General features: G+C 39.3%; 3 protein-coding genes across 3 annotated transcripts; 2 read left to right on the forward strand and 1 right to left on the reverse strand.

Moving 5' to 3' along the window:
* The first annotated feature begins 17,001 nt into the window (after window positions 1-17,001).
* On the forward strand, window positions 17,002-41,864 carry Dyrk4 (dual specificity tyrosine phosphorylation regulated kinase 4). The gene is made up of 11 exons (XM_063237581.1): window positions 17,002-17,143; window positions 18,950-19,113; window positions 21,519-21,655; window positions 21,947-22,087; window positions 23,913-24,051; window positions 28,762-28,843; window positions 32,232-32,404; window positions 34,692-34,752; window positions 37,984-38,113; window positions 40,787-40,959; window positions 41,620-41,864. The coding sequence occupies exons 1-11, from the start codon at window positions 17,017-17,019 to the stop codon at window positions 41,862-41,864; spliced, it is 1,572 nt and encodes a 523-aa protein (XP_063093651.1). The 5' UTR covers window positions 17,002-17,016.
* A 1,368-nt stretch (window positions 41,865-43,232) lies between these two features.
* On the reverse strand, window positions 43,233-60,072 carry Akap3 (A-kinase anchoring protein 3). Its single transcript, XM_003463269.2, has 5 exons — window positions 59,934-60,072; window positions 55,539-55,645; window positions 53,078-53,173; window positions 46,961-49,249; window positions 43,233-43,588 (listed from the first exon to the last, which is right to left on the reverse strand). Exons 3-5 carry the CDS (start codon window positions 53,171-53,173, stop codon window positions 43,433-43,435), a joined length of 2,541 nt encoding a protein of 846 aa, XP_003463317.1. The 5' UTR covers window positions 55,539-55,645; window positions 59,934-60,072; the 3' UTR covers window positions 43,233-43,432.
* A 3,144-nt stretch (window positions 60,073-63,216) lies between these two features.
* On the forward strand, window positions 63,217-105,677 carry Ndufa9 (NADH:ubiquinone oxidoreductase subunit A9). The gene is made up of 11 exons (XM_003463270.5): window positions 63,217-63,375; window positions 67,935-68,105; window positions 68,460-68,557; window positions 72,513-72,604; window positions 73,839-73,980; window positions 77,430-77,532; window positions 90,826-90,893; window positions 92,086-92,162; window positions 93,745-93,840; window positions 96,463-96,529; window positions 99,073-105,677. The coding sequence occupies exons 1-11, from the start codon at window positions 63,327-63,329 to the stop codon at window positions 99,241-99,243; spliced, it is 1,134 nt and encodes a 377-aa protein (XP_003463318.1). The 5' UTR covers window positions 63,217-63,326; the 3' UTR covers window positions 99,244-105,677.
* The last annotated feature ends 15,353 nt before the right edge of the window (window positions 105,678-121,030 follow it).

Raw genomic sequence — 121,030 nt, forward strand, 5'->3', positions numbered from 1 at the left:
AGCAGGGGGTGGGGTGCCAGTTGAGAGGTAGGAGAATATTTCAAGCAGACACAGAGCAGTAGCAACAGTGATATTGTGTGAACAGCCTGCATTGGGAAACCTTAAGCCTTGTCAGTGGCAGAAGGTAATGAACCAGGCATGGCCATGACAAAGGATGAGGCCAGGAGGTTTTGTGTGTCAGGGCAACCACTGGGAGATGTAGGCTTCCCTACAGATGCTCATGTTTAGTTCCTAAGGTGACTCAGGCTGCAGAGGATAGATGGGGGAGGGGCAAGAAAACAGACCAGTGAAACAGGTGCCTTAACTGGGAGGAGGGGGTATGGTGGGTGTCTTAGCTATTTTTCTCATTGCTGAGACAAAATACCTGATACTCAAAGTCGAGAGAAGAACGATTTATTTAGCTTACAGTTTTTAGAGGTTTCAGTCCATAGTTGGCTAGGTGCAACGCAGGGTGGCATGGCAGAGGAGAAACAGTTCATGGTGGGCAAAGGTTGTAAAAACAGGAAACTATGATCCACCAGTGACAATAACAGCTTCTTTCTACCTCTCTTATATCCAATCTAGACTACTTGGTTTAGGAGTGATGCCAAACCAATCAGTGGACTAAATTTAATAATCATATACCCTTAATCCTGTTATCACACATTCTAGACCCAGCCACATCTGAAAACATCCCATCTATGACTGTATGAGGGTTTGGGGGAACATCTAGACACAAACTATAACAATGGACACAGTCTTGATAGGATATGTTTATTCTCACCCAGTTATACTACTCCCGGTAAGAAACTGTCATGGGTTATATCTAGGTATCTCCCCAAGGCCTTATATGCTCATAAGTGGGGATTTTGTGAGGTTATTAGATCATGGAAGCATGGAACTTATCAATAGATCAGTCCATGAATAAGTTTATAATCCAAGTGTAATGCTGGGAAGGGAAGCCTGGGGGATGAAGGCAGATCACTGGGAGTGTGGCCTGGAAGTTTTATCTCCTACTCCTTGACACTCTGCTTCCTGTCTGCCATGCTGTAAGCAACTGCCCTCCACTCTGACCCTCCACCTTGCCATGACATCCTGCCTTGGAGCTGACCAACTATGTACTGAAACCTCTGTAAAGTGGAGCCAAAATAAACTTTTCCTCCTTTAAACTGTGTCAGGTATTTTGTCCCAGCAATTGGTAAAGTGACTAAGATAAAAGTCATAAGTGATGATTTGAAAATTTGAAAAAGCATCCTGATGCTTGCTTCTGCTCCCTGTAATCAGCTTGCGTTGATGAATGTGGACTTGCAGTTGAGGCCCTCCCTCAAGATATCAAGAGACCATAACCTCAAGCAAGGAAGATGACATTTACTGAGAGCCTGATTCCCATCTTGAGACCCTCAGCAAATCCAGGATCAGCTCTGAGAGGGATCCCAGCCTAGTCTTGGCTCTTGTCATAATGACATAGATAGTGATATTCAGGGTGGCACAGTGGGGACCTCTACATAAGCCAACCAAATAAAGGGATTTCTCCTGAGGTCCCAGGCTGCCACATCCTGGAGGGCCTAAAGCTAATTGTTATACAATTTCATAGATTGGGAAGATAAGAAAAATTCATATAAATTTAAATGACAAAGAATGCACAAACATCAATCGTGTAATAGAAAACAGAATTACAGAAGTGGGAGAGAGTAATTCTAAGGAAGATTACATGAGAAATGTGCCTCCTGAATCTGGCAGCATAGAACTCACATGGAGAGCTTTTTAAAAAATGCAGCTCATTGGGCCTTGCTGCTAGGGTTTCTGGACCATGTGACTTCTGTGCTTAGCCCTGTGCCAGGCACATCCACGTGGTCAGTGTCTTCCTTGTGCAGGGAGGCAGGATGACGGTGGTGCTGGTGGAAAAAATCCTTGGGCAGAGAGAAAGACTGGGTCACAGGATCCAGTGTCTGAAACAGCTTGACACCTTCGCAGCTATTTTGTATAACTAGCAGGAGAAGGATGGGAATGGGGTGGGGCAACTAATTTCAACTTTCCCACCTTCCTATGCCACTGAGCTAAATTCCTAGCCCTCTCACCTCTCTCCTCCCCAGCTTTTCAGTTTTATTCAGCTTCCATTTGAGAAAGGTATGCTGACTTTTGCAAAACAATGGGGTGGAATTTACCTTTAAAAGAAAATCTTTTTGCTTAGAAAACAAAACAAGTGGAGAACCTCAGTGTCCTTGCGCTGTGAGAACTAGCCAGTTGGCTCAGAAATGGAAACAGAGAGGCAGAGAGGGCTCCAGGGGAGTACCAGGGACTGGAGGCTTCGAATAAGACTCCTTGCTGTGTATTGATGCAACCCCCAGTCCCCGCAGTTCATCAGAGATATAGACCCCAGGGGAATCCCAAGAGTCCAATGCAATTTTTGCGGGGGAGAGCCTTAATGACCTCAAGCTCTTTTGAGCATCTTGTCTCCTGTTTGCATTCTTTGAGGTTCCCCCAGCCCAGGCCCCTTGTTGCTTTCCTATGCAGTCTGACACTCTGTCTGGGCTGTCTCCTGCACTGTGCTCTCTGCTCCTTTGTTATCTTCTCTCTCTTCCCCTTTGATAGTTGCTTATTATAATAACTTTCTCCTTTTCCCTCCCCTCCCCTCCCCTCCCCTCCCCTCCCCTCCCCTCCCCTCACCCCCCCTCCTCTCCCCTCCCCTCCCCTCCTCTCCCCTCCCCTCCCCGTCCCTTCCCTCCCCTCCCCTCCCCTCCCCTCCCCTCCCCTCCCCTCCCCTCCCCTCACCCCCCCTCCTCTCACCTCCCCTCCCCTCCTCTCCCCTCCCCTCCCCGTCCCTTCCCTTCCCTTCCCTTCCCTTCCCTTCCCTTCCCTCCCCTTCCCTTCCCTCCCCTTCCCTTTCCTTCCCCTCACACCCCCACCTGAGACAGCCTTATTGTACAGTTCAAACTCTTGGCCCCAAACTCCTGGTCTTCCTCAGCATCCTGAGTTCTGGAATTACAGACACGTGCCACCATGCCTAGCTTCTTTTGTTTTTAAACAGTGATATGTTTTCATTATAAAAGTGCTATATGCTCAGCTAAAAAGCTTGGAAAACCAATGAACTTTGCAAGTGATCTCTGGCTCTTCAGAAATCTTCCAAGAGCTGTAATGAGTGCAAGATCTGAAAGGGTCCTGTCTCATTTCATGTCCCCTTGTGAGGCTGTACCCAGCACCTCATGAGCAGCTCTGGTAGAAGCACAGGGTGATTCTCAATTTAGAGTTCAGGACTATCACAGAGACTCCAGGTGTGTTGTCTTAGAAGTCAGTGAGTTTGTCAGTCTGAATGCAGGAGCCTCACACACCCTTTCTCTTGACCCCTGGGGATGCTGTGATGGAGTGAAGTGCTGTGGCATGCACTGTGTGCCTCTTGAGTAAGCTGCTGGATCAAATCATTGGAAATTCATAAACTCATATGACATACTCTGAGAATAGGATATGGGTATGCAGAGATACAAACACTGCTAGTCTGTGGGGTGGCTTGGTTAAACCTGGAGCATTAGAAACCCTGGCTGTGAGTTGCCTTCACTGTTTATCCAAAGCTGCTCTATAATTTTCTGTATATGATATGAAAAGACTGAATAAACATAGTTCTACTTAACAGTCTCCTCCTTGGCTCCACAACGGGGAGAATGATTGTATTAGTTAACTTTCTGTCTACAGTCAAAATGCCTGACACAATCAACTATAAAGAGGAAGGGTTTATTATTAACTCACAGTTGGAGGGTTTCCATCTATTGTCACATGGCCCCATCATCTTTGGGCCTGGTGTGAAGTAGTACAGTGTACATGGTAGGAGTGCATAGTGGGGCACAGGTGCTCACAGTTTAGCAGTTGAGAAATGAGATAGAATCAGAAAGAGGCAGAGCCTCAGAATCTCCTTACAGAGCATACTTTCAGTGATCGTACAGCTTCCCTCTAGGGCCCAGATATTAAAGGTTCTGGCACCTCCCAATAGTGTCAGAACTGTGTTCCAAGTCATTAGCACAGAGATCTTAGGGAACTTTTCATATCCAAAGTGTATTAAGGTTATGTTTAGAGTGAAATCTCAAAGATCACCTTAGAGATGAATGGGACCTTGGAGGCTTTGTCATCCTGAGCTCCTGATTCTATGTACATCTCTCCCAGATGTTCCTCAGGTGGGTGGACTCTGGTAGAGACTCCTATTCCATTTATTCTCTATCAAACAAGAGCAGTTCTCACCCTTTGAAAACCAGAATTTCTCTGTGGATGTCATATGCATAAACTCATACTCAGAAGTAACCTCTTTAACCTGTGTAGTGAAGCCAGTCAGCTTTTCAGGCATGGTAGCAGCTCCATCTGTGCATATATCAACATAAAATGGACAGTGGAGCTTTCCTGATATGTTATTATAAGAAGACTTGAATGTAGCTGTGGTGTTGTTGGAAATAAAAGCAGGTAACAAATCCTCATGGACATCTTCCTGAAATATATTCTACACAAAACAAGCACTTCTACCCTGTTGTCATCCTGAGTAGATTCATCAACCTGGATTGTATGCCATGGTGTGACTGATGGATCATCTCTAACAACTGTATGTTAATGTCCTTTACTATTTCACCAATTCATGTTGTTATGGTGCAGGCTGAAGGAGGAAACCGTACCACCTTTTGAACTCCCAAAAGTTTATGACAAGTATTCTTAACAGCAGTCAGTATTAACCCTTCACAAATAGCAAAGGGGTTCTTAGCTTTAGCAATGTGGTTAGCCACAAGAATGATGCTCTCAGTGCAGGCACATTTGGTGGTGTAGTAGTCTTCAGAAATTGCTTGTGTTCTTTGTGTTGAAAAACTCCAAAATCTTGTCTTGTAATGCAGGGTGTTTGGTCACAATGTGATGATGCAATTATGAAGCTTTTATGGCTTCATTGGATAGCTGTACCCACATATTATACAACGTGGTCTTGGAGAATGTACCTTACCTGTAAAGTGAACTTAAATTATGTAGAAGTGAACCTAATTTATGTAGGAGTTTTGGCATTTTCTTTTAAATGCAGCTTGCTTTTTGTTGGCAATCTTAGAGTCTATTGCTGTCTCATCATTGGATCTTCCCCCCTTTCAAAGATTCTCTGCAGTCATGTTTATTTTTTACTCATTCTGGTTAAAATCACTTTGTGGGCTATGAAAACTGTGACTGAGACAAATAGGCAGTGCAGTAAAGAGACAGTACAGGATAGAAAAAGTAAAATAATGACTGGACTATGCACACATTAAAATAAGTATAGGATTCTGACTTACAACCTGCTACCAGATGAAACTTAACAGTCATTTGCCACTCACTGATAAGGGTTTGAAACAAATTTGCAAGCAATTGATTTATTATGGTCTCTGTGCAGCCAAACCTCTTTGCTAATGTTAAACTATATTTGCATTCACACACCAGTGCTAGCATCAATGTCTAAGCTCCACCTCAGATCACCAGGCATTAGATTCTCATAAGGAGTGCACAACTTAGATCTCAGACATGCAAAGATCACAGCAGGGCTCACACTCCTGTGAGAATCTAATGCCACTGCTGATCTGACAGGGACAGGGCTCAGGGGGTAATGCAAACAATGTGGAACAGCTCAAAATACAGATGAATTGCTGCTCATTCACCTGTCACTCATCTCCTGCTTTGGTTCCTAACAGACCAGGGACTACAAGGGATTGGAAACCCCTGCCATATTGAATTTAGCTGTCATGTCTCTTTAGTCTCCTTTCGTTGGAAAAGTTCCCCAGACTTTCCTTGTTTTGATGACCTCTGTAGTTTTGAGAACTTTTCAGGTATATTACAGGATGGAATTCACTTTTCTTTCATGATGAGACTGGGGTTATACATTTTGAAAAGAAATCTCCCATGGAAGTAAAGTGCCATTTTCATCAAATCATACCAAAGGTACAAACTGTTAACATGATTTATGACTGTGGATGTTGGCTTTGCTCACCTGGCTGAAGTCTGGTTCCCCACCGCAGGGTTGTTCACTTTCTCTTGTCCCCTACTGTACCTTTTAGGACTATTCCCTAGGCATTGTCCATACTTACAGAGTAGGCATTTGTCCTGTGCTTTCACTAGGCTGCACTATCCATGAAACCCACTCCTCTGTATGGGGAAATGTGTCTCTTCTCCCACTTATTACTTTGTTACATCATATAGCTAGACAACATGTACTCTTGTTTTTTTAATTTATTATTTTGCTTTGTGTTGTAATCCACTGCAGATTATTCTTACTTTGGCCATTGTGAGTTTTTGACATGCTCTCATCAGTGTGAATTTTTTCGTATTTGTTAGTGCTTCGTTACTTTCTGTGACTAAAATATAATGTGTATTTCCTTTCTTAGTTCCAGAATCAGTCATCTCTCATGAGATCCCAAGTTTCTCTTTGAAGAATAGTGTTAGACAACAAGATCTGGGTGCAGGCATGCTTATTTCTATTGGGTTGTTACTGTTGTCTTATGTCCTCTCAGCTAGCAGAGCAAATATATATATTTATGTATGTGTATAGTAACCTATGAGTATGCACACATCTGCCATATTTCTGGTTTTTTTTTTTTTTTAAAGTGTTTCTCAGATCGTATTTTCTAGTCCTTGTGGACTCCACGCCTTGTTCCTTTTTCATCAGTTCTGAGCCCATTTTTCCTTTCATGGGAAATGAGCAAAGATCACTTTTGCATCTCACAAATGAGGAAAATGAACTTTAGCAAACAAGGCCTGCTGGCCTTGCAAGGCACTATTTTCAGTGTTTTACAAACATTAACTTATTTACTCCTCACACGGCGTGAAACTGTCACTGACATTATTTCTATATTACACGTGGAAAGGTAAATAACTTGCTCAAACCCAAATAATGATTTCAAAATGAAAAAAATGTGGTTGTCAAGTCCATACCCATAAGTAGTATGTTACATCCTGTTACTGTTAAGTAATTAAGACAAGTTACTATTCTCGTTGCTTATACAAGTTAAGGAATAGTTTATTTTAGTTCAGTTTACAGAGGTTTCAGTCCACAGTTAGCTGGCTCTAAGACAGGCTGGCATGGCAGAGGAGGAACAGTCCAGCCAGCCAGCCAGCCTCTCCGTTTATATTGCATCTAGGCTACAAGGCTGTTGGTTGGTTCCACCTATACTCAGAACTATGCTAAGCCAATTATTGAACTAATCCAGTTATCACATGCCTGTAATTCGATAGCAAACACCCATGACCCAACCACTTCCCAAAAGCCCCACCTATGAGACATGAGGTGTTGTGGGGAACATCTAGATATAAGCCATGACACTGTTAAAGAAGTCTTTTTTATTTATTTTTTGTTTTTGTTTTTGATTTTCTTAGACAAGTTCTCACTATATAGTTTAGGCTGGCTTTGAACCCACTATGTAGCTTAGGCTGGCCTCAAACCCATTGTAATCCTTCTGCCTCAGCCTCTGCAGTGCTGGGATTACAGGTACGCACCACCACACCTGGCAAAAAGAAGTCTTTCTGAAATACTGCTTTGCACATAATATATAAGCTGTTGGTACTACACTATTGTCCATGGGGTGAAGGCCAAGTTTCTTAGTCTGTCAGTGCTTTCCGCGATCCACAGTCAGCCCTGTGCACCTGCCTACACAACCTGAACAGCGAAGATCCATGGAGCAAGCTCAGATCCTATCATTTCAGTGCTCAGCATGCTTCCTTCCTCTCTTAAGTTAAATCCCAGACCAAACACCACCCCATCTTTTCCAAACCAGCCCCATCTTCCAGGGCGTGTTGCATTTACAGTGCTTTTTTAAAAATTGACTATCCATGCCCTTTGTCTGCTTCTTATTTGTATTTGTTAAGTACTTTTCTTTTATCTATCACCTCTTTGCTGCATGCTCAATGTCAGCTTGTGGTTATTGATGACATTCTGAGTATTAATCCTGACAAACCAACTTAATGAGAATTGCGACTTAGTGAAATTTACAATTGCAGTATTTCTTCATCTACCATCATTTTCCCTTTGAAAGAACCAAATTCTGTGTTTACTGTATATTGGCCCATTAACTGTCTCGGATCATGGACCTGCACTATGCAGTGCTCACCCTCTCAGACCAATTCTGGGGGGCACAGACTGGCTATTCTCGACAGTCCCCCTGAGTACAGCTCTGTGGAGAACTTAGTTATGCTGGAGGAGAAGTTGACATGTACCCAGTTGCCAGAGTTTACAGATTTGGACCTTACCCTGCTGCATCTCAGCTTTGGATGACTCAAATATGTGCTTTATGTCAGAGAAGGATTCTATAGTGTGTAAATACCGCATTTCCTTTATCCATTCAACTGTTGATGGACGTATACGTGGCTCCCAAGGTTGGTTAATATGAATTGTGTTACTATAAACACATGTATGTATACATCACTGTAATATGATGTCTTTAACTCTTTGGAGTAGACACACAGAAGGGGAATAACTAGGTCAAACAGAATTTCTATTTTTAGTTTTTTGAGGACTGCCCACACTGATTCCCATAGCAGTTGAACCAGTTCCACTAACAATGAAGAGTTCATTTTTCCCTGCAACCTCATTAACATTTATTACTGACTGATTTCTTGGTGACAGTCACTCTTTTTGGAGTGAGATGGAATCTCAGTGTTACTTTAATTGCATTTCTCTAATGGCCAGAGATGTTGGACATTTTTCAATGTGTTCATTTGCCTTATGTACTTCATCTGAGAAGAGTCTTTTCCTTTTGGATGCCCATTTTTTACTGCATCTTTTAAACCTGGAGATCTAATTTTTTTGAGATTTTTATGTATACTAGATATACTTCCTTTGTCTGAGGAGAAGCTGGCAAAAAATTTTTCCCATGCTATAGGTTGTCTCTTCACTCTGTTGGTGGTTTCTTTTGGTGTGCAGAATTCTTTTAATTTAACATGATTGCATTTGTTGATTTTCTTATTATTTCTTGTGGAACTGGGGTTCTTTAAAGAAAGTCTTTCCTATACCTGTATCTTCAAGGGTTTTATCTATTTTATCTTCCAACAGAGTGTTTCTGTTATGATTTTTAGATCTTTGATCTATTTTAATTTTAGTTTCATACATGGTGAGAGATACGGGTCCACATTGAATCTTCGGTATGTGGATAGATAGTTTTCCCAGAAATGTTTATTAAAGTGGCTATGTTTCCTCCAGTGAAAGTATTTGGCTCACTTGTCAAACATAACATAGCTCAGTACATTTGGAGTTGCTCCTGCATCCTCTATTTTGCCCCATCGATCCCACAAGCCTATTTTCTTGCCAATACCATGCCATTTTTATTATTGTGGCTTTGTGGTATAACTTTTTTGGGGGGGTATAAGATTTTTTTCATTTTAAAGAGATTAAGACAAACAAAAGGACATAACAGAGCAGATCAGAACAGAACAATGTAAGTAACACAGTATTTCACCAGAAGACAACCCATAATTAACAGGCAACACAGTATTTCACCAGAAGACAACCCATAATTAACAATAACTACCACGATGTCTCTTTCTTTGAAATAGTTGAGTATAACTTCATATACAATAGTATCAAACATAACAAAATAGTATAAAAACATTCAAGAGAATGAGAGTATTACAGGGCTTTCAGAACCAAATAACACAAAACAAACAATGGCTACTATATTATCTCATTTTCCATAGAAAATTTGTTTATACTTTCACACATAATACAATCCAATAAGGTACAACATGATAGAGCCAATGGAAACAGAAGAGCAAGAGCATGGTAGGACTTTAGAGTAAGATGATGTTATATCAGTACTGGCTGTTATAATGACTTGTTTCTCTCAAATTAGCTGTTCATACCATCACAGATAATAAAATAAAAAAACCAGAACAAACACACATTACAACTGCAATAATTATAAGACTTCAAAACAGTGTAATGGGGAATCATGATTACCCCAAACTCTTATGCACTCTTACTATTTCTTACACTAAGGAGACTATATGGTATTCATACATGTGAGTTTGATTTATTTCGCTTATGAGTGTGGTCTCAAGTTGCGCCCATTTATTAAATATCTCAATGTGATCATTCTTTATAGCTGAGTAGTACTCCATTGTATAAAAATATAACTTTTTTATCCATTCCTCAGTTGATGGACACTTAGGTTGTTTCCAAGATCTGGCTATTACGAATTGTACTGCTATAAACATGGGTGCACATATATCACTGTGGTATGATGCTTTCAGTTCTTCTGGGAATATGCCCAGAAGTGGAATAGCTGGGTCAAATGGGACCTCCAATCCCAGATTTTTTTTTTTTTTTGTCTTTTTCATTTTTATCGGTACCGGGGATCGAACTCACGACTGCCTGCTTGCAAGGCAGGTGCTTATGCCGCTGAGCTAAACCCCCAGCCCCTAATCCCAGATTTTTGAGGAAGCTGCAGACTGACTTCCCTAGTGTTTGAACCAGTCTGCATTCCCGCCAACAGTGCAGGAGAGTTTCTTTTTCCCCACATCGTCTCCAGCATTTGTTGTTGGTAGTTTTCTTGATCCTGGCCATTCCCTCTGGAGTGAGATGGAATCTCAGTGTTGTTTTAATTTGCATTTCTCTAGTGACTAATGACGATGAATATTTTTTCATGTATTTATTTGCCATTTGTATTTCTTCATCTGAGAAGTGTGTATTCATCTCAGATGACCATTTTTGGATTGGGTCCTTGAATGTCAGGGATCTGATTTTTAAAAATTCTTTATATGCTTTAGACAGAAGTCCTTTGTCTGAGGGACAGTTCACTAAGATTTTTTCCCAGTTTGTGGGTTTTCTTTTCACTATGCTGGAGATTTCTTTTGACATGCAGAAACTTTTTAATAAGATGTGATCTGGGAAGTTACTGATTCTGGGAAGTAGTTCCTGTGCGGTTTGATTCCTATTCATGAATTCTCTACCTACCCCTATATCATCAAGATGTTTACCTACTTTGTCTTCCAACAGATTTAGTGTTTCTGTTTTAATATTCAAATCTTTGATCCATTTAGATTTTAGTTTAGTATATGGTGATAGGCATGGGTCTAGTTTTAATTTTTGGCATATGCAGAACCAATTTTTCCAGCACCATTTATTAAAGAGACTGTCGTTTTTCCAGTGAACATGTTTGGCCCTTTTATCAAAGATAAGGTGGTTGAATGTGTTGGTAGTTGTGGTTGTATCTCCTAGTCTATTCCATTGATCTTCAGATCTATTTTTATTCCAGTACCATGTTGGTTTCATTACGGTAGCTTTGTAGTATAATTTCAAGTCAGAGATTGTGGTGCCTCCTGCCTTGCCTTTGCTGCTTAGAATTGCCTTTGCTATTCTAGGTCTCTTCTGGTTCCAGATGAATTTTAGGAGTGATTTCTCTAGGTTTGTGAGGTATGTTGATGGTATTTTCATTGGGATTGCACTGAATCTGTATAGAAATTTTGGGAGAATAGCCATTTTCACAATATTTATTCTCCCTATCCATGAACAAGGGCTGTCTTTCCATTTTCTGAGATTTTCTTCAATTTCTTTTTTCAGGGCATTATAGTTTTCCCTTTATAGATCTTTTACTTCTTTTATGAGATTAATTCCTAAGTATTTCATTTTTTGGATGCTAGTGTGAAGGGTGTGGCTTCTCTTATTTCTCTCTCCATAATTTTGTTGTTAGTGTATAGAAATGCTATTGATTTTTGAGCATTATTTCGTATCCAGCTACATTGCTGAATTTATTATATCTAGGAGTCTTTCAATGGAGTTTTGGGGGTCTTCTATGTAGAATATCATGTCATTTGCAAACAATGATAATTTAACTTCCTCTTTTCTGATCTTTACCCCTTTTATTTCTTTCTCTTGTCTAATTGCTCTGGCTAGTATTTCCAGTACTATATTGAATAGGAGCAGTGATAAGGGACAGCCTTGTCTTGTGCCTGATTTTAAGGTAAAGGCCTTCAGTTTTTGGCCATTTAATATGATGCTGGCTGTTGGTTTGTCATAGATGGCCTTTATCATATTGAAGTAAAGACCATCTATTCCAATTTTCTGTAAGGTTCTTAGCATGAATGAGTGTTGGACCTTATCAAAAGCTTTTTTCTGCATCTATAGAAATGATTTGGCTTTATTGATATTATGGGTTACATTTATGTATGTTGAACATCCTTGCATGCCTGAAGTGAATCCCACTTGGTTGTGGTGTATAATCTTCTTGATGATTTGCTGCATTCTATTTTCCGATAATGTATTGAGGATTTTTGCATCTGTGTTCATTAGGGAGATTGGCCTGTAGTTCTCTTTTCTAGTTGCGTCTTTCTCAGGTTTTGGTGCTAGAGTTATATTTGCTTCCAAGGAATGACTTAGGAAGAATTGCTTCCCTTTTGATTTCATTGAAGAGTTTGAGGAGTGTTGGCATTAAATCTTCTTTGTATTTCTTGTAAAATTCCACAGTGAATCTGTCTGGGCCTGGGATCTTCTTTGTAGGTAAGGATTTAATTACATTTTTAATTTCATTGATAGAAATTGGGTTATTCAGCAGTTTTGCATCTTCTTGACCCAGCTTTGGTACTTCATATATTTCTAGGACTCTGTCCATTTCTTCTGTGTTTTCGAACCTATGAGACTAGAGATTTTTGAAATAGGTGTTGTTGATCTTCTGTATTTCCACAGGGTCTATAGTGATTTCACCTTTTTCATTCCTTATTGAATAAATTTGAACTTTTTCTTTCCTTTTTAAAATTAGGTTGGCTAAGGGGCTTATCGATTTTATTTATTCTTTCAAAGAACCAACTCTTTGATTTATTGATCCTTTGGATTGTTTTTAGTCTCTATTGCATTAATTTCTGCTCTGATTTTTATAATTTCCTCGCTTATTTTGACTTTGGACTTGACTTGCTCTCCTTTTTCTAGATGTTTGAGGTGTAGCATCAGGTTGTTTATTTGTGTTTGTTCTGTTTTCCTGATGTGGTAACTCAGTGCAATAACTTTTCCTCTGAGGACTGCTTTCATTGCATCCCACAGATTCCGGTAAGTTGTATTTGTATTTTCATTTGCTTGTAGGTACTGTTTAATTTCTTCTTTAATTTCCCCTGTAACCCACTGATTGCTCAAGAGTGTGTTATTCAATTTCCATGTGTTTGTGGGGTTTTTGCAGTTTCTTTTATCATTAATTTCTAGTTTCATGTGCTATGATCTGATAACATGCATGGGATGATTCCAACTCTTTTGCATTTATTTAAATATGTTCTGTGGGTTAGTATGTGGTCTTTTTTAGAGAATGTCCCATGTACCACTGAGAAGAATGTATATTCTGTTGTTGTTGGATGGAATACTCTGTATATGTCTATCAAGTCCATTTGTTCACAAGTGTGATTCAGTTCTGTTATTTATTGAAGAGTTTGATTTTCTGTCTGGTTGATCTGTCCCTTGGTGTCAGTTGTGTGTTGAAGTCTCCTGTTATAATTGTGTTATTGTTAAAATGATTTTTCATTTCTATTAATACTTGCTTTGTATAACTGGGTGCTCTGGAATTTGGTGCATATATATTTAAGATTGTTATCTCTTCCTCTTGACGTTTTCCCCTAATTAGTATGTAATGACCTTCTTTATCTCTTATGATCATTCTTGGTTTGGAGTTCACATTATCTGCAAACAGGATAGCTATCCCCACTTTGGGGGGGGGCGGTTCTTGTTGCATATAGTATTGTTTTCCATCCTTTGACTTTTACTCTATGAGTTTCCTTTTGGGTTAGAGGGGTTTACAGCATATGGTTGGATATTGTTTCTTGATCCATTCTGCCAGTCTGTTTCTTTTTATTGGTGAATTGAGACCATTTACATTAATGCTTGTAACTGTTATATATTGGTTTATTGTTGACATGTTATCTTTTTTCTGTTGCATCTTTATCTTTCCATACTGTTTAGCTGTCTGTCTTGTTTATTGTTTTTTTCCTATGTGCATCTACAGTGTCTTTCAGTATTCTTTGCAAGGTTGACTTGGTGGTCATGAAGTTCTTCAGCTGTTCTTTGTCATGGAAGTATCTTATTTCTCCATCCATTTTGAAGGAAAGTTTTTCTGGGTACATCAGTCTAGGTTGGAAGTCATTTTCCTTTAGGATCTGAAATACTTCACTCCATGCTCTTCTTGACTTCATTGTGTTGAGAAGTCTGCTGTGATTCTGATAGGCTTTCCTTTATAGGTGATCTGAATCTTCTCTCTGACAGCTTGTAATATTCTATTTTATGTTGGATTTCTGGGATGGTGATTATCATTTGTCTGGATGTAGTTTTGTTTTGGTTATGGCTATTTGGAGTGCTATATGCTTCACTAATCCTAATGTCAGTTTCCATTCTCATGTTTGGGAAATTTTCAGCTATTACTTCCATAAATAATCTCTTGATATCATTTGTTGTTGTCCCCTTCTTTTTCATTTATCTCTATCAAGCTTATGTTGTTTTTCTTTGAGTCATGTTGCAGCTGTTGGATTGTTATTTCCTGATTGCTTGTTATTTTTAAGAGATCTTTCCTTTCCTGTTCACTAGCTGCAATCTTGTCTTTGAGATCTGAAATTCTATCTTCACTTTCGTTGAGGCGGTTTTGACAACTTTCAATGTAATTTTTGATTTCCTTATATCTCTTTGAATCTGCTTTATGTATTCTGTTTGTTTCTTATATTGTTCATCCAGGGACACTCTTTTTGTTTTGTTCCTCTGATTTTTTAACTGTGTCTTCTTTAGATGTGTTCAGCATCTCTGTCATTACTTTTATCATTTCTTCTTTTACCTGGAAGGTTATTTCTCATTTGAATTTCTTTAAAGCTTCCTGGAGTTGCTTCTTTATTTCAGTTACTATTATTTCAGATATTTCAGGCATATGGCATGTATTTTCTTCTATGTATATGGCTCCTAGGCTTTCTTGGGATGGGCTGGATGTTCGAGATTGCATTTTGTCATTTTTCTATATTTCCGTGTTTCAAGTGTTGTTCCAAAGCTTCCCCTGGGTGTGTTGGAAATTTTCTCTGATGTCCTTGGCTCCTGGGACTACTCTGGTAGCATAGCTTCCTCCTTGGGCAGCGAGGCCCCTGGATTAAAGGAAGGTTGCCAGGCTCGTCTCAGTAGGCCTAAATCCTCCTCAAGCTGCACAGCTCCCCTCTTGGGCAGCAAAGCTCCCTGGATGGAAAGAAGGCCACGAGGAGTGGTCCGGGCAGGCCTGAATCCTGCTAAACCCAATCCAGTGTGGCCACAATCCAAGCAGACCCCCAACCACCTACAGGAAGGATCTCAAATTCTCCTGGGGATCGGATGTTGTGCAACCGTCCACCTCCTTGGGTGGAAAAGCTCCCTGGGCTGAAAGAAGGTCACCCCTATGGCCTCGGTAGGCCTCAAACCTCCTCCGCAGGGCTGCTCCCTCCTCCAGGCGGTGGCAGTAGTACTGGTGCTCTCCCAGCCGAGAGAAGGTCGCTGGCTTGTGGTATAACTTGAAGTCTAGAATTGTGATGTCCTCTGCCTTATTCTTGGTACTCAGAATTACTTTTCCTATTCTAGGTCTCTTCTGGTTCTGCCTGAATTTTAGGATTTCTTTCTTTAGTTCTATAAGGAATGCTATTGGTATTTTGATTGGAATTGCATTAAATATGCATAAAAGTTTTGGAAGTATGGCCATTTTAACTCTATACAATTTTAAGTATTATTATTTATTGATAGTCAGACTTTTCCAATCAATCAACCAATCAGCACAGCAAGCAGAGATTCAAATACGGAAAAGCAAGTCTGTTAAGTAGCCATAGAGGAAACAAGACTTCATACAGCATTTAATATTTCCACTGAAGAACTTCCCTATGTCTAGATTCCAAGATACTGGAATAAAGTCCATAGTGGCTACCATTTATATCATGATCTACACCTATTGCCTCACAAAACTGCTGGGAGGTAAGTTCCATTTTTGTTTCCATGATAGCAACGTAATATTGAGGCTTAGAGAAAGAGCCAGTGTTATCTGTTCAGTCTACAGCTAATAACACTGTGAACTACAAATTCAAACCAGAGCCTAAGTGCTAGATTGCTCTGCTCCCTCAAATCTGCATTTCTGTCTAAGCACTTGTGTTAGGCTCATCCTTGTGGGGAAGGAGGCTGGAAGAAATGACTCCTGAAGACATTTTCTTGCCAGAAGGTTTTGTAAAGTATCCACTTTCTGCTTCTAGATAATAAGCACTAACATTACTTCACGCCTGTGTGTGGATACCAGTGGGAAGAAGAACTCAACTAATTTCCCACACATCAGCAACAAAAACTTGATGAAACCACCCTTGCAGGATCAGGTGAGGATGGGGCAGACGTGACCCTGGGTGAATGAAAGACCTGGGTACAGGGTAGCACCAACTCTAGAAGGGCCACGGAAGGCAAGGGAAAGCACAGTGTCTGTTGGACAGTTGGGTTCAAGCCTTGAGATCACTCTTTACAATACATGCAAACATGAGTAATATGCCATTGAACTTTCTTTTGTCTACAAAATGGGTTCTTTGTGAAGTTGTGAAGAAGATTCGTTGAGGAAAGGGGAAAATGAAGCTCTGGTATATACATGGTAGACTTATAAAATATTGTTTTCCTTGCATGTCTTCTACCTTTGCCATGGAAGGATTAAGTGAGATAATATGAGGGGGAGTAACAAGTTACAGGAATTGTACACACACACGTAAGCTCAAGTTTGCCCTCGGGCAAATTACTTTATCTAGTTGGCAATTGATCTGCTCAGAAGCAACAGTAAAAATTGTTCTCCTGTCTTCTTGCAGTGACATCCACTGGGTTGCCACTTGTATGCACTATCATACATGAATCTCCCAGAGCATATTATGAGAGTCAGACAGATAATTATTTTGAAAGCTTGAGAAAACCGATTGTCTCTTAAGTACTGTTTTCTCCCTGGAGAAGTTGGGAAAGATCCTGGCTAGATATGGGTGTTCTGGGTCAGGTAAATGGTTTATGACTCCAGGAGAAGCCTAACTAGTCCTTTATTGCAAACGTTTTTCTCTGGATAGGAAAATCAGGACACTAATCAGATGCTGGCCTCTGAGAACAAGACCTCAGAAATACCTTTCCACTCTAGCATTAAAACTGAAGCCTCCAAGCCTGAGGAGAAGTCTCCAAGGAAGAGCAAATCTTCAAGGAGGCCTTTGACAGTGGCAGGTATGACTTGGGGCACTGGCAGTGGAGGAATGGGGGAGGATGTGTATGCTGATGTCAGGATATGAGGAGCCAGGATGATAAGCCCAAATGAAGGAGGCCAGCCCTGTATCCTCTTACTGTGACTGTATGAACAAGAGGCGAAGTAGGAGTAAACCCAAGCTCCACTTTCCCCCCAGAACCACACTGGGTGAGGGTGCGGACAAAAGGCACTGTCTCACCACCTGCAGAATCCAGACAAAAGGCTCCTGTCACTTTATTGTCTCAAGTATAGGGAACAGTGAGAGGAGGAAACTCAGTGAGCAGGAATACTACTGAATACAGAGTGTGAAATGTTTAGGAATTCTCTCTCTTGGTTGGGGGACCTTGGCAGAGGTGTTTGAGGAAGACCTTAACCAAGATCCCAGCAGAGTGCTCTGAGCAAGGGGTCCCTGGGCTGGATGTCTGGATGTACACGGAGGAGCTTGGTCCAAGACTGCAGTGTGCTGGCTTTGACCAAGTTTGGTGTGGGATCAACTGCCCCAGCCTCCCACCATTAGAGCTGCCAGGCAGAGCCATTGTAATCATCCATGATGGGCCCTGAAAGATCAGGCACAGGACATGGGTATGTTTTCTGACATGAGCCAGACCCAAAGGCAGAAAATTGAAGTCACTGGAACACCCACTATGTCCCAACCTTGTTCAGGGCTCACAGATCTTCTGCCACAGTGTTGTAGTTCAAATTGCTTGTCCTTCTTCTTCTTAAAGGATCTCAAGACTGACCCATGGGAGGATCATTTCAGTTCTGAGCTTATTGCTTTTGCAGAGGTGATATCTACTGCCTCATTGTTCTTGACCTTGGTTTTGTCCCCTAGACAAGGAACATGCCTTATTTATCTTCTACATAACTGGCTGCCACTAGAGGAAAAGAAAGATCCTGTGACCTATATCTTTTTTTTTCTCCTCATAGTTCATTCTCCAGCTCCTCAGCAGTTGGTCACATGAGATGGAGCTCCTTCTCCAAACCTGGTGTCTCTCCTCTGAGAATTCTCCAGTTTATCTATGAAAGTCTGAAATTCAGCTCCCACTCATAACCCCTACCCTAACACCAGACCACTGACCAGGCTCATGAAGCATGGGGGTGCTGGCACACATTCCCCTTGTGGTCTATGGTGCTCTCTGGCTCACATTTGACTGTGAATAACTGGGCCTTCAAAGGTGTAAGCATGCCTTTTCCTGGACATTAAGGCATGCAGTGGTGCATGCCTGTAATCGCAGCTTTCTGGAGGCTGAGGCAGGAGGATCATTGCAAGTTTGAGGCCAGCCTGGGCTACAAAGTGAGCTCAAGGCGACCCTAAACAGCATAGTGAGACCCTCAAAAAGAACAGCATATGAGATCCTCAAAAAGACCAAAGAAAAATTTACCGTTTTCAGACCTCTCAAGGTAGACTTCTGATTCCATATGAATTCGGCAAATGGAAACTTAACAAAAGATTGCTGTGAATTATTCCTGGATTTCTAATCAAACTCATTGCCTACTTTTGGGGCATTAAATGAATTTCTTATAGAACCCTTTTAATGACTATTTTTGGGCACTAAATTCTTTCCCTATGTTTGTGTTTTACTTTTGACTTGTTGAAAGGAGTGTGAGACCTTGACATTTATCCTTGTTGCATTTCTACCTGCCGAGATTCCCAATGTGTGATCCTTCAGTGATCCCCCCACCACCCCCAGTCAAGGGAAGTTGCATGTGCTGGAAACAATGTCATATCAGCGCTCTGGGAGTTCACGCATTGCTTCAATTTAACTGACAATTGCATTTCCCCACAGAGGCCCTAAGGTGTTATAAGAATAGGCTGTCTCTTTATGAGCAAAGTGAAATCCTGGGCTACACAGAGCTGTGGTTTCTGGGGCTTGAAGCTGAGAAGCTGAATGTGGACCCTCAGAAATTCAGCAAGACAAGTTTTGACGATGAACATGGCTCCTACATGAAGGTGATGAGAGATTGGGTCATGGTGAATTCAGGGGCTTGGGCAAACGATAGACTGGGAAGGAAAAAGGCAGGGGATATTTTACAGCATTTTGTGTTATTTTGGGGACTAGGCATCTAGATTTTAGTAGGCGCTAAACTAAAGAACCATGTTTAAAAGATGGAAGAACATGCCATTTAGTATGCAAAATGCTTTGCTAAAGAACAGTGATTTTCCCCAGTGATATTTCAGGTCATAAATTCGCATCCTGGTGAGCACTCATAGGCTCTTCTGCACAGCCCTGGGACCCTGGAAAAGGCCAGGCTGCAGAAAGATGCAGCCTCCCTGGCACTATCTTTCTTGTTTCCTCTGTACAATCCAGTACGTGGATGCATTTAAATCTCATACTGTTGTTTCTCACACAAAAAATAGGGCTCTTTGTCACTATAGTTCCTAGTGCATAGGACTTAACTTCATTCCACTTTCCAAAACTTGATCCCAACACCTCCTTTCTCTCGTCTTCTAATTCAACCTATTGGGTTACCAGGGTGTCTCTTATTGTGGCCATTTCATCACAACCTGGTTCTAGGAGAGAAGATGAGATGGCTTCATAGCAGAGGTAAATTTTCTTAATAGCATGTAAGGCTAAGTTTCTCCAGCATTGCCATACACACAAATGCATGGAGATTAATAAAATGCAGCAGAACTGGGGTGGGACCCGAGGGCTTGCATTTCTAACAAGCTTCTAGACATTAGTCACTTTGAGAAGCAAGGATGAAATTTTTGTTATACAGATTCCAGCTGGAGTCCTGGATTCTCAGCAATTTTAGGTTAAAGATCTATTTGGGAATCTAATAGCAGCTATGGGCCTTCACTTCAGAAAAGGCAACCCGAACACACATGAACCGGTGGGCCCTTGGTTAATAATATTCAATATAAGCCTTACCTTCAATTCAACCAGACATTCCCACCTTCCCTCCGTGCTCCTCCTTATGCTCCGCCCTATCAAAGCTTAGAGTCTGGGAAATTCCCTAAAGGTGCCAGTACTAGTCTTAAGTGAATTCACTGGCATTCAGTCCCAAAGTCTCAAATGCTAGAGAGCTGTATTTTTGGCTGGAAGATAGGGAGAAGTGTGTTCTCGACACTGTCCAAATCTTCATCCTGTTTCATTCCACTGAACACACAAATATATAATACACATAAGTGAAAACTTAGCTGCATTTTTTTTGCTACATTCATTTATTTTGTCAACAAATGTTAGTTTTATACCTACTGATTGAGCACCTGCATATGGTTAGGCATCTGATAGGCTCTGAAAATATAAGGGAAATGGTCATAAATAAGTACAATGTGGCCATGGCTCTCAAGTGATCACAATTAGCATGAAAGATGACATTTAAGCAAATAATGGCTGGTAGTATGAAGAAGATAAGTTCAAATGCTAGGAAAACATTCATGTGCCTTTACACTAACATATGTTCAGATTGTGTCCTATTCTTTTCATTTACAAGTAGACTAACCCATTTCAATATAACAGTAAGTTCATGCTCAGATTAAGGTCCTGATTCCTACTCTGTGAAAAGACCCCAACACCTTTGCACTCACATTCGCAAACAACACATCTTGGAGACTTGTATACAGACATTCATTCTTTGCCTCTCCCAAACTCCTGAGTGTAACACTAGAAATCATAGACTTACAGAGCTTGAGGATATTAGAGGTTGTCTTATCCAAAACCTCGTCTCATTTTTACAGAAAAAGACACTACAGCTCAAGGGGGGTAAATGGCTTGTCTGAAGCTACCTAGCCATGATCTTTAATGGGAAATTTCCTGTGCCTTTGTCTGAGTACTTGCCCCCTAGTTTCTAGCACATGGAAAAACATGGAGGATTGTGGCTTTTGGAAAACATTACACTTTACCAAGTGCTGTGATATTAATGCAAGAATAGGGATAAATCTAGATAAGTCCAGGAAAGCACCAGATCTGGCCAGAAGAAACAGAGCAGGCACAAAGCCTCTGATCAAGGCAGGACCAGAGAGAAAATGTCCCCCAAACGAGAGCAGGGACTCAATTCGAAGAATCGCAGAATTTCCAGAATGGAAGGAACATTCAGTTTTGTCCAACTTTCTTATTCACAAGTCCTAAAATACTCAGCTGACAAGCACTAGAACTCAAATGTCCAAGGACTATCTGATGTTCTTACAATTGCTTGACATGGATTGAGTCTGCAAGACCATTCCCTGGTGCCACCTAGTGGCCTGGGGCCTAGACAGTAACCTAACTATTGCAGAGGCCATGAGATGAGGGTGGGAGTTCAGAAAACTAGGAATAATAACCCAGGAGCTGAGCCTGGGGATCCAGGGTCCCGAGGTGAGAGAAACCCAAGAGGCTTAGGCTATTCTTCTCACCACCAGCCTGGCCTCTGCAGGTCCTGCATGACCACATTGCCTACCGCTATGAAGTTCTGGAGATGATTGGGAAAGGGTCCTTTGGACAGGTGGCCAAGTGCTTGGATCACAAAAACAATGAGTTGGTGGCCCTGAAAATCATCAGGAACAAAAAAAGGTTTGGCTCGATGGGTGACACAGGCTGTGTTAGAGGGAGTGCCATGCTTTAGTTACTTTAGAATGCCAGCCCTCTCTGACTCTTCCTTTTCCCCTCTTTTCCTCCTTCTCCCTCTATCTGCTTTATTGTATGAAAGGGCAAAGAGGAAGGACGATCATGGAGTTTTAATGCCTTCTGTCACCCTAGACGTTCTTGTTGGGGTTGTGGGACAGAATGAGGAAACAGGCTAACTGCCACAGAATGATGTTGTCCCCATTACCCACCCTCTCTGCCATTCCCCCGTCATTGCAGATTTCATCACCAGGCCCTGGTGGAGTTGAAGATCCTGGAAGCTCTCAGAAAGAAGGACAAAGACAATACTTACAATGTGGTACACATGAAGGACTTTTTCTACTTCCGCAATCACCTCTGCATCACCTTTGAGCTCTTGGGGTCAGCTGCTTGTACTTTTTAATTCACTGTATTTGAAAGTTGCTCAAACAACAGAAGAGAAACTCTGAAGCCAAATACTAGCCTTCTGTTTATGTAATTTAATGATTAGAGTGGGCATAGCAGCTACTCAGTTATTAAGAAGTACCAGAAGCAGGAAGTCTGGGACCAAAAGCTGCCACCTCACCCCACCCCTCAGGAAGCCTGTCACCTGTCAGCAAACTCACACTGTGTCTCCTTGGGGCTGAGTATCAGGAGCTAAACTAAGCCATGATAGGATTTTGCTTTGCTACCATGTTCCCCACACACTGGCTTATTGGACTTATGGAACAGAGACTGCAGCCCAAAGGGACAGGCAGATGGTTGTTCAGTGTGGGAAAGAAACTTTAATTTTGAGTAAAGGAGGACAAAACATATTTTCATAAGAGGAAAAAATTCTGACTTAAATAGATTGGTATTTCCTGACTGTGGATTGCAGCTGAAAAGGCTTCTAATACAGAAGGGCATGCTTGTTTGATTACTTTTTCCCCTAAGAAAACCAGAAACCCAGAATTCATTCATCTTATCAGAGGAGAATAATCAGGATGAGCCCCTGGAAGTGCAAGGTGTCTGTTTGCAGAGCTGAATTGGGATAGGAAGAGAGGGCCACATTCATTACCACCTCTGGTGATCACAGAATGTGGCCTTCTCTGCAGGATGCATGGGTGAATTATTTTCTAGTCTACATGACACAACATTCCAGGTTGCCTTTTTGGGCCATGAATGACAGTGCCTTGTGAGCACATCACTGTACTTAAAAACACTTGGTGAGGTAAGCACATGGAGGGAGAATCTTAAGTTCAGCAAAATTGAGCAGTTGCCCAGGGTCACAGGTCAGGACACAGCCAAAACCAGGTCTCACATGTCAGCTTCAGCCTTCTAGAACAAATGGCTTTCTAAAAACTTCCAGCAGCTAGACATGGTGGTGCATGCCTATAATCCTAGCTCTCGGGAGGCTGTGGCAGGAGGATTGGCTGTGAGTTCAAGGCCACCCTAGGCTACATAGTGAGTTCAAGATTGGCCTGAGCTGCACAGTGATACCTTGTACCAAAAAAACAAAATAAATAAACAAGTTAAATAAACAAAACAATAAACCCTACCAGCATTAGACAATCCTAGAGAGGGAAGTTAGGAGTCACCAGCCAGAGATTGCTGCCCTCCTTTCCCTGTCTCATACAGTTTCTATGGAGGCATTAGTTTCCAAGATCTGTAAGCCAGCAGATTTGATATAATAGAGCATCCTTTTATTTTATATAATATTACAGACTTCCGCCACTATGAAGAATTAAGGCTATCTGACAAGTGCCAGCCTTCATCCTGTAAGGCCAGAGATAGGTGGGACCAAACGACCATAGACCCCTTTGGAGGAGAAGCTTCTCCCTACTTTGCCTTGGCTCCCACCTGCCAACTTCCTTGTTCTGTTACTTAGCAGGAGCCAGAATTCCCTAGACAGGCTTGATAGAGGTGGCTGAGAATGTGCTTGATCAACCAGTAGACTTCCTGGATCCCTCCCAAAGACCTAAAGAAATAGGACTATTGAAATATCTTAACCTATATGTAAACCAAGTATTTAAGTTGCCTTGTAACAATCTGAGAAGCCAGCGTGGTTGGACTTTATCTTGGGCCCACTGGTAGTGAGAAGGAAGTTTATAAGATACAATAGCCCTGCCTCCTGGTCTGAGATTTACATACTAGTAGAGTGAAACCAGATGGCAAAGGTTTGTTTGCAGGGCCATGTTGAGCATATCTTTTATACCAATATGCATCACTTTTTCTCTGTCTTTCCCAGAATCAACTTGTACGAGTTGATGAAGAATAACAGCTTTCAAGGCTTCAGTCTGTCACTAGTTCGCCGCTTCACCCTCTGTGTTTTGAAGTGCTTGCAGATGCTTTATGTAGAGAAAATCATTCACTGTGATCTCAAGCCTGTGAGTACAACCTCTGTCCTGCCTGAGAAGCAGGTTTCCACCAAGCCCTAGAGTCACCTAGGACAGCCAGCTTGGCCAGATGGGAGTCAAGCAGTCCCATTCACAGGCTGTGTGAGTCCAGTGAAGTCTAAGGGAGACAGAGAAAGATGTGGTGTAACTGGAGCATCCAGGAAAAATAGCCAAGCCACTTAATGTCCACAATATCAGATAGCAGATTTCCTTGCGAAATTGATCAAGTAGGCTGAATATGTGTGTACCCTTGATACACAGCTAGGAGTATGGATTCCAGAGTCTGGGGTTTCTGCTTGTCAACTTTATGGTATGCATGAACTTGACCTGGCCATTGCATCCACTTCTCCTGTAGAGCTCTTTCTCCTGTAGAGCTCTGTAGAGCTCCAGTAACATGGAGGTTGGGAGAGTATTAGTCATCTTCCTATCTCTGAAACAAAACCCCACAGTTAAACAGCTCAGCAAGAGGAAAAATTTTGGAGGTTTTGGTGCATGGTCATCTAGTGTGTTGATGTTGGTCAGGCAGTGCACTGTGGTGGGAGCGTATGGTGGAGGTGCTGCTCACCTCATGGCAACTGGGAGGTGACAGAGTAGACCATAGTGTCTCCTTCATGGTAGTCTGCCAGTGACCTGCCTTCTTTCTCTTGGCTTTAGAAGACATATAAGTTCCAAACCGTAACAGATGGGACTCATCTAGGGAAGAAGCCTTGGGTTGGGTGAAAGCCACATTAGAAATTACTGCTGAGCAGCCTTTTGTGTTTACTCAATCTTTAGCAAAAGCATTGCAGGCAACATTTGCACTTTTTCGGTATGCAGTCCAGAGGCTTCTTAATAGATCTGCTGTGCCCCACATGCAGCATTAGGTACTCAGTGACTGTCAAATAATCAGTGCACATAGTCTGAGATCATAAAAGAATAATTAGAACTTTAATACTCCAAAGAACTTTACTACTCCAAACTTAGCCAGCACACATCATACTAAGAGAAGACTCTAGACACTCTGCCTTCTCATCTGTGATGCCACTGAAAAACTCAGCTTTTGGGTTTTTTCAAAGTCAAATAGAATCATAGCCTCCAACCAAATCATTGCCTTCTTGTTGTTTTGGTTCTCTGCTCTTGTACTATCTCAGCCATATGTCAGCTGGGCCTTCATACAAACTCAGTTGATGGCATTTGGTAGTAGGTATCAAAGAAGATAATAAGAAGTCCACAATTCACATGAGTTGCATGAACAATATGGGATAGAGACATAATATACGTAAAAGAAGCACTACAAAGCAGAGAATGCTGGTAAGGACCACTGGTAGAGTCCTGGCTATCTCAATGTCCTGAATCCATTCAAAATATTTACCTTTTATGGTCATTCTGCATTTGATGAAGAGCAGAAGTCATCAGGGTCAGATCCAGTGACTGAGGGAATGAGGACACAGTTCACGGCTTTTATTTTACTAAAACTACCATAAACATTTGATCAGTGAGGGGTGATAGAAAATGTGGTGTTTAAATTTTAAACATGGGCCATCAGATGGCTTACTTCCTGTGGGCACCAGCACAAGCAGGGAGACACAGCCATATCCTCTCCTGCACACTGCTGCTGCCTTTGGAAAGCTTGCCTCTGTGCGGGCAGCCAGTGCAGTCAGGGGCACTCAACCAGATCCGCCCCTGAGTGTCTGCTCTGCTATTGGAAGGCTTAGTACCCACCAGGAGAATCAGACAAACACACTCTTGTGTGCCTTCCACCATTGAGGAAGTCCTGGTGTAGGCACACAGTCTGAGAGAAGAAGCAGTCCTCCCACCATGTGCCTCTGGCCATCAGGGAAGCTTCAGTGTAGCTGTATGGGTCTGGAGAAGCCCAGCCCATGCCCTGATACCTCCCTGAGGACCTTGGTTCAGAGAAACCCAGGTGATTTTCCCATTCTCCTGAACTGTAGAGGGGAAGCCAACATGGGAAGTGGCTGGGCCCCCACAACTAGCTTGTTGGGAGGAACCCAGGAGAATGTCAAGACAAAGGAGCAAGGCAATCTCAGACCTCCAGCCCACATAAAACATGTCTGAGAGACAGTCATGGAATAAAATGGAAGTCATGCACCTAAAATCTCTGAGAGGACAGCAACTGAAGTAAAGAAACAATTTCATGAGACTATAAAGTAATAAGATTAGAAATAATGTTTCAGGTAAAAGAAGAAATCACAAACATAATGAAAGAATTATTCAGCATGTCTAAAGAAGACAGATTGAAAAAAAAGAGGAGCATAGGCAAATGATAGGAATTTTGAATGAACACTATAGGAAGGAATTACAATTCATGAAACAGATTCAAAAGGTATCCAGGAAATTAAGTTGATCAAAAGTTGGCAAAACTGCTTGAAAGAGTTTCAGATCTTGAAGACAGGATCGCAGCTAACTCATATGAAAGGAAAGATCCCTTAAAAATAACAAGGAAACAGGAAATGACAGTTCAATAGCTGCAAGATGACACAAAGAAAAATAATTTAAGAGTGATAGGTATCAGTGAAGAAGCAGGAGTCAATACAAATGAAATAAAGACTATTTACAGAAGTAATAGCAGACAACTTCCCAAACCTGGGGAAAGGATCTGGTATACAGAGAAGTGAGGCATACAGAATTCCAACTACATATAGCCAAAATAAATCTACACCCAGACCTATAATAATCAAGATTGCAGAAATTCATCTCAAGAACAGAATATAAAAAGATGTTAGAGAAAGAAACATATCATCTATAAAGGAAGACCCATCAGAATCATGGCGGACTTCTCAACACAAACCATCAAGTCAAGAAGAGTTTGGAGTGAAGTGTTTCAAATCCTGAAAGAAAACAACTTCCAACCCAGACTGATGTACCCTGGAAAACTATCTTTCATAATTGATGGAAAAACAAGATACTTCCATGATAAAGAACAACTGAAGGAATTCATGACCAATGAATCAACCCTACCAGAGAGTGCTGAAGAATATTCTAGAGAGAGATAAAGATGACCATGGTTCCAGGAACAGCAACAGAGGAGGGTTGCTGAACAGGGCAGGCAATTGAATGAAGAGGAAAGTGGAGAGCCAACAGTAGGAGAATGGCAGGGCAGAGATGAACCAATACATGCCAGTTGTACCCACTAATGTAGATGGCCTCGATTCACTAATAAAAGGAAACAGGAAGAGTGGGTCAAGAAACAATCCATCAATGGATCCATCAATATACTGTGTACAAGAAACACCTTTAACTCAAAATGAAATTTTTAGACTGAAAAATCAAAGGAGAGAAAACAATTGTTCCACATGACAGGAGACCAAAAAAAAAGCAAGCGTAACTTGCCCATCAACCACAGAATAGATAGGAAAGATATGGTGTTTTCGTACAATGCAAAGCTACCCAGCTATAAAGTAATATAATCTCAAGGCTCTTGCAGGTAAATGGATGCAACTGGAGATCATGCTCAGGGGTGAAATGGTTTGAACTCATATAGGTGAACATCAAGTTATCTTGCTAGCATAAAAAAGTGAAGGAGTTAGTGGTATCCAAAAATCACAACAGATATTATGAAAGTGATAGGTAAAGAAATGCCTAAAAAGAGAAAGTGGTAATGTCTGTTAATTTCCTATTAGTTTAGAATTCTTGTATTGCTTTCATAAATTTTTTTTGTCTTTTTCTTTTTTATTGGTACCAGGGATTGAACTCACAACTGTCTACTTGCAAGGCAGGCGCTTATGCCGCTGAGCTAAATCCCCAGCCCCTACTTTCATAATTTTTTAGGTTTGGTTTTATTCTGTCTTGTTTTGTTAGATTTTACTGAGTTTGATGATATGGGCAGCTATTTTGAAGATAATAGGATGTATTATGGTATCCACTGTTATTTTCCTATTGTTTTGAAGTCCTATACTGCTTCCATTCTTCTGTTTTGATTAGTTTTATTTTGTTCTGTTTAATTTTATTATATGTAATAATATGGACAGTTGATTTGCAGAAAATGAGACATTGTGGTAGCCGTTATTGATTTCCTATTATCTTGTTTTGAAGACCTGTAATTCTTTCTTTTAATTGGTTTTGTTCTGTTTGATTTTATTATGTGTGATGATATAAACAACTATTTTGAAGAAAATGAGAGACATTATGGTAGCCATTGTTGATTTTCCATTGACTTTTTTTGAAGTCCTGTATTGCTTGCATTGTTCTGTTCTGATTTGTTTTGTTTCATTCTCTTTAAAATAAAAAATTTAAAAATTAAATAAGTAAATTTTAAAAGTGTATTCCAGGAAAGGACACATTTCCATGAATGCCCTTTAAAATACCTCCCCCTCCTGCTTCAAATACACTTATTCTTGGCCATATATCTTTTACAGTAATAACTAAAAAAAATTTAAAATGTAAAAATTCACTGTAATTTTCACTCACCCCTTTATAAATTATCAGATTTGAGGACGAAATCCTAGTGCACCTTTCACCCAATGTTTCTCTGTTAGGCTGTGGATCATAAATGTCCCTGAAGGCCAGTGAGTAGGAAGTAGGTATTGGTAAGATACAGACCATGAGGTGATGGGCAGCCAGAGGACATGAGAGTGTGTAGAAGTTGTGAACAACCTTGGTGGTGCCTCTATTTGAACTGGGCCTCCTAGCTTGGTGAGCACCGAGGAAAGTAGGTGCCTACTGAAGTGCCTCATAGACTTGACATATGTCTTTCTTCTGTAGGAAAATATAGTGCTATACCAAAAGGGCCAAGTGTCTGTTAAAGTTATTGACTTTGGATCAAGCTGCTATGAACACCAGCAAGGTAGGCCCCATGCCAACCCTATTGTCTGAGTTCTATTGTGATTTCTCTCCCTTAGCACACAAGGCCACCTGGGTTCTAGCCTGGGCTCTGCCATCACCATTGCCAGCATTATTTTTAACAACATGCTTCATTCCTTTGAGTCTAAGTTTCTTCATCTATAAAATAAGAAAGTTGGGTTCACATACTGTGAGAGCTCTGATTTTGTGGATATGAAATGACCCCTGAGCTTTGGGTTTCCAAACAAATTGTCATGCATCAGAATGACTTCAGGGCTCTGAAAAGTTTTAGTTTCCAGGGCCTTAACCTACATTTGCTGAGCTAAGTATCTGAGGAGTACCCAGTAGTCTGCAATTTAGAAAACAGCTATTTTAGAAGTTTAGAATTCATGGTTTACTCCTGGCTTTGCACGTTTTCCAAGCTAGAATGCAGAAAGTATCCTGTATTCTTCTGATTTGGATTGACCTATATTGAACTTGATTAGTAGTCTGTTCCTTTGGTTTCTATGAAATTTGATGTTAAGAACATGTATTTTTCAAGTAGCATCTGTTACCTGCCATAAGTAATTCACTGTTTTGGGTGCCAGAAACAAAAAATGACTATCTCTGTCATGGGTGGCTTATAGTCTAAATCAAGAGACAAAAGGTAAACAGATAATTCAATAGGTACAATAGTTAGAGAGCTACACAAGCTGTATTAAGGGCACACACAACAGGGACTTTCAGATGAGCCTTTCTGGTGGCACATGGATGTCAGAGGCTACCTCCTGAGGCTGAAGAATAAATGACCACATAGATGTTAGCAAGTATCCTGAAGGGCCAGTTTTGAGGACACATTGCATTAATGTTCCTTAGAATACCACCCTCCTGCTTCAAATACACTTATCATTCTTGGAAGTATATCTTTTACTGTAATAACTAAAGAAATTTAAAAATCTAAATATCTGAGTCTTTTTTATTTTTTATGTATGGATCCTATAAGAAATTTCATATAGCCAACAAAATTTATATGTTTACTCTCCTTAGTTATGTGTTTACTCTTCTTCTTAGTTACTATTTATCCTGGGCAACCAGTATGCTCAGATTTGAGTTTGTAATTATTTTTTCCTTAGTTTCTGACAGTCCATGGTCTATGTTTCTCCAGGCTTCTCTCTTACCTTTGTAGTAAACGTGAAGCAATGTACAAGCTGGGTACTAGGAATAGACTACGTAATTTCAAACCCAGCTCTGTCACTGCTAGCTAAACAAATGTGATCATTTATAGAGAACTAGGAAGAATATTTAGAGTTTTAAGAAGTTATTACAGTAAAAGGAATACAGCCGAGAATAATTGCTTTTGAAGGGAGGAATACAGCCATCTCTCAGCTATTGAATAACTCTGAGCTCCAACTTTCCATTGCTCACAGCAAAGTTTCAAAAAAAGTCAGTTTCATTTCTTAACTTGGTTCAACCGTTAAACTGAAAATTCAATTTGAAAAACTTGTATGTGCCAAGAATGAATCACATGTCATATCTCATCACAGACACAAAGCGGTGATGCTTCAGTGTAAGAGCCACTCTTGCCTAAGTAATGTACAGTGTTTGCGTTGGTCCATTAAAACAGCCGTATATGTGCTTTTTTGTTTGTGATCTATTTGCATAAAATATTGTGACCATGGTTCCAAAAAAAAGTGCTACCAGTAGTAAAGCTAAGAGGAGAACTGTGAGAGCCATGATAAAGAAAGAAATCATTGCAAAATTTGCTGAAGTCCTGGAAAAATAAATTCATAAGTAATTTTTGGGCATTGGAACCAATTATCTGGTTTGCCATTATTTCTTATGGGAAAAATATGTTCAGTTCTAGAACTTTGCAGTGTTCAAACATGAATTTGGAACAAACTGAGTTTGATAACCAAAATATCACTATATGTGAAGGGGGATTAAAGGCAATGTGTCTTTTCATGTAACGAAAAGTTAAATGTTTCATGTAAACATTTTTTGATTATTCCTCATTCATCAAATGTTTATGGAAATTTCCAAAAAATAAAAACCTTGTTCTGTATCCTCATTCCCTTATTCCTTGGATCTGGCCCCATGTGACTTATGGCTCTTCCTTAAAGTCAAAATGACCAGGAAAGGTAAACATTTTGAGTGGATTCAGGACATTGAAGCAGCTAGGACAGCACAACTAAAGACACAAAAGACAACACCTAAACTGCTTCAAAAAGTGACAATAACAATGTGATAAGATTGTTTGAAGCAAGGGAGAATATTTCGAAGGTGATTAATGGCATTGTATTTTACTGCAATGAATTTTTTTTTTGTCTTTTTCCTTTTTATTGGTACCGAGGATCAAACTCATGACTGCCGGCTTGCAAGGCAGGTGCTTATGCCACTGAGCTAAATCTCCAGCCCCTGCAATGAATTTTTAAAGATGTTAATACTCATTGAATTCTTCTATGTTTTTCGTTCCTCACTTTTAAAATGGAGAAAAGAATAGTGCCTTTTCTGTGGGCTATTGTAAGAACTGAAAGCAATCCTTGGAAGAAATAATTCCTGCCACAGGTTAAGCAGTATATTGGTAGCCATGAGTTCCTGTTTTAAAATACTCTGTGTACTTTGCAAAGTACCTCTGGTATTTTTGGAACAAGCAGAATGTATATAAGTCTTCATGGCAAGTCTTTATTTTGTTTTGAGTTATAGGATTATATCCTTATTATGACCAATTAAAACAACAGAGAAGTGATTATAGGACCCCTTTCCCAGGGAATCACAAATGAAAGTTAGGTGAAAATAATCAAAATGTCGTATTTCTAAGGCTTCAGGCTCCTCCTCCATAGAATCTAGGCTCGCTATGGCGTTATCTTCTATAGATCATCATCTGGTGAGGTTTTGTGGAGATTTCTGTTATTTCATGTTATCCAATAAATGCACATAATGCATAATGTAATCCAATACACCTTAAATTTGAATGACATATTTGTACGCCTCATCTCCAAATGCACCATGCTTCCTCCTTTTCTAAATCGAGTACTTTCACAAATAGTCTATATGCAAAGCCAATCTCACAGTTTGGAAAACCAAGTTTATATTAGTTTTATGTTTTTTTAAAAACAACACTTGGTTGATTTAAGTTTATCGCCCAGTAACATACCTTCCTTGAAGTTCCTGACTAACACAATGAGGATAGTGATGTCTCCATTGTGTCAGGTTGTGTGAGGGTTTGATGACATCATGGGGTAACGGCTCAGTGGAACCTGTCTGTACAGCGGTTGGCTCTGCAAAGCTATACACTAAGAAGGTGGAGGCAAACAAGTAAATTGTGAGCCATGCTTAGCTGCCGGGTTATCTCTAGAGCAGTCTGGAAAGGAAGAGGTCTTTCTAATACCAAGTCTTGCCCTTTGCCCCAACAGTGTACACCTACATCCAAAGCCGATTCTATAGATCCCCTGAGGTGATCCTGGGCCACCCGTACAACATGGCCATCGACATGTGGAGCCTGGGCTGCATCATGGCGGAGCTGTACACAGGCTGCCCTCTGTTTCCTGGGGAGAATGAAGTGGAACAGCTGGCCTGCATCATGGAGGTAAACAGGACGCTGCTGCTGGCTTGGGGAGCTGTTCCAGGATGGCTTTGGCCTTCAGACACTGGCGTGAGTCAGAATCAGCAAGGGCAGTAGCTTTCATACTATTGTTTTTCCTTTGATTGTATGTTCCCTAAAAGTATTTCAGAAATTATATACCATTTATACATTGTTGAGTTGAGAACTAACATTTTATAATAAATTAAATAGTTCCAAAGTATGGGATTTCCCCTTATTGTTAATAGTAACATTTAAAAACAAAATCATTATACCAGTCCGATATATCCCAAAGAATTAAAAAAAGTGACTTGACCTCTACCAAAATGTACATCTAAAAACTATGTGAATCAGTTTTTATTGTTGTACCTTTCTCTTTCTTCCTCCACAGAATTTATATTTCAACTTAATATAGTTTTATTTTGAAATCTCTTGGCAATTACTGTAACTTTAAATTTTTCCTATTACTATAAGCTTTATGGTATACATTTTTGTCCTGATGAAATCATTAAAATAGAGCTAGCTAGTGCACAAATAGGGATAATTGTTAGCTGTACAGTGTGAAATTTCATTGAGCATACACCACTGAAAAAAATGAAGAGTGAAGTTTTCCCTTTTTCCAGTTGACTCCTGTACCTGTTGATAAATATTCTTGCTAGAACAAACAAGCTCAGAATCAAGACCATCCTCACATGCTGACCTACATATGGATGTGAATCCAGAGGGCTGGGAAGTCTATTCTTGCTCTGTTGCCACATTCTGTGACTCTTTTTGATTTCTAACTAATAATCAAGTGGTGATCTGTCCCCAGACACTATTTTTACTAACCTATCCTCTGACAACTTGATCACAATGTTGTTAAAAACAAGTACTTGGAAATTACCTGATGTAAAACAAATCTATAGTTTAAAGCCATTGACTTTTCACTGTTTTAATCTTCTGGGAAGACTTTTCACAATTAAAGGGTTTTGCCAAGACTCAATATATGCTAATTAACGTTATATTATTCTTTTAATTAAAAGTCTTGTTATGAAGTAAATTAGATAAAAAGGGGAACAATCTTTTTAAAAAGTTGGAAAATTCTCATTTTAAGATTCTCTAAACAAATCCTAGCCAATATCTTAGTAAAACAAAGATATTTTGATTATGAATAAAGACCTCTATCTATCTAATCTATGCATATATGTTAAATTTTTATTTTCTAGATTGTCTCAAAGATAAAGGTAGAGTAACACATAATCTTGAGGATTATTAAATATAGGTAGGCAATTCTTTCATAGAATCCATTAGAGCCTTAAAATCATTTAATCAAAAGTGGCAGGAAGTGGTAGCTATGGTGAAATGAATGCTAATCTGGAGCTTCAATTCTGTCTTTGTGCACATTGCTTCCCTACTATGAACCGGAAAATGAGGGGATCAGAACAGATGGGAATTTGGATAATGACAATATGGAATATTTTATGGAGTATCCCTGAACCACTCCTGCTTCTGATAGCAAGGACAAAGGGGATATTTTGAGTTTCCTGCAGTCCCATGACTGATTTATCATCTTCTCAACTTCAGTGGAGTTGAGGAGCAGGAGCAGGGTCATGTATGGATTGTGGCTGGGATCAGAGTTGAGGGTGACATCACTCAATCTCTGTGAAACCCTACAAAATTCAGCACAGAAAAGTGACCCAGAAAGTCTACACTTTTCTTTCCAAGAATAAATTTGTCTTACAAGGGTCTGATGTCTATTGATGACTTTTGTCTCCTTAACCTCCCCTCCTTTCTTAGTGCTCTGCACTGTGACATATCATTGTTAATTCAATGTGATGAGAGTGTTCTGGCAGTGAGATCTGGCTGCTGTTGAGAGTGTTGATGCCTGTCTAGAATAACATGCCTGCTGAGCATGATGGCACAGGCCTGTAGTCCCAGCACTTGGAAAGCTGAGGCAGGAGGATCACCATGAGTTCAAAGTCAGCCTGGGCTCCATAGTGGGTTCAAGGCCAGATTGAACTGCATAGCAAGACCTTGTCTCAATAGGATAGGATAGGATAGGATAGGATAGGATAGGATAGCATAGCATAGCATAGCATAGCATAGCATAGCATAGCATAGCATAGAATAGAATGGCTTCCATTCAATCTTAGGGTATAGAAACAGTCTTGGTTCAGGAGTTGAAAGACACAGGCTTTGGGTCTGGGTCCTTCACTGTGAAAGGCAGAGATTGGCCAGAATTCCACCCAGCTTTAATAGCCTCTGACTTTATGATTCCACAAAGAGTGAAACAACCTCATTGTATTTGTTGAAGGTGCTGGGCCTGCCGCCAGCCCACTTTATCCAGACGGCTTCCAGGAGACGGATGTTCTTTGGTAAGTCCCTGGGTCTCTTTTTGTGCTTAGTGAGACATCTCAGGTCTTGATGATGCCTCCCACACCCTGAACTCTGTGATTTTGCTTTTTTCTTGGCATCATACCAAAAAGAAAGCTGTGATGAGAAACTTAAATGGTAATGAAAAGTGGTACCAAATAGTATGATGAAGACGAGGTGGGGGAAGTCACAATAGGAACAGGGTCTGGCAGTATGAGGAATGGCAGAAACAGAGTGACAGGTTCCCATTCATAACATCTGTTAGCAAATATTGGAACCTCAAAAGACTGTAACTATATCCTCTCACAGAAATTTTTGTTACCTCCCCAAACATCTTGCCTTTTCTCACCATGTGCCATATTTGTATTTTGTCCTTAATGGCACATTATTCTTTATTGCTAACTGTCTCCTAATCCCCAGACTCTTACTGTCCCAGGCTTATTGCAGCTCTGGTATTAAATGGGTGATCAAAGATTGTTCAAATATTTTTGTTGTAAATGTGTTTTTGCTGGTCAATTATGAATGGGCCATTTAATTGGTGGGGTTCAGCCTCATCCACAGCCCATGATACCTATCTCATCACAATTCCCAAACTCTGATTTCTATGATCCTCTGTCTTTCTATGTGAGTTATATATGCAAGGTGGATAGATGGAATAACAAGGTATAATGTGAGACAGGGCTTCTAAGTACTTTATGCTCACTAAATAAGACCCAGGCCCAAAATCCTTTAGAAGAATCACAGGGAGCTAAGGGGTTCCCAAGTAGAAACGTCCATATGACCTGAAGGCTATCTAAGCAGAAGCAAAGCCAGCTACAAGGAGGTGGAATCCATAGATAGCGACTCTCTGCCATTTGGAATGACATTTCTGATCAGCCATTGAGGTCATAATTCCAGTCTTCTTAGCCCTCTCATTCTTCTTTTCAATTGAGAATAGCCTTCTAAAGGCCAGCTCAATTTCATAGCTCCTCACAACTGGCCCCATCAATAGGGAAAGTTAAAACATTTGAATGAGAAAGTCATTAGGACCAAAGGGTTTCAGTCATGTTGCTCAGTATGCACTGGTTCAGACGTATGAGGTTATATTATCATCCTCTTTGTTATTTGGTAAGAAGTTGTAATCTTGAGCCCTATCAAAGTTGCAGGGCCTTAGCACTGACTAGGGCAGTGTCTTGGCTCTCTTAGAACAGTGCCCACGTACTCATCTTTCTTTAGAGCAGTCACATGCTATGTAGAGACTCTGGTTGACTCCCTGGTATAAAATACTCATGGAGCAATGGAACTGGTCTTTTTGATTTCAAATACTTTTTCTACTCAAATGCTTACATACACAATTAAGCATTTTGGGCTTTTAAGGATTTGGAGGAAGTAAAGTATAGGTATTGCTGCTCCCTCCTGGTATACAAAGACTTTGGGGGAAAAGTCACATTCTAATCCTTTAACACTGATGTCATAAGATAGCACTGAAGTTGGGAATGGGGGAATGAAATATAGTGCATTTGATGGGAAGATACCAAAGACATGCACATGCCCACTTCACACACTGCTTCTTATCTACCACCAGCACTAAACTTTAGGATTGTTTTGTGGTTTTGGAGGCCACATCCAATATTTCCTACCTAAGAAAGGATTTTGTTAAGAGCCACATCACCTTCATTGTTCCCTAAACATCTGATTATAATAACCATTTGGGTATTTGGCAGAGACACTAATTTCCATGATACTCCTTTATGACCTATGACATCATTATTTAGAAGTGAGATTCAGGATTCCATATTTTTAATACCAGTTCCTTGTGATTCTTATGACAAGGTGAGTTTGGAAAACATTTCACCGCTTCAGTTCTTGACTCTCTTTTTCTTACATTTTGGCTGACATCTCACCAACCCCTAGCCACTACTGGTGAATATCCCTAACTAGCAGCGCAGCAAGGTTGCCTCAAGGAGAGTGACATATAATACTGAGGTGGCCTGGCTGGAACGGAGATGGAGGGAATAATGAGATATGAGGAGGGTCAGAGGGGTGAGAAAAGCTTGCATGAGAAAAACAATTACACAAAAACAACTTCTGGAGTTATGCTATTTATACGGCTGTAAGCTTGATTACACCAAGGTGGGAACATTGGTGCCACTTTCCAAAGGGAAATGGGATGTGTATGAGTTTATAGGCCTTACACAGTTCTTCTGGCCCAGTTTTTGTCTGTATACTTATGCCGACACCCTCACACACATATCTCATGTACACATTTATGGAAATCTTCTAGGAATTTAGTAAGAGCAGATGCTTTTGGAGGTCCTGAAAACTACAGTGATTACAAAAGTAATAGCAGAACTTCATTATGTACCTTCTAGAATGTGCCTTTTGTAAATTTCACTGAATTTTGTGAGAATTCAGCTCAGTGTGTAAAGCCTGCATGTGTATACACATACCCCATTTACGTGCACACTTACAAGATGTCACCATAAGCAGTCAGGTTTGTGAACATGCATTCAAGAATCTGAATGTGAAAATGAATGACCTTAGCCTGAAAGCCATGCACAAAACACCCTCTAGAAATCCTTGGAGTTGTCTTCGGGGTTTCTTTTTAGGAATGACAAATTCCACATTTGGCAAGGAGTTTAATCAGCAGTATTTGGACCGGCAAAATTTGGTATGATACTAAAGAAGAAATGAGGTTAGTTTGCTTGTACAGCTTGTGCACAAGCTCTGAAAGTATTCTCTAAAAATATCTTTGTAAAATACGTTGTAGAAGTTCCAAATATTCATTTTATTTTAGTACGGAAATAGGGATAAAAGCATAGATAATCCAAGAAGGGACAATATACTTTTTTCTGAGTCATTTTGTATATTTGAATTTGTTTTATCATCTATGTCATCATCATGATGGTCATCATCATCTTCACCATCATCTTCACCATCATCTCTGTCATTGTAAGCTTATGTTGGTTACCATTAAACCATTTAAATTGATGTGGGGGACATGTGGAATGATAGGAAAACTTGTTTTCTGTGTCAGTAGCACTCCCCTGGTAATTTGCAGGGTGCTATTTTGAGCTGACTGAGTCTGTGGGTGCGTTTGTGCCTGTGAAGATGGGTGGGAGGAGGGGCAGAGACAGCACAGAGCAGTAGACTTGCAAAGATCACTTCAGAAAGTAGCATTGTTGAGTGGACAGCTGTGATGAGACCAGTGAATGTTTACACCTGGAACTAAATCAGTATGTTATATTTCTAAGATTCCAAAGGTTTTCCTAAAAATATAACCAGCAACAGGGGAAAAAAAAGATACCCAGATTCCAAGGATCTTACGAAGGTGCTGAAAACCTGTGACTCCAGCTTCCTGGACTTCCTCAGAAGGTGTTTGGTGTGAGTTTGTTGGGTATTATTGCCTCTGGGTTTCCCATTAAGTAGTAGATTTTCACATACTTTTGCTAGTGTAAATGTAAGACTTGGAAAGGGATATAAAAATAACGCTGGATATTCCTCATTTAACAACTGTTCAGACTTAAAACCTGTATTCTTTTTTTTTTGTACAGTTCTGTACATCTTGTTGATAAAAGCCACTATATGTTTTATTTGCAGAGTATGCCTTTTACAGTACTGTAATTTTTGCTAATTGCATTGTACAGTATGGTACTCTAGTTTTATGTTCTGTTGTACATTACAATACTGCATGTAAGAGTTATACAAATAAAACCAAAATCATCCATTTGGAGTTTTCTTTAATCATTTCTTTGTTTTGAATATTGTAACGTACAAATTATGCACAATTCCTTACTTAGCAACCAATTCAATTAGCATCATATTTGTAGGGGCAGAGTTAAGTCATTAAACAAGGTATTGTCTGTAATACTAAAGATAGAGTTTTAAAGTCTCCAAACTGCTTCCACATCAGACAGTGCTCTCTCCTACTATGTAATGATTGGGTAGATGATCTGCTATTTTGCAGAAATGATGGCTGGGCTCAGAGAGGTTGATTTGCCTTGGATAATGGAATATATGATTAGAGTTTGTTATCTTCTTGACCTCTAGCTGCTTGGCAGAAAGACTGTAGGCAAGTCCTAATGTCTTCTGCTTTGTGAACTGAAGCAATCACTTCAAGAGGGCCTGCATGTTTACACATCCAACACACATTGGCTTTTGGGCTCCTCCTCATCCCACTAGAATTTTGTGTTTAAATCATCTTGCATTAGGGAACTAAGGGAAGAATGAGCTCTAAATCAATTATTATGCACAGCATCTTGCAGGCTGTATGCACATTTTGAATCTGGTACTACAGGTCAAGTCATATTAAGGAAGAAATCAGCACACAAAGCACCCAGCAGTATCCAGTTTAGGTGTTTGGAAAATGTTAGCTATTGTTTTACTACCATTTTATTAAAAAGGTTTTGCAAGACGGTCTCCACTGAGTACAAGTAAGTTAACTATGTGATATTTAGAAAAGCACCACTTCTGTCTGGATCTGTTTCCTTTTCTATAAAGTGGGTTGTTTTTAGGACATCTGTAGGGTTCTATATTTATTTACCATTTTTAGAAGACCACATCTTTATATTTTTTCTTTCTTCCAGTGAGACAGAGTAATTCAGCAAAATATTCCTTTGGTATTCATGTATTACGAAGTTTGGGCAATAACTCAGAGGGTAAAACACCAGATACTGCTAAAAGCATTCCCACGGGAGGCCATTCTACTTAATTATCTGAATAATCAAGATAGAGAGGGATCTTGTATCCCATGTTTAAAAACCTCAGCCTTGTGCTGAGGCTACAGAATGACTGTGTTTTAGCAATGACAGAAACTGACCCCTGAGACAGGTGTCTGTCCAGAAACTCAACCCCCAGAACATAGCTCAATAACGAGAAAGGAACGATCTGTTTCAGTACAAAGGACTGGTTACTTACAACTTGTAGAAGATCGATGGAACCTGTTACCTAATCCATATATTGCTAATGAGCAAATCATTTGCTTGAGAAACTAAAACTTGAGCCAAAAGGGTGACTCTAATAGGGCTAAATGTATAATCTATGTAGAGTAACTCTAGAAGTCTAGAAGGGAGATGTAATTTAACAGCAGTGCATTTGACAAAGAACTGGGATTCTGATTTGTTTGTGACCTTAGTGGATCTAGAATGCTTATGCTGTCTCCCTGAAGTTGGGAGCTATTCCCAGCATGAGGGACTACAGATTGAATTTCCTATTTTAGAAGATGGCCAAATGGTAGAAACCATATCATATAATCAATAGTAGTGATATAATCATTTTCAGACAGTTTTTGAAAACCTGACATAAAAGAAGAATTAGTCATTTTATTTTGTGTGACAGTAATGAGTAGAATAAAAACCTAGTAAAAGTTTCTGTGGTCAACGTTGACTCAATAAAAATGAAAATAAATGAATATTGAAAGAATCTAAATTTTCAAAACTGAAATTGTTGGATATGTTAGCCTTGTCACAATATTAATTGACAATGGCAGGATGATTCTATGTTGGGTGCTTATCAAATGTGCTGCTTTGTTGGGGGCTGGGGGTTTAGCTCAGCAGCATAAGCACCTTCCTGGCAAGTGCTAAGTCACAAGTTCAATCCCCTAATACCAAAAAAAAAAAATGTGCTTTGCTATTGTTAGAAGTTTGCCTAAATTATATCTAATTACCTTACAAAACTTAATGCAGCATACTCAAATTCTATAATTTTCTTTGTGATGTATTTGGTGACCCAAATCCCATAGTCTGAGAATTTATTTTTATCTTCTTAGGAAATCCTAAATCCTATAGGTTGCTTTTTTAAAAATAATGTTTGTTTCTAGGGATTCTAACAAAATTTAGATTTGAATATATTCCTGAATTACACAAATTTTCTAAAAAGATTATTTCCAATAGTTGGTTTCAGTTACTTTGATAGTATGCTGTATTCTTCCTCAATGATGTCTTTTGAGATATGACATATCTTAAATTTTAAAAAAAATTCCATTGAACTAAACAAGCATTGTAACATTAAAAAGGGAGGTAGAATAATAACCCATTCTGAGCTTCGTTTGGTGTGCAGATGGGAACCTTCACTTCGCATGACCCCTGACCAAGCCCTCAAGCATGCTTGGATTCATGATGCACGGAATCTCAAACCACGGACCAGGCCCCAGACCTTGAGGAAATCTACTTTCCTCGAGCCAAGCAAAAACAAGGTTCAAAGGCATCATCCCTCTACTAAAAGTAAAAAAGGTACATTCCTCAAACAGCCAGTGCTACTGCTATAGTCCCAGGAGCCAGGCACTTCTGGAGGATTTTGACAATTTCTCTGAAATTAGCCTTAGAGATTTGTTTCTGGCTATACCATGACTGGCCTGACATTTCTTATTGTAGGGATTTTTCTCTTTTGGGAAACTTGGCTTTATCTGGATTTTTGCTTTTTGACCCTTATGGTTAGGACTCTCCATTCTTCTCATGTACTCTATTTGCTTTTCAACTCCCTCCCTGCTACTCACTGAGCCCACTCTTTTGTGCCCTATAATTACCTATAGAGTCACTGTCAATGAAAAACTGTGATATTACACAAATATTTAATATGCAGTATACCACAGTACAGGTCATGGAGTCAAGGTACCTGGGATTAAATTCTGACCAGAACATACCAGGTGTGGGCTCTTATGAGAATGAGAATAAAAATAAGAATTCTGTTTGGTTGCCGAAAGCATTGAGTAAATTAGGAAATGGTAAATGCTTAGAATAATACCTCACATGTGAAGTACGCTTTCTATGAGCTACTTTTACAGCATCAAAACCACAATTTCCTCAAAGTGGTTTACAGCTTAATGGAAAGTTAGAACATACACTAATTCATAAGGAATGCTTATCTCTTCTGGCTTCTCTCTCCTTTGGCAGGTGGTATCACCAAAGACACTGTAGACAAAATGCAGGATGGTGTTGCTAAGCATGCTGTGAATCCCAGTGCTCAGCAGCAGGCGTCTGTCCCACACATCACTGACACTGTCCAGCTGCCTCCTATAGTAGAAGCTCACAAGCAGCCAGACGTCACTGATGGACAAGAGGCACCCATGACTTCCAGAGAACAAAGCAGCAAAAACTCTTCTTCCCAAAACATAAAGACTCTGCCACCTATTATGTGACTGTTGCTGAAGGCAGATCCTGTTCCTTTCCACTGATTCGTTAGAGACACCTCTTACATTGTACAATATTTCACATTTTTTATGCATAAATGTTTCAAAAAAAACTATTCACACAGACAGTTGACATTTCCTCTTACGAAGGGTGGGGTGGATGTCCTCATCACTGAACTCATTTTTTAGGTGTGAATGTACGCTGGGAATGTTTTTAGGGATTCAATGTTAAGGCATTGGTAGTTGCATTTTTTTCTTGCCCAGGCCTGTCAACTTACATCAACAAGGGTTCTTGTTTGAAAATGATAGAAGCTGAATTGTTTACTTTAAATAATGAGGCATATTTATTAGTTTATATTATTGAGAAACAGGAGTAGAAGATGTGGTTTCCGGCAAAGCAGAATCTAGGAATTCAGAGAAGATCACAAGGGGCAATATGCTCCTTCTCATTTTTAATACATGGTTTCATAGTTTCCATTTTAATTGTTGCATAATATTCCACAAAAGGTGACACCAGGTAATTGAAGCTATGGATTTGGATGAGATTGCCCAGGGAAGAGGAAATAATCACCTTACAGGCAAGAGAAAATCCCAGCAAAGATAAATATATAAGGAGTGGACAGAGCACAGTTTCTTCAAGAGATACCTTAGCCAGAGGAGGAGGAAGTTTCTAGAAGGTAAACAGGATCCAGAATACAACATTTCAGGCTGGGGGTTTAGCTCAGTGGTATAAGTGCCTGCTTGGCAAATGTGAGGTTGTGAGTTTGATCCCTGGCACCAAAAAAAAAAAAAAATACAAAATTCCATAGACAATGTAAGGATGAAAAATGTTACATAAATGGAATGACATGGACTTTAAGAAATGCAGTGTCGTAGCAGGTAACATGTGCCAGATTCAACAGCCAGAAAGCCACAGAATGGTCCTGGGAATTTATTTTTGTTTGTTTTCCTTCTGTGGTGCTAGGGGTGGAACCCAAGGTCCTGCAGATATGAGGCATGTGCTCCACCACTGAGCCACATTCCAGGCCTCAGACACATTTTTGAAACTGTCTTCAGCTAAATGTAAATAGTAGAGTGGAGAGACAAGTTCTCAGCACTGTGACTGGATACAAAACTACTTTTTGATCTTCGTGGTTATAGAAGGAAAATGGATTCTTGATAAATCGTGGCTTATTTTGAGGCTGCAGTTTAAAGGAGGGGAGCCAGAACTTGTGGTGTACTGATGGGGAACGCATGAAGGACAGGCATGGAGTGGCCTTTGTCAACACCTCTCGGTCCAGCACCATTTTGCCTCCGCCATTTATGTGATGTTATTTTCATTCTTTAACCTTAATATCCCGTTGGATCCCAAGGAAACCAAACACATGGAGCCTTTAATTGTAATTTTTAATTTTATGTCCTTGCTCACATGGACAGAAAAAATCTTCAAAATTCAGTGACTCAAAGATGATACGTCTTTAACGAGAGTGGTATGAGGGTAGCATAAGAGCTCTGAGAGGACTTGAGGACAGCTATGGTGGGAGGGCAGCCAGGGCTGGGCCCACACAGGAGCAGCAGTTGCTCTGAGAGGGCCACCGTCACAGGTTCAACATCAGCCAGTCCAGGAGCTGCAGCCGTGTGACATTTCCCACAGCCTCGTCCAGTTGTCGCTCCTTCTCGTAGCGCAGCACCAACTGCAGAACTTCCCCCACGCTGCGTCCCTTTTCTACAGCGGCAGCGGAGAGCTGGAGTAGCTGTGGGGAGCAGAGAGAAGGGTCATGGAGGGCATCATATCCCAGGGAAGGCCACAAAGAAACCGTCATGGCTAGACCCAAAGGCTAGCAGACTTTGGAATCGGCAGCAGGAGAGACTAGAGTTAGAGGTTGAGGAGACTCCCTTTGCCAGCCTGCTTGACAGAAGGAAGTTGGTGACATTACTCTGAATTCAAAGAAGAGGTATTAATAACCACCTGCCCATGGTATGGAAAATGTGATTTCTCATTAAGATTCAAATCCTCCTATCTTTCCTCTCTAAGGTGATGCTTTCCCAGTGTGTCAATGGTTTCTAAGAATTCTAAGGATCTAAACTCACACTAACATCATAAAACAGTCTCCACTGTTGTCCTGAGACCAACAAGGACTTATGGATGCTGCTTTCCAAATTCCATAGACCACTGACGCTAGATTATCAGATCAGGAAGGCCCCTTAGTCAGCAATTCGACCTTATGGAGATACGGTCCAGAGAGGTGACAGAACTTGTCACAACAGCACTGCTGGTCATTCTTAGCCAAAGTGCCAATGTAGGTCTTTGAATTCTAAACTTAGCCCTGTTTCTAGTACAAATGTGACAAAAAGAGTCAAAATGACTGTTCTAGCAGGTAGCATCACACTATCTCAAGGAACCAAGTTTTTATTTTGTGTATTCTGCTCTTTGTAAGAGTCAAAGGTCAAGTAAATGGGCCAGATATCACGATCTTTTTCAGAAGGAGAAATTGCCATGTGAGAAATTAAAGCTCCTAAGGACACCCCTAAAACAAGTAGATAAAGTCTCCAAAAAAGTTTTTTTTTTAAACAAACAGGAAATGTGGAACTAAAAACAAATAAAAAACAAAACATTCAAAATGTACTGAATGGGCTAAATGCCAAAAACAAAAGGAGACTAGAACAGGTTCTCTCTCTTAAGAGGGGATAGATGGGGATTCACATGAGGAAATGCCCTTTCACTGTGCACCCTTCTGTACTTTTGAATACTGACACCTGCACGTGCACATCCTATTCAAAAATAAAGGAGGTCATTTAAAGCAAGTGGGCTCATGGCTTCCCAGTGCCTCTAGGGGCAATCAGCTGGATCAGCATGAGAATATTTGTTTACATTAATCCTTTATCCCTAACGGTCACTGTCAGGGAGTATTTTGGAATTTAGGAGCTAATTGCTCTTAATACTAACACTCAATGCAAATCTATTGTTTACATGAAGTTTATACTGCTGCTCTGCCTTTCCACTCTTTTCCTTTCTTAAAATAATGAATGACTATCTCTTGAATGGCAGAATTGTAGATTGCTATTCTGTTAGTCTCATTTTAGACAGACATAGTACAAACAGTCTAATTAAAAGTAATCTAAAACTGGAAATATATGATACATATTATAGGCTTGATGTAAAACATGACTACAGAACCAATACCCTTTTCACTCATGAAAAGTACTCATGAAGGCTCTGTTAGTTTTTTTTTTTTTCAATAGTCTGAAGTTTTGACTGGACTGTATCTTCTTCTCTCTCTCACTGCAGCTTGCTAATATCAGAACAATTGTGCATTTTACAGAGTGAAAATCTGACAAGGAAATAGATTTTGCTAAGGACCTTTAGGGGCATTATCTGATATTGAAGCCAGCTGCCGTCTAGCCAAGCAGACCCCAATTTTATGACCCGAGGGACCAGTTTTGAGGAAAACATTTCCACAGACAGGGGTGGTAGAGTGGGGTGGATTTCTGGAAGGGTTAAAGGAGTCCTCAATCTAGATCCTGAACATGCACAGTTCATGAAAAGGTTGTGCTCCTATGAGAATCTAATGTCACTGTTGATCTAATAGGAGGTGGAGCTCAGGTGTTGATTTGGGCAATGGAGTGGCTATAAATGCTGATGAAGCTTTGCTGACCTGTCTGCCACTCACCCCTAGTTGTGCACACCCAGTTCTCAACAGAGCTGGGGACTCCTATCCAGCCCACACTTGAATAGGCACACACATCAACTAGGTACTTTGCCAAACGAAGAGTCTGACCCAGCAGGTTTGGAGCTAAGCCTCAGATTGTGCACTTCTAATGAGTTCCAACAATGGTGACCCCAGATGACACTTTGAGTAGATCAGTAGTCTTGCTAAAACTGAGATTGTTGCTAAGACTGAAATCTTGTTTCAGCACAATACAGCCTAATCAGGGCATTAAATAATCTATGTCTTCTCAGTTATCAGATAAACCCAATAACGCAGTGACAAGGATTGTGACTAGTACTTACTAAAAAGAGAAGCTCTCCTCCTCCATAGCTTCTGATTTCTATGTGGATGAAGTCTTTCTCCCTCCCCTTTGGCCTTCTCTCCTTCTCTTTCTCCCTTCTTCCTTTTTCACTTACTTTTTTCCTTCCTTCCTTCCTTCCTTCCTTCCTTCCTTCCTTCCTTCTTTCCTTCCTTCCTTCCTTCCTTCCTTCCTTCCTTCCTTCCTTCCCTCTTTCCTTCATTTCTTTCTTTTTTAAGCTACAGATCAAGCCCAGGGACTCATACATGCAAGCAAATACTCTATTGCTAAGCTACACCCCCATCTCCAAAGATTAATTTTTCTAAAAAGTTGATACAAGTCATTGTTCTACTTCTCACAATCAAGAGATAACCCAAAGTTGGGTGTGTGTGTACATACTGTCTCACTCTTTCAATGTCTTCACTCTACCCTGCAGCAGCAATCTGAGTGCTTGCGCATGCTCTCCAGACTGAGTATCCGCTGTGTGATCAGTCCTGAAGACTCAGTGGGAGACTTTGGTGGGGATTTGAGAGCTTGGAGTACACTTACCTTCATCATTAACAGTGGTGATAGGTCAGTCTCCCATCTGTCTTTAGTCTTACTTCTAAACTGATTTGGAACTTAAGAGAAGTGTTATTTATTGAATTTCTACAAATCCCCAGCACAATCTAGACAACAGCTTCAGAGATTAGTGACAAGTGTGAAACGGCCATAAATCAAACCCAGTTTATCTTTCTTTAACTCTTCCTAGTGATACTTTTCAAAAACTCCACTTTACTCCAGGCAATTCTATTCTACCCAAAAAATCATTCTGAAGCCCAGAGTGTATCTGATTCTGTCACCAAATCTCTTGGAAGTTCCTTATTTGTACACTCCCACCAATAAATGCATAAAACAAATATCACTTACCCTTTCTTTTTCCTTAGATATGTCTCTGATTGGGCAAGATCTAATTTTACTTTATCCATTACCTCTGCCAAGAGGAATGATCTTCAAATTTTTACTGTTCTCATTTAACCCTTCCTGTAGTTATATTCCCATTCAGAAAGCAAACAGTACACAAATCCAAATTAGTCGTTAAGAACACTTTCCAAATTCCTCTGACCTTTCTTTCTTACCTTCTTCTGGATTTCTTCATCATCACCAGCAAAGTACAAAACAGGAACATTGAGTTCAGAGGCAGCTACCCACTGGAGGACGGCTTGCAGCTGCTTGTTTTGCACTGTGTCCGTTAGGTTGTGGTTGCTGACGATCACCTTGGGGGCTGCACATCCTTCCAGCAGCTGTCCTGAAAGACACCTTAGCTCATTGTGGATATTTTGATAGGCGTTCTGCAGGAGAGCTTCTGCTGTCCCTGTGCCCTTGACGGGTAAGCACTCAAATAAACTATCTGGGAGGGCTGAGTTTGGCCGACTGGCATCTCCACACTTATCATCTCCCAGTTCTGTCAATGAAGGGTCACAAGACTTGGCAATGATGACACACAACTTCATCACAGAGTCCATGAGCTGTTCTACCATCTGCCTGCTCATGTTACCATCTACCTGGCTGGCGACCATCTTGGTCAGTTCAGAGAAGGGACTGCCAGTCTCAGTGTCTTCACATAGCTTGGTAGAACAAGGAGTCACAGGTCTTTCACACAGGTTGACACTTTCTTCCTTGATAAGCACCTTGGATTCAGGGCAATTGTCACTCTTAAAAATGGTCTCACTAAGTAAATTCCGGATGAAATTGAAAAAAACACTCATGAGATCCTTCTTTCCGGTTTGTTCCTGGTCACAAACCTTATGAGGATACTTAGACTCATTGGGAGCTGCAGAAAGCTTGTTAGCGGGGTGGCTGGTGGTGGTAGCAGCTTCGAGGAAGCTCTGTGGATCCATTTTTCCTCCCTGGGCCAGATGATATTGAATGAGAAGTAGGGCAGATACAATCAGGTCCTTGGCCCAGGAGTCTGAACTACACATGAAATTCTCAACATCTTCTGGGTGGCACAGAGAAGGGCTGAGGTTGCAGGTTTCCCGATCTTCCAAGGGACTGTCTGACACAGGGCTATCCTGTTCATTAGGAGTTGCAGATTTTGCACGCTGAGGACATGGAGATTTACAATCTTTCTGGTGATTTTTATGCCACATGTTCAATCCCTCTTTGATGATGTGTTCACCTACAGTTTCAATGCATGTCTTCTCTTTCTGTGGTTTGCATGTGGAATACATCTTTTCTTTCAATTTAGCTTCAGATTTCATTAAAAAGTTCATGTTCCGGTACTTGGGGTCACCCATTCCTTTCATGGAGATTAGGGAATAACTCTCAGATTTATCCTTGGCTCTCCTGATAGTCTCAGGGTATTTGTTGGCAAACATCATATTGTAGAGTTTTCCTAGCATGGCGTCCATGATATCTGTGGCCTTTTGGCTTCCTTGAGAGAAGAGACTTCTTTTCACAGCACAGAGGAAGTCTGAGTCAGTCATGAGGGTTCCTGTGACATTGTGCAGGTTCGTCATGAAGGAATCAATGAGATCTGAGACAACCTCCTTTGCGTGCTTGATCAGGACTCTCTTCAGTAGGATGCTGGCAATGGTTGAGTCCTTCACTTGGATCTTCAGTGTCTTCATGATGGAGACCATCATGTCAGATACTACACTATTGGCGTAGGTCATGATCCCTTGACTAACAGAACCTGTGAAGTCATCAGCCCTTTCCTTCCCTTTGGACATCTTTTTCTCTGCAGGTAAAGACCTCCCACCCTCTTTGGCACCTCCTGAATTTCGAGATTCAAACAATTCCTGATAGAATACAGACTTCTTAGAAGCAGGCTTGTCACCTGGACTCTTGCTTTCCTTGATCTTCAAAGTGCTTTTGTATTTCATACTTGGGGATTTGTCTCCAGAACCGGGAGCTTTGTCGGTGTCAGCGTTTTTGTCTCCAGAGCCAGAAGCTTTGTCAGTCTCAGTGTTCTTGACACATGCAGAGACAGTTGCATTCACCAACTCAGATGCTACTGTGCTCAAGCTTTTCTGGGATGTGGGTTCATCCCCCATATACAATGACTGTTGGACACTTTTTTTTACAGTGTCATCATTCTTCTCAATCTCTTTGCGGGCCATGGCTATGACTAGATTTGTGATGCAGTTTGCATAGAAGGACACTTCGTCTACTGAACTCTTGTTACCAGCCTGGGAAGGAGACTCTTTGTGAGTAATCTCAAAGTGCAATCTTCCTGGACTGCCCTTGGTGGTGTTATTGTAATAGTCTACAGAGAAACCTTTGCGTGGGTCACCAGGGTTGGCCAGTTCTTCACCAAATGATGATTCTCCAGGTTTGAACTTAGCATCTTGGAACTCTGCTGTGCTCTTTTCCAGGTCTCTGCGGAGCCAGCTGAGCACTCTGACAGGATCTGTTGGGGCTTCCTTAAAAACAGACAAGGTTTCATCTGACTATAACAAAGTAAAGCTCCCGTGGGATCTGCAAAATAACTTGAAGGGCCTGTTACTAAAATTGCTACCACTCTCAGGCTTCCTCCACCATTGTAGTAAAAGTAACTTCCATTTATTGGATGCTTACCAGGTACAAGGCACTGTTTCAAGTATTTGAAGACTACTATCCCATTTAATGTTATTCTCGCAATAATGTTAGTTTATTATCTCCATTTTACAGGGAGGAAAGAAGAACTGCGAGGTTACTTAGCCACTCATTTGAAGTTATACAGGCAATTGTTGATGCAGCAGGAATTCTAATCCAGAGCCCACATTCTCTGCTACTACACACATGGCCTCTAGCTACATGCATCTTTAAACTCTGATATCGCCAGTCCAATAGAAGAGTTGACATTTGAACAGAATCAATAGGTATTTTTTGTATTGACATTAATTGATACTTCATAAGGCTTAATTTGTTTTTGTTCACGTTTCTTATGAGTATAAATTTCCCCCCAAAATGGAAAAATTGTGCATAATTAATCATCTGTCAGGATACAAAAACACAATATACTAAATGGCTTCCAATGGAGTAGAAAACATCAATTAAGTCAACAGCCTGATTTACAGCTGAAGAGTTAATATCTGTGAACAATTCACTGGTTTTGAGCTGTGAGATGGTTACTAGTTGTAATGAGCATATGCACATATTTGTGTGTGTACATATTATAATGTATACATGAAAAAATTCTTCATGACACAGGGTAAAATAGTGTTACTAATAACAATAAAATGTCCCATTTACTTATCAAATGTGAAGAACCTTGTAATCATTGGACTTCATATGTTTATTTACAAATGAGGTTGGGCACAGTGGTGGATACCTGTAATCCCAGCACTTGGGAGATTGAGCCAGGAAGATTGCTATGAGTTCAAGGCCTATGTGAACTACATGGTGGGACCCTGTCTCTAAAAAAGGAGAGAGGGAGAGAGAGAGAGAGAGAGAGAGAGAGAGAGAGAGAGAGAGAGAGAGAGGCTATGAGGACTTAAAGAATATCTTACTGTTTTTATACTAGTATACCTCCAAAATAAAGTTTATCACTAAACTAAAGTTTACCAGCTATTATTTGTATAATACTTGTAAAGTTTGCTAAGAACTGCATTAAGTACTTTATATACAATTATTCTATTTAATCCTCAGATTCACCTTGTAAGGTAAGTTTTGCTCTTCTGATTTCACTGGTAGGAAAACAGAAGCTTAGAGAAACTAGAGAATATGGCTAGCATCTCACAGATGGTATGTGACGGGGGTTCATAATCAAATCCAGTTCTGCCTCTAAAACCAGTGCAGTTAAAGGCAAGTTCTTGATTTTCAAGTCCTCCAAATGGTCCCCATAATATGCATAATAGCTACTAGAGTAGAAATGATGGCTCCAGTGGAAATTATACATTGTCTGCGGTACACCCTTTCCCACTACCTGACTGCCATTCTTTTGATGCTCTTTACAACCCTGTAAACTCTTAATTGACAACAAGTCTATAATATATGATTTTTATAAACATGAAAGAGGAGGTTTGACTGATTTCCTCCCACAGTGGAAAAAAGTCACCTGTGCCTCCCCATGCACATACAGCACACTATTTCTGATTTATGTTTTTGAACCTCACAAGTTTCTTGTTAGTGAATCACACAAAATCTTTACCATGTGTTTACCTTTATAACATTTGAAAGTCATTAGCTTATCTTCCTCTGAAAATGATCTTTTGATAGATTTGGAAGTCTTCCAGCAAGATGCCCAACAGACTCACCTAATAAAGGTAAATGGCATCTCAAGAGAGGTGCACTAGAAGCCTTTTTCTTGGCTCCCAGAGTGATAAGAGGACATCAAAGATGCTCTTGTTTTAGTTTTCTTTTCTACTAATTTTGTTCCTGGTTTTCATTTTGGCCCATTCATGGCCAATAATCATCGGTGGCAGCAGTGATTAGAATCCTGGCTTATTGCCTGAATCATCTCTTGGATGGATTAATGATTTATACATCTATTGTTGGGCAAGAGATAACAGGAAATCTATTTGAGTGGTCTGCCAATAGAATATCAAAGAGAATGAGTTTGGGTTGGTTCTTGTGCTACAATTTGGTATTTACTACCTATATGTCTTAACATTTTATGTACATTTGTTAGTGTTTTCTCTTTTAGGTTCCTATAGATAGAAAATAGGTTAGGAACAAATAGAAGATGGGGTGCATAACCTATTTACACATGTGCTTAATGGATGTTAATGTTAAGGGTAAGGATTACAGTAGTGATTCCATTAGATAATGAGAGCTTTAAAAAGAGAGGTATTTCTAGCTTATTGTTGTTCCTGACTCTACTACTGGCATGATGTCTGTGCTAATTTACTGCCTGTTATGATTTAGAGCTAGAATGTTCTTTGAAAGCCTCATATGTTCCAAGATAGGGAACTGGAAGGTGATTGGATTACTGGAACACTAGGCTCATCAGTGAATTAGTCCACTGATGAGTTCATGGGTGCTGTTGGGAGGTGGGGCCCAGTCAGAAAAGACAGACACTGACAGTATGACCTGGAAGGGTTTATCCTTGATTCTCCTTTCCCTGCCCTTCTCTTCTTGCCCATAATGGGTTGAGCAGCTTTCCTGTGCCAGGCTAATCCACCTTGCCATTTCTTGTACTGGAATCAGTCAACTATAAACTGACTGTCAGAGCTCAAATAAACATATTTCCTGTATATTATGGATGTTAGTATTTTGTCCCAGTGATGGGAAAGTGAACAATACACCTCTCTCTCCAAATTCACACTTTTTGCCTTGCTTTATGATTCTATCTGGGATTGGGGCCTTTAAATACTTCTCTAAGTAGTTGGTTTTGTCAAAACAGTGCACTCCTCCAGAGAGCCCTGCAGGATCACACCAGGATAGGGCTTCTGTAATGGCTTGTTTACACCTTCTGACAAGCTTCCATCTGCAGCCACTTGACGTCCAAAGAGACCAGCAGCAGTCTTGGCTTAGGGAGAGGGAGCCTTGTAAGCTCTTAGTTTCTTGTTCTTTTTGTCTTAGAAGAGAGGAGCTTCTCTCTGCATGTACTATTTCTGGAACTCTTAAAACTTCTTTTAATGTCTTTTAGTAGTTAATTATCTTTTACTAGTAAACAGTTTTTAACATAAAATGACTGATGTGGTGTCGATATTCTATATTCTGACTATGCTTTGGCTGATACAATGCCAGATATTAAGCATTTAATAAATTTTGAATGGTAACAGTGGAGTGACAACATTTACTAAGAAGAGAGGTTTATTGTTCTCAGAATTTTAAGGCAACCTACATTTCAGAGAATGTTTTTTATGAGCCTTTCAGACATTTACAACTGATTTCTGTTTGAAAACTGAACAAAAATTTGCAACTATAATATATACTTTTTTCATTAATTATAGCACAGTTCTCCTGAAAAGTACCATATAAAAAGCATTTTCCCCCAAAACACAGAATTTGTTGGAGAAAACTGGGAAATGTTTGTTGGATGGGTGGTCATTTTTTGTCCACTGAAAATCTCACCTTAAAATATAAGAAGTGGGTGGTAGCAGTACAGAGAGCAAGATTCTTCTTGACGACAGTTTACGTACCCCTACCCTGGCATTCATGGTCATGTTATGCTCAGTCACGTATGGAGATGTACGCCTCTAACCCCAGCATCCACCAGACCGACGGAGGAGTATTGTGAGTTTGAGCTTAGCCTGGGCTGCAAGTTCAAGGTGGGCCTGAGCTACACAGTGAGATCTTGTCTCAAATAAGAGGTTTACCCTTACCGTTTTCCAGTCCTGGGCCTGGCCCTCTCCTGGTGAATAAACATCAACTTTGCATACTCCATTTTGGCTTTGTAACCAGTTGACCTTATTGGACATCTGGAAACAGAGGAGAAAAGTCATCGAAGGACAGGTTACATGAAAGTAAGGAGAAATATGGGGTATGGCGGAGGTGCAGGAAGCAGGAGCAATACCTCCAGGAGAGAGATACCCAGAGAGCTAACTCAAGGCCATTTAACTTTCTACACCTTCGTCCTCAGCTCTCAATGGCAGGAATCACCACATTGTCTCTGGTGATACAGTTGCTATCTGGCACACCCTGGTGCTTCACCCACATTTGTTAAATGAATAGGTAGCCACATCCTGCTCCTGTTCCTTGCTTGAAAACTTTCCTGCTCCCCATCTTTGATTTTTTACCAGAAACTCAAAACTAAATGTGAACAAAGCAGAATTATTTCCTCTTTGCCAGTTCTTACCCAATGAAGTGATTTTCAAAGATGTGGATGTCTTATTTTTAACTAATTTTAGAGCAGTGCATTCAGCAGCTTCCTTGAGACCAATTTCGCCTGCAATCAACCAAGGATCCCAGGGGAATTCTTAGTTCCCTGGTTCATCCAAACTTCTAATGCCAGACAGAGATGCTGACTTTCCGTCCTGCATCCTTCCCAGTATGGATTTGCTTTCGGCTCTCCTAAGAGTTTGCTGTACTCTTGCATCTCAGTAAAGGCTTTATCGTGCATCTGCATCTACTCAGCCAGAAAGCTGAGATTCACCTGAGTTGTCTTCTCTCACCCCAGCCTCCCTTAGCTAACTTTTCTCTTGTAAGGCAATCATTTTTTAAATGAACTGTTTATACTCCCTGCTTCGCCGATCCATCTCATATCCTTATTTTACACACTCTTTTGCCCTTTGGTGTTAGTTTTTTCTGTTCACTCTCCATAACGATGCCTTTTGGTAGTTTGGGGAACCTGGCCAACTACCTCGATAGCTTAGATTATCAACTGATAGTCTAAAAGGCTGGGTGGCTTCTCTTTGCCTTTGTTTCCATGTCAGACTTTCATTTCCTGGTTTCCACACTGAAATTTCCCCTTTTTTCCACAAACATTGCTCACTCAGATCTACTGAGTGGATGAGATGGACTGAGATGCCCCATTTTTCCTACCTAATGATGTTTTGAGTATCTTCATGAAATAGATACATATCTTTATAGTTTGATTCTGACAAAATACTGGGTTAAATCCAGTTATAATAAAGCCCAACAGGTTATGCTAAGCTGGAATTGTGTTTCATAAAAGATTGGTTGAAATAAGTAGAGTATTTGGGGGTAGATGTCTGGTTAACTGCAAATATTTGTTTTAAAAATCTTTGGACTGTGTTGGTGTGGTAACACATGGCTGTAATTCTAGTGCTTGGAAAGCTGAGGCAGAAGCATCACTGTGAATCTGAGGCCAGGCTGGGCTCCATAGTGAGTTCAAGGTCAGTTTGGGCTATGTAGTGAGACCCTGTCTCAAAAACAAAAATCTTTGGGCTGTTGTGGGGTAGACATTCTCCCTCAAAATAAAGCCAACACAAATGAAAACCAGATTAACTACATGTTTAAACATATATGAGATATATCATTTTTGTTATGTAGAATGTTATGGATAATTATTAAAAAGGAAATATATCTTTATGAGCTATTGATTTATTGTTCACACAAGGATTTACTCCCATTATTATACCTCAATTAATGATTTGACTTCTAAGCTAGAAAAAGTTTTTAAAAAGTTATTCTTCTGCTGGCCATAATGTGATTTTTTGGGTTAGAAATGTTTACTAGCCCTTATGATCACTCAGAGAACTGTGTAAAAAGGTCAAATCTCAGTTACCAGTCCCAGAAAATCTTATTTTTGTGATTTTGGATTGGAAGAACTGAGGCATTAAATTTCTTGAACACTTCCTCAATGAGTCTAATGTAATTTAGTACTGAGAATTCTGGAGCCAAGGTTTATCTGGAGAGATTCCCTCAGAATCATGGCCAGCTTTGGAAAGATAATTATTTACTCTTCAAAAACTTTACTTCAGATAGATTTTCTAAGCTCCTTTAGTGTCTTATTTTGTTTGTTTGCTTATATAGGTCATCTGAACAAAGTTGGTAATGTCTATGAAGTTAAACTTGGTATTGTCCTCAGCAACTCACTATAATAGACAAAATTCTTAGGTAGGCACTATGACTATAAAGAAAAAAATTTATGGTACTATTACTTGGCTGAAGAGTGAGTAGATTTAGGAGATTGTCCTAAACTGTAAACAATTCAAGAGCCAAAAAAATATGTCTCTTATTCTCCTTTATATTTCAACCTCATGTGTTGCTTCTAATAGAAATGACACAATCAATAGGATCTACTACTTATCTAACTTATATCCTATAATTAAAAAGATGAAAATTAACTTTAAAAAGTAAGGAAATGATGTAATTACTTACTTTTACTGAGGATGGGTTCTGAGATATGAGGAAAGTTCTTGTTTAATTTGATGTCCTCTCTATCACTAAGTTTACCTATACTTCCTGCCATGTAATATATAAGGAATCTGCAATGGAAAGACAAAAATGAAATAACATAGGAACCTTATTACTCTTATTAGCAAAAAATTTGACTTATTATTTTCACACGCACACAAACACACACACAATCAGTACAAAATGACATTCATACCGTATTTTTAGTGCATTCTGTTAGTTACATCTTCTGGCCAATAATTTCTTAAATAATTAATGTTATTCTCCTTCATCTCGTTGTATAAGCGGATTGAACTACAAGGACACTGAAAAGTTTTTAGCCTAATCTCAAATTTGCATTAATAGGAATTTGGAGATAAATAGCTGGAATAGATAATAAGTTCCCTAAATTCATGGATCTCAAAACATCTTGTCCTTCTTTGGGGACCTGAAAACAATATATATCCTTATATTATGATGAGAGGTGGTAGTTAATGTGCTCCATTCCGATGATCTTCCTTATACTATCTCATTCACTCTGTAATATCCTCCCTGCAGGTCAGCCTCGTTCTTCCTCAATGTCTCTCTGAACTCCATCCTTACTCAGAGCCCAGGTCAAAAGTTATATTGTCTGTTGGAGACCACTACAAAGCGACTCTGAGCAGGATTTAAAATTAACCAATTGTTTCTGAGTCTGTCCCAGGCTTAAGTCCCTTGTCTGGAGATGGGTAGAAGATTCATAGTAAGTGAACCTTTATGAATCACTGGTCCTGGCTGAGACCTGTAGTGGCCCGTGATGCCAGAGACACCTCAAAGAGCAACATAAGGCCACAGCTGAGGACATTTTGCTCCAACTCCAAGTAAGTAAATAGAGACTGCAGCTGCAGGCATCTCACTCCTGCTGTCTCACTCCTACCATACATGTCATCATGGAGATAAGACAGTTCTCCTAAATTGACATGATTTACTACTTGGAGAAGTCTTTGAAGTGACTCCCAAGGTCCTGCTCAGTTCCCACACTTTCCTCAATATCTCCTCTCTTTGTCTGGCAATCTAATAAATATGGGCTGCCCAGAGAAGCTCTTTGTCTCAGCCCCTAGAGCCTTGAACTCTGCTAGAGAGTTTTGACCCTCCTGGAGTCCTAAAATCATACCACTTGTCTCGTTTATTTAAGCCTTTACTGTATACTTGTTTGGGAGATGAAGGAAGAAGCACTTTATTAATCATCTCAGTATTTTTTATAATAGTACCTTATACTTGGTGTTTAAACATTATATGCACAAAAGAATGAATATAAATATTCTAGTTCCAAGGAACCAATTTGTTTCTTTTAGAAGTTGGAAAATGTGAGAACAGAGAGGTAATGGCTTGTTCAAATTTTCTATCATGCTAAAGCATACATTCAGGTGGGATTTTTGAGATCTGCATTTTTATTTTTTATTAGTACATGTTTGCAGTACATAATGATAACATTTACTGTGAGAAGGTTGTACATGTACACATTTTTTCATCCTTTGACAGCCCTCCCTGCCCCATCTAGATTTTCTTGAAGTTGGCACTTTGAAGACTCATGATTTACTAACAGACCCTCCTGTTTCAATAATATTAATAAATTCATACTTCTATGTGGTCTCTTTTAGAAAGTGCACTTACTGGTCAAGTATTTTCAGCAAACATAATTTACATAAGTTGTAAGATTTATTCTATTTTATGTTTCCTCTGGGTGATTATGAAGTTTGTTTTTAGTTTATTGAAACTCCCTAACTTGTTCCAAATGATAGCTTATACAAAGAGATAAATACTTCTGGATGATGGTAATCTCAGACTTCCAAATCAATGTGTACATCTCCCATAATGAAGTGAAAAAGAGTGTACAGAGTTAGTGAGGGAATACATGCATTTCTTTATGAGTTCAAAACTTGGTAATAATATCTTAAAGATATGGTGGAAACTTAAAAAGGTATCATGTTATCTAATTTGAAAAGAACAGAAAACCATCTCTATAAATATACTGACATCTATGGCTATGTGCATCATTTTTCTAGCACCCTCATTATAGGAAAATGAGTTCTGAAAAGGGAATATTAGAACCAACGCATATATTTCTGTAGATACTCTAACTTGGGAGTTTAATGGCCTCAAAGCTGTGGAATTATGTTTTATGGCCAACACAATGATTCTGTAGCCACAGAGATAGTTAACCTAAAACCTTCTTCAAAAATACAGTCGTGATTATTATCTCAAATCGAGGAGGATGCAGGGCAAATCATGACTGCCAGTGGGAAGGCATAAGCAATAAAGGGTGTGGCTGGTAATCTCTAGACTGTACCTCCAAATCAAGACATAGTCTCCTGTATCCTTCTGAATCAAGAGGGTTCTCTTTATTAAAAGTTCCTAAATTTATGAAAAGCTAAATTCTAGGCAGCATAAATGAAGCCATTGAGGGGATGCAACATGTATATCCATTATCTCCTTCCCACCAATCCTGGAGATTTAATCCAAGGGTTTTACATAAGCAACATCCTCGGCCCTGTACATTTTTTGAATTTAAATTTTAATTTTAAAGAAAAAAACAATGGAAACCATGGTACAAAATTTCAAAACAGGATTGTGGGAGAGTAACAATGGCTACTACATTGCATATCTTCAAAGTAGTTGCTTAAATTATAAGATACAGGCATGAAAAATTGATCAAACAATACAGGCACAAATCTTCCTTTTTCAATGAACTAATAGCAATTAGTAGTATGACTATCAATTATTTTGGGGAAATATATATGTACGTATATACATAAATATACATATATACATACATATATACTTATATATACATATATATATTCCTTTTCTATTGCTTTTTTCTTTTCTCTATCCCAGTTATCTTTTTCCTTTTGAACAGTTTCTTCAGATTTCACAATACTTTTGTACATTTGGATCTATTTACTCTTTCTGTTTCTTACAGTAGGGAGATAATATGATGTTTACACATACAAGTCTGATTTATTTCACTTATGAGTATAGTCTCAATTTGCATTCATTTTCCTATAAATGTCTCATTTATTCTTCTTTATATCTGAGTAGTACTCCATTATATAAAAATCACATCTTTTTTTTTACCCATTCCTTGGTTGATAGGCATTGGGTTGTTTTCAAGATTTAGCTGTTATCAATTGTGCCACTATACACATGGGTGCACAAATATCGCTATGGTATGATTTTTTTCAATTCTTTTGGGAAAATACCCAGAAGGAGAATAGCTGAGTTAAATGGGACTGTTAATCCTAGATTTTTGGGAACTCTCCACTCTGATTTCCATAGTGGTTGTACCAGTCTACACTCCCACTAATAGTGAAGAAGTGTGCCTTTTTCCCTACAGCCCCTCCAGCTTTTGTTACTGGTTGATTTCCTGATAATAGCCATTCTTAATGGGGTGAGATGGAATCTCAGTGTTGTTTTAGTTTATATCTCTCAAATGACCAATGATGTTGAACATTTTTTCATAATTTGCTTTTTGTATTTCTTCATCTGAGAAGCACGTGTTCATTTCAGCCACCCATTTTTGGATTGGGTCTTTGAATTTAGGAGGAGGGGCCTGATTTTTCAATTCTTTTAATGTTATAGATATGTCCTTTGTCTGAGGGACAACGTCCCAGCCCTTTTTGTCTGTTTTCAATTGCAGTCCTCACATCTCTGCCTGAGTGCTGGAATTTCAACTGTGTGTCACAATGCCTGGCTTTTCTCTTTCTGTAAGTGGCTGCTACACTGCAGGAATTCAATGAATTGGGTTATTATGATATCAAAGTTTTAACTGATTTTGTTTTAAATAAAGATTGTGTGTGTTTCTTTATCACCATTCACTATTAAGCTTTCCCCTGGAACCTCTATTTTGCTTTTCTTTAGTAATAATAGCTTCTTTTTCAGATGCTTTGTCTACATAGCCATATAAATCCTGCCCATCCCCAGTACTCCGTGGTCTTACCAAGGCTTCAAAAATAATAAGAGGATTAAAATGGATGAGAACTGGACTCAGAGGCATACCAGTCTGATTCAACTTTCAGAATACCAGAAAAAAATGGAACAGCCAGACAACAAAAAAGAGAAGTCAGTAAGAAGGCAAGCTTACACTCTCGAAGTCTCACAGAGAAAGAAGTAAGATCACTCTTACTTCCTAAAGGAAAGCCAGAGAGATCTGGTCAAATCGGTTGACAAAATCAGATGTTATCAACAAAATCTGCTGAGTCATAGACTCATTCAAATGGGCTGGGCAGAAGAAGGCTAGGTTGAATATAAAGTTGCCCATTATCTGTCACATGAATTTTCCCTTCTAGCCACAGAAGTTCAGAAAATGGGCTCTTTTATCAGCCCACAGGGATTTCCTACCTCTGTAAGCTCTGGATTAGTGAACCACAGAAGACTCCAGAATATACTTTTAACATCAATGAGATGCTGGGATGTTCTTGCTCAGCTCTAGATCTTGTTTCCTCCACCTGCCTGCCATGCACCTCTCCTTTGTTGGGACTAGGGATGACATCAGAATCCCAACTAGTGATATCACTGTCTCTATAGCAACACTGTACTGTGTCCACAATTAGAGATTGAAAGGACAAGAGGAGAGGCAAAGGCACATCTGAAAGCTCTGGTTTTACTGTGGAAGGGAGTAGGCTTGTTTTCTCTTACTTCTCTTTGAGTGTTTAATTTAGGTGGGGTTGTATAGGAAGGAAAATTTTGCCATTGGGTTCATTTAAGACAGCAGAGTAACTATATACTAACAAAGCCAGATAGTTACAGAGGAGAATGTGAAACAAAAGAATTGAGGGTCTCCTGAACTCCTTACATGATGCCCGTGGAATCACTTCATTTTTGGGATCCAGCCTGGACTTCTTGTAAGCATTTTGTCTGTGATAAGAAAATGAAACAAAACAGAAACTACTTTTGGGATATTTAGCCTACACTGATCACCGCTGGGTTATAATGTATCTTTGATAGTCAGAAATTAAGTAATCCTAATTTATTTTTGCAACATTTCATATGTGACCAAGAGGCATTTGGTTGGAGATTACTTTCTAGATTGAGAAAGATTTTTCAATACACTCTTTGAAAATGTTGCCATAGATACTCTTTAATGATATGAAATATAGTTTCCATGAAGCAAAAAAGTTCTGATCAAGGAAAAGACAAGGTATAGATTAAAATTGCAACATTCAAAAGTGACTGGTTTGATGGAATGGAACCCACATAAACTAGATGAGACATTTTGCCTCAAAAGAGAGGCTTTAATGGTTAGGGGGCTGGCTGCCTTGCACACCAAGACAGCCACCATTTGGCTTGGGAAAAGTTTTTAAGGGTTGTTCTAGGGGTGAGGGGCTCTGCAGGTGAGCTAGGTGAGAGCAGCAGATTGTGATAGAGTTTGTCATAGGGTACATTCCTAGGTGGAGTTGACTTTTGTGGTTGCAATAGTTCTGGGAAGTTTCTTTTCTTGCAGATCAAATGTGAACAGGCTGACCTTCCAGTTTTATTATATAGGTATCCCTCAATTGTTTCTATCTTTTATATTGTCTTAGTTTTTTCATATATCTGCACACAGCACTTTGCAGTTGACAAAGCTCCTTCACATCCAATACATTATCTGATTATCACAATAAGCTTTCAAGACAACAGTGCAGGCATTTTTTTCATTAGGTGGAGAAGCTTGATTAAGTCACAACTAAATAACTGGTAGACGTGGCACTGGAGGACCTAATATTCTGGAAGTTAAGGTGCTCTTCTAACTATACCTGGATACTCTGAAACTAGGAGAATGTGAAGCAGTGTTTGACTAAGATGACAGATGACAATGGGGCTTGTCAATTTATTAGATTCAGGAGAATGTTAATGTATCAGTCAAGTACAGGATTAGGAAATAATCAGCACTAAGTGAACATAGAACAAGGCAAAAACAAAACAATAAAGCATTACTAAGCTTCTCTGACAAAATTCAAGGGTTTCTTTCCTCTTCCAATTCAATTTGGGTGACACTTTAGGAAGCAGAAGGGTGGGATAGAATGGAAACAGAATCTTATAAACCTAATAAGCAACCCTTAATCTCTGTAAGCTTGCTGTCCATCCCAGCAAAATGTGCAAATCACTGAAGGAATTACTAAATCTAGAAAGATTTGCCCAAATTGGGTTGTTTTCTGGTAAACCTACAGTGTATCTTATAGGATCATTGACTGTCAGAGATTTCAAGAAGGGATCAAAAGAAAGTACTGTATATTTTGGGGACAACGTGTTGTTCAGGTCTCCAACTTGTGGTAATTCTGTCTCAGCCTCACAAGGGCTGGGATTACAGGGGGGTGCTGCCATGGTTGGCAGAATAAAGTATTTTAAAATGCAACTTTATAGTCTTATGTTTCTGGAGTTTCTTTGGTCTCCACTTGTCTCTTTCTAGAACAATGCAGATTCTCAAGGGGAGCCATAGTTTAAACAAACAAACAAAATTACAAACCGCTACACTAGAGAGGGTTACCTGCAGTTTCCTGGAAGAAAAATGAGCAGACAGTATATGGGGCTATTGGCTTTTACATAACACCTTAGGAGTTTGAGACGTTCTTAAGTCAACAGAGGAATCGCACTCCAGGTATGAAGTTCCAGATTCATCAATAGGTGTTAAGTATTTTGTTTTGAAAGAACAAAACACGGTAAGTAGAATGATCATCACTTGGGTAAAATACTGAGAAGCCTCCAAAATCACACAAGCAGAAATTGAGTGTTCTAAGTGCATTTCGAAGTACAGGGCCTCGACAGAATAACTGGGTGGACTCAGGATGCCTTTATTTAGGACGCATGCTCATTTCCACTACTGTTTTTAAACCCTTCCTCCTGGAATTTCTTAAGTGCAGGGTCATGTTGTAGCTTGGCATAACTGATGCCATCTTGAGCGCTGCATTTAACTAGTGCCCTGTATTTGATCCAGGAAAATGGAAAATTACTCAAGGTACAAGTCTCATGAGAAAAGCAGAATGAGCTGCACCTGCAGGAGAAAAAGAAGCAGGATACAGGTGTCAACCAAAAATTAAGATTCTAGCTAAATTTTTTCCAACAGGATGTCTTTTTGTGGTTCTTTGTTTTAAAAGCTTTGTAACTTTCCAGTTCAGTGCCACTTAGTGGGACTCTGAAAACGGCTTTCTACGCGAGTGGTCACTGAGCTCAGCTAATTAATTCCCAAATATATCAACTTGGCTGCTTGGATGCCTATACTGTTCCCGAACCCATTTCAGGTCATACCTCCTCCCTATCATCAGCCTAACCGGGCTGCCCTCTCTGGTCCCTGTCAAGGAACAGTGAACCAAGAAGAAAGTTGAGCTCCTACATTTCGGGTTTTGTCATCTTGTATTCCCTCGAGTCACATCCCCGGATAGCTCTGAAATTTGCTATTTAGCAATATGCCTTTATCTTTAAGGTTCATTTCAGAGCTAAGATTCCAAAATTCTTTTTTTTTTTTTGGTTACCAGGGGTCAAACTCATTATTTTGTGCTTCCCAGGCAGGCGCTTATACCGCTGAGCTAAATCCCCAGCCCTCCAAAATTCTTTTTCTTTCTTCTTCTCTTCCTTTCCCTCCCTCCTGGTATCCTCTGCCTTCCCAGATTCCTTCTCAACAGCGTTTTTACCCAATCTATAACCCATCTCTTCACTTCCGGGTTAGCGCCGGCGCAGACTGCTGTGGGAAAGAATATTTGACCTATATGAGAAGCCGTAGTCGGCCGGAGTGCGAGCCGAGGTGGATTATGGGAAAAGATGGCGGCCGTTGCTCACCCCCAGGTTGTCCGCGCTCTGCCAATGTCACGTAAGTGTCAAAGGGAACTGCGGCCCTTGATCGAGATTCTGAGACAGGAGTGCGGTCCTGCCAGTTCATTGAGCAGTCTGGTTTGTCTAGGTTCGGAGCCGCCTCTGTCCAGTTTCTCCTTTACTTTTCCACCTCCCTGGTTTACGTATTAAATTGTGCACTTGGGAAACAGTCAAGAGAACATGAGCAAATGGGAAGGAAAGAGAAGAAAGTAGGGACCCTTAACGAATCGAGATGATCAGAGTTCTGTTAGGGTCATAATGCCTTGAGGTTATGAAAAAATGTTTGAATGGAATCGGGGGAGGTGCTGGAAAGGGAAAGGAAAAATGGATAGCGAAGAAATTTCTCATAGGTTATTGACTTTATGCAAAACCATTAATCCATCCCATCTTCAGATTCTCCCTGTAACGATAGCAATGATAATCTCAACGTCAGGGAATTTCTGAGAAGCTTAAATGAAGTACTGTTTATAAAAGCCTTTCTAATCAAAAGCAGCTCTAGATAGTTGTAGAGTGTGTTAGCTTGGGCCCCTAGAACCTGGAGGAGACAGGGATGTTTGTGAAACGAAACAGAAACTTTTTGGAAAGGAAAGTGAAGAGGAGTGAAAGATGTATTCGAACTTGTCAGCGTTATTTGTTTTCTATGCTGATTGAATTTGTTCTTAGTCCTCTGACGGAAAACATACATTTCCTTTTCAGTTGCTACAGAGCAAGAGGAGCTAAGAAATTAAAAGTACAGCTACACTTCATCTTTTCACTCTCTACTTCACCAATATGCCACAATCGACCCACAAAAATTTATTTTTCCATAACATATTTAAGTCATTACAGTATAATCATTTGCTTTCAAAACTGGCTGTAAGAATCCCTCTTAATGCTTTATGAAGAATGAAAGAGGGAATTCAATATAGAAATATCACATCCAGATTTTTGAAATTTGCTTCTTGCACTTTTAAAATGTTAAAGCATTATATAGATAGTTCTGGTGTTCAGCAGAGGAGAGATTTAGGGGGGTTTAGGGGACCTTTTTTGGTTTTTCATCTTGGATAGGACTACATAGCATTGGGAAGAAAAGTGGTGCGCATCATTTACTGTGGATGGTTTTGTAGTCATGAATCTTTGTAAAGATATTTGCTGGTTCTTGCTGAGCTATTACATTAATGAAACATCTTATAGATTGTGAATTGTAGCTTATTTTTTGAACCCTTATTATATATAGCCACAGTTCTGGATATTTTCATTACCTTTTTCTCCCCTTCAGCCTATTTTTCTTTAATAGACACTGTAGCTTGGGCTTGTCTCTGGTAAAATAAACTTTTGAATACATTCTGGACACTCTAGGGGGTAACATAGTCCAAACACTAGTACAGAACTGTGTGAAACAATTTTATGTATTTACATGTGGCAAAACCCTTAATTATAATACAAAGTCAAAAAAGGAAAAGAGTATTGTCATTTGGGATAGTGAGGGAATATTGGAAGATGAATGGAGAAGTGGTACCTATGTATCAATCTGTGTAGTGTGTTTAGGATCTGAAAAGTCAGATGTTGGGCATTTTCCACTGGTAAAGACATGGCAGTGGAATGGAGTCAACAAGTGCTTATAGAAAAAGTGAAATGACTACAAATGTCTTGGATACTGGAAAGGAGTTGGATGTGTTACCTGAGATCAGATAATGAAAGCCTGTGAAAGCCAAGCAGAGTTTAGAACAGTGATTTCCACTGTGAATTTTGCAAGAGGAACCAATGAAATATAAAAAAGCATTATAACTTAATATTTTTCTATAATATCAATAGCTAACATTTATGTAGTTCAAACTATACCAGCCACTATTTTGCATGTTTTATTATCTGCTTTAAAATATGTAACATATTGGTATTACATGTATATAATTTAAATAAATATCTTTTTTTTTTTTTTTTTTGTCTTTTTCATTTTTATCGGTACTGGGGATCGAACTCACGACTGCCTGCTTGCAAGGCAGGTGCTTTAAATAAATATCTTTTAAAATAATGTGGTGTGCAAGTAAATATATCTGGACTATTGCTTTGGATATTATAGTGTAATGAGGTTTTTGAGCAAAGAAATATAGTGACTATATAATGAATGAAGAGTATTATTCTCCTGCATGTTAAATGGAAATAATGGAGAGACTGAAGCTAAGGAGAATTTATATTTATTAATCTCCTACTATATGCAATATTCTATGGTGGATACTTTTCCATATTATATATTCTCATCCCAATCCCCTAAATTGTGAGTTCCATCGCTAGTGGTTTTTTTTACTGTGAAATTCTGTTTCTAGAACAGTACTTGACCCATAATTAGTGAATAAACAATATCACATTAGTTACCTTCTGAGGAATTTCAAAGTAATAGTAAATGAAAGCGGTCATTTGTGCAGTAATACGTACCTTTCTTTGTGGTAGACAATAAAATGCTTTATGTACATTTATTCTAGTCCTCATAACAGTCTTTTGAGGTGTTACTTCCTTCTCTCCCCAGTAATTGTTTCTGTTCCATTGTCACTATTTTCCCCTGCTATGTATCCTATTGTCTTTGCTTCATTCTCCACTCACCATTTATTTATTCCCTTTTAGACATATTTCAGCTCCTCATCCATCTCGTCTTGTCATAAAAAGCAATGGCCCTGATTATCCCACCCTTTCCCAGTATTTTCTGCTTGCTCCTGAGCACAGATAATGAAGCCAGAGAAAACTGAACTAACTGGCTTTATTTTAATCTCAAGTAGATTTCCAGCACTGTGTTTTTCTAGGAATTTTGCTTTTGAGACTTTCTTTATAACAATTACCTCTTTGCTAGTCTCCTAAAGTGTCTCATATGTATGTTTGTCTCATTTTTAGCTTTGCAGAGAAGTCAGAGGTATCAGTTAAGAGCAATCTTGTCACAGCTAAAATCTAGGAGTTGATCTGTGATAATTCTCAGTCTTTCTTCTTGTTACAGTGGATGAGTGCCTTCGCTGTGACCTAAAGCCAGTTTCTTCACCTTGCATTCTATCCTGTTGTCTCTTACCGATGCATCCTCTCCCTGAATTAGTAATTTTCCCCTGTTCCTGGGTCATTTATATCAGCGTATAATAACTTATATTAAGAGAGAAACCTCCTCGTCCTCATGTTCCTCTAGTCTCACTTTGTTCCTTATATCATATTAACTCAGAAGAATTATCTGTAGTTTTGTTATTTTCTCACCTAACATTCTCTCTTTTGCCTGCTCCTAACTGGTTTTCAGTCTCACTAATACATTAACATTGTTCTTATGGTAGCTACAGCCAACATCTTCTAGATTCTGTGGTTTTGTGTTTCATTACTTCACCTTCTTCACTTTTTTTTTTTTTTAGACAGATTCTTACTATGTAGTTCAGGTGGCCTTGAACACCCAGTGATCCTCCTGCTTCCAATTTGTTTCTTACACTCTTCCTCAAGTGTGCAAAGCACCAGTGCTAAGCTTTAAAGTTAGTTATGTGAGAATTGGGTAACTTGCTGTAAAACTCTGAGAAGTGAGAAGAGACTAGCAAATTAGAGTATGTCTAAGAGTGAGGAGTAGTTAGTTAAACTGGAGATAATAACCTGCAGAAGAGAATAGTCCAATGGGGCTGTAATTCCTCTACTTAAATATAGAAGGGGTTTTAGACCCTCTCTCCTGAAAAGACAACGATAAGGTCTTCTGATGGTAAGACCTGCCAACCGTTAGGATGATTCCTGTCAGATAGAGGCTGCTACAAAAAACTTTTTCATGCCACAGGTGTTGAGGCTAAGGACAGGACTTCTGTTGATGCACGTTCTGTGGAGATGCACAGACTTTGAAGGTTTCTTCTAGAACATGAGTCCACAAAGAAGTGGTGGGAGATTTGACAAATTATTTGGTAGTCACCTTTCTCAAAGTTAGAAAATTTTTTCTCAGCATTTTATCCTCCTGATTTTTGATATTTCTCAATTAGTTTACTTTTTAATGCTTTGTACTAATAATTCTCTGCCTCTAACCTGCCTCGTCCCAGCTAAAATCCAGGAGTTGGCTTGTGATAATTCTCAATCTTTCATCTTGTTACAGTGGATGAGTGCCTTCTGCTGTTACAGTGGATGAGTGCCACAACCTTATTTTTTGTGAGTCACCAGTTTAAGAATCTGTTACACGTAGGTCTTTTGCTCCTACCCTCCATTAGTCTTAATCCTTCCTACCTCTGTTATATGTGGTTAGTGTTTCTCAAGAGATTCTACTATTCCTATTATTTTTCTTGAAAACTTTTCTCGAAATGCAGTATCCAAGAGTCTTATGATAATGTGACTTAATGGGATTTATTTTTCCAGATAAATTATATCCAATAGGGACATGGAGTTTACTTTCTAATTTTTATATATTTTCTGATGGTCTTGGAATTTTCTGTTGGAATACTTTAAGTTTATTAATGCTGTTTCTATTCACATTCCTAAGATACTGGTCACAAAATAGTGTTACAAGTTTTCAGGGAAAGATGTTATGTTTTTTCAGTTACTTTTCTACTAATATTTGCTGTTTTTGTGTACTCTGGGGTTTTGTTTAAGGTTCTGCCATTGCTGCAGTAGCCACATCTGCATTTCATGGCCCGCCTTACCGCCGACTCCATCACGCAGTCATCCCTCATGGTAAAGGTGGGCGTTCCTCTGTCAGTGGGATTGTGGCCACTGTATTTGGAGCAACAGGATTCCTGGGACGATATGTTGTCAACCGCCTTGGTAAGTAACATTTTCATGTTCAGTATGCTTTCCTCCCCTTCATTAGGAGTATCTAATGAGAGGCCATAGACTGGACTTCTCATTTTAGCAGTATGCAATTTCTCTCTTGGATTTATCTGATTTTTATGGACTACTAGATTTAGAATACATCTGGCCTTTCTAGATAGGTCATTAAGATGGGTGTGAGGGAGTCTGGAAAGTTATGGCATCTTGAACATGGCAAAATACACTGTTTTATTAAATATATTATCAACCCACATATCATACTAGAATTTAAATCTCTACTGTACCATTATTGTGTAATGTATCATGTTCTATAGATGCTGATCTGTGTTTCAACCTCTCATGTTTTAGGACAGATGGGGTCACAAGTGATCCTGCCCTATCGATGTGATACTTACGACATCATGCATCTTCGGCCCATGGGTGACCTGGGCCAGCTTACCTTTCTGGTAAGACCTTAATGACTGGTAATTGGGGTTAGCAAATGTAAATTACTCAGGTTATTCTTAGGAGTAAGAGGCAGTATAATAAAGCAGCAGTTTTATCCCAGCATCAAAGGCAGCCTCTATTCTTTCAGGAGGTGATTTTTTAAGTTTCTACATCTCTTAGTGTACAAACTGTTGATCAGCAGCTGGCAAACTTTCTTCTTCTGCTTTTTTTTTCTCGGCTTTTTGAGACAGGGTCTCACCATGTTGTTTAGACTGGCCTTGAACTTTCTGTGTAGTCCAGATGTCACAGTGCTCTCCTGCTTTAGTCTCCCAAGTGCTGGAATTACAGGCTTGCACCTCCACACCTGGCTAGCAATTGGCAAATTTGCTGTAAGGGGCCAAATAGTAAAAATTTAGGTTCTGCAGGTCATAGGGCACTTGTTATAATCACTCAGCTCTATCTTTGTACCCTAAAAGCAGCCATAGACAATATGTAAACCAGTGGGTATGCCTCTATTCCTAACACTTTATTTATAAAAATTAAACTGTATGCCTGCCTGCCTGCCTGCCTCCTTGCTTGCTTTCTTTTTCTTTGTTTTCAGATAGGGTATCATTATGTAGTTCCGGCTGATCCTGAACTCACTGTGTATCCCAGGCTGGCCTCAAACTTGCACCAGTCCTCTTGCCTCAGCCTCCCAAGTGTTGAGATTACAGATATGTGCCACCATACCTAGCTGTAGGCCACACTTTTTGGCCTGAAGGCTATAGCTTGCTAACCCCCTGCTCTAGTCTAATGCTATCTAGTGTGGTAGCTGCTAACCATATGTGGTAACCACATGCAAAGCACTTGAAATATTTCAAGTCTAAACTGAGTGTGCTATAGGTCTAAAATACAGATTTCAAAGACTTCGTATGAAGAAAATAAAATTCAAAAATAGCATTAATAAGTTTTACAGTTATTACATATTGAAATAATATTTTAGATATTTCAAGTTAAATGAAATATATTGTTAAAGTACATTCCTTTTTATTCTTGTAAATGTGCCTAATAGAAAATTCAGAAAGTAGTAAATTCAGAATTACATATGTATAATGTATTGTTTCTATCAAACATTGCTTTCATAGAAAAACATGATGAACATGATGCTTTATAATTTAGTTTGCTTGTCACAGTTGTAACTTAGAACAGTGCTTTATAAGCACACGTTCCCTGTTATCGCTCTTTTTTTTTTTTTTTGTCTTTTTCCTTTTTATCGGTACCAGGGATCGAACTCACAACTGCTTGCTTGCAAGGCAGGCGCTTATGCCACTGAGCTAAATCCCCATCCCCTATTGCTCTTTAATCTGTAGTTTTTTCCTTTAGACTAATAGTGCCAAAAGTGCAAGGCAGAGAGAGCCTTTCACTGAGTGACTAGGAATATGTGGAGCTCCTTAGGGCTACAGTGAGTGGAGAGCCATATTGGTCTATCAGGTAGAAACTAAGGATGGTAAATGCCCTATTGCAGAGATGGTGGACGTATGGCGTGTGTGCTACATGCAGTGAGCACACGGAGCTCTCTCTGTTGGTAGCCTACCACCACCTGACCATCAGTAACAGTGCACATAGAGGCCGTATGCAAGCTTGGCATGGAGTGGCAGTGCTGGGTGATGACATCATGAGCAGTTTGGGCACTCAGTCTCTAAAAGGCTTGCTGTCCCTGCCCTGTAGCATCCAGAGCAGACCTTTTCCACACAGAGTTAGCCTGCCTCAAAAATGTCTGAGCTGTTCTACAGTTTGCTGCCCTTTTGGCCAGATGCTTGACTTCCCTGTGCCCTTCCTACTCTAACATTCTGCATGGCACTAATCTCTTCCTTTTACTCGCTTTTCTTTTGAAAAACATTGGGTAAATATCCTTAATATCTCTGAGTCTGTATTTCTATAGATTATTTGAAACCCTGAAGTTTGGGCTTTATTTTTAGTGGCATTTTATTATTCTTTACTGAATGCTCAAAAGCTAACTATAATACACTAGAAATTTCTTGTTTTTTTTTCTTTTCTAAAATTTTATTATCATTTTTTTGTTATTATTGTTGCAAGAGCTTGACATTCCCCTCCTTATTTGATATTCATGCATTGGTGACCTCTGCATCTGTAAGTTAAAGTATTTCACAAGTACTAGGTAAAACTGTTGACAGGCTTGCCAATGTGGAATCACTGACACTGAGCCATAGGACATTATTCTCTTGTTCTTGCAGATATTTATTACTAAGCATCTGACATTGAATTGAGCTTTGAGCATGTCACAGGGGACTCAGTTTACTGTTTAGTTATGTTCTTTCTGTGTTAATTTATTTCTGAAAAGGAAGGCCTATTTTGAGGGTGGGGTGTGATTTCCCTGCTTTAGTCCCTGTTCGAAATTGTTGTCTAACCCACTTGGTTTATTTGCCCTCTGGACCCTACCTCTGAGAGAGAGTCTGCTTCCTTTTTGGTCCTTCCTCAAGGCTGTTACTGGGTGCAGTTATGCCTCAAACTCTTCTCCCGTGAGTCATCTTGACTTTTGTCCTTACCCTTTGCATCTTTGAAAAAGCCTTTTTTATCGTTTTGTGTATAGAGCTAGTTGTTTGTTGAGTGTATGCCTCACTGTGCTGCAGGTTTTACTATGTTTCGTTTCATCTACTACACCAGGTAGGTTGCCTTTTCTAATTTAACATGGGACTTGGAGAGATGACTTGTCCACGGTTAGTGGCAAACAGCAAGCAAAGATTGCATTTCTGTCTAACTCCAACACTACTGTTCTCTACAGTTTCGTTACTCTGCTTTCCATGAGCAGCTATCCCGTTCTTCCTGTTGGGTCTTTGTCCTCTGGAAGCGGTTCTCCCTCTTTTCTAAGTCACACAGATGCTTGAGGACATTCCTGTCTTCTTTCTGTCTCCCCTTTCCTCTTTTTTCTCTTTATTACCTCCCCTCCCAGCGTGTGGACTCACTGCAGGCACATTGTACTGGGCCTTAGGAAATTCTTTTCACTGTCTTCCATTGAAATGTTCACCAGATTCAATTTCTGTTCAACAATATACTCTTCTTTTTTCCTGGGATTACTTAATCCCTTGTAACTGTGTTGGGCAGGTTCTTCGACCTGACTTAAGTTCTTAGTCATTTATGAACTGCTCAGAAGTGTGGTTCTGTGCTAAAATCTCAGGGGTTAGTGCATTTCTCTCTGACTCTTGTTTCCAGGTCTTTTCCCACTGTGTACAGGGGGCTGAATGCAGGGCCTTTGCACTAAGCTATAGCCCCAGCCAGTTTTATTTTGTATTTTAAGGTGGGGTCTCATTAAGTTGTTAAGGTGCCCAAGCTACACTTGAACTTGTAATTTTCCTGCTGCAGCCTCCCAGAGTGGTTGAATTACAAGTGTGCACCATCATGCTTGGTCTGTTTTCATACTTTAAAGTAGAAATTACTAGATATGAGTTTAAAAAACTCAGAGTTTAAAAACAAGAGTTTAAAAAACAAGAAAGTATGTAGTCAGGAGTGCCATGAATTTAATGATAGCCTTTAAAAGACACTCTTCCTATCTTTAGTCTATAACTGGTTGCTGCTAACAAGAGGAAGTTTGTTTTCCCTCCCCAGTGATCCTTTGTTCTTTGGCCATGTTTCAGGAGACTTTTTTATTATTAGATTTCTTTACCAACATGGAGAGTAATTGGGTGGACAAAAAGTAATATGCTGCATTAAATATGAGCAGCCCCTCTTGCAGGTCAGTCATTTGTTTACCTGAGTAAAATAGGCTTTGACCTCTTTGTCTGCAGACCAGTCAGAATCTGCAGGGAATCCAAGGCCTCAGCATTATTTCACTTGTCCTCCATGGGACCTCTATGAAATGGTACCGTAGTAAGATAACACAGATGGCCCATTCCAAATCTTGCTTAGGGAGCCAGCAAATTACTAAGCACACTGTGCGCCCTGTATTTTCCTCTGACTGGCGACTGTAACTGTTAACAGGAATGGGATGCAAGAGACAAAGATTCTATCCGAAGAGCAGTACAGTACAGCAATGTGGTCATCAACCTTGTCGGACGAGACTGGGAAACCAGGTGAGTTTTAGGCTCTCGTATCTTTTTTTTTTTTGTACAAGTCTGTCTATGTCTATTGGCATTGTAGTCATATTTTTAATTAGCTCATTAGTGAGGGTTGATTGGTTGTCCATTTGTATCCCAGTGACTGCCTTAGACTTAGTTTAGGGTACTGTCGTATGAGGCAGCAGTGCGATGTGCTGCCATACAAAGCTGGTGTGGTTGTCGACATGTCAGGGTTACGGCAGTGTGGTGGTCCATATCTGGCTGTGTGCTTGGTTTTATCAACTTGACCAGGACCACAGGTGGACCTGTACTTGGATCTGTTCATCTGGGATGGGGTTAGGAGGTTGGGTTGTATCTGGTGCATGTTTCAGCAAGCAGAACATTGGTTTTTCTTGTGTGGACAATGTTTTAGATTGCTTCTGCCTATTGATAGTTGAAGATGGTGTAACTACTGGTTCAAACAAGTCTGTTTAGCCTTCCTATGAATTACCAGCAAATGATGTTTTTAATCTTATAGTACCACACTGTTTTTGCATTTGTTAAACGTTGACCTAGATTTGTTTGTATCTGTTTCAGTAAGTATTTTTCAGATTCTTTGATGACATACAGAATCGTGTTTAACTTTGTGTCCCCTAAAGTGTAGTTAATGTTATGCATTGATTGGTTAATTTTTTTTTTAGGTTTTTTTTTCCCCGTCAAGGGAAATAAAGTATGGGGAAGTGAAAAGTAATTCCCTTTCTAGCTCCCAACATTTCCCAACATTTTCTTCCTCATCACTAACTGTACAACTAGATTTCCTTTTCTTTCTTCTTTTTTCTTTTTTTTTCTTATGTTTTCTGAGATAAGGAGGTTTCCCTATGTAGTTCAACCTGGCTTTGAACTCACTGTGAAGCCCAGGCTAGCCTTGAACTCATGGAAATCTTCCTATCTCTACCTCCTGAGAGCTGGGATTATAGCTATATGCCACCATGCCTTGGGAAGCCAGCTTTTCTTCAGCCTCAGAATTCCTTGAGAACACAGAATATTGCATGTGCTGGTTTTAAAACTCTGAGAGTTGTACTAGGTACAGTAATCACAGTGAGCTTGGCTTGTCAGCTTTGAGAAACATTAATTTTGACTTAGAACTAAAGAATGACTGTTTAAAAGTGTGTGATGAATTCTAGTCCTTTTTTGAAAACTAGCATATCACAAAATGCTTTGAAATTCTGAGTCTGGGTTTCTTAACTAATCTTTTATATTTTCTTCCCAGAAACTTTGATTTTGAGGATGTTTTTGTGAAGATTCCCCAAGCAATAGCTCAAGCGTCTATGGAAGCTGGAGTTGAAAAACTCATTCATGTTTCTCATCTGAATGCTGACATTAAAAGCACTTCTAGATACCTGAGAAGTAAGGTAACTAACAAGCTGATCAGGCCACTGCCTTACAGAGCTAGAATTTCTTGATCCCTTTAAAATGTGATATAAATGAGGAAGGTTTTCATCAATGTGTTGAAAATTCAGAGGACTTCTCCACCCCCAGCAATGGATGTGTGTATATTGGGTACTGGCATATTGGTTGAATGCCTTCTATTTACATGCCAAGAGGCTTCAAAAATAGGCAGACCATATTATTACCTGCCTCAGCTGCTTCAAGTTTCTCCAGGGTACGATAGAAGCACATAGAAAGCACTCTAAGGGGTAAAGTATGCATCCTGCCAAAAGAAACTTACTTGTGTCACCTCTGAGAGTAAAGGATCATTTTTGTTTTTCAGGCTTCTTGAATAATCACAGGTTCATACCGTAGGTGATGTGAAGGCCGAGAAGGACATGAACAAATATCTGCTAAGGAAAATGGCTCTTCACATGAAATTTAATCTTATGCTCCCAAAAACCACATGGGAGTCCAGATTATAGAGAGGGGTTGACTACTGTGTTTTGAAAACTTTGTTCTCAGGGACTGACAGGTATGAAGGTCTGGTTTGCCCCGAGCATTTGCCTTCTGCCATCTTCAGACCCTCTGTAATCATACCAATAAGCACAGTGGAGGCCTTGAAAATGGCTCCAACCTTTTGATTAACTGTATTCATATATCGAACATTATTTATTAAGCACTGGCTTTGTGCCCCTGTAATCTATTAAGTGCTGGAGTTAGGTCAGTACAATAGAACTAATCCTAGTCCACAGTAAGGTCTGGTTTCCTGTGGAAAATAATTCTGGATGCACCAAGTGTCCTAAAGTGGCAAACTATGCAACAGGAGCAGATGATAGGAGAGAGAGTACCTGTTAGGAACACATCATTACTAGCAACAGAAAAGTCCATGTTGACCTGGTTTAAGCATAGAGTTTATAGGCTCTCGTATTAAGAGATCCAGCAGTAGAGAACCTCTACTACACAGGATGCCAAGGATCAGGCCTCCAGCTTTGTTCTCTACTTCTCCGCCCTCTGACCTGCTCTCTGCATAATCTATGTCTTGCAGAGGCAGAGGACTGGCTGAGGTGGGACCCAGGTGTCACGTGAAGGCCACTTTGGACAGAGGGAGGGAATAAGAACGGAGCACAAGTGCTGTTCTCTGCCCTGGCATCTAGATGGATTTAACAGTTCAGAAGTGGAGTGTCAAAGCCATCTAACTCTCTGGCTTAAGCTACTGGGTGGGTGGTGGTCCTATTGATGCAGCTATGTGAGGAAAAACTAAGCTTCTGGGGCAGGATTCTTAGCTTTAGTTTCAAATTAGAATCACTAAGGGAGACATAAAAATTTCTGATGCCCAGGGTATACCCCAGGTCAATTTAAAACAAAAATCTTTGGGAGTGAAGCATGAATGTTAGTAGTTTTTAAATCTGAATTATTCCACAAGCAGCAAAGATTGAGAAGGGCTGTTTTACTTGAGGGAGTAGAAATTGGCCCAGGTTTGGATGTGGGTTTTAGTTGTATATCAGTTATGCAGGTAAACTGTGGTAAAATGCGTTTATGTCCTTGAAGCTCAGAAGAGAGATTGTAGATGCAAATCTGGGAGTCAGTCACCATTTGTGGTTAATTAGAGAAGCTAAAGGGCATAAAATGGCCTGAGTGAATGTAGATGAGAAGAGAACTTGGAACTGGGCTTGAAGTGATTAATAACCCCGATAGAGTTCTCTGATAGAGGAAGAGGCACGTGCAAAACCCAAATATGAACAAATAAATACACCGAGCAGGAGCAGATACTGTAAAGCAGAGGAGAAGCTGAGGAGCTGCACGTTCTGCAAGCCAAAGAAGACAGTGTGCTAATGCCACTGAGAAGCCAAGCAGGAAGAGAACTGGAAAGTCTTAGATCTGATGACATTAAGGACATCTTATCAAAGTAACCTTAAAAATAGTTTCAATGCAAACATTGACAGTTGGCATTGACAGAGGACAGTTAAGCAGAGGGTGAGCTTGAGCAGAAGCATTGGGCACGGGAAGGATAGGTAAATTTACCTGAAAGAGCAAGAAGAAAGGTGGAAAGAAGGAAAGGAAGAAATTTACCTGGCTGAAAGAGCAAGAAGAAAGGTAGGAGCTAGGAGGGGACGCGGAATTGGATCTTTTTAATATATTTATGGTAGAAGATCTCCATTGTTTAAATGGTGGTGGGAGGTCTTGCTAAAGAGAACAAGTGACCATTGATGGGGCAAACAGAAAATTTTGCTAAAGAGAGCAAGAGCAAGAGACCCCAGAAAATTGGGCAGATTTCTTAGAAGGTAAAAGGAGGTGGGCTCCAGACGCCTGCAGGAGGGGGTGCCAGAGCCCTGGATACGGGCTCTGCTCCTCTAGTGTAGAAAAGGAGGAGACAGCAGTGTTTCACACATCTGAGTTTATAAATTTAGTGGTGAGGACTTGATATTTTTTTTTCTTGCTATCTTATGTTTATTTTTTCTCTTTGAATCAGAAGGTAAAGTCATTTACTAGAAGGAAGGGGGAAGGAAGAGAAGCCTGAAATTTGAATGAAATAGAAAATCCTTGAAATTGTTATATAGGAGAATAAATTAGAGGAAAAAAGTATTTCTGGGAAAAACAAGAGCCCAATTAAAATCTGGCATGGATTTATCCTAGTACTGATTTATGATTTGTATTTATTTTCCTAAAGTTGTTAAAAGACTGTGGAAATAAATGTTAAAGATAGTGCAAGTAAAGCAAGGTTAGGGTTTTGCCTGGTGGGTGGATAAAGGACGCAGGTGCAAGGTAGTTACAAGGTAGATAAGAAAATGAAAAAGTATGGATCATGGAATCTAACCTAGGATGCAGAGGAAAGGTCAGAAAAAGTAGGAATAGTTAATTTAGGAAAAAGTAGAATCAGTGGGCCAGAGTTCCCGAGAAGGCTGAGGACCAGGTATCACAGGAGCAGATGGAACAATAAGCAGACTAGATGTGTAGATTGTCATCGGGGTTGGGGTGGGGAGAGAGACATAGAACAGGGTGTCTTTATTGGTGTGTAAAACAGACCCTTTCTGTGGCTGGTTAGATCTGTGGTGTAACTGAGATGGCAATGCCAGAAGAAAGAGTGAAGAGGAGGTCCTTGAGAAGCTCAGAAGGTCCACATCTGCTTGGGCACTGATACCGTCCGCAGTAGTGCTAGGGGTGAGAAAGTGGGCTCACCTGGGAGGGAAGCTGGTGGTAGCTGCAGCAGCTGAGATTAGGAAGGCCTGTCCTGCTCCTTCTCTGGGAGGCTGCTAAGTTGTTTATACAAATTGGAGCCCATATGAATAGGAAGAAAACTGGAGGCTGGAAAAACTGCTCTGACTTTTCTTTTTTCTTCTTTAGCATAAGCTTCCCTGAAATAAAAATGAAAAGAACTCCAGCAGACATTATAAGGGCAGGATGTCTTACAATGGTTTTATTTTTGGTTTAGGCTGTTGGAGAGAAAGAAGTAAGCGATGCATTTCCAGAAGCCACTATCATAAGGCCATCGGACATCTTTGGAAGAGAGGATAGATTCCTCAATCATTTTGCAAGTGTGTATTCTTTCTTAATTGTAGAAAAGATGAATCCTGGTTAATCAAGTTAAGTTTAGGCACAAGCTAGTGGTATTCTCTGATTTGATAGGCTAAGGTTATATTTTTCTTCTTCAGTTGCCTTTTTCTTTGCTAAAGTTGTATTTTTATAGTCAATATGGTCTTTCCTATGTTGGTGACTACGTGAAGGTGTAATTAAAATTAGTGGTGGCAATGGGTTTATAGTGGCACCACTTTTGTTTTCCGTAGCTCCTGAAGCAGTTGGAATAAGTGCTCTATATTAATAGAAAGCACGTGCACTTTAGAGTTAGAGACCTGGGGTTAAGTATTGGCCTCTGCTCTGTGACCTCCGCAAGACACTAGAGTGTCACACAGAGTACTTTCCCTGCCCTAACATCACTTGAATCCCTCATATTTATCCCTGTATGCCTCTTTTTCCTTCCCACCTCACACTCTAGCTACCCACCAATCTTCTTACTGTCAACATTACAGTGCTTGAAATATACAATATGTAGCCTTTTTAAGAGTTTTAGGTTTTTTGTTTTTTGGTCTTTTGGAGACAGTTTCATTGTGCAGTTCAGGCTGGCTTTGCACTCACTTTGTAGCTTAAGCTGGCCTCGAACTGGCAGTGCTCCTTCTGTCTCAGCCTCTGGAGTGCTGGGATTGCAGGTATGCACTGCCACACTTGGCCTTCTGGTGGACCTTTACACCACCGTATACATTTAAGGCTTTTTCACGTCTTTTCATGGCTTGATAGCTCATTTTTCTGCTAAAGCTGAATGATATTTCCTTGTATGGATGCACTTTTTTGTATGGATGTATTATGTATTTTTATCTTCTGATACACTTTTTGTTGTTGTTTGTTTGTTTTTGTCTTTTTGAGACGGGTTCTCACTGTGCAGTTCAGGCTGGCCTTGCACTCACTTTGTAATCAAGGCTGGTCTCGAACTCAAAATAAGCCTCCTGCCTCAGCTTCCCAAATGCTGGAATTACAGGCATGCGCCACCATGTCCAGCTATTTTTCTGATATTCTGTATTGATTTTCACTTTGTTTTTAAAATTATGGTACAATATATGCATAATATAAAATTTACTACCTACACTATTTATACCACCCAAAATTCATTATGTTGAAGCCTTAACTTCTAATGTGACTTTATATGAACATCGGGAATCTGGATGATCAGAAAGGTTAAATGAGGTTGTAAGGGTAGGATTCTAATTCAGTGATATTCTTCACCTAAAAAGAGAGTGACCTTTCTTGTGTACATACACTGAAGAGAGGTCATGTGATGATGCAGGGAGAAGGTGACTGTCCACAAGACCTGAAGAGGGTCCCCGCTAGGAACCGAGTGGGCCGGCACTTGGTTTAGGACTTCTCAGCTTCTTGAGATTTGAGTAAATAAATTCTATTGTGTAATTAAACTACCCAGTCTGTAAGATTTCATTATGATAGACTGAACAAACTAAGGCAGATTTTGGCACTGGGAAGTGAGGAACTAGTGTTGTAAGATCCTAAAAATGAAGAAACACCTTTGTAACTGAGTAGTGGATATAAGCTAGAAGAATTTTGAGGTGTATATTAGTAATGTGGTTAGTGAGGAATGCATTTTGGAAACTGGAGGAAGGGTGAACTGTTACAAAGCAGCAAAGATTAAACTTAACTATGGCCTGGGTCTAAGCTACAGAACTGTCTCCAAGAAAGGTCATTCTTCCCCCCAAACAGGTATAGAGGTGTTCAGAGGTGGATAACCAGCATTCCCAGCACCATTTGTTAAAGAGGCTGCCTTTTTTCCAGTGTACATTATTGACCCCTTTATCAAAGATCAGCTGGCTGAAGGTGGTTGGAGTTGTTTCTTCATCCACCATTCTATTCTGTTGCTCAGCGTGTTCTTGTGGCAGCACCATGCCGTTTTTACTACTGTGGCTTTGTAGTATAAATTGAAATCTAAGATTATAGTATTTCCTGCTTGCTCTTGTTGCCCAGGATTGCTTTGGCTATTCTGGGTCTCTTCTGTTCTTGTGTAAATTTTTTTATTACAACTTTTTTTTTTTTTTGTCTTTTTCGTTTTTATCGGTACCAGGGATCGAACTCACGACTGCCTGCTTGCAAGGCAGGCACTTATGCCGCTGAGCTAAATCCCCAGCCCCTCTTGTGTAAATTTTACAGTTCTTTTTTTTATAGTTCTGTGACAAAAGCTGATTTTGATGGGATTTTGTTAAATCTTTGTGCTAAATCATTTTTGGTAATGTGATCATTTTGACAATATTAATTCTTCTTGTCAAAGAATGGGGGATGTCTTTCCATTTTCTAATGTCCTCTTCAATGTTTTTTTAAGGAGAGTATAGTTTGTGTTCTAGAGGTCTGTCACTTCCTTGGTTAGGTTAATGCCAAGGTCTTTAATTTTTTTGAAGGTAATGGCATGGGATTGTTTTTCTGATTTCTTTCTCAGTGAGTTTGTTTTTGGTATATAAGAATATTGTTGATTTTTCTGTATAATATTGTGTCTTGCCACTTTGCTGAATTTATCTATCAGTTCTAAGAGTCTTCTGGCATAATTTTTGGATTCTCTATGTAAAGGATCATGTCATTTGAACATAAGGAGTTTTTACTTCTTTCTTTCCTGTCTGAATCCTTTTTATTTCCTTCTGTTGCCTAATTGCTTTGGCTATACATTCAGATACTATACTGAACAGTAGTGATGATGATTGGCATTCTTTTCTTGTTCCTGATGTTAGTGGCAATGCTTTCAGTTTTAACTTGGTTAGTGTGATGTTGGCAGTAGGTTTTGTTTAGCTTTCATCGTTTTAAGGTAAGGTTTTTTTTTATACCACTTTTTGTCCTTTTTCTATTTTTTAATGAGTGTTTGACTTTGTTAAAGGATTTTCTGTATCTATTGCAATGATTGTAACTTTAAATTCTCTCTCTTTTTTTTTTTCTTCTTGTGAGACAGAGTCTTGTTGTGTAGTTCAAGCTGACCTTGAGTTCACTGTGGAGCCCAGGCTGGCCTTGACCTCACAATGATCCACAGATTCCTGAGTACTGGGATTATAGGCATATACTATCTTGTCCAACTTTTTTTCTTCAACCAGATTTTATTGGTACATTTTAGATATACATAATGATCACAGTCATCATAGAGAATTTGTACCTGTACATGATAAAACTTTTTTTAGCCATTCCCCTACTGTCCAACATCTCTTCTCTTCCCCATTTACAAAAGTTTTGTCTCCGTTTTTTCATCTTTTTCTTAGTTTTTACTTTTTTCTTCTTTCTATCCCTCTCCCCATTCCTTTGTTCCCCTCCCCATTTGAACATTTTCTTCCTATTTCACAATACGTATTACGCATTTTGGTCCTTATTTACAGATATAGTTTCTCACACCAGAGAAACAATAGAGTATATACAAATGTGTGTCCAATTTATTTGAATTAAGAGTATGTTCTCAAGGTGCATCCATTTACCTAGAAATGTTTTGAGTGTATCCTTTTTATTGCAGACTAGTACTCCATTGTATCAAAAAGCCTACATCTTCTTTATCCATTTACCAGTTGATAGGCATTTGGGCTGTTTCCAAGATTTAGCTATTTCCAAACTGTCCTGCTATAAACATGGGTGTGCATGTATCGCAGTGGTATAATGCTATTAATTCTTTCAGGAAGACACCAAGAAGGGAATAGCTGGGTTAAACGGAACTTGTATTTTTTGTTTTTTGAGGAATCTTCACAGTGATATCCACAGTGGTTGTACCAGCACATTCCTATCAACAGTGGAGAAGGGCTCTTTTTTTCCCTCACAGCCCCGCCAGCATTTGTTGTTGACTGATTTCTTGTTAATATTGTTTCTGGAGTGAGATGGAATCTCAGCATTGTCTTAATTTGCATCTCTGTAATGACAAGGGATGTTCATTTGTTGTTTGTACTTCTTCATCTGAGAAATGTGTAATTTGTTTCAGAAACCTATTTTTGGATTGGATCTTTAAATTTGAGGGATCTGATTTCTTTGAGGTCTTTGTATGTTCTTTATTGTAACCCTTTGTGTGAGGAACAGCTACCAGTTTTTTTCCCCCCAGTCTCTGGGTTGTTTCTTCAATCAGTTGGTGGTTTCTCTTGCTGTGCAAAAGCTTTTTAATAAAATGAGATACCAGTTGTTGATCCTTTGTGATGATTTCTGTGCAATTGGGGTTTTATTCATGAATTCTTTGTCTTCACCAGAGTCTTTTTAAAAGTTTTTACCCATTCTGTTTTCCAGCAGATATGTTTTTGTTTCAGTATTTAGCTATTTGGTCCATTTCAATTTTACTTTAGTGCATAGTGAAAGATATGGGTCTAATTTTAGTCTTTGTACTGTTCAAAACCAGCTTTTCCAGCACCATTTATTAAAAAGGCTTTTTCCCAGTGCATCTGTTTGGTATCTTTGTCAAAGATAAGGTGGCTATGTATGTCTGGAATTGTTCCTGCATCTTCTAGTCTGTTCCATTGGTTCTCAGTGCTGCTTTTTTTTTTTTTTTAATTGCAGTAGCTTTGGAGTATAATTTCCAGTCTGGAATTATGTTGCCCCCTCCTCTTGCCTTTGTTGGCCAGAATTGCCTTTGCTATTCTACGAGATTCTGGTTCCAGATGAATTTTAGGGTTATTTTTTCTAATTTGGTGAGATATACTGTTGGAATTTTGATCAGAATTGCATTAAATCTGTATAATAATTTTGAGACTATGACCATTTTCACTTACTGGTTCTTGACACCCAAGAGCAGGGGATATATTTCCATTTTCTGATACCCTCTTCGATCACCTTTTTCACAGAGTACTACTACAGTTTGTGATGTATAGGTTTTTTACTTCCTTTGTTAGATTGATTTCTAGATATTTCATTTTTGGGGATGCTATTGTGAAAGATGTTTTCTAATTTCTTTCTTAGTTGTTGCATGCAGGAAGATTTTTGAGTGTTGACTTTGTATCTAGCTATGGTACTGAATTTGGTTTTAAATTTAGAAGTCTTAATGGTGGAGTTTTGCCAGTCTGTGGTTAGAGTATCGTGTTATTATGAATAATGACAATTTATCTTCTTCTTTTTCTATTGTTATTCCTTTTTTTCTTGTGTAATTGGTTTGGCTAAAGTTTCCACAACTATATTGAACAAGAGTGGTAATAATGGACACCTTTGTCTTGTTCTTGATTTTGGAGTGAAAAGTTTCAGTTTTTGTCCATTTAGAATGATATTGGCTGTTAGTTTGTCATAGATGGCTTTTATCAGATTGAGATGAAAGGCCATTCATTCCAATTTTTTTTTTCATGAATGGGATGTTGGGTTTTGTCAAAAGCTTTTTCTGCATCTGTTGAGATACATGGTTTTTGTTCTTTGCTCTACTAATCTTTGGTTTTGATATATAGGGTAGTGCTTGCTTAAAGGAATGAGTTCAGGGGTATTGCTTTCCTTTCAGCTTCATTAAAGAGTTTGAGAAGTAGTGGTATTAGGTCCTCTTTAAATTTCTTATAGATTTCAGCAGTGAATCCATCATGGTCTGGGCTCATCTTTGTAGGTAACTTTTTAATTACATCTTCAATTTCATTGATTGATATTGGTTTATTTAGAATTTTTATATCTTTTTGATTCAACTTTGGTAATTCATGCATGTCTAGGAATCTGTCCATTTCTTCTGCATTTTCTATTTTATTAAAATACAAGTTCTTAAAGTAGGTTTAGATGATCTTTTGCATTTCTGCTGTGGCCATTGTGATACCACCCTTTTTATTTCTAATAGTGTGTATTTGAGTTTTCTTTTTTGATAAGAGTGTCTAAGGGTTTGTTGATTTTATTTAATCTTTCAAAGAGCCAACTCTTTGATTCACTGATTCTCTGTATTGTTTTCTTAGTTTCCATTGCATTAATTTCTGCTTAAGTATTTCTTCCCTTATTTGAGTTTTGGGTTTGGCCTGAATTTTTTGTAGAAGCTTGAGGTTCAGTGTTAAGTTGTTTATTTGAGCTTTCTCTGTTTTCCTAATATGGGTGTTCACAGCTATAAATTTTCCTTGTAGGACTTTCATCGTGTCTCTAAGTTTCACTATGTTGAACTGTCACTATGGTTTAATTGTAGAAACTGTCTAATTTCATCTGTGACTCATTGGCTATTCAGGAGAGTTTTCATTAATTTCCATGTGTTTAAAAAGTTTTTCTTTCACTATTGATTACTAATTTCATTGCACTGTGGTCTGATAATGTGTGTGGAATAAGTTCAGTTCCTTTGTATTTTCTTAAGCATGTTCTGTGGGCTAATATGTGGTCTTTTTTGGAGAATATCATTTGTGCAACTGAGAAGAATGTATTCTGATGTTGTGGAGCAGAATACTCTGTAGACATCGACTAAGTTGTTTGTTTAAAAGTTTGGTTCAGCTTTAATTGATTTTTTGTCTTACTGATCTGTTTGTGACAGTGGGATGTTAGGATCCCCCAATGCAATTGTATTAGTGCTTATTTGATTTTTCATGTTTGTTGATTTTTTTGTATAGTTGGGTGCATTGCTATTTGTTGAATGTATATTTATGATTGTTCTCTTTCTCTTGGATTGTTCCTTTTACAAGGATGTAATGGCCTTCATCTCTCTTTATCAGTCTTGGCTTAAAATCCACATTGTCTACAGATAAAGCTGTCCCTGCTTTTTTGTGAGTTCCTGTTGCTTGGAGAATTGTTGTCATCCATTGACTTTCAGTGTATGAATTTCTTTTTTAATTAAATGTGTTTCTTGTATGAAGCATGTTGTTGGATCTTGTTTTTTGACCCATTCTGCCACTCTGTTTCTTTTGACTGATGAATTGAGACCATTAATATTGATAGTGTGACTGATGTGTATTGTCTTATTTTTGTCATGTTATTTTCCTTTTCCCTTCTCTGTTTAATTGTTTGCCTTGCCTGGTGGATTGATTCTCTTAGGAGTTCATGAAGTTGTAGGCCTTGCTAGAATGTCCTTCAGAACATTTTGGAGTGCTGGTTTGGTCATGAATTTTTTCAGGTATTCTTTATCATAGAAGTTACCTTATTTCTCCATCAGTTTTGAAAGGCAGTTTTGTGAGGTACATATATCTGGGTTGGAGGTTATTTTCCTTTAGGGCTTGAGATAATTCACTCTAAGCATTCCTTGACTTAAGGGTTGTGTTGAGAAGTCAGCTGTGATTGTGATGAGTTTTCTTTTATAGGTAATTTCTTTCTTTTCTCTAACAGTTTTTAATATTCTATTCTTTTGTTGAATTTCTGGAATCTTGACTGTGATATGCTTGGCTGTAGATATTTTTGATCATGGCTAATTGGAGTTCTATATGCTTCATTTATCTGTTTGTCAAATTTTTCTGCCAGGGACATTTTCTGTCATGACATCTGTGAACAGTTGTTTTTTTTTTTTTTTTTAATATCTTTTTGGCTACCTCCTGCTTTTTTGATTCCTGTCAATCTTACGTTATTTTATTCTGCATCATCTAGAAGCTGCTGGATTGATTTCTTGTGGTCTATTACTGTTTTTAAGAAATCCTTTTTATGATTCCTAAACACAAGCCTGTCATCTGTGTCGGAGATTCTGTTCTCACGTTGGTTTATTTTGTTGGCAGATACTTTCAGTGGAATTTTTAGTTTTTGCATATCTGCTTGAATCTGTTTTACGGATTCTATTTCCTGCTTATGTTCGACATTCATAGTTTCCATCATTTTTCTAAGCTTCTTTGTTTTTAATGTTCACACTCTAGAGTCACTAAGCTTGTTTCTCATTATGGTTTATTTCTGTAGTTACCTGAGAAATTACTTGTGATTTGATTTTTTGTGGAACTGCATTTATTTCCTTTGTGTTAGCACTTTAGAGAGGCCAGGTAGATGGCTTTTAGATTGTCTCACCTCATTGCCCCCTTGGTGTGTGTTTGGTGAACTGGATGTCTGGAGTTCCATCTTATTCAAGTGTTTTCTCATTTTCTTTCCTTTTTTTTTTTAAGTTTGATTCCTGGTTGATGCTTGTAAATTACCTATGATGAGTTGTTTTGTTATTGGTGTTTAGATCCCTTAGGAAATAACTATTTCTTTTCTAAGTGTAACTGGTTTTTGAATTTTGAGTCTGCTACAAGGTACTACATCTTCCATTTGTTGGGGATGAGAAGATGCTGCCTGCGTGGCCCAGCCCCTGATTCTTGGGCACTGGTCCACAGAACTTTCTGTGACCCATAGACACTCTCAGTCTTGGTATACCAGGAAGAATAGCTGGTTAGAACAGTTATGTCACTTTGGCTAAGGTGGTGCAGTCAGTAATAACAATAGCATCAAACACAGCCTAGAAATAACAAACTGAGGTAATCATTAATTTGCCACTTTTAATTGTGTGAACTAGACTTGTTATATAGCAAAATCTAAAACAAATCAGAAAATTATACGTGGTAAATAAGCCCTCAATATGCCAATTTTACCCTCAGGAGAAAAAATTTAAAAGGAGTTAGGGGGAAAATAGAGAAATAGAAGAAGAGGAAGAAATTAGAAGCAAGGCTGGAGGACAAAGTAGGATCATGCCAACTTTGGGAAAGTAGTACACAGGACAGGAGGGAAAGAGAGAAGGAAGAAATAAAAGGAAGAAAAAACAGAACAACCACCACAATAGCAAAAAAACCTTAGAAACTATGTCCACACTCATATAAAAACAAGTTCAAACAACGAAGGGAAAAAAAACCCAAGGGTTTTTTCAAAGTTTGTTTCTGTTGTCACTGAGAGACAGCATGGAGACAGAGTACAAATCTGTGAACTGCAAGGCAGCAGTTGCTTTATGTTGAGTAGTGGATAATGCCAGCAAGCCTGAAGTTGAGGCTGGTTTCTGGCCATGAGGCTGAGACCAGACCTGTTGAGCCTGTAGCTATCAGTGAAACTTCTGCGGGCTTGTTCTAACCTGGGAGCCAGTAGATGGACCCAGCAGTTCTGAGTTCCAAGCTCAGTTGGCCCCTCTCCAAGATGGCTCCCAGCCAATTGACCTCTCCTGCAGGACATCAAATCCTGCAGCACTGACCACCAGCCAGTGTAGTCTTGCATACCCTTCCACCGCTTCCTCTCTGGATGGACACCTGTAGGGTTGCCAGTATTCACTGTGTATCTTCAGTTTGAACTGCTTCTCCCACACAGTGAGTCCTGACTCAGGGGAAAGGCACAGCTACTTTTTATGTTGAAGTTTCTGTGTTCACTCTGCATGGGCTTCAATTATTGCTTCAGATCCCTTCCTGAGCCCAAAAGACCCACTTCCCTCCTTCTTCCCTTCCTCATTTTTCTATATTCCAGTGTCTAGATGGCACATCTCAGAGGCTGTTTTTCACCGCTTACCACTCTGCTATCTTCCCTGAAGTCTTCTTGCAAGATCATTTTATCCTTCTTAGTTTACACATGTTGAACCATCCTGGCATCCATGGGATGATGCCAATTTGGTCATGATGTATGATCTTTTTAGTGATTTATTGTATGCTGTTAACAAGTGCAATATCTTGTTGAGGATTTTTGCACCTATGTTCATTAAAGAAATTGGTCTGTAGTTTTCTTTTTTTGTTAGGTACTATTCTGGTTTTGGTATCAGGGTAATGCTAGCTCCAAGGACTGAGTTTGGCAGTGTTCTTTCCTTTTCTATAAGTGTTTAAGGAGTGCTGAGGTTAGTTCGTCTTTGACTTTCTTATAAAATTCAATGGTGAATCCCTTGAGTCCTGGGCTTTTCCTACTGGGTTTTTTATTTTTGCTTCAATTAATTTGTGTTTATATACTCCTGGTTCAGTTTTGGTAATTCATGTGTCTAGAAACCTAGCCATCTCTTCTAGATTTCTGTGTCCAATCTATTAAAATACAGATTTTCCAGATAAATACAATCCTCTGTATTTAAGCAGTGTTCTTTATGGTTTCATTTCAAATTGCATTGATATGGATTCTTCCTTCCTTATGCCAGTTTTTGATTTGGATTTTGTTCTTGTTTTTCAGAGACGTTCAAGTACCTCATTCTGTTATATGGGATTGCTTTGTTTTTATTATGTGGGCATTCATGGCTATGAACTTTCCTGTTGGGATTGCCTTCATTGTGTTCCATAGGTTCGAAAATGTTTTACAGTCATTTTTATTTGATTCTAATATGTTTTATTTTCTTTTTTGATATCTGCTGTGATTATTTAAGAGTGCTTATTTAATCTCCATGTGGTTTTAAAAAATTTCTGTAGTCTCTTGTCATCCATTTCTATTTTCATTGTGATATGATTTGATAACATATATGAAATTTTTTTCAATTTTTTGTATTTATTTAAACCTGCTGTATGGCCTAGTATGTGCTCTAAGGAACCTATAACTGTTATATAGGTTCCTTAGAAAAATGTGAATTTTTTATTAGTTTGAACACTCTTTAGATATGTATTTGTTAAGTCCATTCATTTGAAGGTGTGATTAAACTCTTATTTACTTGCTTATTGTTTTTGTCTAGTTGATCTCTTTGTGATAGTGGGTACTGTGATTGTGTTGGTATTTGAGTGATCAGTGGTATTCTTTTTATGAAGTTGACTATGCAGTATTTGGCATGTATATTTTTACAGTTATCTCATCTTGTTAAGTTGTTCCTTTTACAAAACTGAACAGAATGTGGCTTGCAACAGGGAGCCAGGTCAACAGTCCGTCCAGACCCCAAGCCTCCTCCCACAAGCAGGCAGTTGAACAAATCACAGGGGAACACCAGCACAGAGACCTGCGGGAGCAGGCTATGGACTGAGAGGAGGGGAGGAGAAGCACTCAGGCCACAATGATACTCTAAGGAGGACAGAGGGGGAGGAAAGAGCCAGACCCAAATGTCCATCCTTACCTCCCTGCAGGTCAAAGCTTCCCCACTTGTGATGTGGGGAAAGAGCTCACTGGCTGAATGCAGACTCTCATATATGTAGCACAGTGGGAATGCTTTAATTCGGTGTTCTTGCAACTGTATGGAGTTGTTCTGTGTGTGTGTGTGTGTGTGTGTGTGTGTGTGTGTGTGTGTGTCTTTTTGTTTTTTAGGCTTTTTTGTTATTACTGTTTTTTTCCTCTTTATCCTGATTAGTGCTGATTAAATGATAATATGCATTTTTACGTGTACTTGTTGGCCATTTGTGTATCTTATTTAGAGAAAAGCCCATTCATATCTTCTGTTCATTTTAAAATATTTTTTTGCTGTTGAGTTATAGTTCATTTTACATTTTGAATATTAAACACTGACCAAATACACAATTTACAATATTTCTTACTCTGTAGGTTGCCTCTTTGCTCTGTTAACTTTGTCCTTTGAGGCACAGAATTGCTTTATTTTGATGTAATTCAATTTATCTATTTTTACTTTGGTTATTTGTGCTTTTAGTATCATAGTCAAGAAATCACTGCCAATTCTAATGCATGATGATTTTTTTCTCTATGTTTTTTTCTGAGAATTTTATGGTTTTAGCTTTTTGGTTTACATTTTGTTCCTTTGTGAGTTACTCTTTGATATATGGAAAAAGTGGGGTCCATCTTCATTCTTCTATGTGTGGATGTCAGGTTTTCCCAATGCCATTTGATTGGTCTTGGCACCCTTATGAAAAATTGTTTGTGTGTTTATATAATATATAAGGATTTTTTTGTATTTTATTTCACGACCTCTGTATGTTTGTATTTGTCATTATGCCACTGTTTTAATTACTGTGGCTTTGTATTGCACATCAGCATGGAAATATAAGAGTTCCAACTTTATTTTTTTATTTATTGTACAGTTGGGTGGTCATTCAGGGTCCCTTGAGATTCCATATGAATTTCAGAATAGATTTTTTTTTCTGCAAAAATCATTGGGTTTATCATGAAGTTTGCTTTAAATCAGAAGATTGCTTTGGATAGTACTGATACCTGTCCTAGTCTGTTTTATGCTGTTATAACAGAATACTTGAGCCTAGAAAATTTATAAAGACAAGAAACTTCTTTCTCATAGTTTTAGAAGTTCATAAATCTGAGGTCAAAGCATTAACCAAATCTGAGGGCTTTCTTGCTGTGTTAAAACATGGTGGAACATGGTATGGCAGAGAGCCAATACTGCATCCTCACGTAGCAGAAGAGCAGAGCAAGCTAGATGAATGCTGTACGCAGCCTCTTTTAATGACCCATTTGGTTTAACCACTCTTAAAGCCCTGCCTTTTTATACAGCTGTGTGAACAACTCCTGAATTTTGAAAAACACACATTTAAACCACAGCAGCGTAGTAGCCTTTCAGTCCATGAACTGGACTGGATGTCTTTCTGTTTGTGTCTTCTTTAATTTCAGTAACATTTTGTCATTTTTACTGTTTTTTTTCACCACCTTGATTATTTCTAGTACTTTTTGATGCTACTATAAATAATTTCTACATTTAGATGCTTTAATTTTTTTCTTTTACATTTAATTCATTTGGGATATATTTTACTTTATGGTGAGAAGTAAGCCATTATCTTTTAAATTTTTTGGGCCAGGGATATAGCTCAGCAGCATAGCTCCTGCCTGGAAAACACGAGATCATGAGTTCAATCCCTGGTACCAAAAAGAAAAAAAAATAGTAGTATAGGACTGGGGATATAGCTCAGCAGCACAAGTGCCTGCCTGGCAGGTACAAGGTCCTGAGTTTGATTCCTGGTACCAAAAAGTAAATAGATTTTCCAAATAGTAGAACAGTCACAGTACCATTTATTAAGTAATATTTTTATTTTTCACAGATTTTTGATAGTCTAGTCATCATATAGTAAATCCCCCTCCCCATTTTTTTTGTCTTTTTGAGACAAGGTCTCACTATACAGTTCTGGCTGACCTTGAACTCACTTTGTAGCCCAGGCCAGCCTCAAACTCCCAAGCAGTCCTGCCTTAGCCTCCCAAGTGTTGGAATTACAGAATAATGCCATCATGCATGGTTTAAATTCCGATTTTTAACCAGTTTTTTTTCCCCTCATTTATCTATACTGTATCAGTCGTTTGTCCATTCTTGTGTTCCTCCTAGAATCGGGTGCAGTTAGAATCCAATCCTGGGAATGGCCAGGCAGCTGGTATTATATAATAGAAGGCTGCAGCCAAGCCATGTTACTCTTTGCCTTCTTGTCTTTTTCCATAGTGTTTGGCCTTTTTACTTTCCATGTTTGCCATCTGAAAAACAAGTGATTGATTCTTGTTAGGTTCATTAGCTTCCTTAGGGTCAGCTACATTTACATTATTTTTGCTTTGAAGAATAGCTGTATTAACCTGGAGCTTGGTGAGTCTTATAGCAGCTTAAGCCTTCTAAGCATTATTCTCGTTTCTTCTGCCAGATATTCGTTGGTTTATTGGTGTGCCTCTTGTTTCCTTGGGCTTGAAGACGGTGAAGCAACCGGTATATGTAAGTACCTGGAGAATTTAGGTTTGGGTGATCATTTTATTCCACTACTTCATTCTTAATGCTTCATCATGTTCTTCTTTTTCTATGTATTCCATCTTGTCACTTCTCAGTTTATATAAGAGGTGTGAGTGTTCTCTGCATCTTTTTTTCACTTGCTTATTCATTTAAGAAAGCTTTATTAAGCCTTTAATGTATAAGGCACACTGTTTGTGTAGAAACAATAACTAGATAAACCCAGTTGCTGTCTGCACATTGTTCTCCAGCAGGGGCAGGTAAGTAAGACAGTTATCAGACAGCATGATAGGTGCTGTCATAGGCAGAGGGTCTTACATAATACACCAGAGCGGCACCTAATGCCGGCTTGGGCCTCAGAAGAAAAGTGGCTAGCAGTAAGTCATATGTGGGAAGCTGGGAAATAGTTTTTATTTCAGCAGAGGGAACAGTACATACAGGGGCTCAAAATGAAGAAGCATGTTGGATTCCTTTCTAGAGTGAACCACAGTTTCCTCACTGGCAGTACTGTTGACACTAGGACCTAGGTGATTCCTTGTTGTGGCCTCTATTGCAGGGTAATGAACAGTTTCTGTCGGTTAGCCATTAGATGCTAGAAAGCCTACCCTCCATCCTCCAGTCATAACAGCTAAACAGACAGATGTCCTTTATGGTCCAGAATCTTCCCTGATTAAGAACGATGGGCCTAAAACTTATAAAATTATTATTTTTGAAAGTTAGTGTAGTAGGGGCTGGAGATTTAGCTCAGCGGCATAAGCACCTGCCTTGCAAACAGGCGGTCATGAGTTTGATCCCTGGTACTGATTAAAAAAAAAAAGAAAGTCAGTGTAGTAGAAGATAGCAGTTCAGTCTGTTGTGGTTCTGCCTGGTAGTTTGTGATGGGAGGAGTGATACAAGAAGAGATTGGTGACATGGGGCGAAAGAGAGTCAGACATCTGAAGATAAATGTGTCTGACTAGAGAAAACCCTTAGGTGAGCGTTGATGGGGGTGGGGAGGTTGGGAGTATTTGAGCTTTCGAGGAGATTGGTTATTTTAATTTTGTTATATTTTTGTTGTGATTAGGGTTGCCTGCTTTCCTTTTTCCCTTTGCTCCCCTCTCCTGCTCTCTCTTCCCCTTCTTCTTATCTTCCTTTTCCTCTCCCTTCTTCACTTATTTAAACGTAAGTTTAATTTCTGTAGGTTGTTGATGTAGCAAAAGGAATTATTAATGCAGTTAAAGATCCAGATGCCAAGGGAAAAACCTTCGCCTTCGTTGGGTGAGTGCCTAGAGTTTGAATTTAATGAAAAAATCATGGTTTGACCAACAATTTCTAACCAAGTCTCTAACAGATTTATTTGTTACGTTTTTACCATCTTATGCCAAGTGCCTTAGAACATCTGAAGAGGAAATAAATTACCTACAGTTCATTTACCTGTGATACAGGTTTTGTCTGCATTTTAAAATTAGAATTTGTTCTTGGACTAGCATGTGTCCTGTGTCCTGCAGTGATCCTTGCAGATCTTTCTGGGATTTCAAGGAAGCTGTTTAACGACATTGTATGATATTTCCCCTATCTGATATTGACATTTTCATGGGTTTATTTTCTCTTTGATAAAAATATGTCACAGTGATGAGGTTCTCATTGATTATCTTCATTCAGCTCTCAATAATCATAGATTTTCTGAAGCAAGACAGGTTAGGAAAATTGGGGTGATATTAAGATGTGTTATAGGTGATGGTAATTATTAAAGCTAGGTTTGACTGGCAAAAACAGTTCAGATCCATGGAATAGAAGAGAAATAGTCCCGAGTATACATAAGAAAATACTACATGTTACGGGTGACATTTTTAGTACAAGGGAAAAGGCTGATTCAGTAAGTAGTGTTGAAACTGCTGGCTAACATGTTGGGAAAAATTCAGTGACTTCTTTACCTTGTTATGTAGAAAAGTATGTCACAGAAGGGACTTATGGTTTAAAAAATATCTTAGACAAAATATATGGAAATTTATGCCTCTATGAAGGGATTTTCTAAATACGAAACCAAACCATAAAGGAAAAATCATTACTTATGATTAAATAAAATGTTTAAGCTTTTATGTTATACAAAACACCAGAAACAATATTAAGACAAAATATACTTGTAGGGAAAAAGAGATATGTGTGCATGGCCAAAAATATGTGAAGAAAATTAATCTTAGATGTTAAAGAAATGCCAGTTAAAAGAGAAGCACCCTTCTTTCCTAGCAGATTGGCAGATTTTTACAATTAAACTTCTTTTTGGTGAGGTGTATTCTTATTAGTGTTTTGTATAAATTGATGTAACCATTTTATAAGAGATGCTTTAAATTTTCAAAATATACTTTGATCTAGTCCCATTTCTAGAGATACATTCTAAATACATGATCATGGATATGTATACAAATATTCACTGTAGAAATGTTCATTGAAAAAGTATTTTGCAAAAGAGGATTTTAATTAGCTTAAATTTCTAAAACTGGGAAGATAATTTTGCTTATGTACAGTGCAGTCATTAAACATGTAGTAGACTAGTGACATAAAAAGATGAAATGGTGTACTGTTAATTTAAAAAAGTGATTGCATAGATGGTATTGTATCAAAGAAGAAAAAATAGAAATATGTTAGGGAATGAAAATGACATATGTCAAATTTATTAACTTCATGTTTGGTAGACGGATAGATTATGGGTGATATGTCTTTGTGCTGATCTGTTTTTGGTATAGTATATATATTTTTCTTTTTCATAAGAAAAATGTGATTTTTTTAAATTAAAAATTTGTTAGGAGCAACTACTATAATTTGAACAACTACATGTTTTTTTTTTTTTTTTTTTCCCCAGGCCTAATCGGTACCTCCTCTTTGACCTCATGCAGTACATCTTTGCTGTGTCTTACAGACCCTTTTTTCCATACCCTGTTCCTCATTTTGCCTATCGGTAAGTAAGTGCTCCTTTTCTGCACTCTCTGAAAACAGCTAACGTGATATACTCATTTCTGGTGCGCTTCCTAGGGTAATGGGAAGCATGTTCCTTGTAATGCAGAGCAATCTGCAGACTTTGAGGAGAGTTGCTCCTGTCCTGGTATGAGCCAAGGGAAGAGGCAGAGGTGTCTATGAAATGAAGATGTAGATTAGTGTGGATAGAATAAAGTCTTTGTTGGGTAGGTCTTCCTGTTCTCCGGTTAAAAACCACAGGGTTGAGTTGGGGGTATGGCTTGGTGGTGGAGTGCTTGCTTAGCATGTCCAAGGCCTTGTTCCATCTCCAGCGCATAAAGAACAAATAACAACTAAAACAGAATACAAAGAATCCAGAGTTTTAATGTGGAAAAGTATCTTGCTTGGCACATTGTGTAATGGAGTAATCAGATTGCCCTGTTTCCTGCTTCTTGTTCACAGGTGGGAAAGGCTGCCTTTTTTATTAAATCAGTTTGCTCATAGAAATGAGCAAGGCTGATTCAGACTTGGCCTTGTTGTAATCTTCTTTTCTTTTCATGTTTTTTGTTCAGTTATTCCCTTTGTAAGTGGCTTGAAAATCTTGGGCCTATCAAATCACACCCTAGTGGCTGAATAGGGAAATTTTCAAGTCCGCTATGCTAGAGTGATTTTTAGCCAATATGACAATGTACTTCTTATTTATTCATATAACAAATATTTACTGAATTCCTGCTGTATCTTAGGCAGTCCGCTAGGTACTTAGGATGCTACAGTAAACCCTCAGAAAACTTACAGTCTGTGGTGGTATTAGGAGAATAGTCAAGGGAGATGGAGGAGAGCTTGTGCTTAGTACACATGAGGTTAGGTCAGACCTCAGCACAAATAAAACAAAACACATACAGAATCTGATGTGATGGCAGTTATTGGGAATAGTCTGTTTTCCAGGCTTTTTTTTTTTTTTTTTTGTCTATTTGTTCAAGGTATAAGGGAGTTAAAAAAGAGGCCATGGAAGCCTGAAGCTCTACTTTTTCCAGCAGAGTAAGAGAAATTTAGTAAGGAGGATAAAGACTTAAGTGTCCAATGAAGAGTCTTTGGAAACATAGATACTAAAGGAAAGGAAAGTTTGAAGGACAATGAGTATTTATTGAAGGGGAACCTTGGGATTTTGTTCACCTCTGCATCTCCAGAATGGTACCTGGCATAGAGTAAAAGCTTTGTTGATATTTCTGGACTGCAATGCTGCAGAAAAATCAAATAAGATAAAGGGCCCAGAGATAACCACTAAGGTTGAAAAAGGTCATTTGAACAGGAGTTTTAAGGTAACAGAACAGCTATAAACCAGGTTGTAGTGAGCCATCTTCATGGTTATGCATAAAACTGAGTTAAAGTTGGGGTTGGAATGTGCATGCCACAAGGACCACGCAAAACATTGTATTAGACCAGAGTTGATTTACTAGGTAGAAACAGAGCATAGAGAGTTGGAGGCTCGTAAGGAATAATTATTTATTTTTTAATTTTGTTTTATTAAAAGTTATATTGACCCAGTAAGTCAACTTGTTTGGCCTTTGGGACAGGTTGCCTGGAATTGGAGATTTTGTATGTTATTAGAGAAAGTCTGACCAGACTTAGGCTTCCTTTTTCATTTATTTTTTTCCATGGAAGTGATGCTTTGTGAACTTTTACAAAGCTGTGGGCTCCTCCATTTTCTGAGTTCTTGAGGTTAGAGGCATGTGAGGTCAGTGGATTGAAAGCAGAGCTCCTCTGGCTATGGTGATGGTAGTGCTCAGAGCTCAGACTTCCTGCCTGGGTCTTGGGCTCTATGGTGGCCAAGGATTCTTGCACTCCTTGGCTTCTGGTTGAAAATACACCACCCCAAGGCTACTTGAGACCTGTCACTGTCCCTGGCCCCATGGACAAGGCAGTGATGGAGCCTGGGAGCCTCCATTTGGACTTGGCATTCTTTTCTTGACCTGAATGATGGACCTTCAGTTTCTCTTGACACTGGAGTTTGGTTTCCAGGCATGGATGCTTTTTGGAGATCATACTTTATATTTTGCATACTGTTCGGCTTACCCTGCATCCTAAGTAACAGCATATTTGAATGTGTCAGGGTTATATTAGATTAAATTTCAAAGACTTGGTTGAATGTTGAATTGTTTTGGGTTTGCTTTGATGTTTGTTGGTGATATTTCATTTTGGGGGGTGTTGTTTGTTTGTTTTTAAAGTTTAGTTTTGAAGATGAGTTCTCAGTTCCACTCACCAGCTGGGTTGTCTTGAAAGGAAACGGACTTGGTGGCCTCACAGGTAGTAGAGCCAGGGTCGTCTTTAAAAAAAAAAAAAAGAAAAACACAACAAGACATGGTGGCACACACCTATAATCCCAGCACTTGAAAGGCTGGGGAAGGAGGATCGCCCGCCATGAGTTTAAAGCCCGGTGGCCTACACAGTGAATTCAAGGCCAGCCTGAACTGCATAATGAGATCCTGTCTTTAAAAGAAAAAACAGAAAAATAAAATCAGTGAATTCCAGCCTCTTCAGCAGTCCCTTTCCTATGGGTCTTACAGGCTGGCTAAGTATTTGGCATCATGACGCATATCACATGGTACCATGTTACTCCTTTTTCCAGATGGTTGGCAAGGCTCTTTGAGATGAGCCCATTTGAGCCCTGGACAACGAGAGATAAAGTAGAGCGGGTGAGTCTGGTGTGGGGAGCACAGTGGAATGCTGTGTTCTCAGCTGCTCCTTTATCTTCTCTCCAGTCGATCATGCCAGTTATCATATGCACAGGCCTAGTAGTCCCTCCCACCCCTTCTTATTAGAGGCCAGCCTCTCTCCTTCCATGTCCCTCTAGCCACTTTTGTATTTGTCTATTCCTTTATACCCTAAGCTTACAAGAGCTGTGTGCTATTGACAATTTCTCACCCCGTTCTTCCTTTAACCCACTTCAGTCAGTTCGCTTTTCTGCCCTAACACTGGTTTTTCTAAGGTCTCCCATAATTTCCATGCTGACAAATCTAAACATCTGATCTCTTTTCCCTTCATCTGTGGGTAGCACTGGTTAGTGGGTACCCTTCTCATATTTTTGACACCCTTCTTTCACCCACATTCAGGCCCAATCCACACCCTCTTGTTTCCCCTCCTCTCACTGCTAAGGGCGTGCCGTTAAAGCTCCTTCTCTGCCTTGCCCTCTTCTTCCCACTTTCTGTGTGATGAGGGATTCCAACACTCTGCTCTCAGCCTTTCCTTTCTGTCTGTACCATTTTCTAAATGATGCTCATTCATCCTAGGCTGCGGCTGTGCACTGTGGATATCATAGGTGCATTTTTCTCTATAGCCCTGACTCTCCTTCCTGAGTTTTTTGAGGTACACAGAACTGGATCTACACCAGTATAGCTGGCCCTATATTTAATGAGTTTTATAGGTTGTGGTTTTCTAAAATATAACATATGCATCAACAAAATTACAGACCTTTTCCTCTAAGTGCTCTCATTTCAGTGATAGTCCTGTTCTCCACAGCTCATGCTAAAAGTGCAGGAATGCCCCTGATGTTTTTGTTGTTCATTCTAGATCTAAATCAGCCCTGCACAGCAGCTCTCTGCAGGAATGGAAATGCTCCATGTCTGTACACATGTGTATCCACCAACATCCTGTGACTGGAGCATATCACAATATGTGGCTGGTATGATTGCAGATATACAGTTTGCATTTTATTTAAATTAATTTGAACTTAAATATAAATCACCACATGTGGCTTCCATATTGGACGGCATAGAGATAGACCATTAGCTCTCAAAGTAGAGACCAGATCTCACCACTCCTCCCTAATCATATTGTGAAAATATTTATAATAATACTGGAAGTTTTCAGCTTACAGGAAGCAGAATACACAGTGTCCTCTCCTCCAGTTCAGGCACCTTCCTCTCTTAGCTCCTTTCTTGCCTCAACTCTTATGCCTGCAGTGAGCTGAATTGCAGCACCCTACGTCCTCTTTCCCTACTGTCTTATGCTCATCTAAGTCATTGATTATTTGCCCCCTGCATATACAGGTGCTTTTAGGGAGGGTGCTAAATAAAATGACCATATGAACCATCCATACCTGTGGAGCCATGACTGGAGGCAGCCAAATATCCCTGAGTGTTACTGGAAGCTAAAGTGCAAAGCAGCTGGGGAAACAGTCATTAGGGAACAGAAAGCTGTCATTCCTCCTCTGAAACCTTCCCCACAGTGTCCCTTCCATGTTCGTGAAATATAAATCTGTCTGACACCTTTCTTAGGCTAATGCATTCCTCGCATTGATCACTGAGAAAGTGTTGGTTTGGTGGGTAGAGGAGTTTGGGGTTTGGTTTGGAGACTGTCTCACAGCACTTGTTAAAAGAATATGTAGGCTTTTGGGTGGGTTTGGAGAGGGACTGGTGCTAGTATGTGTGCAGATTGATTCCATTTTGGTGCTTTTGGGTAATCTGGAATCTCACAGATCTTCCTAAACCCAGTGGATTAGGTTTCTCACTTGATAGCATTAGTCAACTAGATTGAGAATAGTTGGAGTGGAAAGGTTATTGGGTTACCTCTTTATAGGCAAGAAACAAGTGGTACACTGTCTCCATAATTTGGAAGTTAAAAACTGAAGCAGAGAGCTGGCACAATAGTGGATGGGGGCAAACTTGCTCTGCTTTACTGCATTCCCCTCCTGACCCTCCTGCCATGGCACCTAGCCCCTGTGCTAAAAGCCTGCTTCCTGGTGTAGATCCAGTTCTGTGTACCTCTGAATATACACTGGGTGACTCATTCCCAGTGTGCTGGGCCTGTGGGCTGTGCTGGGACCTGGAGCTGATACTTGCTGATCTTCACTTTAGTGATTGGTTTTGTTATGTTTTTCTGTGTTGTACGTTTGCTGAGTTCTAATATGCAGAATGCCACATACTCTGAGCAGGATGGTGCATACCTGTAATCCCAGTACACTGGCAGGCTGAGGCAAGATCACAAGTTCTTTAGGGCAATTTAACAACTTAGTGAGATCCTGTCTCAAAATAAAAAAAAAGCTGAAGGTTTAGCGTGTTGTTAAAGCCCTAGATTTAATCCCTACGGCCACCAGAAAAAAAAAAAATGCCACATGTTCCTTGAGAGTACTTGGCCTTGGTGTTGGACCTCGGCAGCTGGAGTGTTTGAAGGTTGCTAGGGTAGCACTCTGTTCTTGGCTAGTTTTCAGCATCCTTTATGGTCCTTTGTTTATTCAAAGATTCACATCACAGACAAGATACTGCCTCACCTGCCCGGCCTAGAAGACCTTGATGTTCAGGCAACACCACTGGAGCTCAAGGCCATTGAGGTGTTGCGGCGCCATCGCACTTACCGCTGGCTGTCATCTGAACTTGAGACCGTGAAGCCTGCCAAGACCGTCAACTTTTAGTGGCCCTGCACAGCCCTTCATTTTGGTATCACTTGAGTTGTGTGGCTCTCATAAGCCTGTGTTCTTTAGAGGATCTTGTACAGAGTGCTAAGATCCTTCTATTAAAACATCTGAGGTTAGCTCCTGCAGCATTCTCTTTCTTGATTTGTAAAAGAAAAATTCCCAGCCATTTAGAACTTGAGCATAATTTTCTTTAAATACATGTGTATATATTTAGTGATGACACGTCATTTTTTTCTCTGAAACACTGAAGGGTTTGAATTTCCCTATCTGAGTCAAGCTACTTATAGCGTATGTTCTAGAAGACTAGCCCTCCCAAAGTCAAAATATTGTGATGATCCGAGGTGATGTATAGTTTTCTCCAATTTAAATGGAAAAATGTACAGTGTCTTTAACTAATCTGAATTTATTCATACTTTAAACGGTGCTACACATGAAGTATCATCAGAATATACAGTGACTATTTAAATTTAATGTCTGTGTAGCAGTAAAAGGCACATTTTAATTAATCTCCCCGCACAGTACTGTCCCTTCGTTTTGAACTCTTTGTCCTACCATTTTTGCCACTTTCTAAAGCAGTTTTGATCAAAACACTGTGAAGCCAGCTGTTGAGTGCTACCCAGCAGAAGGCAGACTCCTTCATTTCATTGTGTCCTCATCTGCATATTCAGTGAATCTGGCACCATGCAGTTTCGGACTCCTTCTCAAAGTTAAAATGACCACTAAAGTAAACATGTGGAATCGAGTCAGGACATTGAGGCAGCCATGACAGTGTAATGAAAGACATGAAAGAGGACTTCCAGAACTGCTTCAGAATGTGGCAGGGATGATGGAAGACATCTGTTTTAGGCAAGAGTGTTCTGTAAGAGATTAGTGGCTGTGTGTCTGTCACTGTATTTACCTTTTAAACTTGGACATTCACCATATTTTTTGATCTCACCTTTGTAGATGTGGATTCTCAGATCCTTACTATCTTGGAAGTGAGCTATCTAAGGCTTCCTGCCTATTCTGTTAGGACCAATGTAGATTATTCCAGGCACTTAGGTATAGAGAGATTCTTTTCCCTGTAAAACAGATGCTTCAACCTCTTTGTCAGTGATGCGAGTGCTTAGAGATCAGAACTTTTGGTTTAAGTTGTTACTTTGCATCCAAGATCTAGGAAACACTTTGTTTATTGTTGGCAAATCCCTCAGTACTGTATGATTAAACCTGTCCATAATCTGTGGCGAAGCCAACACATTGCTATCCTACGTACGTTCTCCACTGGATTTCAGCTCCCTGATCTGTAGAATGAGAAGGTCCCTAAAACCCTGTCTGGGCACAGTAACATACATGTTGGAAGTGAGTTCTGAACCTGCCCACTCTATATCTCCAAGATCTTTTGTCCTGGAGTGAGCAACAGTGTAGCCTGTGCATCTGTTGCATCAGCATGATAGCAGCTTTGTGAGTTTGTTGGGAAGGTCAGTGCCATATCCCAGGAATGCTGGAACAGAATCTGCAGTTCCTGGGTATCCAGGAGGCCCGTGTGCCCATGTGAGCGTGAGAAGCAGTGCTACTGAAAAGAGCTGCCGAAGGGCGTGTGTAGCCCATGCTAATGATCTGTGTTGCTGAGTGTTAGAACCTCAGGAAGCAGGGCCGGTGATTCTGTGTTTTTAGACATGCAGTTTATTCTTGTGCACACTAACATGTAAGAATCAGTGTACTGGGACGTGGAGCCCAACTCAGCTTCATGCATTTTTCTTCAGAATAGATATCTCTTTATTTTGGATAAGACCTTTGCTGGCCATAAGTAATCAGCAGATGCACAGAATGGGAGATTTGATTTGAAAACAAATAGTAGAGCTATGGGGAATAGTATCATTTCCTAAACATTTTTCTTATCTCTGAATTGTATCATAATCAACACTCTGTTTTCTTTCTCCAAAACTAATTCAGCCAGCATATATTTTCTTTCTTATCACATGTAATGTCCCATTTTATAACAGGTATTTTATTGTGCCCCTTTTTTTACCTGAAAGGAAAATTATGGTTACATATGTAATCACCTACTTATGCAATCAAAATGAAAGGAAAGTAGTACACAATGAGATGACCTATATGTAGGTGTGTGGACACAACGACATGGAGGGCACAGTGAGGTTTCAGTTGCTCGCATCTGCGTGGGCCAGTCTCCTGCATGCCATAGCAACAGTTGCAGATGGCTTTGGTGCTGGAGTTGGTGATGTGGCCTCTCAATGTTGTGAATGGTGTTGGTGCCATACTGGCAGTTGAAATAGTAAATTACTTCTCATAAAGTTTAGAAAAGCACTATAATTGTCTTAGTCATTCTCTTATTACTGTGGCACACACAGGACACCCACAGCTTAAAGGCAGAGAGATTTATTTTGGCTCACGCTTACAGTCCATGTTTGGCTGGCTTTCCAAGGGAGAACATGGTGTGGTAGAAGGGCCAGGAAGGAAGAAGCTGCTCACTTAGTGGTCCGGAAACTGAAGGAGAAGGGAAGGGCCCAAAGGAAAAGTCACCCTTCTAGTTTATGTCCCAGTGACCTACTTCTTGCATCCAGACTCCACCTTAACAGCAAGTTAGGTGTGTCATCCCCATGACTTAGTCACCTCCCAAAGGCTCCATTTGTAAGCACAAGAGGCCTTTGGGGACAGTTTTTATTTAAACCACACCAATAACCCTCCCTAGATTTACATGATGATTGCATTCTTAGAAAACTAGCTTGTATTAAACTCATCAAAGATCCCTTATATTTATAAAATGTGGATTCTAAGTTTACATGACCATCAGTTGGTTTTAAAAAGCTCTGTGCAGTGTTTCACTTCTTCATTTCCATATTCTGCACCATATATGTTACCATTCCTGGTTCCCACCCACCACATGTGAAACAAAGCTCTTCAAAAGTGCATATTCCAGTACCTGCTTACAGTGAGGATGTCAGCTGCTAATGTTACTATCATGAATGGCCTTGTGCGAGATGATAGGCCTATAAGGAGGAACATGACAAGCATAACTCATTCCCACTGACTTGAACCACCAGTGGTATATGCATGACTGTCCCATCAGAGAATTTGTGCCACCCAGTTGGACTGTCTGAGGCTACCAAGTGGGGCAGTCAGCATAGGCCACCTTTTTATCAGAGCTGCTTAGTACATACAGAATAAAACATACAAATTGCTATCCCATCACGAACATGTTAATGGCAGGAAACTGATAGAAACAGTCATTATTATATCTCAGTGTAGACTTTAGATTTCCTAGAGGGCAGTTAATTATAGTGAAATTTTCAAATTATGTAATTTATTGAAGTAATAAAATTAATATTTAAACTTCTAAAAACCACAAGTTTGATTATTTATGAATCTAGTACATTTTGCAATTGCTTCTAAGAAGTTATCATGAGTTACTTAAATTTTTTAAAGATGTTTTAAACTGCACTTTTATTTCATTTTAATTTTTTGCAAAATGTGAAACCTATTTACCTTTATTCTTTGCTTAATCTTACCAGTCATCTAGCAGGACTTAATAGATGCCTTTCCAAGAGACATAGACTAAGATGTGTTTATATAACTTCAGTAAACTTCAGCACAGTAGTAATGAGAGATGCGGAATTCTTTGGTATGGGTCAAAACAACAAGGAAGGAAGTCATAGGAAAGAATAAATTGAAACTGTTACAACTGAGAAACTACTTGTTATATTTTACTGTGATGTCACTTTCATTTTCAGATAAGCATGATAGCATAAGTCAAGCTCAATAAATTAGAAATCTTCATCTTTAAATTTACCTTGACTTTGAATCATTACCATATTAAAAACCAGAACAGTTAGATAAACATATAGGAAAGGGTACTATTAAACCACTTGCTGGAGTTGGTTGCTGGATGCATTGACTTGTTTTGTAGAAAAGAAATGGTGCATCTCAGTTTGCTTACAAGCTAGGAGATCACTTTGAATTCTGCATTTCCTAACTGCAAACAGAATATGGCACAAAGGATATAAATAAACTGGTTTTTAAGCTGAGAGCCAGCCCCAACAATAGTACGCTATTTTAAAAGACCTAAGGCAATGAATTCCATTTCCAGTGGAAGAAAAGAACTATACAAACAAGCTAAACTACACTTTTAAATTTAACTAGTTTTTTGAAGTTTTATAATCCTTAAAGACTCTAGTAAAGTCTTTAAGTAAATGAATTAATTGTCTAGGTAGTGATCTTAAAAGCTAACAATGATTATAAACTTATTAACATGCCTAACCTTTTCAACTTAATTTTTAAGTTCTAGTTTAATGTATATTTTACTTTGGAATAGGATAAATCTGTTAGACTCTCAAATCCAGATTTCTTGCATGTTACAAATACTTTAAATAATATTCTGGGATACATATTGGGAGATTCTTTTCATGATAAAGAGGAATGAATGGAGCTTCTGTTTGGAGGGGCTGTTCACACAGGGGTGTCAGGCACACCCTCCCTGAGCTACATTCACAGCTCGCACCCTCTGGATTCAAGCTGTACAAAACCTCCTCCTCACACCTGGCTTGACCCTGCAATCCTGCACTTCCAGCCAGTTCCCATTGCATTTCCATATATTATTACACTTAGCATTAAACCTATGTACCTTGAAAAATCTCTTTGCCTTCTGATTCTACTCTGAATTCCTTCCACAAAGGTGAGGTGCCTTGCTATATATCTAGGCCTTCTCGTATATATCCCTCAGCTTTGCTAGACCTTTATTAAACTCTTTATCCTAAAAGCAAGTACAAGTTGTATCCTGGAAGCTTGTATATGAAAATGCCTGCAAAGAGCAGAGAGTAGTATAAGGAAGAGCTCAGATGCTGAAAGTTCAGGGCAAACTCCATTGAAAATGAATTTTTAAAGCTGCATTTTGAAGGTAACAAGTGAACTTTGTATGTTTTGTGTGTGTGTGTATGTGTGTGTGGAGTAGCTGTCATTCCTGAAAGGCAGGGAGAGACCTCTGTTTTATAAATGATGAAAACAAAGACTTAGAGAAGATAAATTATGTCAAAGAGCCAAGTTCATTTTCTGGCCTAGATCTGTCTCTACAAAACTCATGTCTAGTTCCAGCAAGGAGGAAGCTCAGAAGAAAAGCTTTACCTCCTTTTCTCCTCCTCTTCCTCCTGCTAAGTTTTTTTTTCTTTCAGTATAAGGGATTGAACCCAGGGCCTTCACACTGACCTACATCTCAAGTCTTTTTCAAATTCGAGAGCTTCTCACCGAGTTGCTAAATTGTGTCTGGACTCAGACTTGTAATTCTCCTGCCTCATCCTCCCAGAGTGCTGGAGTTCCAGGTGGACACTAGCACACCCAGCTCAGACTTGCATTTCTGCCAGGTTTCAGTGAAGGGGAGTTGGGATGGGCTGGAAAATATGCTGGAGAAAGCTTTCCTGTGCAGGGAAGATCCAAGAGAGGATGCGGTAAGAGTCCTCAGTTGTTGTGACAGTTGAAAGTGTCAAAGAAAGACAAGCCCAGATTTAGTGAAGAGATTTTTGTTTGACAAGATTACTGGTGGAGAGATGGGAAGGATTGTTTTGGTGCAGGAGGGAAGACAGAATGAGCCGAGAGGATTGTGAGTTTAAGACCAGCCTGTCTCAGGCATCCTGTCCAAAGAGAGATCATGATGCTTAACATTAGGAAGAAGCCTGTCTCAAGTTTTGTCAAGCTGAGGGAAATATTACAGCCACTGTCTTGATCAGAGGTACCAAAGTTTTAAGTCCCTCAGGGTGAGGAAACCGTAATCCCAGCAGAGGAAGGACCACCATCATGCTTTCCCCTCAAGTACCTGAAGAACAGTGTGTATTCAAATGACACACTTTGCCTATTACAGTGAAAGGAACAAAGACAGCAGTGTACAGTACCTTTGTAATCATCTATTAGGGCTAGGCCCAAAATTGTCCCTGCACAGCACAGTGAGATCTAAGGTCATCTGGTGTGCACATTTGTCCTAAGTGGCCTGCAAACACCACAGTGTCATTCTGAACCCAGCTTGCCACAGCCGGCCACCCACTGATCACAAAGTAAGACCATTTCCTGGAACATTTTTAAGCTCTAACCACAGTAACCACATGAAAGTAAGACTTGACTGAGATTAAAAATTTCTTTCTTTAATTTATTTTGAAAATATATGATTAAATCCCCTGGAACAATAGTGTGCTTCCAAGAAAACACCGAAGAGAACAAAGAATATGTTTTGCAACAGTGAAGCCATTCCAAGGTGACTTCTAAGATGAACTGTGGCAGATGATCACCATGGAAACAGCAAAGCTAATCACTGATTCCCTAAGCTGGCAAGTCATTGTCACATGCACAAAAAACGCAAGTTGTGACTTGTATACTACCACCTAACCTCTTATCCGCCCTCTCCCACAAGGATGTACTTACCTTTGAAATAAAGTCTGCTTTTGCTTTCACAATGCTTTTCTTTATCTTGACCGAATGGTATGTGGCAAAATACCTGAGTCCAGAGCTCTTTGAATATATCTTATTCTGATTCGTGCAGCTCATAATCAAATACCTTGAACTAAAGATTGCTAGGTATGCTATGTGCTAGGCACTGATAAACTTCTAAGACACTGGTTCAGTTGCTTGCATTGACTGCTGTAAAGTTTTCTATTTGGTTCAGTTTAGCTGGATTCTCATGACATTTTTGATGATGCAAGGTGCTGAAGATTCAAAGATAATAAAAAAATTGACAGAACTCAAAAGAAGACCTCCTGATTTGTTTTTTTGCCCTTGGTTTTTGTTGATTCAAAGCAGATGAATTACTAAGACACAGACCCTCAGACTATGTTTTCCTGGTTTGGATGAGGGCCAGAACGGTTTCTGAGTCACTTTCTCTTTCCTGGAACAAAATACACAATACCCACAATTTAAAAGAGACATTTTGGTTCATTTTATTATTATCATCATCATCATCATCATTATTATTGAAATAGGGTCTTGCTGTGTATCCCACACTGTCCTCAAACTCTCCGCAATCCTGATTACACATGTGCATCGCCATGCCCAGCTGCTTCACTCTCAGAAGTTATAACCACGTTTTCAGGCCCACACACAAAACCCAGCTGGCCGAGGAGCACAGCAGAGGAAAGCTGCTTACGGTGGGGAAGGGGGCTGTAGGCAGGGAGTGAAGGCATAAGCAAGAGCCTCTGTAGGTTTTCCAGATAATCCTGACAGGAAGGAGTAACACTCGACTAGAAAAGTTCCCTTGGGATAGTTTCAAGGACAAGGGTAGAGAAAAAGAAAACCAGGTAAAATAAAGACACAAGATAGCACAGCTGGCACTGGAGACTTACCAGAGAGGAAGAGCTAGCGGGCAAAACACAGAAGCCAAGTGCACTAAGCCATGAGAGCTGTCTATGCCCGCCTCCAGTAACATGTAGGGAGGCCGCAGGTGCGGAGGGAGGGGGGCTGGCTAACTTTAAAGCTCTTACTCAGAGTATACATATACTGAATATATATTCAACCTGGGTCACTAAGTTAGTACAATAGTACCCAAACACGCTTTACCAACTCTAAGGTGATCTTTTATCAGTCCCCTTCTAACCAGGAAGCACAGAAGGGAAGAGCCAGACAGGAAGAGATAGTCTTCAAGGTCACTCCCCCAGTGACAGCTGCAATGGACCAGACCCCGTCTCCTAACAGCAAGCCTGCTATGTCACTCCATGATTCAATCACCTTCTGAAATCTCCACCTACAAGTGCATGAGGCCTTTGGGGGACAATTGGGGATCCAAATCATAACTGTGACAAACGCCATTCTGTAGGTGGCTTGAATACGACAACCAGTTCTGCAAAATACTTCCTTGTACACTCTGCCCACGTTGCTGATAGGTAGTAGAGAATCTACCATAGTTACTATATTGCATATTGTTATCTTCTAAATAGTGGCTAAGACTACTAGCTTTAGGCTTGCAAAGTCAATCCAACAATACAAACTTTAGGTTGTTTCTTTACTTTGGTTGCTATCATCTCAGTCTGTGCTCCTCCGAATAAGCTTATGGGAGGTGGGAGGGTAGTTAGAGGAGTGTTGTTCTTTACTCCCAGCCTATGCATCAGCTAGCTTATGGTGCGTGTGTGGCTTCCATCCTAGTTCTCCCTCCAGCCAGCAGGCCTTTGCTGGGTTACAGAGGGAGGAGGGGGAGTCATGGACAACTAATGATTCAAATACACTTATTTAAAATACAGAAACCTTCAGTATGGACCACAAACAAGAGTCAACTATATGCTGAAGTCCACTTTAAATATAAAGACACATATAGATTGAAAGTGCAGGAATAGAGAAAGATATTCTATGCTAACACCTATCAAAAGAAAGTGGAAATTTCATACAGAACAAACTTCAGAGCAAGAAATAGTCTTGGAGATAATTAGAAAGGAGTCAGTAGTCCAAGAAGACATAAAAATCCTTAATATGTGTGCACCTAATAACAGCACCAAAATATGTGAACTGACACAGCACTGGAAAGAGAAACAAATGAACCAACTATTGTATTTGGGAATTTCAGTGCCACTCTATCAGTCATGGACGGATGCAGCAGGCTAATGGTCAGGACACAGCTGAACTCCACAACAGCATGCACCAACTGGATAAAATTGGGCACGTCTAGATTACATTCTGTTCTGTTCAAGAACAGAAGATATGTGGAGTGATCAAGATACATGGTGAATGTTTAAATCTGGAACAAATTAGACTAAAAGTTACATTGCCGTTCACTCCCTTCAAAATACTCTAGTTCAAAAACACCCCATCACTCTTGTCTCCTTTCGGAGACAAGATGGGATTTAAAAATATGATGAACGCTGTTGCCGAGTGCTATCCAACAGAAAGGCAGGCTCGTAACAGCACCACCACGTCTCCTCATCCATTTTGTTCACCACATTTGGCACCGTGCAATTTTTGGATCTTCCAGCAAGGTTAAAATGACCATGAAAGGGAAATGTTTTGAACGGACTAAAGTGAATCGGGCAGTGCAGCTAAAGATCTCACCTAAATGTATCTTTTACTAAATGTATCTTTTACTATATGTATCTTTTACTATATCTTGCACTAAATGTATCTTTTACTATAATGGAGTTTTAAAATTTAAACATTCACTGTGGGTTTGATTATACCTCATATGTATTCTCCCCAAGCTCCATGGAATATTCATTAAGATATACCACATCTAAGCAGTAAAACACAGCTTCACGCATTTAAAATGGAAATCATACAATATGTGCCCTTACAACACCATGAAGTTAAACCACAAAGCCATCAGCAAGATCCAAATAGTACACAGGTATTAAACAACATGCTTCTAAATAACACATACATCAAAGAAAAAATTTCCAGAGAAGCTTAATGACTGCTTTAAATGAAAATGAAACTACAATAAAACCTTGGTTTATAAGCATCATTCATTCTGGAAATCTGCTTATAATCCAAAGTCCTTGTATATCAACGTGAGTTTTCCCATCAGAAATAATGGAAACTCAGGTGATTTGTTCCACAACCCAAAAATATTTATATAAAATGATTATAATACTTAATGGAATACAAAATAATAAGGCAAATATAAAGAAAAATAAGCAAATTAACCTACACTTACCTTTGAAATCTTTTGTGGCTGGTTTAAGGGACATGAGAGGAGGGTTATTTTGTAGGGTGGCTTTCACTGTTACTAATGGAATCACTTGCTGTCTCTAGCTTAGTGGCATCTTTTTCTTTTCATGCTCTAACAAGGAACTTTAACCAGGAAGCTGTCTAATGACACTAGCTTTTGCCTTCTTTTGAGGATTTTGTGGAAATGTGACAGTGCATTGTCGTTAAACAGATTCATGACTCACCCTGCTACAGCCTTTTTCGTGTGGTGCTTTTCTATAATTTTGCACTGTTTCCTGCATTTCACACATCTCTCTAATCTCATGGAGAGAGAGGGATTCCTTCGGCCTTTTTCTCCTCTCAAGACGAGATCTCTTTCTTGACCTCTTTCTGTTGGGAGCTGATTACCCATAATCCCACAGCAAGGGAGAGAAGGGAGAAGAACCACTGGGCCAGTTGTGATCTGGTGACACTGGGCATCATGTGTGTTAGCAGGATTCTCTCAGAGAGGTGGGAACACCGGGCTTTTCCAGGAAGTAGCTTTTATCTGTGTGCCAGCACCAGGCTCAGTGGGTTAGTGCTGAAATGACCAGCCCCCCAAAATGGCAGGGTTTTGCCTTTTATACAATTTTTGTGTCTTTGTCTCCCATGAATGGTAAGACACTAACTTAACACTACTATGGATGGGTGCAATCTGTGTTACAGAGCCGCACAGAAACTACACATGCATATCTAGTAACTGAGCTATGCTGTCTTTCTTGATTCTGAGAACGCGCCCCTCTCCCTGCATTCCTTTGGGAATGGCCTGGTCACTCCTCTGAAGAAGGGTCCTGCAATAGTACTACTTGTATCGCAAGACATTTTTCATTTATCAAGTTAAAAATTATCAGAAATATTTGTTTATTAGAAATGTTAACTTGTGGAACATTTGTAGAACAAGTTACTCACAACCCAAGGTTTCACTGCGTATCTTACCAAATTTGTGGGATGCACTCACAGATGCAGTACTTAGAAGATATTGTGCTTCTCAACTGTTTGCAGTTTCTCTGTTTGAATGTTCACTTTGTATGCTTTGATACTGTGACTTGAGCAACTATCTCTAAGACGAAAATGTATAATCTATTAACTGGTGATTTCTTACTGTTTTTTTTTTTTTTTTTTTTTTTTTTTTTGTAGTTCTGTATTAGTTGTACCCTTACACCGCTTTGTTTTGTTTTTTCTTTTTCCTTTTAAATAAAATTTTAAAAAAAAGAAGATATTGTGCTTCTAAGCGCATCTAAATCCAAAATGTCCCCCAAAAGTATCCTGCGTTCAGGAATGAAACTTTGAGAAGGCGACTGGATCACAGGAGCTCTGCATTTATCTGGGAATTAATTTTTTGATGAACTCATAGGTGAATGTGCTCTCAGGGAGTGGGCTGTGGTGGTAGGAAGGCGGTCCCTGGGTGTGTGTCTGGCAGAGTGTACTTCTGCCCCTGATTCCTGTTTTCTTACTTTCTCCTTCCTGGCTGGCACGAGGTGGGCAGCTCTCCCCTACCATATGCTTCCATCCTGCCATTTATGCATTGAGGCCAGTCATCCAGGGCCTGTACTCACTAAAATCACTACCGAAAATAAACCTCTCCTCTTTTAAGTTGCAGATATTGGGTATTTTGTCTCAGAGACAGGAAAATCATAAATACAGAAATTTATATAGCACTGGCAATTTTTTTCACAACATACTTTTTTTTTTAAGAAACAAAAAAGGGCCAGCGATATAGCTCAGTGGCACAGCACCTGGCTGGCAAGTGAGTTCAATTCCCAGTGCCAAGAATAATAAAAATAAAAATGAAAACAATGATACAGAGTTTCAAAACAAGATAATAGTGGACTAACATTATTTAATATATTGCATATTGTTATCTTCAAAGTAGTTGCTCAGGTTACAAGACATACGCCTGAAAAAATGATCAAAGAATCAAACATAAACTGTTATTTTGATGAGCTAACAGTTTAGTAATATAGTTATCTATTTCCCTTCTTTTTTATTTTTATTTTATTTTTTAAATTTTATTTAAAGAAAGACTAATCAAAACAGAAAATAGGTAGAAATAATATATATATATATATATTCAAAAAATAAACAGGAAGAAATCACTAGTTGATGTTTACATACTGTCCTCTTACAAATAGTTGTTAAAGATACAAAAGTGGAACATATAAAGTGTTTGAATCTGGGGGGCCTAATATTTTTCAAGTCTTTATATGTTCTAGATATAAGTCCTTGCAATTGCCAATCTGTTGTGGTCTATACAGTGAATCCATTTTTTTTTAAGAAAAGAAAGTTTAATATCCCATGATTTAATTTACATGAAAAATTAAAATATAAAGAAAAGAGTAAAATAGACATATGCTAGGAAAAAAGGACAAAATTTGTGAGATAGTGAAGTGTGTCAAGGAGAGGAGGCTGGCCTGGCAGGTAAAGTATCTAAAATTATTATAGTATTTTATATAAATGTACACATTCCCCCAAACCAATGTAACTAGTATATACAGTGAATTCTTAATTCCAATATTGTAACTTTCAATTTAAGAAGTTCTACTTTTTTGTCAGTTTCTTGCTTTATTTCCTTGCCATTGCTGTATTTTCTCATTTATCATACCATTTTTTAGTTATATGGTTGGGCATTTTTTATATGAGCCATTTAAAGCCCTTGTATTATAATTATAGCATCTGAGTTATCCTGTGCTCAGTTTGTTTATGAGTCACATTTTTCTGCCTCTTCACATGTCCAGTAATTTGTGATTGTGTCCTAAACATTATAGCTGAATTCCTTTAAGGAATCTGAATTACGCTGTCTTTCTTTAAAGAGTGTTGTTGTTGCCTGGCACTGGGGACTGAACCCAGAGCCTTATAATTTGACTGTATCTCCAGCCTTTCTTGTTTTTCACTTGAGATGGGGTCTCACTAAGTTGTGAAATGCCTGGGCTGGTCTTGAATTTGCAGTCCTCCTGTCTCAGCCTGCCAGAGTGCTGAGATTACAGATGTGAGCTGCTATGCCTGGCTGAGTGTTTTGGTCAGGCTGTGAACGTAGCAGCCACTCACCTGAGAATTACACTGAGGCTGTTAGGGTAGGTGTACCCTGGCCCTTACAATGGGGAGCATTCTTTACTCCCAGGCAGTGACCTCTTTGGTGTCTTGGCTCCATAAGATGTCTCCACTGTGACTTAGAAGTCCTCTGTCTTCCCTGACTCTGTGGCCTTGAGTGTTTCTGTGACACCCTCAAACCTAGAAGAGTCGCTCCCTGCCTCTGCTGTGTACACTCTCCCTGGACCCCCCCCCCAGCCTGTTACTTTCCAGGAATGCAGAAGGACTCCCCAGACAGCCCCTGGGCTCCTTCCTTCTCTGCAGCTTTGCTAGCTTCAGAGTCCCCCACAGCCACCCCCACCCTGCTCTCCGATTGCACAGTGCAGTGGGACTGTTGTGCTGTGCTTGGCTTTCACCAGCGTACATCCCCGGCTCAGACAAGGGGCCATTCAGAGCTCCCAGCCTGGCTCCTGTCTCTCAGGGATCAGAGTTTCCTGCTTTCCATTTCCTGAAAACAGCTCTGTTATACATTCAGTTTTAGTGTTGCCTTTGGCAGGAAAGCTAATTTAATTTCGGTTGCTCCATCATGCATCATCATGCTCCATCCAACAGAAGTTGATTCTAGATAGTTACCAATACTGTGGTGGTTCTTAATCTTCCATAAATTTACATAGTAACAGGAATAGCCTCACCAACCTATCAAACTACCCTTTATTTGCTTGCAATTTCAGAATATCGTTTGTTAAATCCACCAGCCAATTTTAATACAAAGGAGTAGTTTCATCTTAAATTATTTGAAGTCTCACTGGAATGCCTACGTGAAACAAGGTAAGCTGCACACTGGCGGTGGCAGCTGGGTGGCGAGGCGGTGTTCGATGAATCCATGGCCATATAAAAACTGCCTGTACTCTAGAGAAATTCACATGGTCGTGGTCAATCCTGAAAATTCAAAGCCAGTGATGGTAAGCAACGACAACAATGCAACCAAAAAAAATAACAAAGCAAACAAACATATATTGGAAAACCCCATATTTTGGATCTGATTCTGTCCACCCTTGTTCTGCAGTCTTTATGGGGGCATTTTCTAGGCTATCTTTTCCTTTGAGTCAATGCCCTTCTCTTGTAGACACTCAGGGCTAATGAATTAATTGAAAAGAATACTGTTACTCTGCCACTTCTCACAGTTAAATATTTATCAACCAGAGTGACTGGATCACTGGCTCCTTCTCACTCATACTCTATGTACAAAAGCATTAGGTGCTGGAATTCTTCCCACTTCTGCAGGATGATTCTTTTCCTCTATTGCTACAGTGAGACAGACTTGTCTAAGCTTCTTGATTATTGTGGGAAAAACTGTGTTTAAGCTGAGTTACACTTGAAAGTTTTCTCTTTTGGCTGTCTTCCTTACTTTGTGATTTCTTCCTGTGTTGTACACTCCTCCTGTTCACCTGCTAGTTAAAAAGCCAGAGTCTAAACACTTGCATCTCTGTTGTTGGTAGAATTCTGCTCACTGATACAAAAGCAATCCAGATGTGCAAGAAATGAATCTTTATGCAAAATGAAAACTCTCTGCAGACTGTTTATACTAACCCCCAAATTACAAGATAAAAGGGGATGATTAAAACTGGACACAGTGGCAGCACTCTGAGAGGCTGAGGCAGGAGGATCACAAGTTCAAGCCTGACTTGTACAATTTAGTGAGGATCTGTTTCAAACAAACAAATGTGCGGGATAGTGTGAAAACCCCCGAGTTCAATCTCTAGTAGCACAAAAATAGTATGATTAGTAAGACTGAAAAAATAGTGTGATGGTATGACTGAAAAGAGAAGAATGCAGACCGATCTAGAGTGAGCATTAGTTGCCCTGTTTGTCCTTATTTTACTTGCCTATGAAATGGGGTCATAGTTCCCGCATCACAGAATGGTCATGAAGACCAAATGAATCCCTAACACTGGCTGGCCCTGAAGCTCACAAAATATTCTTGGTGCTCACAAAATATTCTTTCTCCTCTAATAAATACTCAAAATTTAAAAATAAAATTTTGCATCTTTTGTTAGCAACTATATTCCTTACGAAATAAATGAACCTTCTGATGTTGCACAGATATTTTTGGCTGATTTAAAGGGCACAGTTTAATCTCTTAAGAGCATTTTTATCTCTAAATAAGCATAGAATAATCAGATATTTTAGTGAGAAAATGTGGGGAGGAAGTGTTCAACAACACACACACACACATACACAGTCATCAGCATTATGATCCACAGAAATAATGTATGCTGAAATATCTACTGTCTGAATAGAGGATTTTGTGGCTAGAGAGGGAAAAAATTATTTCATATCACCATTTTTTCCATGCTATGGTTTAAGACACTGTAAGAAATCTTTTCCATACCTGTTGAATAGTCCACTGATTTTCCCTCTTTTTAAAATTAATATATGCTTTCTATATTTAATAAATACATTCACTGTGTGGAACTGGTACATATCTATGTTGCGTAGCCAGTGTTTTAATGGTACAAATTGCATCTGGATCCTTTTTATATCCCATTCTTTCCTCTCTGAATATTTCATTGTTATGCTTCCTTTCAATATACTTCTCTCAAAATCAGTACCATTTTCTCAGAGAATTTTCTGCTATTGGCTTCTCCCTGAGCTTTAGACTCAGTTTTCTGTTCGTTCACTGAACACGCCTGATCTCCATGACCAAGCCATCGCCCCCTCCTCACCTTTCCCCAGGCTCCCTAAAGTCTGGCGCTGAAGCAGGGGCAGTCAGGGTTATTTGTTCCCAGCTTCCGCTTTCAAATGGCTTCCAAATCTAGTGACTTTTCTTTAGCATTTTCTGTTATTAATCTGCAGGACCACATCAGAGAATAAATTTAAAAAGGAGAAATTTAATCACCTGTACTTCTGCAATTTAATACAAGCATTACTATTATAGCATATTTTTTCTAGCCTTTAAAAATGGTATTTCTGTTAAAAGAAGAAGTGCAAGTGGCCAACAAATGTGTGGAAAAAGGATCCACATCATTACCCATCAGGGTGGTACAAATTGAAACTATGTCAGGATTCTGTCTTACGGAATGGCTATTATTGAAAAACTAAATAAATAAAAACAAAAGAACAAATGCTAGCAAAAATGTAGGAGAAAAAGGCACCCTGACACACAGTTGATGCAAATGCAAATTAGTATAGCTAAACAAACAAAACAAAATAGAGTATACACCCATATGTATCAAAATCTGCACATGTAGGGGATAACCGTGTACCCAGGGTATCATAGCACCATTAGCAGTAGCTAAGCTCTGGAAAGAACCGAATTGTCCGTCAACAGATGGCCATCAAATGGATGAAGAAAATGTAATACACACACACACACACACACACACACACACACACACACACACACTAGAGTATTTAGCTATAAAGAGTGAAACCATGTCATTTGCAGAAAGATGGACAGAACTGAAGATCATTATGTTAAGAAAAATAAGCCAGATTCAGAAAGACAAGTAGTTCATGTTTTGTATCAAAGGTGGAATCTAAAAATTTTAAAATAGTGACAATCTACAAGAGGAAGAAGGACTTACAGGATAGGGAAATGGAATCAGGAGGGAGAGGGGGAAGGGAAGATATAATATTAAGAAAAATGGATTTGAACAAAACATGATATGGATGGATGGAAATAACACAAATAAACTAATTGACCTGTACATTCAATGTGAACAATAATAATAAAATATTTTTTTAAAAAGAGTACAGCATTTGGTTTTCTTTTCTTCTTTTATCTCACCTCCTTTTTTCCTATACAAAATGCTTTGGATTCCTCATGTATTTTTCCTGTCTCAGTTTTAGGGTGAGTCATTTCTTCAGGGCACAATGGTTCCTCCTGTTGGTGAATCTGCATGTTGAGCTTTTTAAAAAACATGGGATGAGGTTAGGATTTACATCGGGCATCTACACCATGTCCGTTGCCTGGGCTTCCTCATCTCTGGGCCACCACTGGCAGACTGAAAGGGTGGGACCCAGGAGTCTCTACGACCTACAGAGCCCAGGGGCACAGAGCTCTGCTGAGAGAAAGAGCTGGGTGGACAACTGGCCAAAGTGTTCGTCATCAGAGAGGCAAGTGACTCTGACAGTCGGGTTTACTCTGACCAACATTCCCATTCCCATGTGCTCAGTCAGGTGTCTTAGTGAGAAAAAGGGCTGTTGGTGGGTAAGAACTCAAGGTTATTTTCAGTGTGGCTGGTCCTAGCCCCAAGCATTCAGAGTGTGGAAAGCAGAGCTGTTTCCTAGCCTCAGCACCTCCTGATTGGGGCCCATCCAGGAAGGTAGCGTGGCCTACGGGCACACAGCACGGTGCAAAGACTACACAGTGGGCCTTGGATAGGAAGACTGGAGCTGCTCCAGGACCCGAGCTGGACTATTTCCGAGACCCCTCTGGGGGCTTTGAGAAATACTTAAGATTTTTTCCAAGGCCTAGATTCTCCAACAGCAGACATGGTAAAGGTTAAACACATTTGGACTGATACTGGCACTGTGACACTATTTCAGAAGCTTAGGTATCTCAGGCAGATTTCTAGCCTTTTTGTTCCATTTAGCATTTCTTTGTAAGCAGTTTTCCAAGTTGCAAAATCTGTTTTTTAAATAAAGTCTTTTTAAAAAATGGCAATAATATCTTATACTTATTGATTGTGGCATGCATTTCACAGTGGTTATTTCATATCACATAACAACTCTATAAAGGAGTAGAGCCCCAGTTTACATAGAAGAAAAATGGAGTTCAATAAGGTGGACCAACTTACCTTAGTTTCCCTGAAAGTGGACTCATTACCTCATCCTCGAATCAGTTCTTCCTCATCAGATCCTTCCTGATGCCCAGGTATTCTAGCATTCTAGGGAACAGAGTTACCATAGTTTACTTAGCTACTATGCACCATAACTTATTTAATCATTCTCCTATGGTTTGGGTCAGTTTATTATTTTATTGTTTTGATACTATGAACAAAAGTGAGGCAAAGAGCTCTTACCCATATTTTTCTTCCTTTCATGTTAACATTTTATTTAAACCAGTGCAAGCACAATGCTTCACAAAAGACTGCCCAAAATAAACATGCAGTATGAACAGCTTAAGAAACACTGGTTGTTGGTTTTGTTAAACAGCCATAAAGAGCTGTCAAAATTTACAAGACTAAACTACGAATGTTTCAAGGCTCCGAGTGGGATTATATCAGTGGGAGTTGCCTGAGCATGTTAGTGATCTCAAACAGTACTCAAGTAATTGTACATACCTAAGTCATGTTCCACACAGCAAGAGAACAGTTTGAATCACAAGTTTAAACATTACAGGAGTAAGGGCATTGACTTGAAATGTCAAATGGCCTAAAAGGAAACAAGTTTCTTAAAATACTCAATTTGAGACCACTGGCTTTAAGTGGCTTGGAAGATTATTTACATTCTTTCCAAGATTTTCCCGGAAATGTTTGAAATGCTTCTTCACATAAATTGTGGAGGCTCAGACTTTATAGATTCCAGTAATACCAGCTCATTGAATAAAGAGAGTGCAACCATCCTAAAAATACTTGAGTTAACAGAATATGAGTTACTTTCTACTTGTATCCAATATCGGCATTTAAACTTTTATGAAGGTATTTATTTAATACATGCCTTAATGGCATTGCTTGACTTTTAAAAGCAGTAGAAACAATTTTTTAAGTATACCTTTCTTAACATCTACAGGGTGTGGGGAGAATAGCCAAATTTAATTCGACAATAAACCCCCCTAATCAAAATCTTTTAGGAGAAGTGTCAGGCCAGGATACAAATTATGGCTATATTTGACTCCTGAAAAATGCACGATAAAAAAGGGAGGAAAGTGCTGATAGATATTTTGCCACATAGATTATTTAGTAATGAGAATAAAAAAAGTTTACAACAATCGCTTAAAAAAGAGTATGCTTGGGGCTGGGGATTTAGCTCAGTGGCATAAGCGCCTGCCTTGCAAGCAGGCAGTCGAGGGTTCGATCTCCGGTAGGGATAAAAAGGAAAAAGACAAAAAAAAAAAAAAAAAAATAGACAATTCAAACACTTATCAGAATTCAATCAAACAAAAAAGTCAACTTTTTTCCTAATATAATTGATTCAATACCAGGAAAGGTGATTACTATTAAAAAATCACACATTTTGGAAACCCAGCAGTACCCTGAGAACAGTTTTCTTCATATGTCACTTACCTTGCATAAACAACACTAAATATATACTGCAAACACTAACTGGCTCTCTTTTGATACTGGATGCTACACAGAACAATTTCAAAATTAATGCTGACTTAGAAGACCATGAAGGAGGTTCCCGAGAAAGGTAAAGATTGAGACTTAAGGCTGAGTAAGAGTGGCTACACCACGGAGGAAGTAAGTCCCGCCTGGGACCAGCACCATGCGCCTGCCGCTGCAGGAGAGGGGACAGCCAGAATCAAGCCTCTGGGTGTGAGCCAGTGCCATTTGCAGGCCGCGGTGGGAGAGCACAAGGCCACACCAGGAAGCAAGCGCTGCCTGGATTCCAGCACCGTTCTCCGGCACAAGGGGCAGTCACAAGGGGCAGTCACAAGGGGCAGAGAGATCCCAGCCCCTTTCCGCACACAGGCTGGCAAATAAGAAGTACCAAAGTCTCTTCCCCCTGCTCCCCGAAAGTGACGGGCTGATCCGGAGAAACACAGACTGATGATAGCTGTGAGGATAGCTATGGAGGTGAAAAGCAACTGGATGCCTGTGGTGCTTTGGGGTTTCACTAACACTGCAGGTCTAGGGCCAGTGGTCTGATCAATGGTTTAGATAGTGGTATGCAATGTGGCATCTAGAGGGGATCTCCTTTTAGAGGGTGGTAGCCGTTGTTGATTCCCTATGGTCTGGGTTTGAATTTTTCTATCGTTTTCATTATTTTCTTGGGTTGGGTTTTATTCTCTTTTGTTTGATTATGTGAAATCTGATGTCAGGAGCAGCTATTTCTAAGATAGCAAGATATATTATGGTAGAATTTTGCATTTATTATTTTCTTGTTTTGAAGTCCTTTATTGCAGTCATTGTCTTGTCTTTATTGCTTCAATTCTGTTCTGTTCTGTTTGATTTTTACTATGTCCAAAGGTATCTTGGAGACATCAAAAGGCATTATGGTAACTATTGTTTATTTTGTAATGCTTTGAAGTTCTGTATCTTGTACACTGGCTTGTTTTGGTGGGTTTTATTCTGTTTTATATTCTTTGGTTTTATCCTCTTTAAAATTAAAAGAAAAAGAGTGGTTACACCAGAAAGATATGTAAAGTAAAAACTTATATCATGAAATATCAGTATTTGTGGAAGGCAGAAAAACAGACTACATAGAAAATACACTTTCAAAGAACAATACAAATTTTAGTTAAAGGAAAGTTTATGTAGATATTTGAGAAATGCTTTAGAGAACAGGATTTGATCTCCCCATAGGAGATGCAATCCCCTAGGCCAGTGACGGGGAATCTTTTAGAGCTTTCGTTGATAACAAACAGCTGCCTGTGGTACGTGTGCCTTATATTTTCCACTAACCCCCTAAGCGAGCAATCTGTTGTCTTGTAAAACACGTGTCATTGACAGAGTCAAACAAACTCAGAAAGGTACAGTTTCTTCACAGCTCTTGGTTCCTGTTAGACAATAAGGGAATTAAGAGCTGTGTTGGCAGCTCAGTGTTATCGAACGTTATGGAGGACTTCCAAATAAAAAATAAAAAATACTGAAATATGAAAGACAAAATAAGGAACATCATTTTAAAAAATTCTTGTTGTACCACTTTTTCACTGATGAAAATTTGGTGAAGCAAAATCTTACTTCCTTCATTCAAAATCATTAAAACTCCCCTTGGATTTCACTTGCATTTCTGCAAAATTTTGAGCAAGTTATTCTCCAGCATCAAAATGTCTATTTGAGAAATTCTTAAACTTCCTTGCCAGTCTCTTCTTTTTCACTCATTAATCAAACCAAATACCTAGTACTGCAATTCCTCGTCTCCACCTTCTGATTGTTTCTGACTTCTTGATTAGTGAAACCAAATGATTCTGGGAGCAAAAGATGGTGTATTCAATGTTCTGAAAATTCCAACTATATTTACTTCTTTATTAAAATTGTTACAGAACCCTCAAAAATGAAATGTAAAGTATCTAGGAATGGAAAATATGCCAAGATAAAAATAATGCCTTTCCTGGTTTTGAAATGATTATATTTTTAATATAAGAATCCCCTCATTGAATTTGGTTAGTCTCTAGCATCACTAGATCTCACTTGTTTGTAAAGCACAGTACCCGTTAGAATTCTCATTTTATTCCGACTTCCATCTTTAATACACTGACTTAATCATACATAGATCCAATTTAGAATATGTTCTGACAGTTAGGGTAAAAGATGTGATTTATAATGATGTGTTGCCATTAACTCTGGTCAAAGTTTTAAGACAAGTAACTTTTATGGTGGCACAAAACTTATCACAAATATATGTCAGAGTCTCACTCTGGCTGTATATTCACCAATGCAAGCAGATAGTTGGAATTTTAAAAATAAGTGACTGTTTTTATTATAAATTTCAGGTATGCACATTAGAAAACTTTTACTTGAACTCTTTAAAAAAGTATTAATTTCATCAATCCTAGAATACTGGTAGTATAAAAATCTTAAACTATAACACTAACACATCAAAGGCACAGTATTAACACACTTAAAATAATTAGTGTCCTCAAGACCTTAGGAGGTGCTTTATAAATAAAGTGTTATTAACCTAGATTAAAAATGGTCTAGAAGTAACATAAACGGGGAGGAAGTCCTTGGTTATTATAACCCACCAATTTCTAAGACAGTAAGATGTTATTTTCTATAAGAATAAGCACTAATAGTTCTACTTCTCATAAAATCTAAAATTCAGACATTAAGAATGAATGACTGATGAAAATATTTCTATACTCAGTTAAAAAGATATGGGAAATAAAAAGAGGTATGAAATTGATGAAAAATATACTTGGAATGCAGGTTATACTAAATTACTATTCATGGCTCAAAATTGAGTAGTCAAGTCTTTAACTTCAGATTAATTTCAACAATTTGACAAG

Source organism: Cavia porcellus, unplaced genomic scaffold (assembly GCF_034190915.1).
Source record: "Cavia porcellus strain 051 isolate PalLab524CR breed Dunkin Hartley unplaced genomic scaffold, mCavPor4.1 scaffold_27, whole genome shotgun sequence".
Lineage (NCBI taxonomy): Eukaryota > Metazoa > Chordata > Mammalia > Rodentia > Caviidae > Cavia > Cavia porcellus.

Excerpts from the sequence above, each read along its gene's own strand:
- Dyrk4 (XM_063237581.1), top strand. The coding sequence starts at position 17,017 with ATGCTGGCCTCTGAGAACAAGACCTCAGAAATACCTTTCCACTCTAGC. Across the intron at positions 38,114-40,786 it reads TTCCTCAGAAGGTGTTTGGT|ATGGGAACCTTCACTTCGCA; the intron begins GTGAGTTTGTTG and ends TTTGGTGTGCAG. Across the intron at positions 40,960-41,619 it reads CTCTACTAAAAGTAAAAAAG|GTGGTATCACCAAAGACACT; the intron begins GTACATTCCTCA and ends CTCCTTTGGCAG.
- Akap3 (XM_003463269.2), bottom strand. The coding sequence starts at position 53,173 with ATGTCCAATAAGGTCAACTGGTTACAAAGCCAAAATGGAGTATGCAAA. Across the intron at positions 49,250-53,077 it reads AGGCCCAGGACTGGAAAACG|GAAGCCCCAACAGATCCTGT; the intron begins GTAAGGGTAAAC and ends TCTGTTTTTAAG. Across the intron at positions 43,589-46,960 it reads ATGAAGAAATCCAGAAGAAG|CTACTCCAGCTCTCCGCTGC; the intron begins GTAAGAAAGAAA and ends TGCTCCCCACAG.
- Ndufa9 (XM_003463270.5), top strand. The coding sequence starts at position 63,327 with ATGGCGGCCGTTGCTCACCCCCAGGTTGTCCGCGCTCTGCCAATGTCA. Across the intron at positions 68,558-72,512 it reads TGGGCCAGCTTACCTTTCTG|GAATGGGATGCAAGAGACAA; the intron begins GTAAGACCTTAA and ends AACTGTTAACAG. Across the intron at positions 72,605-73,838 it reads GGACGAGACTGGGAAACCAG|AAACTTTGATTTTGAGGATG; the intron begins GTGAGTTTTAGG and ends TTTTCTTCCCAG.